The 144179-nt window shown below is 37.3% G+C and overlaps 1 pseudogene across 1 annotated transcript; it reads right to left on the bottom strand.

The window, feature by feature from the left end:
- Nucleotides 1-27997: 27997 nt before the first annotated feature.
- On the bottom strand, nucleotides 27998-121861 carry LOC311595066 (actin-related protein 2/3 complex subunit 1B-like; annotated as a pseudogene). The gene is made up of 2 exons (XR_014783610.1): nucleotides 121855-121861; nucleotides 27998-28836 (listed from the first exon to the last, which is right to left on the bottom strand). The product of XR_014783610.1 is annotated as an actin-related protein 2/3 complex subunit 1B-like (transcript).
- Nucleotides 121862-144179: the final 22318 nt, after the last annotated feature.

The following is a 144179-nucleotide window of genomic DNA, read 5'->3' as shown; positions in this document are numbered from 1 at the left end:
ATAATAAAAGAAGTTTTTTAAAAAGAAAAAAAAATACAACTAAAGGGAATGCTTTAATAAAGACTTTTAGTTGGCTTAAAACAACATAAACAGAATAATATCAGAACCAGATGCAAGAGAGGTTATTAATTGAAACTTTAGCTTTTAAAAATGCAAATTCAGAGTGTAAAAATGTTCTTAGACACCTATGTATGAACAGATTAGTACTACAGCTGATATTAACTCTAATGACTATGTAATTGGACAAGCAATGGCCAATAATCCTCGATATCAAAATGCCCATTGATTTGACTGTGGGATGTGGGTCATTAAACAAGTATTTGTAGAGATAGTATTCCTAATGACTTCTTTAGAACACCTCAGCCTTCTGATGGGATTTATAGAAGATGTGGTAAGGGCATTCATTGGACTTATGAACACAAATCAGCAAGAAATATGTGATGTAATCCCTTTTTGATAAATAAAACTCCCTTCCAGATATTCCTGTACATTCAGGGAACTCCCTAAGGGGCATTGCTCTTTCTACAAATACCAGTAGCCAGGTATTTCTGTTAGCAATCCACCGAGCAGCATGAGAAAACTAAACTGGTATTGAGGACCTAAGGCCGGCTACAGGATGCAACATTGTTCTGGACTTAGTCACAAGTAGCTCATCAATCAATGGTGGAGCAGCTGTATTAGACAGAAAAATTCTGAAGGTATTGCTAAACCAACAGTCATGCATTTCACATTCTTAGCTGATAAGCCCTGTGTGGGTAGAACAAAAGGACTTGATTAAAGAAAAATTACAGATACTTGAGCAGCTGGTACATGAGCAGCTGGAAACTCAACATATAGAAGAGTCTACCAGTCCCTGGAATCTCATGCATTTGCATTAAAAAGAAATCTGGAAGTTGGAGGATGTTGTCTGACCTAAAAGCTATAATTAAAGTGATCCAACTAGTGGCTCCATTACAAACTGGAATTTCTTTACCTTCATAATTACTAAAAGAATGACCTATAATAGTAATTTATTTTAAAGACTACCTCTTTACTTTCCTCATACAAGAATGATATAGAAAAAATTTGGCTTTTATAGTACCTACTTACAATGTTCAACTTGTAAAAAGATATCAATAGAAAAGTCTTCCTCAAGGAATGTTACATTATCCAACTCTTTCAACATTTTGTACAATAGCCACTAGAAAGAAATAATTTTTAAACAATTTCTTCAAATAATAATTTACAATTATGTATAGTATCTTGTTGGCCAATTCTGATCCAAATGCATTAGAGAGAATGCTTATTGAAGCACAAGGGATTTTACGAGTTTGGGTTTATAGACTGTCCCTAAAAAGAAATACAGAGACCTGATCCTACCAATTATTATCTAGGATTTAAATTAAGTGACCAAAAGATTCAACTAGAAAAGTTACAGTTTGGAAGAGATCAGTTACAAACTCTTAATGACTTTCAAAAACAATTTGGAGATATTAACTGGTTATGTCCTACTACTGGATTAACTACTAAAGAGTTGAACAATTTCTTTCAAACTCTCCAAGATGATTCAAACTTAAACAGTCTTGGACAATCAACAGCTGAAGAGGAGAAAGAGCTGACTCAAGTAGAGCAAAAATACAGGACGCACAAGTGGAGTGTCTAGATTACAAACCTGACTGTATTCTGGTTGTCTTGTCTTCTACTCATTCCCATACTGTACTCATTTTGCAGACAGAAGCCAGAATTAAAAATTAAAACCTTATGTTGTAAAGGTTTTAATCTAATGGTAAGAGAGAGAATAAGACTTTTTTAGTTAGAAGGAAAAGAATCAGAAGAGATTGTAGTGCCTTTTACTGATGCTGAAATTGCTTTATTATTGGTAATCAATAAGACTTGTCAAAGAATGTGTGGTAATTATTTGAGAAGAGTTAACAATTAATATCCCCCAGTAAGTGCCTCCAGTTCATAAAAACAACACACTGGATTCTCCCCATATAGTAAGTCAGACTCCAATTTCTGAATCTCCAACATTTCATATCAATGCAAATAAATCACTACTGGCAAGTTTTAAGTCAGGAAATGTAAGCAAAGTAATTCAAAGTGCACATACTCTGATGAAAAATCAGAGCTATACTCAATTCTTATGGTTTTATTAGTTTTTTTCTCAAACTATCAATATAATTGCTTAATTAAAATATACAGTGAGGGTTTTTTATATACAGATATTAGTGAACTTATTTCTGATAATTCAGAATTAACAGCATTAGTTTATACAACTGCAACAGACATTTTGAAACAGAAATTATCCATTATTTATCACACATATTATATTTCATGTGGGACTGTGTGGTACATTGTCATGAGGAAATTAATGTACTGACCAATTATTCATAGGAAATTTTCTAGAAGCCCAAGATTTTTTTTTAGCTTAAAAATCATGTTTTCAGCAAAAATTTGAAGAGAAATATTTCCATTACTTGATAACAAGCCAAAGAAGTTGTAGAAATAAAAATACCCTACTTCTTCTTTGTATATTCAAGTTTCACTGTGTGATGGATATAAACCTAAGAGTACCCAAAACAATGAAATTAGACAGATGGGTTTGTTTCACATCTCAGAATTTAGGAAATTAGAACTTGTGATCATACAATCAGGATTTCAATGTAATTCTTCATTGAGTTATGAAAAGGCTGATTTTGTAATTATAGATTTGTTGGAAGTGATGGATATTATGAGGATACATTTACAAATTAAGACTGCTAATGCCCCTGCATATATTTCTAGTAAAATGGAACTTTTTCTTTTCAAGAAAGGCTTTCTCTGTGTAGCCTTTGCTGTACTGGAGTCACTTCGTAGACTAGGCTGGCCTCAACCTCACAGAGATCCCTCTGCTTCTGCCTTCCTGAGTTCTTGGATTAAAGGTGTACACCACAACACCTGGCTATGAAACTTTTTTTCATATTATAACATAAAAGATATTACAAGTATACCACACAGTCTAACATGTCAACAGTTATAGTAATATTCAATTGTACCTTAAGGGAGATGCTTAATAAACAAAAAGGGGGAATACAAACTCCCAGAAATAGACTGGATAATGTTTTATTTACTTTAAATTTTTGGATTGTCAATGACACAGGAACAACAGCTGCAGAAAGACACTGGATCTTAGGGAAAAAAAAACTACTGAATTGAATCAACCTGTAATTTTAAAAGATGTTTTCACATCAGTAATGTATCACTTTTGTGAAGACATTTTGTCTACACTTTCACAGGTGATTAAAGACTGTGGGTTTCATGAAAACTGATAAAAATCAGATCTGATTAAGAGATGCGTCCACATGAAAGGCAGGACTCAAGGAAGTAGGAGATGCCGAAAGAAAGCAATGAAGATCATGAAGAAAACTGACCCACGCAACACCCCACCCCTGCATGGGACAGCTCAACAAACTGAGTGGGAAAATGACAGATTGTTTATCACACCGGCAGACTGGAAAATCGTGATGCTGAAATGGACATTTGCTGAAGGGCAGATGATCAAGCCTGTAGTTAAAAGGAATCATTGCATCCGTGGAACTTCATGAAGACATTTGCACTGTTAGGTTTATGGGAATGATAATTGTTACTTGTGGTAATATTAAAGTTTGTACAAATTTTAGCTCAAACAGAATTGCAGGGGGGGTGGAGGTGGATAGAGGGATTTTAATCCAGCTGGAATACACACCTATTCCCCCTGGCTGGAATACCAACATACCTTTAGCTTCATCCAATATTGTCTAATTGAGAGGCAGAAAAGTGATGAATCGGAGAAGGATTTGTTAGAATGAGTTGGGGATAAGTTATGCAGAACTCTCATGAGAAAATACCAAGAAATAGAGGCTACTTAAGAGCAGTCCAGCGAGCGAGAGAAAGAGTTGTTGAGTTTGGTACAGGTCAGTTGAGTGCAGCTGAGTTTGTGCAGTCAGTGCAGTTAAGTTTGTGGATTTAAGAGGCAATTTATTTATGTACAGCAATTCAGTGAGAAGCTAAAACAAACAAACAAACAAAAAACAAAAACAAAAACAAAAAACCAGTAAGCTTGGAGAAGAGTTTTGTTCCAGAACAGCTGAACTGAATCATCCATTGAAAGTCCAGAAAGAACTCAAGAGGGTGAGCTTATTTAGCATTAAGTCTCAGAATCTGAAACACTCCAGGCCTAGGTTACCAAAAGGAAGGTAGAAGCCGAAACCCTCACAGTCTGGGATTGCAGAAGACTAAGATTGTAGGAAGCTAGAAGCTTCCAGGCCTAGGCATAGGGAAATGGCTTGGCCCAAGCCATGTATTTGTACAACTTGCATATGTTTCTCATTCCATACATTCATCAGAGGAAATAAAAATGGCTTTTACAGTAGAGAATTAATCAATGGGATGTAGACTTGACTTGTTCTAGCTTTTATGATTAATTCAGAAACCTTTTCTATGTGTGGCCTTAACTTTTTACTTTGTATGTGTGTTAATAAAAGTATTCCATAGTACTAATTTCTCTTTACATAATGAGCTCAGTAGGAGAATGAGTTGAGGGCAAAATAACCTAAATACAGTCAAATGTAGGATCAATTTGATTCACATATGCATTTTGAAGTCTTTGTTCTACAAGAGTTAACTCTCTTTCTGCATCAGCTTTTAACAATGTTGCACGGTTTAAATCAATCTCCCTGTGATGTTTTAAACAAATTACTTAACTCATGAGTGGTTAATCCAATTGTAGACCTCAACCAATTAATATCTCCCATTAAAATTTGAAAATCATTAAGAGTTTTCAGTTGCTCTCTATGGATCTGTATCTTTTGTGCTTGAATATTTTGTTGACTTATTTTATAATCCAAATAGTTAGTACAGTCTCCTTTCTGTATTTTCCAGGAGCAATCTTTAATCCCCAGCATGGCAGAACTCTTTTTTTTTTTGTTTTTCTCAAACATTTTCCCTAAATATCTGCATCTGAATCATCCAGCACAATATCAGCCCTGTAATGATAAATAATAGGTTGAGTAAATTAACTGTGAATTGTGTGTAGAAGTTCTTGCACAAAATATTGAGATAAGGTTGGACTATTTAACATTGCCTGTGGAAGCACTTTCCAACGATATCTATTCATTGCACAACTATCGTTACAGGGTGGAGTGATGGTAGGGGTGTTAATACAGGCCTTTTATGTTCCTCTTTCTAAACTGTGTCTGCTACCATCAACACCTTGGTGAAAGAAGCTTCCTTGCCCTTTATGCTCAATGGGAGCACAGATATTTGTCAAACCTGAAAATCCTGAGGAGAAAAGATCAAATGCACGATTGTTTAATTAAAGCAAGTTGTATTTTAGAGTGCACCTGGGACTAGCCAGTTGCCTGTCTTACCTTAAGTGTGGATTTGAAAGAGCAGTTCCTGCTGGACTCTTGAAGTCCCATTTATAGAAGATATAAATTGTTTATAGTAGCAGGAGAGTTGGCTGTAATACATTGTTGGAACGATACATTGACACAAAGAGTATCCATCCTGTGAACAGGAATGCAAGCAGTTTATATCAGACCTAGGGAAGATGAATTTATTGCTAATTACAAAAATAAACCTTACTTTGCAAGGAATTAGCTTAGGACAAACAGAATTTTATTCTTTAACTAGGATTTAACACAGGACAAACAGGAACTTCTTAATTACATATAGAAACCTCAACTTTCACAGACTTAACATATAATAAACAAGAACTTACTCTTAACTGTCTTGACTGCAAACAGAACCTGTAACATGCAAGGTGCGTTATTCCTGTTCTGGTATCCTATTAGCTTGCAAAGTATATTGCTTCTATTTTGGACTCGCGATACTGTGTTTACATTTCATTAAGAAGTTGACTATGGATTTCTGTTTACTTTTGTAGTAGGACAATATTGATTTGAGGTTAGTCTAATTTTCCCCTAAAAAGGTATTCAATTTGACAAAATTATCTGTATTTCTCCTATAAAATGCATAACTGTATGGAAATATGTTTATGACTATAAAATAATCAATATTAGGAACTAATGGGCATTGCCTTGTAAGTAATGTAATAAGCATGTCTGCTCTATTACTTACACATATTTATACAGGCAAAAGATTTAAGTTTTGTATTTTTTACATTAGGTCTCACTATGAAACACACCTTGGCCTCAAATTGGCAGCAATGTTTCTACCACAGCCTCTCAAGTGTTGTGTATGTGAACCACCACACCTTGGTCCTCTTTGTCATTTTACTTAATAGTGTGTTACATTGTGCAACTATGAGGACCAAAGATTTACTTAGCCGTGTTTTCCTCAGTTATACCTGCTGCATACTTATTCATTTGCTTTTTTTTTTTAGCAAAGTTCACTCACACTTCACAATCTACATAATATACATAGTAGCCATTTTCCCAGTGAGCTGTTTCAGAGGCAGTTTCAGAGATGTTGATGTGCTCCTCTCTATCTTTAAAGATACCTGAGTTATCAAATATTACTACAGAAAGCAGACATCTTGCACTTACCCAAATTTCTCATCAGAGGATATATAGAAACTTTAAGTGAATTTTTTTTTGTTAGAGGATTAAAACTGTCTTATATCATTTCTTACAAATATTCTTCATTGTTTGGCTTTAGGCATAAGAGCCTTTTGAATAGCCTAGGAACACATGTCCTGTGGGTTGATGATGGCGCCATAAAGGTTAGTCAAAAACTCTAGCACTGAGTTCAGGTTTCAACACTTAATTTACCAGAGATGGCTACATATTAATTCTGTTTGTCTGGTTTTGTGTTTTAAATTTTGTAATTGTAAATTTGGTACAAGAGGTATCATTAACTGGAGGGCTGCCTCCATCAGTAGGCAAAGCAGGAGAATGTTTTCTTGATTGATAACACTGGTCCAGAGATCTAGGGTTGTAGAAGAAAGAAGGCTTGTCCAACCAGGTCAAGCATAATTTCTCTGTGTTTTATGCTTCATTTTCTGACCCTAGGTTTCTACCCTGACTTCCATCAGTGGTAGGCTGTTACTTGGGATTTGTAAAATAAAAATTTCTTCCACAAGTTGCTTTGGCCATAGTGCTTATTTCAGCAATAGAAAGTATACTAGGGCAGCCTTATCTTAGGGACTTTAACTGCTCAGAACTTCATTTTTCTTGTTTATAAAGACATATTTATTTATTTAAACTCATTTGGATAACTGTGAAAAGTAAATACCCAGTGTGTTATGATACATGAGTCCAAAGAATCACGCTTTTGTGTTTGTTTGTATTTCTTTCTGTCTTGTCCTTTTACTAGAGAGTATTATAAGAAGAGTCATGGTGGTCTTTTAAATATTCTGCCTATATGGGATTAGAACAAGAAATAGAACGTAAAGTTCTATGAGTATAGAGGTGTGGGTGCATCTTGGGGGAAAGTGAGGTGAATATGATTAAAATATAGCCACAAAATTCTCAAAGAACACACACACACACACACACACACACACACACACACACACACACACGAGGGGAGAGACATTGTACTACTATTCTTTGAGGCCCTGTGGTAAGACTGAAGCTTAAACAGAGGGCCAATAATTCTTATGTATAAGCAGTTTCTGTCAAGGTGTGGTCCTGACCACTACTGATCTGTCATTGTTTGGGTTTTAGTCTTAGTCTCAATCTTTAAAGTGACTCGTGGACTTGTTTAAACAGGAGATAAGTTCCCCTTTCTGGCTGTTTTTCCTTCTCCAAACATGAGATTCCTGGGCAAATTTCAGTTTCTTTGGGGTCCATTATTTCAATAGTCTTAGATTGGGAGACACAAGAATCTTTTCAGAATGTCTTAATGTATAGCAATTATAGAAAAAAGGAAAAAAAACTACACAGTCTTCCTTGAATGCAGAATTTAGACAATTTGACACTCTACATCACACACACACACACACACACACACACACACACACACACACACACACAAATAAACAAGTGGGTACCACACAGTACATAGAAAATAGAAAAGAGAGGCTAACTGTTAGGGGGTGAAAAGGATAATGGACGAAAGTTTGAAAGAAGATTTAATGCTAATTGTCACTGTAGTTTGAACTCTCTTGGGTATTTATTTTAGGCAGTAGATAAGTGCATAAAAAATATTCAGTGGTGAAAGCATGAAATTAAATGTGAAGCTGCATAGCTTCAGTTCTGAATGGCTACTCTAACTATATAGGAATTCATTCAGGTGTATAGTTTTGGATCTGATCAATCTCAGACTGTGCTTATTTTTATTTCTTGCAACATTTTAATAATGAAGCTTGAAAAAATTAATAATAGTTAAAAAAGAAAGTTTTATTTTCTGACAGACCTGTTACAACTGTTTAGAGTCTGTTTCAACACTTCATCTTGAGGCTGGAAATTTTTCTCTGAAACAAATAAAATAAACAGAATTTAATCAGGACCAAAGTTAGAGTACATTTTTTATGTATAAGAACTGTTTTATAACAGCAGTTTTTAATTATGACAAAATAGACAATTTTAGTTTCTTAGGTGAAATTCTTTTAAACCTGGCAATTTTCAATTCAAGTACTATTTTGCCAATGTGAAATTGATATATTTCTGTTAATGTGCTTTCAATATGTTTTCCTGCTATAAACACTTCCAATGTTATGTAAAGAGGTTCTGTAGATGGATCAGCTGGGTAAGAGTGCCTTCTGTTCTTCCAGTGCATCTGATTACTTATACTCAGTCTGGGCACCCTATCAGGCAATTCACTGCCATCTGTAACTCCAGTTCCATGGTATTTGATGTCTCTGGTGTCTGTGAGCACCTGTACATATGTGCATACAGACATGCACAGATATACATGAATAAAAATTTTTTAAAAGCATCAAATAGCAAAGTCTCTGCTTCTTTGTTGGATGTGTATTTCCCATTTTCTTTTAAAATTAAAAGAAACTGGTTAGATTGGAATATATATAATCCATATACCCTTTACTGACAGTTGTTATGTATAAGCTCATTATTTAAAAGGAATGAATTTTCAATGAAATACATCTACTTTAATATCTATTTAATAGATGTACTAATTTGCAATAACTATTATACTTCCAATTTTATGATATTCAGTTTCCTTATTTTCCACTCACCATTTCTATTTTGAATATATGACAATGAAAGCTCTGCTTTAGACAAGGAAGAAATGCAGAACAGCTTTGATTTATATGATTCTTATTCATATATTCTGTATACTTGTACCAAATAACTAGTTTCTAATAGAGATTCTCTAAAGAAATAAATCAGAAACTAGACTCTGCTTACAGAATGAAGGATACATCTTAAGATTTCCTCATTTGGGCAACACAGTAGAGTGGGACCTAGTAGCACGGGTGTGGAAGAGCTGCCCCTGCACCTTCCTGGCTACAGCACTTGGAGCACATAGCCTGGGAAGCCCTGGAGAGATGGACCTGTTGGTGTGGGAGCAGGAGAGTTGGCTCCGAGGGCATGAGCTAATGAGATCAGGTCATGTCCTTTGCTGACTGCCACAGGCAGGAAAGCAGGCCCTGTCTCTCACCTGAGAAAAACAGGAGATCTAGCATTGGTGGCAACAGATCATGAGAAATGGCATGCTGATCAACTCAGCTACTACTCAGACACAGATACAGGCCTTTGAGTTGTCCAACTGCAACATCTACCCCATCTATGAACAATTGGAGCACAGGAAGGAATGTCCTGCAGAACCAAAGCTACAGGATTTCCATGACACAGGACGACATTAGGGTATCTGACAGAAGTCACAGTAAGGATCCATTACTAATAGTATAACAGAACAAGGCAGGTCAACTCTGGCAACACCCAGCCTACCTCAAAGAAGATGATGAGCATCAATGAACCTCCTTATGAGGATGGCTTCAAATGTAGCAAACCAGACACTGAGCAAAATGTCCTCGTTTTGGCCACAGACAGAATTCTGCCTAAAAAGGGGCAAGCTTGAATGCAGGCAGAGTCAACACCCAAACTCTGTCAACACATGATAAACAAGTCCTCAAAATTCCTGTCTCACAAGTATCAGATATCCTGGATGAGAAGACTGAAGATGATGCTCCAATGTTATCGAGATACTTGGGTGACTGTTCCTGCATCAAACTGTCCCTGTCATTTTCTCATTGTAGAAGCTGCTTATCTGCACTTGTAGTGTACTCAGTTAACTAATTTTATTCCTTCTTAAGTCTCTGATGGGGTTGAAGACCAGATAGTTAGTTTTAAAATTAAGCTTAGTTGTTTAGGGGTTAAGATGCTTTTAAGTCTAGATAGATGTTTTAAGTTGATAGAGATGAGATATGATATATATTGATTTACATTCAGAATTTTAGACTCAACAAGATAGGAAAGATGTTTTCTTCAAGACTGCCATATATGAATAGCCAGAACATTCTGACTGTAACATTTATGTAACTCCTGATTGTTTCATGGTTCCTCTTGCTGTTGATAGCTTATTGTATATATGTTAAATAATATAAATATATATGTAAAAATAACAAAAAAGACTCCCACTGTAACAAGAGCAAGAGGTCTCAAACCAGAGCAATGACTCATTGCAATGAACATTTGCAAGTAAAACTGGTCAAAAAGTTATATATTGTATGACACACCATGACACACCACAGCTTCCACAGTGATGTTTACTTTTTTAATTTTAATTTTTGTTCTGTTTTGCTTGTTTGGAGTGAGGTTGCAAGGGCATAGGGTAGATAAGGAGGGATAGGAAGATGAGTAGAATTGGGGAGAATGGTGTGAAATACACAAATAATCTATAAAAAAAGAGATTTCCTGAGAAAACTTGCCCAACTACAGTGTTACTTCTGCTACTACTGTCAATTATTTATCTAGAAACTTCAAGCAAATTTTCTGCATTGCTTTCTTTGTTCTAACATTTGAAAGTTGAACAGTTGTTCATTAAGCAGTGATACCTATCTATTCGTGGTTGGTTTCTGAAGGGAACTTAGTCTTAATGTTTGAGTTTTGAGTCACTACTTCACCACAGGCTTCTCTCTGTTTCTCTTACTGCTATGCTCTTTTTATTTCTTCAGTGATTAAATTATTTGATTTTTACAAAGTTCTATTTTAGCCTTCCCGAATCTCCTCCTGACAATCTCTCTTTCCAATCTCTACTGTATCCATGACTTTAATTAGAGTATATAAGCTGATGGTTCAAAAGTATCTATACATTTGTACATCTATATCAGTCTGATTTTGAGAAACACAGAGACTTATGCACACATAGAGTTACATGTGCACATGTGCATGTACACACACACACTCACACACACACTGTTAACTACTTGTATTGCCTACTAGACATTATTGTTGACTAACTCACAAATCACTTTAATTAAAACACATGAACTGATCTCTTCATTTTCTTTTCCAGGAGCCTTTCCATTCAATTTATTAGTAATTTGGAAAACATGACTATTTAGATATGTTTTCAGACTATTACCTTTCTTTTCTGCAGTTTACTTTAATAAATTACTCACATTTATTATTTTCCTGGACATAGGTAAATGTTTTAAATTCTCAACTTACTAAAAAGTACATTTAAATGTGATCCCTTTCCTTAGGAGTTTCTATTCTTATTGCACGGACCGTTCTTACTAATATCCTCAGTGCACTCACCTGCTCTGACGCTTGAGTCATTGTTTTCATGTTGTATTGAAGATTCTTATTCTTTCTGGTTTGTAGTCAGCTGCCTGTGTTTTATTATGTTGATAAACTATGATTCAGATAAATGAAGGCCAAGGTCTGTCAATGACTAAAACCCTGTCTATTTGTCTCTCACTTGCTAATAGTTTTAATCTGTTGTTAGCTGCTGCTTTGAGCTCAAAAAATTCACAAATAAAGAAAAAAAATCCTGCAAAATCTATTGATAGAATAAAGAACATTTAGATTATAAAACCTCAGGATAAATGTGCCTTTGAAATTTTGTGCATACCTAGACTTGATATAGAAATGATTCATAACTATTCCTACACAACTAGTAATCCTATGTTTCTTTCCTCCACAGCTGATAGTTTGATACTAAAGATAGTAATCTCTTTACCTCACCGCTACTATTTTATGGAAATGGGAGAAAATAAAATGTTTTGATCCTCAGAAAAGGAAAATAATTTAGGGGGCTGAAAAGACTGCACAGGAGGAGGTACAAGCATAAGGCCCTGAGCTGGTTTTTAATAACTCACCTAAAATAAAGACTATGTTGTTGTTTTTAAACAAAATCTCAAATGTTCCGATTTTACAAACAAAGACTCAGGAGCTAGATGCTGGGGTGAAAGCTTACTAGCTCAGAGGGGCAAAGAAAGCACTCAACTGACCTTCCTACAGCAGACATCCCAGAAGGAAAAAGCTCTTTCTCCAGGCTGTCTTAAAAACCCTTTAAACTGAATGTCCCTCCTTTCTACTTCCCATGCATTTCTTTGTATGTCCCCAAGGGTTCCTCTCACTCACTATGTTTTTACCTATGTTCACTCCCTGTTAGCTGCTTGCTTTCTTGGCCTCTTGACCTATGGTTGACTTTATTTAATTCTGTTTACGGAACTCTCTTGGATTAGAGGTGTGTGATAGGGCTGAGCCATACCACAACTAGAAACAGGATTTCCTAGTTCACAATGTCAATTTCACAGTGTGATCAAATATCCTGCAACATTGTATCGTAGAACTAAGTTCTTAGCTAGCCAACCTTGTATTCTCTAGACCTGGGGACTTTATCTCAAAACAGGGTGGCGGGCCCCTGAGCAGTGACACCTGCATCTAGTTCTTGCTTCCTTATTCATAAATGCACTCATACACACACACACACACACACACACACACACACACACACACACACACACGAGGTGTCAATGAAGACAGAGAGATAGAGACAAAGGAATAGACAGAAAGACACAAAAAGTAATTGGAAAGAAAGAAAAAAGTAATAAAAGATAAATATAGTGCATCTTCTATTTATTTATTAATAAATTACTTTGAAATTACATCATTTATCATACTTTTAAATACTATTTACTTATAGTTTAGATTTTCTTTATTCTCTTTTCCTCCTTTGTTTCTGTTTGGAGAAATTCATATTTATTAACTGTATAAAAGTTTGACATTTTTCTACATTTAAGCATGTTAAATTAAAAGACTTACATATCAGGAATGCCTAAAATAAAAAGTCATTTTAAAACTAATGAGCAGTAGGAAATGGAGAATTCTATTTTTTCTATAAAACATTGCTTGATTAAAGCAACAGTGGCCTGAATCAACCTAAGTATCCTTGGGGATGAAAACAACACTGGTACAGGATTGATAGCTTCAAAGCCATAGGATGGTAAATGCCCTCTTAAGATATCAGTAGGGTTCTGAGAGCACCATGCCCTCCTTCTTTTCCCAGAAAAAATTCAAAATCTCTGGGGAAATGAAAAATCCAATTAACTATGTAAGGAACTGGCTTAGGTGGATATTACAGATAAATAAACCTGAATTTTGAGCCTTCAGCTTGACCTACAATCTAACCAGAAAATTACTAAAGAAAACAATATGGAGAAGTTCCCTTACAAATATATCCAGATCACCATTGAAAGGCTTAAACTTTAAGATTTTTCCATTCCATAAATATAAAATATTTTCTAAACAACTCTTTTTGCCTTTTTGCTGCTTAGTCAACCGTTACACAGTCTAATATTGGTACTCTTGTTTCTGTGTGTTGGCTAGACTTGGCAGGTAGGTTAAGATGAAATGCCTCAGAAAATCACAGACACAGGCTTGAGCTATAGACAATTAAATGTTTCGTTGATTGATTAACCATATGACCGGCCATTGATGCTTTTCTAACATCTGGATGTTGAGCTGGGGCTGCTGACAGAAGAACCTGCACTGGCCTGTCACATGTGTTGCAGCTTATATTGTGGCTGCTTATACTATGGATTTTATATGCTATATGATATCAGTAAGTGTTGTTAGGAGGCTTGGATCAAGGTGAAAAGCTTAGCATCCAGTTTGGAAGCCACATGGCTTCTTTCTTACCATAGGCTTTTGGTCAAAACAATTTACACATTCATCTTAAACCACGATAAAGTGATGCAGACTTCACCTCCTCATTATGATGTGGTAAATCAATTTTGCATATGTGTAATCAATTGTAGACTACTACATATTGTTTTTGCTTCTGACACATGTAACAGACATCCATGTATTTAAGGCTACTAGAAATCACATGCACTCTAGCCCTGATGGCCAGGAACACCTTACTTTAAATCCAGACACGATTTGTGTCTCAAGTGGAGTTAACTTGGTGCATAGCCATGACCCAGGGTTCACAACGAGTCATCCTCTACTATGTTTAAGAAATGACTCAATTTTGTAGTTAAAGGTGAGGTCCCAGAAACTCATCTTTATTGTGACCTTTCTTATATCTTCAGCCTGAGTTTCCCTGGGGAAAAACTAAAAAAAGATATTTGTTCTCTTACATAAAAGCCACTGCCATTAATTCCTGAGATGAGTTTTTATTTAGTATTGGAGGTGCCATGGTAGAATATCTTTAAAACTTTTTAATACATGTTTGTCTGGTTAACATGCCAAAAAGAAACACACTTAAAACCCAAAGGGAAATAATTAAGCTTCCTAGAAATTTTCTGTTCTAATTGTCATTGTTTAAAACCAAGAAGAGACTTGATACCCTATGAACATATACAGGGGGAGGTAATCCCCCTCAGGAACAGTCATAGGGGAGGGGAATAAGGAGAAAAATGGAAGGGAGGGAAGAATGGGAGGATACAAGGGATGGGATAACCATTGAGATGTAACAAGAATAAATTAATAAAGGAGAAAAAAATAAAATGAACTCAAACTGGTATGAGCTTGCTGTCTTTCGTAGCAACGGGAGATACTATATGCAATACTGGAAGATAAAAGTACTAATTAGTTTGCCAAGTAGCACAATTGTGGCACACATGCTATGATATTAACCAACCAGCTTCTGCCTTGACTTAAGTGTCGCTCTACAACATGGTCATACTAGGGCAGAGCCTACTGTTGTTTTTCTGATAAATGGACATAGTATAAAATTGACTCCTAATTTATACCCAGAGATTAGTGCCTCTCTCAGCCCTCATCAGGCAGGCTTCTTTTTGCAGTAGATGGCAATTAACAGAAGACTTCCAATCGGTCACTGTAGTGACAATAAAGATTGTGGGATTCTCAGTCCTAAATGGACCATCTGTATCACATTTCCCTGCTCCTAAGATTTTAAGAGATGAAAGCATTAGAAGACTATAAGAAAACTGTGTTTCAGACAAAACAGGGTAATTTTTAAAAAGGATTTTTCACTTGATAATTGGCCCATGCTCTGCTAGATGGGCCTACACTTATGCATACTGTTGGCAGCAAGTAAACTCAGTGGCTTTAACAATAACAAAAACATATCACAAGATTGCTGGGGGAGTAGGGGAGAGATTGAGAATGAGACTGACTTGACCAAAACACGTTATGTGTATATATGAAATTCTCAGAGAGCAACAAATAAAAATCCAAATTTCCAAACAAACTAACCAACCAACCTCTCTATAGCCTCAACAGAGGGTATTATAGCCATACCTTGGATCTGGCCTTTACTCTAAACCACAATATTTCAATAAGTCTCTCTATTTGAATTTTGCATCATAAAGCTTATCAGTTCTCTCTTCATAGGCTAGTCTCGTTCATGCCATGACAGCTGACTTCAAAGAGGTGACACAGTAGAAACAGTAAAGGAGGTTCACGAGGCCTCTGAAGGGTATTTTTGAACCATTTTTATGTTCTAAGCAGCAACTTTGCCAATGAAATTTTGGCCAGATGTAGGAAGATGATAAAAAGTCACAGTAACTATGAAGCTTCATATGTTTTTGTGCAGGCCTTCTCAATGGAAACCAGTAATTAAGTGATTTAAAATGTAATTTCAAGTAGTTTAGATAAATTCTAACTAAGAGAATCCATTAAAATTGTGGCAAGACAATTCTTGAATATTTTGACAGTTTCTGAACATTCCAAACATTTACTAGAGTAGTAACTTGAAGAATGTAAAGCACTTGTCCAGTGATCTAATGGCTAAATACCATGTCTTTGTAAATATAAGATGATATTATATTTGTTGTAAGGGAAAATATAACCTTTGACTGCCTATATAATCAGAATACGAAGTTTATTTAAGACCTCACAAATTCTACTTAGTCATCTACCTATTTATTGGTTGAAAACACAAAGCCTATTTAAAAGTGGCTTTACTTATTTATTAACATATACATTTATCTTATTACACATGAGTAAAACAAACTAAATACAATAGAGAGAACCATAAGACAATCATGAGTTATATAAATGTTACCTTCATAGGGATTTGGCTATTTATATTTGTCAAACTTGAAGTAAATATCTTTCCTGTCTTGTTAGGTCCAAATTTCTGAACGAAATTCAACATATATCATATGTCATCTCTATGAACTTAAATCCGTTATCTTGATCTAAAAGGATCTTATCCCCTAGCCAACTAAATTTGATTGTAAAACTAAGCTATCTGGTCTTTAACCCCCCTCAGAGACTTGAGAAGGAACAAAACTTAAATGCCTGAGTGAATTGGTAGCGCAGGTTGGCAACTTCCAAAATGAGAAAATGACTGAGACAGTTTACTGCCTCAACAGTGACCAACACGCTCTAATAACACTGAAGCCTCATCTTTGGCCTTCTAGCCTGATATCTCTGCCAGTTTTATTCACAAGGCAGGAACTATTGAGGACTTGCTTACCCTGTCTTGGCAGAGTTAAAAGTGACTTTATATATTATTTTCTAAAATCAAACATGTGGCTTCTCATTGGTTGTCCAACAGGTGAAAAAAACAGCCAGCATTATAGCTTAATTTTAAAAAGACTGGACTGTTTTACTAGGGGAAATTCAAATTAATTTTAATTGGCTGATGTATGATGCTGGTATTTGTGGCCAAATGATAAAAAAGAAATGATAACGTCAACTTTGTTAACATTAAAAGTTGTGCTTGTTTTGGGCTTCAGAAATACATGCCTGTAATAGCAGCACTCAAGGAGGCAGAGGCAGTCAAGGAGGCAGAGGCAGATGGATCATTATGAGTTTTGAGTTTGAGGCCAGCCTGGTCTACAAAGCAAGTCCAGGGCAGCCAAATATGCACAGGGAAACCCTGTCTTGAAAAACCAACTAACCAACCAAACAAATAAATAAATAAACAAATATTCAACCAACCAAACTAACACCCCTCTTCCAAGAAAAACCTGGAACAGCTACACAACAACAACAATAAAAACCCAGTTGTGCTTATTAGACACATTGTTAATTGACAGGACAGAATCATTTGTAAGGGACCTGAGTAATAAAGGACTTTTATTTAAAATGCAAACTCAATAATAAATGTGACACCAGGAACAACTGAAAATGGGCAAAAAACCATCTATAGATAATAATATAAAACACTGGGGGATAATACAAAAATTTCAACTTAAACAATGGGATGCTCATTATATGTTAGCACAGAAAAGAAATAATATGCTCAACATCAATTCATACACGAATGTGGGATAACAAATACTCATTCAACGATGATAAGAACATGAAATGGTCCAAAGACTTCCAGAACTATGTAGGAAACTTTCTGTAAGCTAAAAACAGTTCTACCAAATGATCAAGAAATGGGGCTAAGTTTTTTGCTCAGTGGATTTGTAAACTTAAATCAACACAAAGTCCCTCATGGAAATATTTTAGCAGTCTTAGTTATAATTCTCAAAAACTAGAATCCATAAAGTATACCTTCATGAGGTAACTGGATTTCATAGCAATCACCATGGAGTCAGCGTACAGGGGAAAACATTCCATGATGGAAAAAATTGTATGGAGTCTGGAAAGAGTGGAGTCACCCGCAGTGGTTTTTGCATTTTATTATTTTTTTGTTTTTTGTTTTTGTTTTTGTTTTTTTTTGCCTTAAAGACACATGGGTGAAGTGGTTACATACAGCATGCCATCATTTCTGCAAAATTCACAGAAGACAAAATTACCAAAAAACTATCAACCAAAATTTTGAGGATTTTGGGTTAGGGAAGGGCCAGGGAAGATCAAGCTTATTTTAGGAAAAGAGATGGTTCTGCAAAGTGCGTAAATGTTGTGCAGCCTTTGGCCACCTGCTAAAGGCTATAGCACATTCACAGCACCAGTGGTAATGCTAGTGTTAAGAACGTTTTAGAGATATGATTTACTAGGACAGAAGGTACCAGTAAGGACTTCAGATTGTTATAAGACACTATAACTATATTATAAATAAATGAAACAAGCACTGAGATGGTGGGAACAAGGCCACGAACTGAGCAACATTTGAAATGAACAGTCTGTAAAATAAAAGGGAAAAGAAATTGCACAAAAAGTCTCTGTTCAAGGCAATAAAGATTTCTTTTTTCCTTTGGCTTCGAGGTTAATAGTGTGGATATAGCTGTATTTGTGTACTCTAACTGACCAGCATTTTTCCTTCAGGGGAAGAGTTTTACACACAGTTCAATAATGGAACATCCTATAAAATATATGGCAAGTGTCACTTAAAAGTGTTGAGGTCATCAAAATAAGGAAGTATGACAAATTGCCATAGCCAAGAAGAGGCTGAAGAATCAGAAAGAACAAATGGAACTATGCCCTGGATGGAATCACAGGGCCAGAAAATGACAGATTGTAAAAACTATGGAAATCTGAGCAAATTATAGCTGTGCAACATGGCTTCATTAACTGCTGAAATGTAACACGCAGATGAAGAAAGCTAAGGCGAAATTGAGTGTGGCATGCTTTGAAACTGTCTTTACTATTTCTTCATCTTTCCCATTATCCTAAACTATTATAAAATAAAGTATATTTAAGCCTTTTAATATAACAACAAATCCCTTAAAAAGTATAGTGATTGTCGAAGGAATGCTTCATGGGAGGTATGCTAGTGGCAAAGACAGAAAATCAATGCAGTTCTGCTGTCACCTGCAATTTTTGCTTTCTTATGAAAACAAATTTGTTTCCTTTTGACAGCTTTGTCTAGTATAATAGTTTTAAATATATGTGTACGTATATACAACACTGAATGGCTTTATTTTGCTTATGAAGACAATGTATCTGCTGGAGCTCAGGGTCAGGGTAGGCCACTTGGCCTCTCAGGATTGAGGTCCTCTATAGGTGGCCAGTATCATTAGAAATTTTAAAAAGTGTTTGTTTTAAACAAAAATACATTATTGTTTTATGGCAGTCCTAAGCCACAGAGAGCCTATGTTTGAGAATTTTAAAGAACATAAATTTGGCATCTTATGACTTACATCTGACAATGCCTCAGCACTACACAATGAGTAAAAGGGCAACTAAGGAACACTGAGAGTGGGAGAAATGTTTCTACCAAAGGAAGAGCATACAAAGTGATAACCCAATACAAATTGGTCAGCCATTAAAACATACATATGACTAATATTATACACACTGAGCAGGGTTTATTTATGTCTTTATGAATGTATATATATACATATTTACATATATGTATGTAACAACAATTACTGAAAGAGAGTCTGTGAATTTGAAAGAAAGCAAGGAGGGATATATTGGATGGTTTGGAGGGAGAAAAGTGAAGAGGGAATTAAGTAATTATATTGTACTTTCAAAAATAAAATAAAATAAAAGGACAGGGAGGGAACTCAGTCAATATAGCATGACAAGAAATACTTACCCTTCTCCCTGCCTCTGTCTCTGTGTGTGTGTGTGAGTATGTGTGTGTGTGTGTGTGTGTGTGACGGTGGTACTGAGATGGGCTTTAGGATAAAATAGGTATGTGTAATGAATAGATATTCATCTTGTATCTTGGCTGAGGCATGGCTTTGGTTGAACGTATCTCAGTTTTAGTTCTCAGAGCAGAGGTGCTCTAATAAATCCTTAAGTCTAATTGTTGTGTGTCACAGCTTAGTTAGGGCAACACCTCACTTTCCATGAGATAATGACTCTGTTCAAGGAGCTCTGACAGCTCCTTATTCCATGATGGGATGAATTTTACAACTTGAGGGGAGAAGTCTCACTTTTGGATGATCTGCTTTTGAAATTCCTGTTTCTTGTGACTGTAGCTTCAGGACAATGACTGGAGACATTAAACTTCTGGAAATCTGTATCAGATCGTTGTGCTAGCAAAGTACTCTGGGTGGTTTTGTTCTTAATGGGAGACAGGTGAATTTTGGTATAAAAAGTTCATATTACTAGCACTTAGACAGATCTTTTCTAAATGGTTGACATGCCTATGGGCAGAAGACTATAGTAATGTGAATCATAGTTTTACACCAAAAGAGACAGAGCCAAAATGAGAGCACAGATGCTGATCTCTTTGATACTGCTTCTCTCTACCTATTGGGCATCTGAAGGTCCTAGTGGAGAGTTGGTGCTTTTTGCAAAATTCTCATTATATTTTTTAAAACAAAATGTTAATATATATGTATATAATGAAATATGAATGTCATATATGTGCATATATAATCAGAAATATTGGAAGTTTTGTAAGTAAGGAATCTAAAAAACTTAAATATAAACTGTTAAATGCCTACACAATTTGGTCAATTTGCATAGACTAATCCATAAATGTACATGGCTTATGAATGGGTTATATGAAGAAATAATATTTTGAATTGTTTTTCTACATGACAAATAGATCTGGTTACATATTCTGTTCTTTACATAACAATGTAAACAATAGGATCATGAGCAGGTTATGGCTCTTTCTGCAAGACTAAAAAGCTAAGCTTGAACCCTCTGAAGGCATGGTATAGGAAGGAACGGACCAGTGCAACTTGTCCTATGATCACAACATATGGATTGAGACACATGTGCTCACACTCATTTATAAAAAGAAATAGTTATGTTCATAGCAGCATTATTTGTATTTGATATAAGCTAGAAACAACCTAGATGTCCCTCAACTGAAGAATGGATACAGAAACTGTGGCACATCTACACAATGGAATACTATTCAGCTATCAAAAACAAGGATGTCATAAAATTTACAAGCAATAAGATGGAGCTGGAAAAGATCAGTCTGAGTGAAGTAGCCAGACCCAGAAGGACATGCATGGTATATACTCATGTATAAGCAAATATTAGCCATATAGTACAGGATAACCACAATGCAATCCACAGACCCAAAGAAGCTAAGTAACAAAGAGCACCCTATAGAGGTTGCCTAATTCTCACTCAGAAGAAAAACAGAATAGATGCTGAAAGCAGATGAAGGGAGGAACAGGATAGGAACCAACTATAGTTGTCCTCCGAAAGACTCCACCCAGCAGGGGGGTCAGATCAGAAGTTGAGCCATTCAGCCAAACTTTGGGCAGAAGACAGGGAGTCCTATGGATGACGGGAGAATAGATGGACCCAGAGGGAACAGGAGCTCTACAAGAAGACAAAGAGACCCAACAAAGCTGGGCCTTGGGGGTGTCTGAAGAGACTGATGTTCTAAACAAGGACCATGTGTGGAGAGGACCCAGGCCTCCCCACTCAGATGTGGCCAAGAGGTAGCTCAGTCTCCATATGGGTTCCCTATTCAGGGAAGCAGGAGCTGTCCCTATCCTGGGCTCATCTGCCTGCACTTTGATCACCTCCCCCCTGGCTGGGTGCCTTACCATGCCACAGGAGAGGATCCAGGGAGCCCTGATGAGACTTGGTAGGCTGAGGTCAGTTGGTAGGTGAGATGGACTCCCCCTCTTGGAGAACTAGGGTAGGGGCAAGGGGAAGGAAAGAGGGAGGGTGGAACTTGGAAGAAGTGATGGAGGGGGCTACAGTGGGATGTAAAGTGAATAAATTAAAAACATAAAATAAATGGAAAAGTTAAAAACAAGTTGATAATCAAGCTAATGAGGTCCCTTCCATTGCTCTGACTCACTTGGAAATTTATTGTTTTAGCTCTGCAAAATTTTTAACCAGTAGCAAACATTTCTCTTCTTTAAAAACTAGATCCGCGCCCCCCCCCCAACACACACACAACCACACTCTTCCACAAGACTCCCTGTGGTCCTTCTAATGTTTGACTCTGAGTTTCAGCATCTCTTTTACTCTAAGCCTCTCAGAGGACAGATATGCTAGACTCCTGTCTGTAAGCATAGCAAAGTATCATTAATAGTGTCTGAGGTTGGCTTTATCCCATCGGATGGGTCTCATGTTGGGCCAGGTTGGACATTCCTTCAATCTCTGCTCTATTTTCATCCCTGCATATCTTGCAAGCAGGCTAAATTCAGGGCTCCATAAGAGAACTAACAAAGCCAACTAACCAGGACCCAGTAGGGTTTAAGAAGACGGAAGCACCAACCAAGGATGGTACACAGACTAGTCCTAGACCCCCTATACAAATGCAGGCCATAGACTGCCCTGATTTTATATGACACCCCTAGTAATGGGAGCTAGTGCTGTCTGTGACGTGGACTCTCTTGCCTGCTTTTTGACTGCTCCCCCCTGGCGGGTGGGAGACTGCCTCACCAGGCCACAAAGGAAGAGGATACACTAGATCCCTTTGCAACTTGGTGTGCTGGGGTGGCTTCCCTTTTCTGGCAGGTATTGGTGTGGCGATAAGGGAAGTGTGAGAAAGGGTTGGACTGTTAGAAGTGGAGGGATGGGGCTACAGTCAGGATGTAAAGTGAATCTAAAAAAAAATACCTAGATTTTTCTATTAAGTTGAATCAATTCATATGTTCATATTTGACATTGTTATGCTAAATTAAAACTAGCAGCATTTTTTCTTTTTAGACAATTACCAAAACACATCTTCTAATTAGACTTTTGTTTGTTGTTTTTGCTTTTTTGTGTTTTTTTTTACAGTTTTCATTAAGTATTTTTGACATATACATTTACATTATCACACATATAAACAATAAACTACTTACAGCAAGAAAAACCATGAAGCAATCAGAAATTATATAAATGTTGGCATTTAAATACTCAATTCAGAATAATAAAACTCACATGTTCAGATAGTTGTGGGATTTTCAAAAGTGAGTGACTTAAAACATTGTATTTTCTTTTACTTTACATTAGAAGGATACAAAAGATTTATGTGTGCTTTCAACATCTTTAATTAGTTCAAAATGTATAGGGAACTCTACCAGTTGCACAGCAAATAACCATGCAAAATATTGATCAACACATTGACAACTGAAATGGAGAAGGTAAAACAAGTTTCCTGGGTTAAACGGGCTCTGGTGACATATTGAAAATACTTCAGCAGTGTGTCCCTCTCAGAGTGGATAAAAGCACAATCACACTCATGCGTAAGGAATGTCAATAACTGTCATCAGTTGGATTTATAAAAGCACTTCTTAATCCCTTGTCAATTTGGGACAAGTACAACAAACACTTTCTGAGATGAATTAGAATTGGCTGGAGATTGTTCCATATTCCATTGCTTATCATATTTTTCCCCATCAGGATTAGTAGTGATTTTATCCTTTAAAAATTATCATTATTTCAGTAGAACTCACTCTGTTCCTTTCTGAAAATTTATGTGAGTTGTAGTAAATTAATTAGAATCTTTCCAGCTCATAATTATAAACGATGTCTTTATCTTATTTTTTACACTTATTTACACATGTCTTTTTGGGAAAATATTCAATACTTTCAATACAGAATTTCAACAGCTATTTGACTTTTACTGTTTCAAGGAGGAAAGACCAGGCAGGTTCCCATTTTTAAGCAGGCGCAGTCATTATGAAGCTCTATTTTCATTCTGTGGAACCTATCAAGGTATTTAAAGGGCTTTCAATTGGTAATTGGAAAAGCAATGAATGCCAATTCTAAACTATATAAACATAATAAGAATAAGAATTAATTTCGATTACAAAATATGATTAATTTACTGTTATCAAAGTCTATTTCCTAAGAACATAGAGAAATATATTCTTTCCTCTTTTTTTAAACAAATCTGATATATTTTATGTGTAATATTTACATAAATTTTAGTAAAACATTGTCTATATAGTTTCTATTTCAAAATGATACAGTAATATTTTGTTTATGTTACATTTTATTGTGTTTTATTATATTTTATATATTTTACTTATTATTAGATTCATAGTACAAATATTCAATAAAAACCTAAAACAATGAAGAAGAAATATAGACAAATAAAAACATGAAGAAGAAATATAGATAAATTCATAGATTTATAGATTTGACTTATTAAGAGCTTCAGTGAAATAAAGGGAACCACTCTTATAAGGTCTTGTAACTATTTGTGACAATATATAGTTTATGAGGTTGGTAATGCTCTTTGCTCTAGATGAGAATTGAAACTTATTTAGACACTAGATGTTTAAATGTTCTCACAAAATACAGCTTCATATGTGTCTATAGACAATAGTAATCCATCCTTACATGTCAGAATACATGTTTCTGCCGCACAGTTCAAACGTATTAAATATATTGACTTAAGGAAGGTAAATAAAAGGATAACTTTAGATTACTCAAACTTGCAGGTACACCGAGTAGAGAAAAGCATTCATGCTTTTATCTAACTCAAAAGCATTTATATTAGCTGTAGCTGTGATTGAATTGTGAGTGAAGGTGCTGTAGACAATATGACAGATGTCATACAGAAGCCTGTATGGCAGCAGGCTTAGGGTTTTTTTTTTACCTTGTCGTATTTTAGATATTAATCTATATGTCTTTTAATACCCATAGAAAGAGAAAAAATTAGAAACAGCATAAAACTAATGATATAAACAAAAAATCATTAAATCCAATTTTGTGACCAAATGCCTTAGAAATGAAAGTAAACTTTAAGAGGGAAATAAAGCAGCTAATTGACACTACTGCTATCAAAGTTTGGGGGAACTCCCTCCAGACTCACATGAGTTTCTGAGGGGATCAGGGCCTTTTGGAGGTTCTTAGTCTTGATAACAAGTGAATTTAAGAATGGACTCAAAAAGAATTCCATGAAGAATTTTCTTAGAGTTTTTAAAAAATCTTCACTGCAACAAATTATAATTTCTACATCTTTCAGAATATAAGGAAAGACAAAAGGAAGAAAAAAATGGCACGTCGCTTGCATTAAGACAAAATGAAGGTGGAGGTCATACACAAGGCAGACAAGCAGCCACAAAGTGGGGAAGGGACTATACAAGAAAGAAAAAACTCAAATGCCAGCTAAATCACACTTAGGGTCTGGCCAGCAACTAAAAGAAAAAAGACAAGGACCATGTATTTTGAATCACGACTCAGAATGGCCAACAGAATTTGTACAATCTCATGGTGGATCTGGAGCAGTTCCTCTGAAGGTGAAAGTTCTCGGAAGACTCTTGCGATTCCTGTTTTACTATCCCAGGCTTCTCTAACACTGAGAGCATCTTTATTACCACCCCGTCATTTGTATAACATAATTAACAGGATAAGCAACTTGATATAAACTTTTTGACTTTTTAGTTTTCCTCATTAGATTATAAACGTTTTAAAGATTATTATACTTGACAGGTGACTCCTGAGAACATTAAAATTCAAAACCACAAGCTCCCAGCAAGAGTGTATTGAACCACATTAACTACTGATATGGATTATTTACTATTTATTTGATTTGATTTATGTCTCAAATTTCTTTCTACTACTATTTTTTTTTCATATCAGTCATAAGATATCTTGCAGTCACCTTGACCACTTACCTATTTACCATTATAGATGCATTTTTTTCTGAAATGATTTTAGCTAAACACCAGGAATGTTTTAAAATGAATATATGCATAAGCTATCCTGTGATAATAAACTATTGCTGTTTGCTCCCTTGAAAACCATAATTTCATGATGAAACCTAATTGTTTTCTGTACAGGATTGCAAATTTCAATGTAAACTTGTTCATGTTTCTCAAATAAGAATAACTCTGGGGGTTTATGGAACTTAATTTGACTGAGCTTGAATACTTTTAATTATGCGTTTGCTGTTTAATTGCTATCTGAAGGTTGGAGGATGTAATCATGCTACAAGATAGTATAAAACTAACTCTATAATCCCTAGAAAACACTTTATGCAGATTCCATTAAGCACTCCTAAACAACACATAAACACACAAAGTTTTATTTGACTTCAGTAATACTTCCTCTTTTACAAATTACATTACAGAAAAAATGATATGAAATTGTACCTGAATAGTTCTCGAGCAATCTACAGGAGTGTTTTTGTTTGTTTGTTTGTTTCCTAGAATAAAGGTTTCTAAGATTCAAATTAATATACGTGCCCAGGTTCCTATAGATGAAGAAACATTTGCTTTTATAATAAATCCTGTATTCGTTTTCCTATTAAGTGAAATATAAGTATTGAACAGCTAATGTGCTTGTTAAGAACAAGAGAAAATGTAAGTTAGATGCTCATTATTCAGAGGATGTGTTTCACTGGACATTGCTTGTGTTTTGCATTTGGTTTTCTATACCATTTCCTTTGTCTAAACTGCCAACTCACACCATCTTATTGCACATCACTGTTTTTGTTCCAAATCCCTACTTACTCCTCAAATGCAGGCTCATACATTTGTGTTTCATGTGCTAGGCTTACGATCTATATTGAGTTTATTATACATTTTTGGCATGTTTCATCTCAATATTCTTCCCCATGGGCATATTGCCTCTGCCTGGCAGACTCTGATTATCTTTCACAGCATATTCATTTGTTATGGAGAGAGACTGTCATACTATTGATCAGGAAAAAAAGGTATTTATATACATATGTAAATAATTTTACTATATCATAGGTTTTTATAAAATGTGTTTGTAAAAAATAAAAAATTTAGTGTGATTCTTCTTGAGATATGTTTTTCTAAATGATCTATTTTTATTTTGTATGTCTGTGTGAAGGCCTCAGATCCGCTGGAACTGGAGTTACAGAAAGCTGTGAGCTGTAGTTACTAAGAATTGAACCTGGGTCCTCTAGAAGAGCAGCCAGTGCTCTTAACTGCTGAGCCAGCTCTTTATCTGCAGTGTATTTTATTTAAAATTACAAACACACACATATATGTGTTTGTGGAGGAGTAGGGTGGTCTATGTGTGAGTTTGTGCACATGAATACAAGCTCCAACAGAGGCCAGTAGAGGGCATCAGGTCCCCTGTAACTGCAGTTAACTTTAGTTGTAAGATGTCTGATATGGGTTCTAGGAGCCAAAGCCAGGCACTCAATAAAAGCAGCAAGTGCTTTTAAATACCTGGCCATCTCCTCCCACCCATTATTATTTTTTTATAGTATTTTTAACATAAACAAAAAATTTACATTTAATTTCGGCTTTCTCAATTATAAATTATATTTGATAAGATATTCAACTATTAAATATCAAATATGCTTTTACATATATTTTTTTATTAGACTTTTGTGGGCCTTTGTGTGCAGATGGAGGAGACGCTCCCTCAAGGTAGGCTTAGTGCTTGGACATAGGTGAGCTGTACCACCTGCTGGCAAAACAACCCACCAGGCCCAAATGTGTTAAAAGGCTTGCAGGGACCAAAGCACAGACCCAAAAGCTGGCTCTTTGAAGAAAAACATTATCAAAGTGCCCAGGAGACAAACCCCAGGAAGTGTCCTGGGAGTGGCTCCTGCAATTCAGTTATCCTTGGTTTAAAAACCCAGATGTGGAGTGGGGGGGGGGGGGTGAGGAAGAGAGGAGATTTTTCCCTTTTTTCCTTATGTACCTCTCTGTCTTTGTCTTTCTTTTATCGTTAAGCTTAGTGAATTAAAATCTAGCTCTTTGACTCTTTTTTTAAAATTTGTTATTAATTTATTCTTGTTACATCTTAATGGTTATCCCATCCCTTGTATCCTCCCATTCTTCCCTCCTTCCCATTTTCCCCTTATTCCCCTCCCCTATGACTGTTCTTGAGGGGGAATTTCCTCCCCCCCCGTTGATTTTCATTATTTTAACCAAGTGGGTGGGTTGTCTGGCCTTTCACAAGTCAGATGCTCCCTTCTTCTGCTGAAAGGAACTCAGATTTTCATTGTCTTTTTTTTTTTTTACAGTTGGCATGTTTATTACCCAATATTTTGAAGCAATTCATGACCAGCATTGTGCTTTTGTTTCGTTTTGCAATAAAAGAAAGCATTGCTTTAAAAGGCATGTTTTCCTTAAATAGGTAGGAAAGTTCCCCACCTGGTTCCTCCCCCACTTGGGGAGCACCTCTGTGCAGACCTTACTGTACCCTAGAAGCACTTGGCAAAGCAACCCTTAGCCTCCCTAGTCCCCTGTGCCCTCTGTCTCAGCAGCTGGGGTGAGGGCAGCTCATTTGATCTTCAGGTCCTTCAAGGCTGACTCCAGGCTCTTCACATCCCAGATGCTCATGCCACCGTTCATGCCGGTAGTGCAGAACTGCAAGCACTTGGCCTTGCCGCCACTGAGCACCGATATTTGGCTGACGCTATTCTTGTGCAGTGAGTGAGTCCAGGCCAGCACCGGTGGCCGCACCGCCCTCAGAACTGGCCTTCTTGTCGAGGTTCTGGAAGCGCTCGCGGGCTGTCAGGCCACGCTGGGAGCTCTGCTTGGGCACATCCAGCCGACCACCAAAGCTCAGTGTCCCTGCAGCATTGTCATAGGTAAACAGCACCGGGAAGCAGTCGTGGCCCGCTGCCACTAGACTATTGTCTGTGATGAAGGTGATGGCCAGGAGTGGCAAGGTTTCAGAAGCCAGCGTTGCGACGGCCATCTTCTTGTCAGCGTCTACCAGGCATACAGTGCTGTCGTGGCTGACCCAAGCAACCCTGCTCCCACTGGCAGAGAAGCTGACACCATGCACCCAGCCACAGCTGCTGCTGGACTCAAACATCAGCTCCCCAAAGGGCATCTTGCCACGCCTGGAACAAGGACCGTACACAGATCGCCATCTGCCCCAACAACCATGAGGTGCACATCTATGAGAAGAGTGGTGCCAAGTGGAGCAAGGTGCACGAGCTTAAAGAGCACAACGGGCAGGTGACAGGTATCGACTGGGCCCCTGAGAGTAACCGCATTGTGACCCGCGGCACAGACCGCAATGCCTATGTGTGGACGCTGAAGGGCCGCACGTGGAAGCCCACACTGGTCATCCTTCGGATCAACCGGGCCACCCGCTGCGTGCGCTGGGCCCCCAATGAGAACAAGTTCGCCGTGGGCAGTGGCTCCCGTGTCATCTCCATCTGTTACTTTGAGCAGGAGAATGACTGGTGGGTGTGCAAGCACATCAAAAAGCCCATCCGCTCCACGGTCCTCAGCCTGGACTGGCATCCCAACAATGTTCTTCTGGCTGCAGGCTCCTGTGATTTCAAGTGTAGGATCTTCTCTGCCTACATCAAGGAGGTGGAGGAACGGCCAGCCCCTACACCATGGGGCTCCAAGATTTTCATTGTCTTAAACCCGGCTGGGGCTGAGAGGCTGAGTGTGTCTGCCCTGTGCGCCCTCCTTGCCTAGAAGGCCTTCTTGTAGGGTGCCAGCCCGGGGGAAAAAATTGAATCAGTGTTCACCTGAAAGGGGGAGTGGGGATTGAAAGTAGGATACAGAGACACGAGAAATAAAGAATCAAGTCAGGACATTTCTGATCAAGATTCACTTTATTGCCAACTAGCAGGAACATATATAGGGCAAGGTCAAAAGGATCTATTCTTATCTCACTCACCCTAGCCCCCGGGCAAGAATGCAATAGCCTAAATCTTTCCCTGTAGAACTTCCTAGTTCTCTGAGTAGTTCCCTGTAAGAACTTCCTAGATCCTCTGGGTGGTTCAAAGTTGAGACTTCCAGCCTTCTTTCAAAGGTAAATAGTCCAAGGACGGCCTAGAACACAAGACCTCGTGGTGAGGTAAAGGTCAGCAACTCAAAGGTCACAGCACAGCCTAAACACAGAATTTCTGACATGGCAGAATTTGTCATGTGTCCCCACACCTTCTTTGTGACCAGTTCTCAGGACAGAGCCTTCTTCAGCTAGCCTCGAGAAGGCTGAAGAAAACTCTGTGACCACATTCTCAGCCCAGCCTCCTGGAGAAAGGAACCCACAGACTATAATTTATATATTAGTGCTGGAAGGCTTATTGAGTCTCCAGGAATATCAATCTTAAAAAATAATAAATATCATCTGGGATAACCCAAGTATTCAATGAAACAATTCATTCTGCATACTTAAAAATTAAAAAAAAGTTTAGAGAAAAATGTTTAAGCAGTTATAATTTCAAACATAATTGATGAAATAGTTTTACTGGAACTAATAGCTCTTTGCATTTTTAATTGCTTCTATCAAAATAGACTCAATATTCTAAGAAAAGAAATTTACCATGTAACAAAATTACTGAGACAAATCACTTATTCCATTTCCCTGTATCACCAGTTCCATCTGCAGCTGTCACATTTTATTAGGATGTCAACTTGTTTCCAGGCTTTCACCTCCACAGATTTTCTAACATGAGTCATGTTTATATAAGGAAAAAGGTTCATAATTCCAAATAAGTATAGAAAACCTCATTTATGAAAACCACATTTAATTAAACCACATCTATTTTAAAATACCTTTAAACTTTTATCTTGATTGTTGCAAATTAATTGGACTTAAACACCTCCAGTGTGAGGAAATACCCAACCTATGATTATTTTTTTCAAAAAAATTAGACACAAACTTTAAGAAAAATTTAAAAGTTAACAAAGCTTATGATTGCTCTGTAGACCTGCTCCTTTTGTTCCTCCCTCCCAGCTCCATTTATATAAATAGTTGTTCACTGGCTTCCTGTTCTTCATTTTTCCCATAGGTTTTTATAGAAAGGATCATTCAGTATTGTTCAGATAATGGTCCTCAAATTAAAAGTTCCATGCCATTTGGTGAAAAAAACTTCAGTAAGTTATTGTGTGGAGATTTATAAACTCATTCTGCAATATAAATAAATGTGGCAAAAAAAAAGAAAACAGAAAAGATAGCATAATCTACTAGTAATCTAGTTTTGTTGATGACTTTACATCTGATTTCATCAAAGTGATTGATTTTTCAGATCTCTTGTAATAGCTTTTCTAGTTGCGGTATATGTATAATAATCACTTCACAGGCTGAGTTAAGAAGTACTCCTGGTAGCTCTGCCTTGTGGAAGGGAAAGTAGGAAAATCTTCCTTAAATTAGTGATGAAAAGTCAATACAAAAGTATAGGGTGGGAGGATATTTCATAAGGCCCCAAGATATACTATTATTTGTATTTAGCTAAATTAAATTATATATAATACCTTTAGCATAGGAAACCTTTGTTTCAATTGTTGGTCAGGATAGTCCATAGGTTAGTTTAAACAATACAGGCTATTGCTCATATCCTTGTTTGTCTCTCAGAGGTTGAGAAAAATTGTTATTACCAAAGACACCACACACAGAGTGCTTAGAAGATTTAAGTTCAATCTAACCTGAAAGCTTTCTTTCTCTGATCTCTCATAGTGCCAGAAAATGCCCTGTAAACCTCTACAGGAGGGAAGCTAGAATAATCCTACATAGCAAGGACAAACTCTGCAAGCTAACGCTAAAGGTACAATAGTGACACTCAGACCTTGGTGGTAACAAACAGATGTCCAATTGGACTTAAGGCCAATAAAAGAGGACTGATACCTGGTGCTGAAAACCTACCTTTCCATGGGCTGGTGAGGTCAGAGATCTTACAAGAGAACATATTACCATCATGTTCCTAGAACAGTATATTCCTATCTTCTAAAACTTATCCCTATACACAAAGGTAAGTGCAGCTATCACCCCATCTCCAAGGAAGCTTCTCTTTACAGCAAATGAGAGCTATTACTGAAAACTACAATTGAACATGACGCAGAGATCAAAGGGCTGTGAGGACCTTAGCCACAGTGATTACATCTACAATACAATTACGGCACCTAGGGCTCAAAGAATATCTCAGAACAAGGAGAGGGAATACTGTAAGAACCAGAGGACCAGGGAATCTGCTGTAAAATTTTGTGTGCTAGAAATGACATGGAAGCTACCCCTATAGTGCCTCAACTGTAAGACTACACAAGTAATTCCTGAATAATCATAATATCAGTAGACAGGCTAAATTACTGAATAATCATAATATCAGTAGACAGGCTAAATCAGAAGGGAGAAATCCCAACTGTAGACAATAAATAGTTTGGAAATGACTACTGAAAAGAGGTAAATTAGTCAATCCCAAGAGTAAGCACTTATCTGGTTATTCTACATATAGCAGTCAATCCTGAAGTAATCTATCTGTCATCTATCTATCTATCTATCTATCTATCTATCTATCTATCTATCTATCATCTATCTATCATCTATCTATCTATCATCTATTTTCTCTCTCTCTCTGTCTGTCTGTCTGTCTCTCTCTGTCTGCCTCCCCCCTCCTCTCTCTCTCTCTCTCTCTCTCTCTCTCTCTCTCTGTATGTATGTATGTCACAGGGAAAGAACTAAGCCAGTTGTATGTATTTACATACATATACACAACACCCCACAACCATATATATATATATGAAGAGTTGGATTGCTGAAAGGGAAGGAGAGAGTAATGGAGTTGCACTTTTTTAAACTAATAAAATCCCATTAACTAAAAATGATTATGATTACCTATGAGCCAGATGCTGCTTTGGAAATATCATTAATTCAATTTGAGTTATAGACATAAACCTAATTAGATTGCTTATTTCCCTGTTAAGTATTGGCACAATTTTTCGTAAATGGGACTAGTCTATTTTATCAAGATTGTAATATTTTGAAGCATCAATTTGTAGAATATACTATTTTTCAAAATTTCTTTATAATGTGCACAGCATCTCTACCAATACCTCCTCTTTTATCTGTGAGGATATTAATTTGTGTTTTCTCTCTGGTACTGGCCAGACTTGTGTCAACTTAATACAACTAGTAAGACAGTGAACAGTAACACCTTCCATTTCCTCTGTATCAGTTCCTGCCTCTAAGGAACTGTTTGAGTTCCTGTCTTGACTTCCTTCAACTATGGACAGAAATATATAAATGTATACCAAATAAGCCATTTTTTATACAACTTGACTTTTGGTCATGTTGTTTCACTGCACCCATAGAATATCTAACTTAGCTGACGAGAGGCTTATTTATTTAATGAAGTAAATAGTTAAAAATGTATTTTTTTACTAAAAACTGATTCACTTTACTGCTTGATCACTGTCCCTCCTTCCAATCCAACCCTCATACTTTCATTCCAAATCCTCCTTCCCCTTCTTTTCAGAGAAGGGAAGGCCCCAACCCACCCTGACATCTCAAGTAGAATGAGGATTAAGTACTTCCTGTCCCACTGAGAAGATACAAGGTAGCCCAGCAAGGAGAAATGGATCTAAAAGCAGGAAACTGGATCAGAGACAGCCCCCTCCATTTGGTCACTGACCTTGGCCAAACAGGCTTCATTCCAGGCATGAAGGGGTGGTTCAATATATGGAAATCCATCAATATAATCCATCATATAAACAATCTGAGAGAAAAAATAACCACATGGTCATCTCCTTATATGCTAAAAAAGCATTTAACAAAATCTACCAACCATTCATATTAAAAAGCCTGAAGAGATCAGTGACACAAAGCACACATCTAAACATAGTAAAGGTAATATTCCACAAGTCTATAGCCAATATCAAACAAAATGGAAACTTAAATCATTTCTACAGAAATCAGAAACATGACAAGGCTGTCCATCTTTCCATATCTCATCAATATAGTAATTGAAGTCCTAGATAGAGGAATTAGACAACTAAAGATCACAGTGCTACAAATTGGGGGGGGGGGGAGAAGAAGTCAAGGTATAACTATTTGCAGATGATATGATAGTATACATAAGTGACTTCAAAAATTCTACCAAGAAACACCTACATCTGATAAACACCTTCAGCAAAGAAACAGGATACCAAATCAATTTTAAAAAACCCAATAGTCCTCTTGTATAAAAAGACAATCAGGCTGAGAAAGAAATTAGGGAAAGAACACCATTCAGAATAGCCACAAAAACATAAAGTATCTTGGTGTAATTTTAACCAAGCGAGAGAAACACTAGTATGAAAAAATCTGCAAGTCTCTGAAAAAAGCAATTTAAGATGATATCAGAAAATGGATAGATCTCCCATGTTCACGAATAGGTATGATTACCATAGTAAAACTGTCTATCATATCAAAAGTAATCCATAAATTCAATGTAATTTCCATCAAAACACCAACATTCTTTACAGACCTTGAAAGACCAATTCTCAATTTCATATGGAAAAACAAAAACCACAGAATAGCTAAGACAATCCTATGCAATAGAAAAATCTTCTGGAGTTGTCTCCATCCCTGATCTTAAGCTGTACTATGGTGAAACAATAATAAAAACTGGATGGTACTGGCATAGGAATAGTCAGGTGGATCAATGGCATCTAAATGAAGACCCAGATATAGTCCCACTCACCTATGGACATTTGGCTTTTGATAAAGAAGCCAAACCATACAATGGAAAAAAAAGACACCATCTTTAAATGGTGCTGGACTAACTGAATGTCAACATGTAGAAAAATGCAAATAGATCCATATTTATCATTCTGCACAGAACCAAAGCCCAAGTGTGTAAAAGACATAAACATAAAACCAGACATACTAAATCTGTTCGTAGAAAAGGTCAGGAAAGGCTTACACTCATTGGCATAGGAGACAACTTCTTGAACAGAGTACCAACAGCTCAGGCTTTAAGATCAACAATTAATAAACGGGACCTCATTAAACTAAAAAGCTTCTGTAAGTCAGAGGACAATGTCAACATAAAATGACAGCCTACATACTGGGAAAAGATCTTCACCAAGCATAAATTTGACTGAGGGTTAAAATCCAAAATATGTAAAGAACAAGAAATTAAACACCTCCAAACCAATTAATCCAATTACAAATGGTATACAGAACTAAATACAGAATTCTCAACAGAGGAATATTGAATGGCTGAGAAACACTTTAAAAAAAATCACAATGTCCCTATTCATCAGGGAAATGCAAACCAAAAGGACTCTGAGATTCCATATTTCAGAATAGTTAAGACAAAAAATTCATGTGCCAGCACATGCTGGTGAGGATGTGGAGAAAGGAGAACACTGCTCTATTGCTGGAAGGAGTGCAAACGTCAACAACCATTTTGGAAGTCAATCTGCTACTTTCTCAGAAAATTGGGAATAGTTCTACTTTAAGACCCAGCAATGCCACTCCTGGCATATACCTGAAATATGCTCCACCATACAACAAAAATATTTGCTTAATTGGTTCTCAGCAGTTTTATTTGTAATAGCCAGAATCTAGAAACAAACTCAGTGTCCCCTGACCCAAGAATGGAGAAAGAAACTGATACATTTACACAAGGGAATGCTATTTAGCTATTAAAAATAAGGAAATCTTGTAATGTGTAGACAAATGGATGGAACTCATCCTGAGTGAGGTAACCCAGACTGAGAAAGACAAGCATGGCATATCCTCACATATAAGGGAATATTAGCCACATAATACAGAATAACCACACTGTAATACCCAGACTTAAAGAAACTAAAGAACAAGGAGGACTCTAGGAAGGATGCTTAATTCTCATTCAGAAGGACAAATAAAATAGATACCAGAAGCAGTTGAATAGAAAGATCAGGAAAGGAGCCTACTTTAGAGGTCCTCTGAAAGATTCCATCCAGCAGATGGTGACGCACACAGCCAAACTCCGGGGTAGAGCACAGGGAGGCTTATGTAAGAGCTGGGGAACAGAGAGACACGAAGGTGTCAAGAGCTCTACAAGGAGACCAATGGAGCCAACAGATCTGGGTGGAGGAGGGTGTGCTGCAGAGACTGATTCACCAACCAAGAAACATGATGAGGACCTAGTCCCTCTGCTCAGATGTAGTAGATAGGCAGTCTCCTTTTGGGTCCCATAATATAAACAGCATGGCCTACCTCTTAAATGGATGCTGGCACCCACTGTTTGACCACTTTCTCCTGGCAAGATGGCCTTGCCAGGCAACAGAGGAAGAGGATACAGACAGTCTAGAGGAGACTAGGTAGACTGTCAGATGTTAGAGGAGGATGGCTCCCTTTATGAGGACTTGGGAAGGGAGGGTGCTACTGGGTGGTTAGTAGGGAAGGGGGCTACCATTAGGATGTAAAGTGAACAAATTAAAAAACAAAACAAAACAAAATAAAATAACCTAAAGTCATGCAACTTTGAAATCAAAATATCACTCAGAAAGCACAAGACCTACAATTAAATGCAAGAAGTGAAAATGTAGATGACTTCTTACAGGAAAATATACATATCCAAGTAGTTTGCAAAATGAACAGAGGCATAAGCTTATGCTGACAAACCAAAGAGGGAAAACGGTGAAAAAATACACACTCTAAATAAATATGTAGATGAACGTTAACTCTCAAAATAGAAAAGCTGATAATAATCACAAAGAAGTACTGTTCTCTTAGTGCAAAATTTGAAATCTATAGGAATTGAGTAATTTTCTTAGAGAAGCATAATTTACATGTTTGGCTCCAGGAAAGAATTTTAAATAGATTCATTTTTATTCAAGAAATAGATAATTTTAAAAGACTTACTGAATTAGTATGTGGCCTAGATGATCATCCAAATACCATATATTTCCAGTAGCACTGATGTGCTTAGACACCCATGAGGTTGAGGGGACTTCAAAAATCCCCTTAAGAAAACATAGTGCTCCATCTATTTCCATTTTTCCCTCCTGTGATCCATTCTCCAATGCAGTGTGTGGGGTACACATTCATGATGAGAGGTCTCAAATGAGTCCCACAAATTTAGTACATTCATTGGAGATTTCACAGAGTGAAGAGGGAAGGATAGACCCCGATTTCCATAATTTCTCTTGTTTTTTTTTTAAGTAGATGCAGGAATTGCAGCAGCAACATTAGCTTATAGAGTAATTACAGTGACCACTAAGGCTGCGAAGAGAGAAGAGAGACTGATAACTCAGTCTGTACCTGCTTATGTAACCAGTGTGGTTCCCTTCACAGGAAACTCTGTTAGGTGCTGTGACAGACTCCATATTAGGTATTGTCACACCAATATGAACATCACACAAACTCAAACTTGCATGAATATTTCTGGCTACTTTGCAGCAATTTAATTTAGTTTTTTAATATAATATACTACCTTCTCATATTTTCTTTCAGTTGTTCTTGATGGTTTAACTATTATATATAGATGCACCCACACAAACACTCCTCTCTCATACATACATACACACAGACACACAGCCATGTCTTCTGTTTGTAATAAAACAGCATTTCCAGATGTATCACATATATCATAGTGATGTTCAGCACAGCATCAATATTTAAGCACAATAATTATTCCACATAAAAACTATCATAGATTAACTTCTATTATGCAAATGCTGTTGAAGTTATTTGAAAATAATATTTACTGAAAAGGTAACAGAACATTAAAATGCATAAATAATAAAGTAAAAATTGTTTCAATATTACAGGGATAGAATATAATTGCAAAATCTATTAATATAATCATAGTTATGAATAAATTTAATGAGAAAAATTGCCTTTCATTTCCTTGAAAAATTGACATGAAGTTATTAATGGTTTAATTTTCATAGAGATGCAACCAACTATCAGAAATTCAGTGAATTTTAATAATACAAAATTATATTGTGGATCTTGAGATTATTGTTGAAAATCACTAGATGGTATGTGGAAATACCAGTGCTGAGTCCCTTAAATATTTTGTTCAATTTACCCTCAGAGTTCCAGAGATGTGGAGTTTAATTATGTTTATAGAAAAGAGGAGCCTTCTCCTTCCTCCAGTGTTGTTGAGAATTACCAGCAGGACATTTCATTGCTTCCCCAGGATCTGTTCTTGGCCAGTCAAACCAGCATCCAGGATCAACACACCAGGACAGTGTATGTTGCTGTGAATGTGAAGAAAGGGATTTGATTCACTATTTCTAGGAGGGGAAAAAAGGTGAAACATCTATAAAAATCATTGTTGACGACCATAAAAGTAATTGTCGCATTTCTACCACATGATCAGTTATACTGTTTTTGTAATATTTCCAAAGAACTCCATATCTCTTAATACAAAGATATTTGCTCTTGCATGGTTATTGCTGTTCTGTTCACAAGATCCAAGAAATGGAAACAGCCTCAGTGTCCATACCCTGTTGAAAGTGAAAATGTCATACATCCACACAATGGAATTGTATCTTAGTGTTTGAGATAGACTGAATATCCGTATGTAGACCATGTTTGTCCCAAATGCATGATTTTCCTGCCTCAGTATCTTGAGTACCTTCATCAAAAGTGTGTGATACAACACTTTACTTGATGACAGTCTTAATAAGTATTTTAGAAAAAGCAGAAATAATAAACTTTACTCTCTGTTATAAAGAGTAATCAGTGTGGCTGATGGATATTTTAGTTACACTAAAAACGTGCTGTAAAAATTGAGTTAGAGTTATATGATGGGAAGACATAACCTACAATTTAAGAAGCAAAGACCCACTGGGTGTGGGGTCAGACACATTTGATCCCAGCACATTGGAAGCAGAGACAGGAGGATCTGGGTGAGTTAGAGGCCAGTGTGGTCTACAGAGTCCATGACAGGCAGGGATTCACAGAGAGACCCTGTCTCAAAAGTCCAATAAAATAATGAAGAAGAAGAAGAAGAAGAAGAAGAAGAAGAAGAAGAAGAAGAAGAAGAAGAAGAAGAAGAAGAAGAAGAAGAAATCAAGGATCTATCTACCTTTGTGATAACCAGTTTTTATGGCTTACACTAAGCAATAGCTCCCTAGTTCAAAGTACACGGTTGTGTCACATCACTGAGGCTCATAGTGTGTTCTAATATTGGTAACAAGTTATCAGGGAAGCTGCCAGTTCTATGAACACAATAATGTTACCTTGTTCAGTAAGAGTTATAGGTATATCCCACATGTGCATATATATATATGTATATACATATATATATAAATATATTTATATATGTGTGCATACATATGTATACATGTGTTTGTATATCTATATATCTACACAAATATATGCTATTAATTCTGAAATAACATTTTAAACAAATTTTTTATCATATGTAATTTAAGAAAAGGTATTCATTTATATTTTATTTTATGCATATTGATGTTTTGTCTGAGTGTGTAAGTGCTTGTTTGAAAAGTCCATAGGAAAGCTTTGAATCCCCTGGAGTTAAAACCATTATGAGGCACCATGTAGGTGCTGGAAACTGAATACAAAGACTCTGGAAGAGCAGCCTGTGCTGTCAACTGCTAAGGCATCTCCTCAACCCAAATATATATTTTGCCAACTCTTTATAACCATGAGTATAGAAGTCTTATATTCTACTATAAATTTATATTCATTGTTTATATATAATGTTACATTTTCCTAAAATAGCCAGCATTTCATGGCGATCAAATTTCAGGTCCACATGTTAGCAGATTTTGGTCTCTCTGGCAAGCGTTGCAATATCCATCACCACTTTATTTACCCTGAGTTTTGCCAAGCTTAAGGATTCCCAGGCAGAGTGTTTTGTTAACTAATCAACATTATCCATTGTAACGTTTAAAAAATTTATTTATTCACTTAACATCCTGATTATATCCCCATCTCTCAACACTTCTCAGCCCACCCTTCCTTCTTTGACCCCATTCCCTTTCCCTTATTCCTGAGAAAAGGGGAGCCCCCTTTCCCATCCATCCCAGTTCATTAAGTTGCAGGTCTGAGTGAGTCCTCTTCCCCTGTGGTCTGGCAACGCATTTCCACCAGGGGAAGTGATCAAACGGCTAGCAATAGAGTCCATGTCGGAGACATCTGCTTCCATTGTTAGAGAAACCACATGAAGGCTGAGCTGCCCACCAGCTACATCTGTGTTGAATGCCTAGGTCCACTCCATGCCTCGATCTTGATTAGTGCTTCAGGCTCAGCAAGCACCTCTAGGTCCTGGTTAGTTGGTTCCATTGGTTTTCTTGTGGAGCTCCTGTTACTTCCAGGTCCTTTTCTCCTCTTCTTCACTTTTCCAGAGGACGCCCTTTTCATTGATATTTTTTTTTTCCTGTGAGTATCAGCATCTGTTTTGAAGCGCTGTTGTGGGGAGCCTCTCAGAGAACAATTCTGCTAGGCTCGTCTCTATAACCACAGCATAGCTCTTGTCAATCTCTGCTCTATCTGTTCTATTTTTAATCCCTAAACATTTTGTAGGCAGGGTAAACTTTAAGAAAATTGGGTGAATAGTTCTACCCCAGGACCCAGGCTTACCACTACTGTGTATATATCCAAAAGATGACTGACCAAACAACAAAGACACTTGCTTAACTATGTTCCTAGCAGCTTTCCTTGAAATAGGCAGAGTCTGTAAACCTAGATGTTCCTCGACAGAAGAATAGGTAAAGGAACGGTGGTAAATTTACACAATGGTATACTACCCAGTTCTTAAACACAAAGGAATCATGACATTTGTAAAGGTCATCCTGAGTGAGGTAACCCAGTCCCAGAAAGACACACATGGTATGTACTCACTCATAAGTGGATTTTAGCCATATAGGACAGGATTAACATACTACAATGCACCAACCCAAAGAAGATAAGTGACAAGGAGGATCCAAGGGAGGGTGTCCAAATCTCACTCAGAAAGAGAAACAGAATAGACAGAGTTTAGTGGTTGAAGAGAGGGAAAAAGATAGGAGAGGGAGTGTGGAGAAATATGAGGGTAGAGATCAGTCCTTGGGAGAAAGGGGACGGGAAGACAGAAGGCAGGTAGAGAAAAAGAAACTATGGGCAGAGGCATCTTTGTGACAAGCTGGAGACCTAAGTCAGAATAGGCTCCTGGGAAGGGTATGAAGGGGCTCTAGCAGAGAATGCAGATAGCAGGGTCCATAGGGACTAAACAGGACACTCTTTAACTATACAAGTCTCCTAGTAGAGGGAGGGGGGCACCAACCTACCACAAAAACTTTGACTGAAAGTTTACCGTGGTAAATTTCTAATGAGGATGAAACCTCTTTGGACTCTCAGCTGTGTGATCATCATACTCCCAGCTGTCCATTTCTCACTGTCCCAAGGCTTATTCTCTTTTGCTTCTATATTAGTTAAACAGCAAAACCCTGGGGTCCTATTACTGGCCTGCATTTTCAAAGCAGCTTTGGCTTTGCTATTCACTGTCACTTCTTTTCAAATAACAATTTATTCTTAGATCTTCAGGGAATTCTCTTATTTTTTTCTGAGTTCAATAATGCACGAAAAATTTCTAATGTAAGTAGGTCTTTTCAGAAAGGATTTTAATATATTGAATTCAGTTTAGTATTTTTCCCCGATATTTTATAGTAGTAGCAATGCAATTTAAAAGCCTTTATTTATAAAAGTATTGATTTATGTTTAATTTAAATTAGAAGTTAATTAAAATTTAAGATGAACATCCAGTAACAAGAATTGTTTATGTGTATCACAAAGACATCCTGGAAGTGTTATATGAATGTATGTCACTTTATAATTTTTAGAAATAGGACATTGGAATGGTATTGAAAATTTCAAAATTATTGAAAAAAAATTTTAATTTCAGCTTTTCTAATAAGAAATGGGAATTGAAGGGTCTCAGAGGTGGCTCAGTGTTTTGTATATTGCTGCAAAACAGTAAGAATCTTTACTCAGATCCCAGAATCCAGGTAAAATCCAAGCACTTTAGCTGTAACAGCATTGCAGAGATGGGCAGCTCCCACGTGATCAATGACTAGTCAAACACAAGGAGCAACGTCTATGTCAAATGAAAGACTTCAAAACAAAAGATAATATAAATTAGGGGTTGGTGCTTTCACCTATGCATGCACAGGTGAGTGCACCCAATAGAATTTTAGAATAACAGTGGCATTGCTTTAGAGCTCTGGATTTAACCAATATTTAGAATGTGTGCATCCAGAGCTTTACGGATTGCAGAAAAGTACAGAAAAATATACTAAGAGAGCTTATGGTCAAATTTCCATCCCTTATATATCTCTCCCTAATTTTTTTTGCCTCCATTTGCAGAATTTTTGTTTAAACACCAAACATTTTGGAATAACAAATCTATCTGAAAATCAGAATGCATGACAGACTGGTTTCAAGCTTTCTTCCTTTTATCACCCACATTGCTTCCTACAGTGCTGGTACCCAGGCTGCACATTTCTCTCTGTCTTATTAAGTGAAACCCAACTAGGGAGACTGACTGTTTCCTTCCCCAAATATAAGCTTGCCAAAGATGAAAACATAACCATAATGAAATGACAGAATGATGTACTAAGTGTCAGAATTTTATCCCAAGAATGAGGTTTTATTTACAGTAGATTATATGTTATAAATTATGTCTTCTGAACATGACAGGACTAAGTGTGGTTATCTGACCAAGACCAGCACAAGGTGAATATATTAAAAATTCCAAAATGGATGAGGAGGAGCTTCATGAGATGCCATTCCTAGAAGAGGAGGTACCTTTGGGGTTTTGTCTATAAGTCAGGTGTGAGTAGTTCCAAGAGGTGCTCGCCCACCGGTTGCACATACAAACAGTACTAATGGGACCCAGTGCACTCTGCAAACAGAAAACAGAAATGCATGATATTGGGATGGGCCATCTGGAGGGTCTAGGGAAAAAGTAGGCATGCATAGTGTATGTGATCTTAATTTAGGGTATATAGATAAATAATTATAAATTCAAACACATGAAATGTTTCATTTTCTTAAATATACCTTGCATGTCACATTTTCCTCTTATAATTCAAATTTAGCCAATTGTGCATATTTTGGGGGATGTGTTTTCTTTATTTTCTTATCTTTCATTCGGTTGACATCATTGGGTTGGATGGCAAAGCCTCACTAAAAGGTGCTATTATTTTTGGGGTAAAGCTCAGTAGAAAAGAAGAATATGGTGTCTACCTCTGATAGCTGTGTTATGAAAACATAAAAATCACATTTCTGTCATTAGATAGTTTCACTATACTGCTATTACCTCCACATATAATCATAGGAGTCCGCACGATAACCCAAGGCCAGGGAATCAATGCACAAGTTACTTGGCTTGACTCTAAATTAGACCTAAAATGACACCAGTAAAACAGTGTACAAAGAATCACATGTAGCCAAGCCTGCTTGCAAAGATGGGAGGCCTCAGAGAACTATAGTCAGACTAATAACAGTTATGGGTAGGTACATTTGTGGGAAAGTATTACCTGATGAGGGTGATTTGTGTTACTGTCTCCCAAAGTTCAAAAACAAAGTAATGGTATATGTCTCAGATTAATGAAAAAAATATTATTCATTTCTACCTAATTCCAACAGGAAGATTGCTTCCGTTCAGTAATCACCGTATCAAGACATTTCTAGGCAAATATGTTTTAGAAATGTTTGCCACATGCAAAATTAAATTTATGCATTTTTATCTTATAACATGAGTGTGAGAAGTTCGGATTTCATATTTAATTTTAATTTTATTGGCACATAACGATTTATGAACCTGTCCATCTGAAGATCAAGAAGTGATTTTTAGCAGTATATAGTAATTAATAGGAAGGTGAAGCAAAGATAATATTTGTTATTTAACCCTAGCATACAATCTTTTTAGGCTAAAAAAAATCCTTAATATTTTCTCCTTCAAGAAGCTCACTTATTTTGTTTTTTATATATGATCAAATTTATTTTTCCAGGTTGCAAAATAAAGCCATTCACAGAGAGTGCTAAATATTTCTTTCACTTAGTATTGACGAGTTATTAATATCTTCCCATAAGGCAATCCCTGGGGAGTAGAAATCACATTTAAAAATCACTTTCTTGCTCACTGTAGGCTGGTAGAATATATTCAAAATATGATCTCACAATATCTCAAGAGGTGAACTAAAGGTGCTTTATTATTTTAGAATAGACAGTGATGTTTTAAATTTCATTTTCTGCATCCTGAATTTCTTTATCATTTGACAGATGTTATCAAAAAAGCTGTCAGCACCCTGCATTCTAACTGTGAATCTTCAAGATTTAGCAAAAGATATATGTTTGAGAAAAACCTTGATTCTATTGTCTAAGAATGTCTAATAATTTTTCTAAATAAATCAATAAAACAGGTCAATTTTATAAAATATTTATGAAAAATATTTTTGTCAGAGAGATGTGTCTACTGAGCACAGGGCTTGAGCAAGCAATCTGTTCTTCGCACATTGTATTAGGAAATTATTTATTGTTTCATGCTGAATAGATAAAAGGAAACAACTCCAACTCTGCCTATTGAAATGGAATGTAATAACATTTTTAATGCTTCTATCTGCCTTCCAACAATGGCTGAAAATAGAAACACAAATTTTCCTTCTTCTACCTCAAAGGAGGTGTGGCATTACACTGATTTATAGGTATGTGCTTTTAGCATTCTTTAGTATGCTCCTTCTCAAAAGTGAAACAGTCACTAATCATTCTGGGTTTCAGTGGTATGTAGAGTTCTCAATCGGGCCCGTCTTATTCTCTTTCTCCTTTTGTAATTATATGACATGATGCACACGTCCCTTTTGGATTATCATTTTTGATTATCTTCATCAGTGCCATCTTCTTCTCCATCATCCATTTTAGAATCAATATTTAACCCTTCAATCCATATAGTAGAAAATGAGCAGTGATTAGTAGTTAACTTTTATAAAGGATTAAATTGAATAGAAATTTAAATAGAGGTTTGTGACAGAAAATTAGAGAGACATATTTTAAATTTCCACAAATGGAAAGGATTTCAGGAATTAGTGCATTTATGAAAAGGATAATTTTTTAGGAGTTTTATTTTGGCTATTCTCCTATGTAGGGTTTTCCTCTGGGAATTCTCTAGTCTTCATACTAGTTTGTTTCTCCTTTCTGGAAGTTCTGAATTCAGTTTCCCTCACAAGTTTGTGGTTTTCCTTCCTCCAATTCCTCTTTATTTTGTGTGTGTATAAATGGCTTTCTCTTCAAGACAATATCTAATTTATATTCTATTTAACAGCGCAATTTATGCATATTGGATCAGTGCTTTTCCTGAATAGTTTATGACGCACATATTTTATTTTGTTTTGTGAACCAGAAAGCCACAGAAAGAGTAAAGGGGCTTTCTAAGAACACGGAGCTAAGAATGATTGAACAGCAGTTTAAAAGAAGAAATTTTATAACCAGTGTCTACAGTGCAAAAATATAGTGTGTTTTTGTTTGTTTGTTCACATTTGTTTATTTTCTTTCACTGAGAAATTATTTTTGTATGCTTATTCATTTACATATCTAAATTGCCAATGTACCTGAAAATATCATGAACTAATTTAATGCTTAATATTATGCAGGTAAGACAAGGAGGATGGAACCACACCAAGTTGTCTCACAATTAAGGACATAGATATAACAACTGTCAAAAACTATGCAGGAAAGTAGAGTGCTCTGACAGGATTTAGCATGGAGATGCAGTTTTGATGATCAGTCTAAAAAATATTGCTGAAGAGCTAAGTTGATATTTTAAAGACAGAAAATATAGATAAGTTGGAAGAATTCAGTTTGGCTAAACTAGATAAATAATTATGTTTAGTTCTAGGGATTATATTAGGTAAGAATTAAGGGACTGAATTTTTAATACAGTTGAAACGATTGGTAGAATATAGCTACTAGTTGTATTTAGAGTACCTTAGAGTTTGTGTTAGTGTGTTTAGATTTTCTCTCTTTTCTTTTCTGTTCCCTTCTTTTCTTCTTCTTTTTTTTTTTCTGCCTGTTTGTACAGGATTGATTCTGGATTGATTCTTCTTCTTCTTCTTCTTCTTCTTCTTCTTCTTCTTCTTCTTCTTCTTCTTCTTCTTCCTTCTTTTTTCTCCTCCTCCTCCTTGTCCTCCTCCTCTTGCCCCCCATGCTTGTATGTACACAGTTGATTCATTTTTTTATATCTGGACCAAAGTATTCCCCCATCCACCCTTTCTTTCTTTTCAGAAAAGGTAAGACCTGTCATGGATATAAACTATGCATGGCATGTCAAATTGCACTAAGCCTAGGCACTTCCTTTCCTATTAAGGGTAAACAATGCAATCTAGTGGGAGGAAAGGGTCCAAAGAGCTGGAAACAGAGTCAGAGACAGCCCCTGATAGGAGTCCTACAAGAAAACCATGCCATACAACTGTAATATATGTGCAGAGGCCCTAGGTCAGTCCTATGCAGGCTTCTTTGGTGGGTACAGTCTCTGTGAGCCTTATGATGCCATATTTGTTGAATTTATGGGTTTCCTTGTGGGGTCCTTCTCCCCTCTGGCTTCTAGAATCCTTCATCCCCCTCATCAGCAGTATAAACTCTGCTTAATTTTGACTGTGGGTCTCTGCATGTTTCCATTAGTAGCTGGGTAAGGCCTCTCTGATGACAATTGGGCTAATCACCAATCTATGAATGGACAGACTACCATTAGGAATCATATCACTAACTTTCTCCTGCCAGTTGTGTTTGGTTCTATCCTAGATTTCTGTGATATGCAGCCTGTGGACTCAATATCCTCCATTGCTAGGAGTCTTAGTGTCCCGCTTATAGATTCCTGGGGATTTTCATTGCACTTGCTTTCTAGCTCATCCCAGAGATGCTCCCTGAGTCTAGTTGTCTCTCCCAGTACTCTCTCCCTCCCAGATGTCCCCACCTCTAGTTCCCATACAAACCCCCTTCCAGACCGCCCTCTATGTCAACCTGTGATGTCAATTCTATATCCCCTTCACAGTGAGATTCATTCCTCCTTTTGATACCTTCTCTGGGTCTGTGGATTGTAGCATGGGTATCCTTTACTTTACATATAATATCCTCTTAAAAGTGAATGCATACCCTGTTTGCATTTTTGGGTCAGGGATACCTCACCCAGGATATTTTTTCAAGTCCCACCCAGTAGCCAGTAAATTACATGATGTTATTGTCTTTAGCAGCTGAGTAATATTCCATTGTGTAAATATATCACATTTTCTTTTTTTCATTCTTCAGTTGAGAGATATCTACGTTTTTCACTTTGTGGCTATTACAAACAATGTTGCTGTGAACATAGTTCAGCAAGAGTACTTGTAGCAAGATGGATCATCCTTTGGGTATATGCCCAGGGTATATGATTGTCTTTATTAATTGCTGACTATAGTGCTTGCATGGTTGGTATTATGTTCAGGAAGTAGTCTTCTGTGCAGTGCATTAAAGGTTATACCTTACTTTCTCTTCTATCAGGTTTAATGTATCTGGTTTTATGTTGAAGTCTTTGATTCACTTGGACTTGAGTTTTCTGCAGGTTGAAAGACAGGGGTTGATTAGCATTCTTCTCCATGCAGATGCCCAGTTAGACCAGCATAATTTGTTGAAGATGCTTTCTTTTTACATTGCATAATTTTAGATTTGCTGTCAAGAAACCTCTAAAAGTCCATAGGTGTGTGGGTTTACTTCTGAGTCTTCAAATGGATTCCATTGATCAATCTCTCTGCTTTTATGCCAATACAATTTGGTTTTTATTACTATCACTCTGTAGTACAGCTGGAAACTAGGGATGGAGATAAATCCAGAGCTTCTTTTAGTGTACAGGATTGTTTTAGATATCCTGGCTTTTGTTTTTCCATACAAAATTGAGTATTTCTATTTCAATGTCTGTAAAGAACTGTGTTAGAATTTTAATGAAAATTGTATTGAATTGCAGGTTGCTTTTAGTATAATGGCCATGTTTAGTATAATGGCCATCATATTAATCCTACTGATCCCTGATCTTGGGAGATCTTTCCATTGTCTCATATTTTCTTCAATTTCTTTCTTCAAAGACTTGAAATTCTTGTCGTAAAAACCATTCATTTGTTGTGGTGGCTAATTTGAAGGGAGTTCTTTCCTGGTTTCTTTTTCAGCAGTTTTATCATTTGTATATAGGAGGACTACTGATTTCTTTTCTTTTCTTTCTTTCTTTCTTTCTTTTTTTTTTTTTTTTTGAGTTATTTTAGGTTATCAGTAGTAGGAGTTTTCTGGTAAATTTTTTAAAGGTTGCTTATGCAGACTGTCATATCATCTACAAATAGTGATACTTTGATTTCTTCCTTTCCAATTTATCCCCTTGATCTCCTTTAGCTGTTATATTTCTCTTGTCAAAAATTTCAAATACTATATTGAATAGATATGGAAAGAGTAGAAAGCCTTGTCTTGTCCCTGATTTTAGTGGAGTTGCCTTAAGTATCTTTCTATTTTATTTTGTTGGCTATTGACTTCTGTATATTGACTTAGTCCTGTTAAATATGTCTCTAGTATCCCTGAATTTATATTAAAAATTTATTTTGAATTATGTATACATATGCAAATGAAGGGGTTATGTGTTTATCAGTGCAGATACCCACAGAAGTCAGAATTGTCTGATCTCCTGGAGCAGCAATTTTAAGCAAATGTGAGCTTTCTAACATGGAAGCTTAAAATTGAACTTTGTTCCCCTAGGAAACCAGTACATGCTCTTATCTCTTGAACTGTCTCTAGAGTACCAAGATTCCTTTATTATATATTAAGAAATAGGGAACAAATTAGAATCACAAATAGTGACATAATATAACTAGATGTAGTATAACATCATATTTCCTAATGCAGATCAAAGATCAGGTTAAAGTGAGCATAGAGATGATAAATGGGAAGATGGGAGTATACTCAAGTGCCTAGTGCTCTAGACAATCTAGAGTAGTCCCTTTTTAGTCACAAAACCTACAGTTGATGATGACTCTGTGGATAATTTTAATTAAATATACTATATTTTTGCTTATGTATTAATGCCTATAACATTTCTAAGTTATAAATTAGGAAAACATTGACAATCAGTAATGAAGAACAGAGCAACTATGAAATTATGTAATATAAGTGCTACTTAAGTACAAACACTGAAAATATGCAATATTTCATCTGAAAAACTAGATTGCTATTTAGAGAGTGACAGGTAAGTAGCATACAGAGAGTAGACATAATGGAAATAGGTGATTCATAGTCTTAATCTTTCGTAGAACTGTGCAAGCTTCCAATACTGTTGCTTAAAGAGTACGCTACTTATGAAATACTCATTTCTAGTATTTTCCACTTAAGCTTTTAGACTACAATAGGTCACTGGTTATTAAAGTCAGAGAAGATACAATGGTTGATGAAAAGTACTACTGTAGCATGCTATACTATGTACTTATAGTGAGAATATACAAATATATTCTTTCTAACACCAAGCATTCTTTTTCTTGAAGTTTTCATTATTAATTCCTTGAGAATTCCCGATGATGAATTTAACCATATTTTTTTTCCTCCTGAACCCTTCCCACATTTCCCCTTCCCAATGCAACCAACTTTCTGTCTTCCTTTTTATCACTCATCAAATTCAATTTATGCTGCCCATACTCGATGGAGGTGTTGACTTCCACTGGAACTTGGTCAACCAAGCAGATGCTATATGTATGTGTGTGTGTATATATATATATATCACCTCTAGAGATGAAACAGTATGGCTCCCTTCCATTGCCATGCTGGCACTGGGTCTGGCTTGAGCTTACACAGGGCTTGGGCATTCCATAGTATGTACTATGAGTTCATACATATAGTTTCCCTGTAGTCTTTGGAAGACAATGATTTTTAATATTTATCTATACTCTGAAGCTCTTACAGTCTCCTACTTCCTCTCCCACAGTGATTCCTAAGCCTGAAAGTAGAGATTATAGTGCGGATGTCCCTTTCAGGGCTTAGTACTTTGGAATCTCTTATTCATTAAATCCTGGCCCATTGTGGATATCTGTGTTAAAAACCATTGACTGCAGACAATATACATTCTTTTCAAAATATTTTTCCTGTGTTCAATGTTCAAGATTGAATGCAGGACCTTGTGCATAAATGGTAAGTGCTTTATATATGAGTTGCAGGCTAAGCACCAGCACATATATACAACACAATGAGAAACTAAGTAAATATGACTAAGTACTATAAGGCAGATGGAAATCATCAAGTTGGGAATGAACAATTACATTGGCCTCTGGTATTTAATGTTAATAGTATATTTTTGTTTTGAGAAAAATGCTGAGCTTCAATCTTTTTAATTAAGATTATAAGAAAAGTTCTAGATTACTGAATAGTACCAGTTGATATGTTATGATATCTTGATACCAAAGGATCAATGTGTATCTGTTTGATTTAGTAAAATAGTAGTTTTACTGTTTATGTGTAAGTCAAGAGTGCAAAAAACATTTATGAGTAACAAAATATTACTTTCCCAGAAAAGCTAATGTATTGAGTAATAATATAAAAAAAAAATCAGTGTTTTGTGATGAAGGACCTTTGAGTCTTACATCAAAACACTGTGCCAATTTGGCAAAAAGATTAGACTTAGAAAATATGTGGTAAAATTTCTCTTTATCTGTTGGAACACTTAGCATTTTTTAAAGAATTGATACACCAAGATCATCAAGATATTTTTTTTTCATTTCAAGACATATAACCAGTTCAGAGCTAAAAACGTTCCACTTAAGATGCCTCAAACATCGTCAAAAGAAAAAGCACAAAACAAAACAGTCAAGATCATACACCACATTAGTAAACATATTATTGCATTGTCTCTATGGGTCACTAAGCAGGGCCTAAAGGAAAGGTCCTGAATTCTACAACTGGCTTATTATTTAAAAATTCAAATTCAATAGTTAAGAGAACAGATACTTTAAAGAAAAGAAATCTGAATGGAAACCAAGCAAAATGTCTAGAATTAAAAAAATAATAATAATGAAAAGTTTCCTGGTAGGAAACTACACATTGAAACATACATGAATCAACCACTCACATTCAAGTTCATATGGGGTAGAAAGGTGGAAACACGTACAGGGGAGAAAGGAAGAAGAGAATGATTCACTTCTAATAGCAGATACAAAAAAAGATTAGTGCAGATGGGCCAGCAGGAAATTATAAAACTGCCTGAGAATTTTCAGAATTGAACTGATGAGTTTGTAGATTGAAGGAGGATGTGGAGGCCGGAGTAGAATAAGAAAGACGTCAAGAGCTTTGCGCAGCTATTTTCAGACCATAGGATAAAGAAGAAAAAATGAAAAGGAGGAACGAAATCAGCCAGAAACAAATGTACATTGGCAGCTGGAATCTCATTTACAAATAAAATTCTGGAAATCTATGAGAGGAAATCTACAAAAACACAAGAGAAAAAGAAATGGAAAGCCAAGTTGGATTAATGAATTTCTCATTTAAGATTGAGGTATCTTAACAGTGTTTTTAAAGAGTAAAATGATTTTAAAACCTTATTATTTATTACCGTTAGAGTGGAAGTTTAAATTTGGGGGATCATAACAGGGGTTCTAGGTTCTCTGCACACATTGCCCTTAGTTGGGGCATCTGAAGTGGATTCAGGCTATCCTGATGAGACCTGATAGGCTGTGGTCAGATAGTAGGGGAAGAGCCCTCACTCAGTCCCCATCAGAGCACTAGGGGAGGGGAATAGGGCAGAAGAGGGAGGTTAGCTATGGGAGGATACAAGCAAGAGGGAAACATTTGGGATGTAATATGAATAAGTTTTAAACACATATTTTTTTTAATTTGGGGAAACCATTACAATTAGTTGGAGTAAAACTTATTTTACAGCAGAAACAAGGGGTGAGAGATTTAATTGTCACAAGCAGACACTAATTACATTTAAACATGCATGGATAAATAAAGAAGCCACCATCAGAACTCTAAACGCTGTATATTTGATTTCAACTTGATGATGTCTAGAAAAGTTTAAACTATGGAGGCAAGGCTCACTCTTATCATGAATTCAGAGGTGAAAAGAAGGAGAGCTTCAATAGATGGTTCACAGGGGATTTTTAGTGGAACCTTTGTGCCTAGTACTATGTTGTTTATTGACATCAATGGTAGACACTTGACATTATAAATTTGTCTCAATCTATGAATGTGACTTGTCAAAAAAACTCCCACTAACATCAACTGTAAAATTTGGTTAATCATGTTCCGTATTTGCTCAGTAGTTATAACAGCTCTACCAAATTAAAATGATGTTAAAAACAAAGGGACTAACATGAGGGTACTGTCTTAGTTGGGGTTTCTATTGCTATGACAAAACACCATGATCAAAAGCAAGTTGTAGAGGAAAGGGTTTATTTGGCTCACTTAACTTCCACAGCACTATTCATCGCTGAAAGACATCAGGGCAGGATTGCTGGAGTCAGGAGTTGATGCAGAGGCCATGGAGGGGTGGTGCATACTGTATTGCTCATCTTGCTATCTTATGGAACCCAAGACTACACCAGTCCAGAAATGGTACTATCCACAATGGGCTGGGCCGTCCCTCATAAGTCTCTCTTTAAGAAAATATCTTGGCATATCATATTGCAATAAGATTAAGCACAGCTTTGATTGAGGCTAGACAAGACATTAATTACAGTTAGGGGAAGGGGATCCAAAGGCAGGCAATGTGGGACCATAATGGCTCAGGATTAAGGAGAGCTTCAATCTTCAATACCTCAAAGGAGGACCACAGGAGTTAGCTCCCTCAGCCCTCCCAACCTGGCACCATAAATTTGGGTGCCACACCATCAGCCCTAGTAAGAATTTATTACCTTGTCAGTTATCCGGCTTCACACCTTGTTTGACCATATAAGACTTTCCCCAGGACCCCACAGCCCCTGAGTGTGCAGAAGTATTTCCCAACACCTTTCTGGATAATTATACACAACCACACAAACTTTTCCCCAGAGCCTCTGGACCCCTCCCCCAACCCCCTCAATAAAAGAACCAGTTCTCTGAAGCTGCTCCCTGGCACTTTTTTGTTTGTCTGTTTGTTGTTGTTCTTTTTTTTTTTTTAATTTTGTTTTTGCCTGCACACTCACAGCACAGACCAAGAGCCTGCCTGCACCAACCAGCCCTGCCTTAGCTTTCTGCTATCTATTCTAGCTCAGTGTGAAAGGAGCCTAGATACCTCAAGGGTAAAAGCAGCAGTCAGAGATGACCCCCGACTCCTGCTTTAGGAATCCTGCATGAATACTCAGATGCATAAGGGTTATGCATCTGCAGAGTGCCTAGGTCTCTCCTATTATTCATGTTCAGTTCAGTCTCTGTGACCCCAAATTAGTTGATTCTGCAGGTTTTCTTGTGGTGTCCTTGACCCTTCTAGTTCCTTCAATCCCTCCTTCTCATCTTCCACAGAATTCCTAAAGCTCCATTTAAGGTTTAGATGTGGGTCTCTGCTTCAGCTTCCACTGGCTGCTGAGCGAAGCCTCTCTGATGATGCTAGTCTCTTATCTGCAAGTATAGCAGAATATCATTAATAGTGTCAGGGTGAGGCTACATCTCATAGCATGAGTCTCAATCTGGGTTAGTCATTGGTTGGCCTTTCCCTCAATTTTGGGTCCATTTTTATCTCTGTGTATATTAAAGGCAGGACAAGTAGCGATCTAAGTTTTTGTGAATGGGTTGATGTCCCAACCTTTCCATTGGAAAACTTTCTTGGTTATAGGAGATAATCTCTTCAGACTTTATATCTCCCATTCCTAGAAGTCCTACCTTGGGACACCCTAATAGATTCCCAGAAGTTTCTTTTGTCCTAGGTTTATAGCTTGTCCCAGAGATGCTCCCCCAATCCAGATGGTCTCTCCCAGTACTCTCTCCCTCTCTCCTTCCCCTACCTCATCGCTCCTGTTTCCATCTGCAGCCACTCCCCAGCCAGTCCCTTCCTTCCACCAACCCCTGTTGTCTAATCCCTTTCCCTTTCTCAGTGAGATTCAAGTTTCCCCCACTTGGGCCCTCCTTGTTTCTTAGCTGTGGCTCTGTGGTTTGCAACATGGTTATTTTAGAGTTTATGAGGAATACCTACTTATTAGTGAGTACCTACCAAGTTTGTCTTTCTGGGTCTGGGTTACCTCACTCTGGATGGTCTTTTCTAGGAAGGCTGGTTGATATATATGGGAGGCCTCGCCTTTTATGAGGAGAAGGAGAGAGGAGTGGGTGGGGTCATTGAAGTGAGAGGGAGGCACTGGGAGGAGGGGAGAAAGCCAAAGCTATGATCCGCATGTAAAAGAAATAAAAAAACTTAATCAATAAAAAATTCAATAAAATAAAAAAAAGAAAGAAAAAAAAAAAAAGAAAAAAGCCTTACAGCTGGATTTAATGGAAGCAACTTCTCAATTGAGGTTTTCTCTTTTCAAATAACTTTAGTTTGTGTGTCAAGCTGATACCCAAGATTCTTTTTTTATGGGTGAGGGTTCACTTCAATTATGCTTGCAATTTATTTATGAATATGATTACATTCAACACTGATTTTAAAAAATAATTTAAAATTCCATTACAGACACTTTAAAAGACCTTTGTCAAACTGCATTCCCTGGGTACCTAATAAATCATACCATTTGCCCTTAAGACATATCTGGGTTTTAAAATTGTGCATATGTATATGTATGATCTATTCATGAGGATGCATAGAGTGTGCTACATATATATGTGGGAACCAGGCCCGACTGGGCTGCCTGCCTGTCTTGCTGTTGCATGTCCTATTTTTAGCAGCTTCCTTGTCTGTGCTTATTTTGGTTAGCTAGTAGTGGTTAGCACTCTGAGAACGCACCCCTCCCTTCCTTGAGATTTTACCTGGTGTACGCAATTACCTCTTGAGGGATTTCACCTGCAAGTGGCATTCTTTTTTCTTTTTCCGTTTTCCTGCTTTGCTACCTATAAAAAAAGGCTCTTTGGACACTGAGTAAAGCTCGCTGCTGCTCTCTTAGTATGAAGGACCCGCTGTCTTATTGTTTGTTAAATCCGCAGTCCCTTGCCCTTGACTCGGTACCACAGCGGCACAGGTGCCACACATAATACACATTAGAGGATGTCATTGTGAAGCCAGCTCTCTCATTCCAACTTTATATGGGTTCTGAGGATCAAACCTGTAGGTCTCTAGGCCCGTGAAGCAAGCACTGTCATCCCCTGAACCCTCTTGTGCTAGAGTTGTCCCCATATCCTCTCTGGAGCCTACCCTGATGTAGGTCTCCAGCCTGCCTTAGAGATGACCCAGGCCGTGGTTTCTCTGTTCTCCTGCCCCCTCCTCATTTCCTTCAGTGCACACTCTCTCCTATCCTGTTCCTTCTTTCGAAGCACTTCCCCTGCCTATTCCATTTCCCATTCTCAGTGAGATTCATGCATCCACCTTTGAGCCATTCTGGTTACATAGTTTCTTTCGCTATTTGGATTGTAGTATGTTTATCCTGTACACTAAATGGGTAAAATCTGCCCATACCATGTGTGGCTCTTTCTGGATCTGAGTTACCTGGCCCAAGATGATTGTCTGTAAATGTCATGATCTTCTTGTTTTCAATATCTGAGAAGTCTTCCATTGTATAAACGCATTCATCAGTTGAGGGACATCTGGCTTGTTTCCACTTCCTGGCTATTACAAATAAAGCTGCTATGAACATAATGGACCAAATATCCTTGTTGCATGGTGGAGAGTCATTTGAGTATATACCTGGGGGTAGTATAGCTTGATCTTGAGGTAGCACTATTTCTAATTTTCAGAGAAATCACCAGATTTATTTCCAAAGTGATTGTACAAGTTTTCACCCCTACAAGCAAGGAAGGAATGTATACTTTTCTCCACATTCGCATCAGCATGCATTGTCACTTCAAATTTTTATCTTTGCTACTCTAATGGGTTTAAGATGGAACCTCAAGAGTCCTTTTGATTTGCCTTTCCCTGATGATTACTGACTTTGATCATTTCAAGTGCTTCTCAGCCACTTGTAATTCCTCTGTTGAGAATTCTGTTTAGCAATGTACCCCATTTTTTATTTTGATTATATGGTTTGTTGGTGTTTAATTTCTAGAGTTCTTTATATATTTTGGGTATTAGACCTTTGTCAGAAGTAGGGTTGGTGTATATCTTTTACCATTCTGTAGGCTCCCACTTTGTTCTGTTGACAATGTCATTTGACTTACAGAAGCTTTTCATTTACTAGTTGTTGATTTTAGAGTCTGAGGTATTGGGTTCCTGTTCAGGAAGGTGCCTCCTTTGCCAATGAGTTCAAGGCTCTTCCCCATTTTTCTCTTCTATTAGAAGTAGTGTTTCTGGTTTTATGTTAAGGTCCTTGATCCACTTGGATTTGAGCCTTGTATGGGTTGATAAATATGGATCCATTGGTGCATTTGCATTTTCTACATGTAGTTAGACCAGCACCGTTTGTTGAAGATGCTATCATTTTTCCGTTGTACCGTTTTGGCTCCTTTGTCAAAAATCAAGTGTCCATAGGAGTTCTGGGTCTTCAATTCAGTTGCACAGATCCACCACTGTGCTTCTAGGTCAATACCATACAGCTCTTATTACTGTTGCTCTCTAGCACATCTTGAAATCACGAATGGAGATACCTCCAGAGTTTTTTTTATTGTATGGGATTGTTTTAGATATTCTGGGTTTTTTGTTTTTCCCCATGAAGGTAAATATTGTTCTTTCAAGTTCTGTAATGAATTGTGAAGGAATTTTATTGAGAATTCCATTGAATCTGTAGATTGCTTTTGATAAGGTGGCTGTTTTTTACTATGTTAATCCTACCTATCCATGAGCATGAGGAATCTTTCCATCTTCTGATATCTCCTTTAATATCCTTCTCCAGAGACTTGATGTTCTTGTCATACATGTCTTTCACTTGCTTGTTTAGAGTTACGACAATATATTTTATTTTATCCTGGATATTGTGAAGGATATTGTTTCCCTAATTTCTCTCTCAGACCAATTGTCATTTACCCACAGAAGGGCTACTGATTTTTGTTGTTGTTGTTCCTCTTGTTAATGTTTGTATCTAAACACTTTGCTGAAGGTGTTTATCAGCTGCAGGTGCACTCTGATAGAATATTGGGACTATTTATGTATACAATAATTGTCTTCAAATAGCAATATTTGACTTTGTCCTGTCCAATTTGTATCCCCATTTATCTCCTTATTTGTCTTACTGCTCTATCCAGGACTTCAAATACTATTTTGATGGGATACATAGAGAGTGGACAGCCTTGGTTTGTCCAGAATTTCAGTGAGAGAATATAAGTCTCTCTCCATTTAACTAGATGTTGGCTATTGGCTTGCAGTATATTGCCTTTATTTTATTTAGGTATACACCTTGTAACCCTCATCTCTCCAAGACTTTTAACGTGAAATGCTGTTGGATTTTATCAAAAGCTTTTTCAGCAGCTAATGAGATGATGATGTATTTTTTCTTTCAGTTTGTTTATATGATGGATTACCTCAATGGATTTTTGTATGTTGATCTACACCTGCATCCTTGGGATGAAGCCTACTTGATCATGATGGATAATATTTTTGATGTGTTCCTGTATTCAGTTTGCAAGTATTTTATTGAGTATTTTTGTGTCAACGTTCATAAGGAAAATTGGCCTGACATCTCTGTCTTTGTTGGATCTTTGTGTGGCTTAGGTATCAGGGTTATTGGCCCCACAGAAGGAGTTTGGCCATGTTCCTTATGTTTCTAGTTCGTGGCATAATTTGAGACTTATTGTTTTTAGGTCTTGTTTTTAGCTCTTTTTTTTCAAAGTCTGGTAGAATTGTTCACTAAACTGTCTGGTCCTGCGCTTTTTTTTGGGGGGGGGGGTAGTAGATCTATTTCTATTGTCTCCCTGATCTTGATTTAATGCTGGTATGTGGCATCTATCAAGAGAATAATCCACTTCCTTTAGACTTTTCTATTTTGGGGCATATAGGCTTTTTAAGTATTACTTAATGATCCTTTGGATTTCCTCAGTATCTGTTATTATGTTCCCATTTTAACTTCTAATTTTAAAAATTTGATTACTCTTCCTTTGCCTTTAGTTAAATTGGTCAAGACTTTGTCTATTTTGTTAATTTTGTCAAAGAACAAGCTCCTAGTTGTATTGATTTTTTTGTATTGCCCTCTTTGTTTCTACTTTATTGATTTTAGGTCTGAGTATAATTATTTCCTTCTCTCTTGGGAGTGTTTGCATCTTTTAGTTCTAGAGATTTTGGGTGTGCTTTTAAATTGCTAGTATCAGATCTATCAAATTTTTTTTATGAAGGCACTTCTTACTATGAACTTACTTATCACTGCTTTCATTGTGTCCCATAACTTTGGATATGTTGTACCTTCATTTTAATTGAATTCTAGAAAGTCTTTCATTTCTTTCTATATTTCCTCCCTGACCCAGTGGTCAATGAGTGAAAAGTTGTTCAGTTTCCATGAGTTTGTAGGAATTTGGTGTTTTTATTGTTGTTAACGTCTAGATTTAATCAATGGTGCTTTGATAGAATACAAGGTGTTATTTCAATTTTCTTGTATCTCTTGAGACTTGCTTTGTGGCTGAGTATGTAATCAATTTTGGAGAGGGTTCTGTGAGGTGCTGAGAAGAAGTTGTATATTTTTGAGTTTAAATGGAATGGTCTGTGTAGATCTGTTAGGTCCAATTGACTCATAAGGTTGGTTAGTATTCTGATTTCTCTGCGTACTTTCTGTCTTGGTGATCTGTCCATTGGTGAGAGAGGCGCATTGAAGTTTCCTACTATTAATGTGTGGGATTCAATTAGTGTGTGATTTAAGCTTTAGTAATGGTTCTTTTATGAGTGTGGGTGCCCTTATATTTGATGCACGTATTTCAGAATTGAGACATCATCTTATTGTATTTTTCCTTTGATGAGTAAGAAGTGCACATCCCCATCTATTTTGATTAATTTTAGTTGAAAGTCTATTTTATTAGATATTAAAATAGCTATTCCATCTTGCATGCTTGCATTTATGTTTATATTTTATCCTTATTTAAATTAATATAAACTATATATTACCTATAAACAGTATATATAGTAAATCAATTATATAAATTACATATATTTAATACATATTTTATATATTACAAAGAATACATTATTTATGTATAATAGTTTGTTTTCTATCACTGTGGACAAAAGCAAATTGAAGAGAAAAAGATTTATTTTTCTTAGTACTTCCATATCACTTTTATTCACTGAGACTAATTTGAAATTAGGGCAGGAACTTGAAGTCAGGATAGTAAAGGCCATGGAGGAATATTGCTTACTACACTGCTTTTTGGCTTACATCCAACCAACTAGCTTATATATTGAAGGACTTTCTGTTCATATGTGGTACTGGCCACAGTTGCCTGGTCCTTTCAAGTGCAATCGTTAATCAAGAGACTGATTTCAGAGACTTTCATACAGGCCAGTTTAGTGGAGGCATATTTTTAATTCATTTTTTTATTCCTTGAATACTCTAGCTTCTGTAAACTTGACAAAAATAATTAAAGGATGATATATAATGTAATAATAAGCCATTTAACATGTGTAGTATGTATGTAACTAAATGAAATGCCACTTGGAATATTTCTACTCTAAATATACCAGAATTCATGAAGATTGCATTTGGAGCATAAGTAGGGTAATTTGGTCTCCATTTCATCTTTTCCTTTTAAATAAGCATGTTTTCCACTATAATAAATGATACTGGTACTTACTAAAACAGCCACTGGTTTAGAAGTTCATGTGGAAATGCAGTGTGTCCTTTAGAATTTTGTTAGAAAGCTCCCTGAGGATGCTTTTGTCATCCTGGGCTGTAAGAGAAGCTAAGGCATTCCACTCAGTAGGTGGCCCAGTCTGGTTATAAAATGCTATGTGGGGATTCTAGAGAGAAGAGACAAAACTTCCTTTTCTTGATGTACTTGCTCATATAGAAATGTTCCTTTCCTAAGTGAGATCAGGGATGTATTCTGTACTGATTTTCTCATTATTCCCTTCAACTTTCTGTTTATAGAAGTTGGGAAAAATATAAATTATATTTTATTATTTATCCATGTTCAGAAAAGATGCTGATTGTGAGCCAAATCTTCACATAGAATCTATAGAGGAAAATTTGGAAAGATTAAGTGAAAAAATCTTCATGTAATTGTAGGGTGTTTCTGTTGGTAAAAATTGTCAGGAAACTTACTTTCCAATTTCCCCTCTTTGATTTATATGAGAGTGATTGATGGATCTTCTTTCCCTTATGATGATTGGATGAAATTGCCTCAAGTGGAAAGCCTCTCCAGTTTTCAATTCTGTTGTGTTCTACAGGCCTTCTAGATGGTGTAACTTAATGTCAATTCTTTAGAAGCTTCAGTAACTTTTATTCATTAAATTTCTCTATCGTGAAATATTTACTTACCATAGTGTCTCTTATCTAAGATATACCCATATACTTTAATTTTTGTACAGATGATTTCAAGGATTCTATTAGAGACTTAAGGTAGTTTATAGACAGTGATGATTTTCGTATGCATTGCCTATAAATATTGAATACATTCAACAAAGAAAGTTGAGAAAATCCTCTTATATTTTCTTTCATATATTAATACAAATAATAAGGGTACATGCAGTAATGGATTATATTTATAACATGTTTTTTAAAGAAGCTGTTTCTTGTTTGTTTTGAAATACTGTGACATAAGAGAAATATTATTTCATACATGAATAACATTGATATACATATGTGCCTATTTGTGTAAAGTTTAGAAAATACATCCATTCACATTTGTTTTATGAATCATACAATTATAAATTTCAATACTATGACTTCAGTTGATTATAGAATTTATTAAAATCAATCCTTTGGTTTCTGTCAATTTGAAAAGCTTTTCACATTTGATAAAATATCTTGATATAGGTAGTGCAAGTAATTGTAAGTAAATATAAATAATCTTGATGTAAATTACTAACTAACCAGTTGGGTTTTTAAAATTATACTGAAAAGATATAGTAGAACAATGGAATTTACTTGGTTATATATATCGCACATGTGTGTGTGTGTGTGTGTGTGTGTGTGTGTGTGTGTGTGTGTATCTGGAGATTAGTTCAACATTCAGAGCAGAGACCCCTTAACTGTACCTAAGCAAATACTGCTTTGGGTATTTTTCATATATTTGTTTCAGTCAAGCTAATTAAAGTAAAAGAATACTCTAGAGCTCAAGGTATAATATTTTCCACAGTAATGGGTACCCATTCCCTCCTTAAGGATATATGAATGAAGATCAAGATGAACATGAGAAGAATAATAGCTTCTGAAGACAAAATTGGCAGAAGAATTTGCATTTGTAATAAATATGTCAAAAACAACATTCAACACTTTGAAAAACATTTTACAAAAGTCAATTTATGTAAAATGTGGGAATATTATTTTTAGCCTTTTAAAACCATAAATGGAAACATTATCTTTAATATAGCCAATGTTATAATTTTCTGGGCTCTTGTCTTTGTAAAAAAAAAAAAATGAAACCTTGAAATCCATGATGAATAGCTCTGATATCCTATTTTTAAAGGTTATTTTTCTTTACTTTAGGAGAGATGATAGAAAGTTTCACAGTGTGAATATGTATCTTGACAGTTGGTTGTGCTATAATTTATATACTATACAATTTATTTTTATGATGTACAACTTAGTAATTTTTTAACTTAAAAGGTTGTATATCAGCCACCAGGATTCCATTTCATGATATTTCATCATCTGCCTTCAAAATCTTACTGACTAGCATCACACCATGTCTCCCTAGTACAGCCCAGGACAATCATTAATCTACATTCTGTCCCTTCAGGTTTGAATGTACTAGTCATTTTATAGAAATGAGATCATATACTGTACTCAGTCCCATATGAATTATTTCAGCACAATGTTTTTAAAAGTCACTCATGCTGTAGTTTGAATCAATACCTCATTTCTTTTTATGGCTTCATAAGGCTTCCTTGGGATGGATACAAGAAATCCTGTTCATGCTTATTTCAAACCTTTTTCATTTTCAAGTCTTTATCCTTTGTATTTTATTTCAAGACCTTTCCCTGTATTTTTACATTGTGTTTGAATTAACCAGAAACATACTGAATGAAAGTCATCTCTGATTAATACTTAGTTATTTCAACTTTCTATACTGTCAAATATTAAAGTGTAAAATGTCTTTGAATTATAGGGAAAGTTCTTTTTACAGTATTATTTTCGATATGTGATTATTTTTATTTCCTGAAATGTTTCAACATATTTTATGTCTTCTTTCTCTTTCCCTAATTTATTTTCAATTGATTGTATTTAGCTGAATTAACATCAATTTACAAAGATGGCTGCTGTGTAGTTCAGCATTTTTTATCTATTCACATCACTTCAAAATGGCTTGTTACCATGAATGGGTATTTGTTGTTGTCAAATCCTTTTTCAACATCTAAGGAGATGATCCTTTGTGTTCTTATTTCCATTCAGTTTGTTTATATGATAGATTACGTTGGTGGATTTCAGTATACTCATCAATACCTGAATGCCTACTTGGTTGTTCAGGATGTATTTTGATATGTTTTTGGATTCAGTTTGTGAGTATTTTATTGAGTATTTTTCACTGCTGTTCATTGGTTTAAAATTCACTCTCTCTGTTGGGATTCTGTTCAGGTATCAAGATGACTGTGGCCTGTTGGAAGTTGGTCTGATGTATTTTGATATTAATTCAGCTTGCTGTCTCTGTGACCCACCTGCACCTTGCTTAAGAGCCTAAGCTGTTTGACGAATAAAAGGCCATCACACCTGGCCAGGGCAAATGGACTTGAATTAAAGACCCAAAAATGAATCCACACATATATGGGCACTTGATTTTTTTAAAAGAAGCCAAATCTACTCAGTGGAAAAAGGATAGCATCTTGAACAAATAGTGCTGGTCTAACTAGATGTCTACATGTAAAAAACTGAAATTAGACCCATATTTGTCACCAGGCACAAAACTCAAGTCCTAGTGGATCAAAGACTTTAACATAAAACCAGAGACACTAAACTGGTTAGAAGAAAAAGTAGGAAAGAGCCTGGAACACATGGCCACAGGAGACAGCTTCCTGAACAGAACACCAACAGCTCAGGCCTTAAGGTCAACAATTAATAAATGGGACCTCATGAGGCTGAGAAGCGTCTATAAAGCAGGAGACATTGTCAACAGAACAAAGTGACAGCCTACAGACTGAGAAATGATCTTCACCAACCCTATATCTGACAAAGGTCTAATATCCAAAATATGTAAAGAACTCAAGAAATTAAATACCATCAAACCAAATAACCCAATTGAGAAATGGGGCTTGGAACTAAACATAGAATTCTCAACAGAGGAATATCAAATGGCTGAGAAATACTTAAAGAAATGTTCAACCTCCTTAGTCATCAGGGAAATGCAAATCAAAACAACTCTGAGATTCCATCTTACAACCATAAGAAAGGCTAAGATCAAAAACTTAAGCGACATCACATGCTGGCGAGGATGTGGAGAGAAAGGAACACTCCTTCATTGCTGATGGGAATGCAAAGTAGTACAGTTACTTTGGAAATCTATCTGGCAATATCTCAGAAAAATGGGAATAGGGCTTCCTCAAGACCCAGCTATTCCACTCCTTGGAATATACCCAGAAGATGCTCCAGCACACAACAAGAATATTTGCTCAACCATGTTCATAGAAGCCTTATTCATAATAGCCAGATCATGGAAATAGCCTAAGTGTCCCTCAGTAGAAGAATGGATAAAGAAACCGTGGTACATATACACTATGGAATACTACTCAGCTATTAAAAACAAGGAATTCCTGAAATTTGTGGACAAATGGATTGAACTAGAAATGATCATAATGAGTGAGTTAATTCAGAAGCAGAAAGACTTGAATGGTATATACTCACTTATATCTGGACACTAGCCCAAGGGATATGTCCCATGAATGTCTTCACTTGCCAGGAAAGTGGGACAGAGGGAAGGACATCCTATTGGGACTCTTGGTGAGAGAAGCGTGGGAGAACGGTGAAATAGAAGGATCTAGAAGGTCCTGGAAACCTACAAGAAGAACATTATGATGGGTGGATCTGGGCTCAGGGGTCCTGCTCAAACTATGGCACCAGCCAAGGACAATACATGCAATGAACTTCAAACCCCTATCCAGATCTAGCCAATGGACAGGACATTCTCCACAGTTGAGTGGAGAGTGGGGACTGACTCTGCCACAAACTCTGGTGCCCCATATTTGACCACATCCCCTGGATAGGGAGGCCTGCTGTAACTCAGAGGAAGGATAGCAGGCTATCAAGAGGAGACTTGATATCCTATGAGCATATACATGGGGAGGAGGTCCCCCTCAGGCACAGTCATAGGGGAAGGGAGTAAGGGGAAAATGGGAGGGAGGGAAGAATGGGAATATACAAAGGATGGGATAACAATTTAGATGTAATATGAATAAATTAATAAAATATATTATTAAAAAATACTAGATCTGGATGGCTCTCACCATAAAGAAATGATAGATATGTGAGGTGACAAATGCACTAATGAGCTTGATTTAAATCATCACATGATTTATACATGTATCACAGTGCCATTATAAACCCCCTAAGTATGTATAATTAGTATGTGACAAATAAAGTGATATTTTAACAAAAAAAAAGAATCATCTATATCACTCCTAGGCATATAAATGATAGATGCTCCTCCATACAGTGAGGACATTTGCTCAACTATGTTCATAGAAGCTTTATTCATAATAGCCAGAAACTGGAAACAACCTAGATGTCACTTGACTAAAGAATGGATAAAGAATCTGTGGTACATTTACACAGTGGAATACTACTCAGCTATTAAAAGAAATTTTGAAATTGCAGGCAAAAGGATGGAACTAGAAATGATCATCCTGAGTGAGATAACCCAGACTCAGAAAGATACAGATGGTATATTCTCACTTATAAGCAACTATTATTCACATAGTACAGGATAGCCACACTACAGTACATAGACCTAAAGCATGTAAATAAGAAAGAAGACCCTAGGGTGAATGCTTAGTTCTCATTCAGAAGGGCAAATAGAATAAATGCTGGAAGCATTTGAAGAGAAGGAACAGGAAGGAGGCCATCTGAAAGACTCTACCCAGCAAGGGATTGAAGCAGATGCTGAGATTCACAACCAAACTTTGGTGAAAGACACTGGGGATAGAAGGACCTGGAGGGGACTGAAGTTCCACAAGGAGACTCATGGAGCCAAAGAATCTGGGAGGAGGAGAGGGGGTGCTGCAGAGACTGATGCACCTACCAATGACCATGCAGGGTGAGGACCTAGACCCTCTGCTGAGATGTAGTAGATAGGCAACACAGTGACCTTTTAGGTCCCATAATATGGGGAATACGGGCTACTTCTGACCTGGACTCTGTTGCCCATTCATGGATCACTTCCCCCTTGTGGGGTGGCCTTGTAATGACATAGAGGAAGAGGATGCAGGTAGTACAGATGAGACTTGATAGGCTAAAGTCAGATGTGAGGGGAGGAGGGCTCCTGCTTTCTAGGGAGGAGTGGAGGGAGGAGGGGACTGTGGGAGGGAGAACTGGACCATAAGGTGATGAGAGGGCTACAATGGAGATGTAAACTGAACTAATTAAAATAAAATAAAATAAAATAAAAAAAATAAATCATTAGAAATTCTTTTCCAAAAGTTGCATCATATTTCTAGAAAGTATTTTATAATTCTCCTAGGCTATTTGCTGTTTTGGCTCAGGATATTGTAATATAATTACCCAAAATAAGGCAGTTATCAAGCAAAATACTTTTTTCCTGACTCTTTCCTAGTGCTCAAAATGGAGCATTGAGGATGTGTTGAATCCTCCAGAGCAAAATTACAATTTAACTTTTGTCTTCCAGTAGCAGCTGTGGTTAACTGTGAAGGAAATACAGGAGCTACATTTTTACGTATCATCTCTGTAAAGGGACTCAAGAGTGGCCTGACCTGTCTTTTTGGTGCTTGTTCAAGCAACATGGTATTGGCCACCATTTAGAAAGGCAAACCAGAACTAAGAAAAAAACAGTCATAACTGGACAACAAAAGTTATATTAAAGAAAAGGATTATTTCTGTATTTTGAAGAAAATGCATGGATAATAGTAAACAGTAAATGTGAGACAAACATTTTGCTATTACAAATAAAGCTGCAAAGAAGTGTGTATTCGTAACATATATTTACTAAAATGTCTGTTTCCAAAAATGCAAATACATTATTCTTACATTTCATGAGGCTGGTAGTCCCATGTGAAGATGCCAAGATAGCTATTTTATTGGTGAGATCTATGTCTCTGCTTATTAATGTATTGCCTCATCTATCTGGCTCAGAGGATATGGGGAAAGGCAGAGTGATGATGTGTAGAAGAATGATGAAAAGGAAAAAAGTAGAAGAGGATGGAAAGGGGGAAGAGATGGAGGAAGAAGGGAGACAAAAATCAGAGAATTTTAAGAGTATTGGTTATATGAAAGATTCACTCTAATGAAATACATACATCACAGGGCCTATTCAGATACCAATATATAAGGCACTTGATTATAACACCTATGCTCTTTGGGGAAATAGAAATCTATATTCGGCATCTACTGAGGACTTGAAATTCTATATTGTTAAAAACTCCTCATTTCTTGACTGAGGAAATGGCTTAGCAGTTAAGGGCACTATCTACTTTTCCAGAGGACCCATGTTTGTTTTTCAGCACACTTGGGGCTATTTATAACCATTTGTAATTCTAGTTCCATGTGATCCATTGCCATCTTCTGACCTCCATGGACATTGCATTCAAGTAGTAGGCAAAACTTTCATGCATATGAATACGTATACATTACTTCTGATTTAAAATTTCTAATTATGTACACCTTCCATGGAATTCTACTCCCTCAACTATTATTTTGCTCCCTAGGCTACACACTTACGTGTTTTGATGGCTACAGTCTCTCCTGTGAAATCTATCCTTCATCTTCTGAGACACTAAGCCAAGATGTTTCACTCCTTGTTCTTCTTGACCTTGAAGTACATAGCCAATAGAGCTAGTGTGAAGATTCACAGCCAAGGCAGGATTATAATCTTCTGTGACTAAATATGTTTTTATTTGGCATCATTTATGTCATTATGTTATGGAATCTACTTGAGTTGAAATCCAAAGCCCATTCCATATCTTGTTTTTATTTTTAGTGCTTTGGTGGTAGATTACTAGTTTTGTATTTTTTCTAGATGCTTGATTTTATTTACAGGTTTTCCAGAGTATGCATAGAGATAATTCTAGTAATTTTGATGACAATTTTTTGTGGCTTTGATGGTACCACATCAAAGATGAGGGAGTATTTTGTGTTTTAAGATTATTCTACTCAATGGATAAAGAAATATAAGTGAATTCTAAGGTCAGGAAATAAAAATATGACCCATGTAAAATTTGAGATGTATTCATGTAACATCAAGTACACCTATCTTCACTGAAATTTAGTAGGTAACTTTTTAAAATTGGATAAAAGAAAAAGCCCTATTTATAGCCTATTGAAATAGGGCTACTTATTTTTATTAGTGAAGAGTGCAGATGAGAATGTATCTCATAATTGTAGGGGCAGGGATTGAAGGAAATGGGCTTTCCCTTCCCCCTGGAGAGTGAAACATAATTTTGGAACAATACTCAGAATTTGAATGAAACAACAAGGAGGAAATATTTCCAGACAACATGATGGACTCATCTAGAACTCGGAGAAAAGTCATGCTGCTCTCATTTGGGAACACTCCATAAAATGTCTTAACTTTTATTAAGGGTAGGAAGCACCATTTTCATTTTTTGTAAAAATTTCTTACTGCAATCATTTTCTTATGTGAATGCTACTTTATTCTCTTCAGTTAAGCAGTATCTAATTTGGTCACTTCATTTTCTTTCCTCTACTTTGAAAATCTTAATAATTTAAAAATTACTTTTTTAGTTTTTTTTCTTCTGTGGTAGAACTTTTATAAACAACATTAGTGTATTGGGAGAGGAAAGTTTAGAGATCCCTGTATTTTTCTGCATAGATGGTGTGTGACAAACTTTCAACTACCAGAAATTATATTTATGCAAAGGATACCACAGTGACATCAACTCATATAGAAAACCTGAGATGGGAAAATTGTGGATGATGGAGAAGCAAAAGAATAGGAAATACATGCATAATTTATTTATTTATTTTTATTAAACATTTTTCATTTTTTACATATAAATTTATATATATATATATATATATATATATATATATATATATATATATATATATATATATATATATATATATACAATAAACTACCTACAGCAAGAAGAGCCATGACACAATCAGGAATTATATAAATGTTACTTTCTTAGTGTTTTGGCTATTTGTATTTGACAACATTGAAGAAAACATCTTTTCTATCTTGGTGTGTCAAAAATTGTGAATGTAAATCAATTTCCATCACATCTTCTCATTTTCAACTTAAACATTTATCTAGACCTAAAAACATCTTAACCCTAAACAACTAAGCTTCATTGTAAAACTAAGATACCTGGTCTCCAACCCCATCACAAACTTGAGAAGGAATAAACTTGATTACCTGAGTATGCTGGGAAGATGACAGAGACAGTTTGCTACCTGAATATTCACTCAAAACCTTCTATAATATTAAAGCATCTTCTTTAGTCTTCTGGCTCAATATATTTGACAGACATATTTGTGAGGCAGGAATTATTGAAGACTTGCTTAGCCTGTTTTGGCAGAGTTTGGCCATTGACTCTGCAGGCATCCAAGCTTTCCCTTTTTTAGGCAGAATTCTGTCTGTGGTAGAAACAAGGACATTTTTCGCAGTGGCTAGTTGCCACATTTGAAACCATCTCCATGAGGAGGTTCTTTGATGCTCATCATCTTTTTGGGGGTAGGCTGGGTGTTTCAGGGGTTAATCTGTCTCATTGTCAGTGAATCTTTAAAATAATAAAAACACTTTAAAATGCCTTATTTTACATATCTCTGAGGTGTTTGAAGACCTTATGTAACTATTTTACCTTATCTTTCTATAGAGTCATATCAATCTGTTGTACCAAAGATGTATATTCCTGTGATAAAAGTAAACTAGTAATTGATATGACAATCAATTGATATTAACTTACAATTAACTTGTATAACTTATTTATCCTAAAGAACCTGCAATAGCACTTTTAAAGTATTAGAAGTAAACCTCGTACTATAATTGAGTTATGTGGGTATAATAATATCCTGTATTATGTGGCTAATATCTGCTTATGAGTAAGTATATACTATGAGTGACTTTCTGGGTCTGGGTTACCTCACTCAGACATACAATATTTAAAACATACAAATTTTAGGATATTCATGTACTGATGACAAAAGTATGATGGGAAAAAAGAGGAGACAAACTATAAAAAGAAAAACTTACATCCGAAATATAATCTGATTATAGACATTGATTTACTCTAAAGAATGTTGGGATGAAACATTTAATTTGGGAAAAATGGATGTTTTTAAGTATTGAGAAGATACTGTATATTCTGAAAGTGTATGTCACAAAGATTGAACAATCATCTTGACTTTGGAAAGACTGGAAAAAGAGAAGCACACTTTTCAGTGTTGTGAGAAAGTAAAGTAAACACCCAAATTTAGTATGATTGTCGGTGAACAGTATAATCTCACAGACTGTGTACCCTGTGTAGGCAAAAACACATGTTCTATTAGTACTGGAAGAACAACAGAAAGATGCCTTCAAAAGTCCTTGGTGATATACTAGTCCCAACTTCAGCCAGCTTCCTAAGCAATAACTTATCCATGTTCAATACAGGTATATCATCTTTCCTCCACTCTCTTTCATGCTTCCTAAGGACCTTTGAAGAACACTGACTTTAGTAGAAACCTAAAAGGGCCTTCAGGCTCCTCACCAAACTCAAGGACATTCCTGGATCAATGCTACGTGTTCTAATGATGTCAACTGTATGTCTGCATAGCTCACAATGGCAGCCACCCATCTTTGTGCCCAGGATTCTAATCTAGATATTTTTTTCATTTAGTCTAAAGTAGTCCTCAGTGACATGGTTGTTTTTCTCTTACCTCTTTAATCTCCAAGATGTCCTTTTATTTTATTTTATTTTCCTCCTTTATTAATTTATTCTTGTTACATCTCAATGGTTATCCCATCCCTTGTATCCTCCCATTCTTCCCTCCCTCCCAATTTCCCCTTATTCCCCTCCCCTATGACTATTCCTGAGGGGGATTACCTCCCCCTCTATATGCTCATAGGGTATCAAGTCTCTTCTTGGTAACTTGCTGTCCTTCCTCTGATTCCTGGAACATATTGGCACAGGAGACAACTTCCTGAACAGAACACCAACAGCCCAGGCATTAATGTCAACAATTAATAAATGGGACCTCATGAGGCTGAGAAGCTTCTGTAAGGCAGGTGACACGGTAAAGAGAACAAAGCGACAGCCTACAGACTGGGAAAAGATCTTCACCAACCCCACATCTGACAAAGGTCTAATATCCAAAATATATAAAGAACTCAAGATGTCCTTTTTATATATTCTATACTTTAAATTTTATTTTGTCCTTCTTTGACTATGCTGGGGTAGTATCCTCTCAAGGACAGTATTCATCAGCTCCTAATGGACTGACACAATAAAAACAGTGTGATTCCTGAGTGCACTGTCTTTCCTAGTTTACCATGGTTACCAGAAAGGAAAGCGGCTGGAGAGGGGTTAGCGCTTGTGGTGATTTACATTTAATTTCAGTCTCAGCTTCTTAAAGGCGGTGGTAATATCTGCACGTGAATAGCGATATTTAATCAGTCCAGGCTGTCAGGTTGATAGTAGTGCTTATCAAGAAATTAGAGAAAAATGTGCTTCTTCAGTCCTTCCTCCTGCCATCCAGGGAGCAACAAATCAGTTATGGAAAGTCAAACACTATGATTAAAAACCTCATCATCCCTAGGGAGTCTTTCATGCACATATATTTAATATTCAACTTGGGTGTACTACTGTGCAGACAGCTTTTGCTGTCTTAGTGCCTTTCATTGTAATATTCTTACAAAGAAAAGGCAGACTTTGTGGTTTTTTTTCCTTCTAATACTACACTGCAGATTATTAGTATTCAAAAATCTATGTGACACAGTCATGTTAGACAATGATATTGGTAATTTTTCAAGCAGCTATATTTCATTAGTTACACAGTAAAATAACACCCAAATTCATTTTTTAATGTTGATACTTCACTGTGATACTAAGAACTTACTTCTTTTGGAGATGCTTTTTTTGAGTTAAAGGTTTAGTTATAGACAATTAAGTTTATTATGTGTCATGGTAACTGGGTAGACTGCCCTGGTTAAGGTCGGTGTGTAACAAAATAGAAAGATATGAACATAGGAAAGTGACTTGTGATAAATGTGAGGCAGAGGCACATGGGAAAGGATGGAACATGAGAGTCACTGGAATGTACTATGAACAGGTATGAAATTGTCAAGAAATAATTAGTTAATAACTCAATTTATTTTATCTTAATGGCCTATGAATTTTATTATAGGCTCTACTGGTTCATACTGTTTAGATAATCTGAGTAGCAGAAAATAACATTTTCTGACTTTATCATTCAGATCTTCCATCTTAACTTGGCTAGATTTCCAGGGAATCTGGTGAAACTATGCAGTAGCCTCAGAATGTTCCTGGCAACTTCCCAACATGAACTGTCACTTGGATCTTGTCTCAATGAATCCATTTGTATTTGAGTAGTTAGGTGAAGAGTCCTTTGAAGGCTACTATCCTAGTTTGTTTCTATTACTGTGATAAAACATTGACTAAAAGCCAATTGGGGAGGGGGTTTATTTTAGTTAACAGTTTACAATCTGTATTTGAAGAAAGCCATGGCAGAAATGAGGTAGATTGCCAGGGACCAAAAGGCCTGAGGCCGACTCCCACCCATTCAGTATTTGCAGCAAACATCCTGCTGGGCCACTCATTAGGTATGCAAGGCATCCGGCTTAGTCCTGAGAAGACAGCGATCTGATCCTAAGATATTCACAGAGACATCCTGCTTTGTCTCACCTGAAAGACCCCTCCCCTTGCTAATGTTCCCGGGGCTCAACCCAGAAGATTTTGTACTTTTCCACTACTCTCCTTGCGTACCCCCGCCCTCACTAAAGCAGGTTTTAAAAAGCCTGCCCTTACCTTTAATAAACGAGCTCTTGACAAGCAATTGTTCGCTTGAGCTACTGTCTCTCTCCCGCCCATGTCTTTATGTACAGGTTGCGACCCCCCTCGGTCCCCCAATAACTGACCAGCTGGACTGGTTGGTGGACTAATTATCGTTACATGGATTAATTTCATCTGGCGACCACGAAGGGACTCGAGGTGCGGGTTTCTCCCCGAACGGATTAAGGGACCGGTCCACAGGAGTTTTCATGACCAGCCGAGCTCGCCCGGCCGGCTTCGTCATTAGGTGAGTCATCCGTTCGCATATCTCAAGAATGGGCCATTCGCTGTCCAAGGAAGCAAAGTTCATAAAAGGCTTAAAGGACGTACTCAGAGAGAGAGGTATTAGGGTAAAAAAGAAACATTTGATTGAGTTTTTTGTTTTTATTGACCAGACCTGTCCCTGGTTCATGATTGATGGACCTACTATTCATTCTGAAAAGTGGCAGAAGGTGGGGCGTGAGCTTAATGCACTTATTAAAAAAGATGGTAATACAGCGGTGTCGAACAGTATTTTTTCTTATTGGGGCCTTATACGGGACATAATTGAGTCCGGCGAAAACGAAAGCGGAGAGAGGCAGCTCCTCTCCGTGGCTGAACTCTGCCTGCGCGAATCTCTCCCTCCTTCTCGTGTTCCTTCCTGTTCCTCTTTGCAGGGTTCCTCTCTTCCTACATCCTCGGAGCCCTTAAAAAATCTTTCCCCTGCGCCTGTGTCCAAGCCTTCTCCTTCCTCCCGCCGTCTCTATCCGTCGCTTCCTCCCACCCATGAGGACCCCATTTCCGCTATGGAACGCGGGTGTTCACCACTTTGTGCCCCTGTTTTTCCTCCAAAAAGGGCACCCTCTGTCCGATCCGGTCCGCCAGCCTCTCCTGTTCCCCCTTCACGCGCCTCGCGCCATTCCGCCATTTTCCTTTCTCAGGCCCCAGATGAGCCCTTGGATCCGGATGCTGCTGCCACCCTTGAGGAGGAGGCTGCTCGACATCATTCCGATGATGGCCTCCTCCGCGCGGCGCCAACCTTTCCCTCCTCTACCTTGCTCACTCTTCCCCCTCCCCTTACTAAGCCCTACCCTGCCTCCCGGCTCCCGCCACCTTGTTCCCTCCCAAACTGCTTTTGCCAGACGGAGGCTCATCTCCAACACCAGATCTCCCATGCGACGAAGATTCTTCAGCTTCAACAACGGCTTTCGCTTTTAACAACGCGCATTTCCTCCACAGCTCCGTTTATTTTCCCTGTCACCCGTTCCCAGAGCCAGCCCGCCCTGAGCGGGGCGAAAACTGAGGCCATTGATTCAGGCGCTGCTTTGGGAGACCCACCTGCCCCTACACCCTCCCAGTCGTCCGCGGCCCTTGTAGATTCTGATAGTGAGCATGATTCCTCAGGTTCGGAGGGAGAACAGAAAGGTGGTGGAACGGCTCCTGACCCTACCCCCACTGCTTATCATAAACTCAAATTTAAAAAGCTAGAAAAACTTAACACGGCTGTCCGTAGTTACGGACCTAATGCGCCGTTCACACTCTCCCTCCTTGATGATTTGGCAGATGGAGGTCATCTAACGCCCAACGAGTGGATCACCACTGCACAGACTGTCCTCACTCGAGGACAGTTCCTTTCTTGGAGGGCGGACTGGGCTGATCGTTGCCGTGACCTTATCCGAAAAAACGTACAGCAGGGACATCGCGAGACCCGTGAATGGTCTCTTGACAAACTCCTTGGCCAGGGCAAATATGCCACTGACGAAAAACAGCGTGCACTCCCCTTTTCCTTACTTTCACATTCTAGTTCTGCCGCTCTCGCTGCTTGGAGAACTATTGCTTCCACGGGCTCCGCCCTGTCCCCTATTACCAAGATTCTTCAGGGACCTCAGGAGCCCTTCAGCGACTTCGCTGCGCGCCTCCTGGAGGCTTCAGAAAGATCCCTTGGTCCTGGCCAGACAGACAGTAAATTTCTTACACAATTGGCCTTTGAAAATGCCAACTCAGCCTGTAAGGCAGTTCTTAGACACAAATATAAGGGCAGGGATCTTGATGAGATGATTCAGCTTTGCCGAGAGGTTGATCCCCTAACTGATAAGTTTACCAAGGCCATTATGGCCGTCGGAGCCCTCCCTAGCGGGGCCTCCTGTTACCGGTGCGGCCAACCGGGACATTTTGCCCGCGCCTGCCCAAATGAGCGTAACCGCCCACCCTCACAGGCTGGACAGCCGCCGGTCGTTCCGCCACCCACTGGATCCCGGGGACCTGTGGCCCGGCCCCCCCCTACTACGCTCTGCCCTCGTTGCCGTAGAGGTCGTCATTGGGCGAACACCTGCCGTTCCACTGTTGATGCCATGGGTAACCCTCTCCCCCCGCGTTCGGGAAACTCCTCTGGGGGCCAGTCCCGGGCCCCTCACCCTATCCAATTCCAGCCTGCGTCGGGACCGGTGTCACAGGCTCCCCCCAATTTACAGACCCGCTTCCATCCACAGACCTCCTACCCCACCTCCCAAACCCAACCTCCTCCCATTCCAGCGGCGGCCCCTTGCCCTCCCCCACAGGATTGGACTTCCGTGCCACCACCTCTACAATACTGACGCCCGAGGATGGAACCTTGTCCTTGCCTGTCGCCCTCTTTGGAAACCCTCCCCCTCTTCCCCTCCTGGTCCTCGGCCGTGCCTCTTCTGCCCTTATCGGGCTACTCATCTATCCCCTCGTTTTAAAACACCCGCTCCCTTCTCCTACGCTCCTCCTTGCCGCCGCTACCCAGGGCCCTCTCTCCATCTCTCCTGGTCAGATTCTGGCCTGGGCCCTTCCGTTAACCCTGGCTGACTCTGTTGTCTCTCCTCCCGCCACCCTGACTCCCTCCCTGCCCCCCTCCGCTTTTTGGGTCCAACGCTTAACTTCTGATAGACCCCATCTTACACTAAGGCTTGATGGCCGCCCCTTTGAAGGCATCATTGATTCCGGGGCAGATTCGACGGTCCTGTCCCAATCTTCTTGGCCCTCGTCTTGGCCCTGTCAGCCCTCCCTTACTCACCTTCAGGGCATCGGAATATCTACCAATACCCTTCAAAGTTCTAAGGTCCTTCGCTGGACTGACCCTGATGGCCAGACAGGGACGGTGCAACCGTTCATTGTCCCAGGGTTACCCGTTAATCTGTGGGGCCGGGACATACTCTCTCAGATGGGGGTCTTTATCTATAGCCCCTCCTCTCCTGTCACGCATCAGCTTTTGGATCAAGGCTATTTGCCAGGCCAGGGCCTCGGCAAGCTGGGACAGGGGCGTCTCGAGCCCATTGTCCCTATGCCTAGGATTAGTCGCCAAGGGCTGGGATATGAACAAAATTTTTTATAAGGGCCACTTCTCCCCCTGCACTCCAGGCCGATAAAATTACTTGGAGAACTGATTCTCCTGTCTGGATCGATCAGTGGCCCCTTCCTTCCCGTAAACTGGCCGCAGCCTCAAGGCTGGTGCAGGAGCAACTTGATGCAGGCCATGTTGAGCCCTCTACTTCCCCCTGGAACACCCCCATTTTTGTCATCCAAAAAAAGAATGGTGCCTGGCGACTCCTCCAGGACCTCAGGGAAATTAACAAGACCATGATGCCCATGGGAGCTCTGCAGCCTGGTCTCCCCTCTCCTGTAGCTATCCCTAAAGGATTTCATAAACTTGTTCTCGACCTTAAAGATTGCTTCTTTTGCATTCCCCTACACCCTGATGATTCCAAACGTTTTGCCTTTAGCCTCCCTGTTGTTAATCATGTTGGGCCCTCACCCAGATTTCAATGGCGGGTACTTCCTCAGGGCATGGCCAACAGTCCCACTCTTTGTCAAAAATATGTAGCCCAGGCCATCGACCCGCTACGCCTTAGGTACCCACATTTATATATTATTCATTATATGGATGACATCTTACTTGCTGGCCCTAACACGGCTGAGCTCTCTCTCGTCACCCAGGAACTTGTTAAGAGTTTGGGTCATCTGGGACTTAAAATTGCCCCAGACAAAATACAACTACACCCCCCTTTTCTTTTTCTGGGCTATGAACTTGGGACCTCTTCAGTCAGGACCCAAAAGGTCCAGCTCCGCCGAGACACCCTTAAAACACTTCATGACTTCCAGCAGCTTTTGGGGGACATAAACTGGCTGCGCCCCTACCTTAAGCTCACTACTGGAGAGCTTAAACCCCTTTTTGATATTTTAAAAGGCAACTCTGACCCTTCTTCACCACGCAGTCTCACTGCTGAAGCTTCAGTGGCCCTACAAAAGGTCGAAGACGCCATCTTCCACCAGTCCATCTCCTATTATGACCCTACCCAGCCTTTCGCGCTCATAATTTTTCCTTCCCTCTTTGCCCCCACAGGACTGCTCTGGCAACGGACCCCTCTCTTTTGGCTCCATCTCCCCTCCTCCTCCACTAAGGTCCTTCCTACCTATCCTACTCTGGTTGCGTCTCTCATTCGACAGGGGCGGGAAGCGGCCACCAGGCTTTTCGGAAGGGACCCTCACTCTATTATCACGCCTTACTCGGCCACACAAATAAGGTGGCTTTTTCAAAATTCAGATGATTGGGCGGTCTCCTGTATTTCTTTTTGCGGCCTATTAGATAATCATTATCCCCCAGATAAACTAATTCAATTCCTGCAGCGACAACCTGTCATCTTCCCGAGAGTCACCCGCTCCAGACCCCTCCCCCAAGCTTCCCTGGTTTTTACTGATGGCTCCTCTACCGGGGTTGCTGCCCTTTCTGTGGACGGAGCTATCCTGCAAAAACAAACCCCCCATACCTCTGCTCAGCTTGTTGAGCTGGAAGCTGTTGCACACGCCTTTACATTGCTTCCCCATACTCCCTTTAATCTATATACTGATAGTGCCTATGTAGCATCCTCTGTTCCACTCCTCGAGACGGTTCCTCGTATTAAGCCTGCTACTAATGCCTCTCCTCTCTTCTCCCGTATCCAACAGCTTATTCTTTTGCGCTCTCAGCCTTTTTTCGTTGGTCATATTCGCGCTCACTCTACCCTGCCAGGGCCTCTGACTACACTTAATGCCCAGGTGGACTCAGCCACGCGCCCCCTGCTTTCAGGGCTGGCCGTTCCATCCGCCAGCGACTCCGTTGCTATGGCCAGGGAGGCTCACGCCCTCCACCACCTTAATTCCCAAAGCCTCCGCCACATGTTCTCCATCACTCGGGAACAAGCCCGGGCTATTGTTAAAGAATGCCAGGCATGTGTCACCTTTCTTCCCGAGCCACATACGGGAGTCAACCCTCGTGGCCTCATGCCTGGACAGGTCTGGCAAATGGATGTTACTCATTTCTCCTCTTTTAAGAAACTTAAGTATATTCATGTGTCTATAGATACTTTTAGTGGATTTATTTGCGCCTCTCCGCACGCTGGAGAGGCTACTAGAGATGTTATTGATCATGTTTTGTATTGCCTTACTGTTGCCCCCAAACCCTATACCTTAAAGACTGATAACGGCCCTGGTTATACAAGCTCTGCCTTCAAGTCCTTTTGTGCCCAACTGCAGATTAAACATGTTACGGGGATACCTTACAATCCCCAAGGACAAGGAATTGTCGAGAGGGCCCACCAGACACTTAAAACAATGCTTAATAAATTACAGTTTTCCAAAGGAATCCTATATCCCTCTACAGCAGGGCCTCGCCTGCTTCTCAATCATGCATTGTTCGTCCTAAATTTTCTACAAAAGGATGATCTTGGCCATTCGGCGGCCGATCGCCTTTGGCACTCTTCCACCTCCTCCACCTATGCCAAGGCTCTGTGGAAGGATCCACTGACCCACCGATGGCATGGACCCGACCCAGTCCTTATTTGGGGCAAAGGTCATGCCTGCATTTATGATCAGAAAGAACAAAATGCGCGCTGGTTACCTGAGCGCCTAGTCAAACCTTTTAACCCCCCTCTCCCAGGGAACTCCCCTGAGGAAAAGATGTAATTGTGCTCTTTTTTAGGATAAAAAAAGATACCGCCGATGCATCACGTTGCTACTCACCACGTCGCTCCTTTGCCTCTGCCTTCCTGAAGTGATTCTCGCCGCATTCCTGCGCCAACCTCAGCCTTATACAATCTATAATTTTATCTGGGTCATTATTAACCAAGCGGGAGATATTGTTAGTTCCTCCTCCTCTCAGGGCATTAATCCCCAGTGGCTCGATTTACAGGTTGACCTCTGTGCCCTGGCCCTGGGAGGCCCCTCTTCTTGGGGCGTGGAAGACATTTTTTTTTCTCTCGCTCGGTTGGTGGTCCCAGTCCCGGCTGCTGTAATGACCTGGAGCGCATCATGCTCCACAAAACCTTACACCAAGATGGGATTGCTTGGGCCGGAGGGCTCTATGTTTTCCCGGGACCCTCTCATCGCTGTGGTGGGGCCCAAGATTTTTACTGTGCCTCTTGGGGGTGTGAGACCACTGGCGACACGTACTGGAAGCCATCCTCTTCTTGGGACCCTTAAAGACCTTTGCAATGTAGCTCGTTCAGTCACCAATGGCTGGTGCAACCCCCTGACCATTCGCTTCACTGAGCCCGGTAAACGTGCCATTTGGACGGGTCGTGGATTTGAATGGGGCCTCCGTGTTTATAAATCAGAGTACGATTTTGAACTTACATTCAGGTTACACCTCCTGAAAGAAGGTACCCAGTAAGGGCGCTGCAGTGGTTGGGCCTAATCATATTTTCCATCATCCTGTTCCCGTTCCTGCTCCTGACCCGCCCCCCCCCCCCGCCTAAACCCGCCCCCCCCATGCCTCCCTCCCCTCCCACCCCCTCCCTTCCGACCTACCCTCCCCCTGGGCCCCCCCCCCCATTTCGGCTGATGTCATTCCCCAGTTGACAAATGCCTCCATATGGGCCTTAAAAAAAAAAAAAAAAAAAAAATGAATGACTCCTCCTTGTCATTTCCTGAATGTTGGATGTGTTTCTCCCCCTCCCCGCCCTTTTACGAGGGTATTGCTCTTCTTTCCACCTTGCTCTTTACTAATGTTACCCCACCCTCACCGGCTTAGCTCCCGACAATCGCATTACCCTCCAGCCTGTTTCCGGCATAGGTACTTGCCTCCTGGGTCCCCATATGCTCCCTCCCCCAACCTCTTCCCCTCAGCGACGTTCGCGCCCAGACTGTCATTCCCGACCTCTCCCTCCCCTACATTCTCGCGCCAAATAACACCCATTTTGCTTGTTCCTCTGGTTTAACCTCGATCGTCTATGCCCCTACCTTCCTTTCCTCCAAAGACTGGTGTGTCCTTGTTATTCTTCTTCCCCGTTTTACTATTCATGACCCCGACTCATTTTTAAATTTTCTGAAAGGGGGAATTTCCCCCACCCTAACCTTGCCTCCCCCTGGCTTACTACTCTTCTCCCCACCCTGCTCGGGCCCCTCGTTGGTGTTCTCCTTCTATTATCCTTTGGCCCATGGACTTTAAACCGTCTTACAGGGTTTGTTAAAAGTCAGGTTGAAGCTGCCACCAAGAATATCCAGGTTCACTACCGCAGCCTGGAGACTGAGGACTCAAATGAGACTTCTATTTCCATCCAGGAGATTTCACCTACGCCTCAGTCGGTTAACTACGGGCGGCCTTTGCAGTTCCTATGGGCGGCCTTTGCAGTTCCCGAGGATGCAGAATGCTGGATGGTGAGCCTGGTTGTGCCCTCGGTGCCTTTGGTAAACCTGTGCAAGCCCTCCCCTATATCTTTTGGCCTGAGCCCACCTTGACCTGACCCGCGATAGTGCCTGGTAAGTCAGAGACGGAGCGATCGAATAAGTCTCGGTTATCAGACGTCGGTCGGTCCTTGGTGGGAGGACAGACCATAGGCGTGGTAAGATTGAGCATCGATCCTCTAGCAGGCTCAGGCCATCGCGAGGCCCCCTCTCCTTGGGAATTTGGCCGGTCCAGAATAACTGTTGTCCTGAAACATTGGACATTAGTGATTCTTAAATATACCGCCATCCTGTAACAATGACTGGTGACCTCCTAAAGGTCATTCGCTGGGCTGTAAGGTCTCCCTCAGGCCAAAGTAAACAAAAGGGGTGAGGATGCCAGGGACCAAAAGGCCTGAGGCCGACTCCCACCCATTCAGTATTTGCAGCAAACATCCTGCTGGGCCACTCATTAGGTATGCAAGGCATCCGGCTTAGTCCTGAGAAGACAGCGATCTGATCCTAAGATATTCACAGAGACATCCTGCTTTGTCTCACCTGAAAGACCCCTCCCCTTGCTAATGTTCCCGGGGCTCAACCCAGAAGATTTTGTACTTTTCCACTACTCTCCTTGCGTACCCCCGCCCTCACTAAAGCAGGTTTTAAAAAGCCTGCCCTTACCTTTAATAAACGAGCTCTTGACAAGCAATTGTTCGCTTGAGCTACTGTCTCTCTCCCGCCCATGTCTTTATGTACAGGTTGCGACCCCCCTCGATCCCCCAATAACTGACCAGCTGGACTGGTTGGTGGACTAATTATCGTTACATGGATTAATTTCAGTAGATGTTGTGGAGGAACACCGACTTGCCTTCCCTGGCTTACGCAGATGCCTCTCTTACACATTCTGGTCCTACATACCCAAGGACAGTACTATCCACAATGACCTGGGGCCTCCTACATCAGACGAATTCAATGGAGGAAGTTCTTCAATTGTTATGCTCTCTTTTCAGATATGCAAAGGTTCATGCTTTACATCAAAGCTATTGTCAGATATCTATGAAGGTTTAACAAATAAATATGGATTACTTAAATCATGGTTTGTTTAAGTAACTTCCTATGGTGGACAGACTTTAAATCTCTTTAATCATGCTAGTTTTGTATGCTATTTCAATAATTTCTAATGTAATCATTAAAAAGATAAATATTTAAGCACATGTGTATAGATGCAATAGACTATAGTCAGGGAGAGGAAGAAGAAGGATAAAGAAGAGTAAGAGCAATTGAAAAAGCTATAGAGAAGCACATAACAGGTTTATTAAAAAATACAAGCATATATTAAATGAAATTAAAACTACTGGGGTGATAATACTCCTCACTGTGGCCCTAGACTAAAAAAATAAACCAAGTACTTGTCATGAATATATGTTTTTGAATTGTTCATTGGGGGTATTTCAAAGACTCCTTTCATTTATATATTCTATTTCCATTATCCCTGGATGCCTTCTCAAACCTGAAGGCAGGTCCCTAGTGTGAATAAAGACATAATCTGAGTAAATCTTGGAGGACATGAGTTGAAACTGACCTGGAAGTCATCTCCTAGGGGACTCACTCTCAAAGACACTATGCTAGCTGCACATCATACTGACTGTAAATTTAGATACTAGATAAATCAGTTAAAAGTAAACACACTTGAAAAGAATTTTTTTAAAAAAAGATAAACACATTGTCACTAATCAAATGAAAATATGTGCAATGTTTTCAATAGTTGTTAAAGTCATAAAAGAAAGCCAAATTTTACGATGGCTATAATCAGAAGATAGTAAAAAATGCCAAGGACATGGAAAATTGGAACGTTCGTGTGGGTGCTGATGCTGTAAAATGATTCAGTTGTTTTAGGAAATGCTGAAAAGTAATTTGAGGATAAATATCCCTCTCTCACTCAATCTAGCAACTCTATTCTTAGGCATTTAACAAAGAAAAGCAAAACTAAACAAAGGGAAATACTTCCTGTGAGGGTGCACATGTCTGGGGGTAAATGTACACTTGAATGTAGAGGTTTGGGTTTGATAATAGGTGTCTTTCTCAATAATCCTCCTTGTTGTAAATTGAGATAACGTTGCTAGTTGAATTCAGGGCTCACTGTTTAGGCTAGTCTGCTTAGTCAGTTTATTCTGGGGATCTCCTGTCTTCATTCCAGACTGCTAGGATTGCAGGCCAGCTGCCATTCCTGCTTGGCATTTACTGAGTAAATTCCTCACACTTATGTAGCAAGAGATTTGTCCACTAAGCCCTCTCCTTAGCCCCACAAGCTTTATTATTAACATCCATAATTTCTGATAATCTAAAATATTTTTCTATCTGACAATAAATATATGCACTCGTTTTTTTTTCATGTTTTAATGTAAACTTCCAGAAAAGAAAAAAAATAAAAAAGAAAAAAAAAGAAAAGAAAAAGAAAGCAAAGCAGTTTTAACCTAGGGACACAGGGCTGGTGACTCATTTGAAATGGATATAAAGAACTTTTTGAGCAATGGAAATATTTTACATTTGTATTTAAGTGGATTGTATAATCCACTAATTTATGCAGTCAATTTGTTTTGCATTGTGTTGGGAGACATGTTTGCATGTGTTGGTACTTAATGCCTTGAAACTTTTATCAAATCCTTTTAGTTGGCAAACCTGTATCATCGACACCTACCACAGCTGAACAGTTTCTTTTATAAACACTGGCATTGCTAATTATCAGTTCTTTCAAAAGAAACAAAATATTCTGGATTTCTATTTGGGGATGAAAACTGTGACTATTTCCCCTAACATCACCTTCAGGGAGTTTTCTTTAAATAAAAACCAGATGTGTCAGGCATATATAAATGTTGCTTTCATTTCCTCAGATGATGGGACAAGATGAAAGTCATTCCCAAAACAGTCCAGCTCTTTATGAAGTCTTTCTGGCTGGCTCAGCTCCGTGTTGGCGCCTACACTCCTCTCCAAGCCGACTGTTTCAAACTGGCTTCTCTTGACTTATGAATAAGTTGCTCTGCCTGGTCCCAAACAAATTATGGCGATATGTTTTATTCTTCTGGATTCTTGCCGTTCTCTGGTTCATTCTGCCTTCACCTGTGTCTATTTTTTCTCTCTCTGCAACCTGTCTCTATAAAAATGTCCAGGTAAGAAACTTTCAGTAAAAGCCCTTCTTTTATGTTTCCCTGTGCTGTTCTTAAGTAGCCTCACTGTCGCGTCTTAACTTTCATGACAGCTGGGCATATCTTCTGGCTCATTCTGTGAAATCTCTCCGATTTGCCATTTTGTCCGGCCCTCAATTCAACATCACTTTTTAACATGGCTGCTTACGTAGATAAACTACCCAAAGCTTCATTGCTTTGAATTAAAGGTGTGTGTACTAAGGGAGTGTCTGTTTCAGAGCCAGATCATACAGTAATACAGCTGGATCACATAGACCTCGAAAGTCTTTAGATGTGATCCCTTGCCATAGAAGATATGTTGCTGGATTAAAAATCCTCTGCAGAAATGTATGGGTAAGGATCCGAAAATTACTGAAGGAATACCCCTGACTTGGAATAGTATGTAAAAATAAAGAGAATTTATTCTGCAGAAAGAGCCTCCCTGCAGGGGTCAACCTCCCATACAAAATGGCAGCGACCCTGAGGAGGAGCTTGCAGATATATTTTTTTTTTAAGGCTTCTAGGGCAATCCTATCTGTAGCTATGTGACTCTGTCTGGGCTTGGCCTGTGCCTGTGAGGCTGTCTGGTGCCCATGAAGGCTACATGACTCTAGCCATAGGCTTTTTAGCAATGCCCAAACCTGTCATTCCTCCTCTAGTACTGCTCCGTTTCAAATCCTTCAGTGGGGCTTAAGGGCTGATATTGGGATTATAAATCCATGAGTTGAACAGTAGAGATATGATTAGTCTCGCTCTGGCCTTTCATATGGACTATATACACAATATTGCTACCCACAGTTACAGCAGCATTTCTTTTACCATTGAGTCAACGGCAAGAGACATGGTAACTATACGCTATAATGGAATTAAGAAAATAGTTTACCCTACTAGCTCAGAGAGCCTTTACTTTGAGAAATTTTCTTGTGTAGCAACTTCCACAAGATGCCATTCACAATGCCAAGTTTACATCCCTTCAAGTTGTATTTGATAGCTATTCTTATTTATGTGTATGTTATATGCACTCAGGACACTTAGTTGCAGTTCATAAGCTTAAATATTTTAAAGGCCTAAAATTTAATTTTTTTTCCATAGGAAGTCTTTTAGTATCAAGAAAGGTACAGTTAAAAGTTATCTTTTAGGAAAAGCAAAAATAAAACTTATTGGACAGCTTTGATCAGCTGCTAGTTTTAAGCACTAATAATATACTAAGCTTTAAACACAACCTGGTCAATATTCACCTAAATTTGTATAAACATATTCATACTCTTGTTTGTCAAGTACTGCCTTCAAAATACAATTGACACTTTACGGTTGCAATCACATGCTATGACTTCTTGATATTCTTGGTAAATTGCTTGTCAAAAATAGAAAGAAAATATATTTTGGCATACAGAAAACAGCATTTTCTTGCTTATAATTGGAATTACTTATCAACACTTTGCTGGTTCATGTGCTACTAATAAAAAAGAATTATGTTTTAAATTCAAATATACAAATATTTTACCACCCTTATAATGTGTAATGTATTTTAATTTTCAATAAAAGGATGAAGTTAATGAAATTTAAAATTACTTAGAATTAATCATAAAGGCAACAGGGAAGTGCAAATTGAGTATGTAAACATAATGAAAATAATTATTGGAGTGAGACAATTAATAAAATCCATGAGCTAGAAAAATATCCATGATTTTAAAAATATGAATGCAGACAGTTTCAGCTCTTATTACAAATTGTTTTTTTCTCTAAGAGAGCCTTGAATTTACACAGGTTTGGATGGAGCAAAGCTTTGATAATCTGACAGGAAACAGTTATTTTCATGTTCAGTACATCTTGATTCCCATGGAACACCGCAAACATAGATAATTTTCATCCTTTCAGTCTATAAAGAACTGAATAAGGCAAAACCACATGTAATATTTAATAATGTGAAAATACTGTCAACACAGTGTCTCCTGTGGATTTATTGTATGCATAATATTTTCTGATACAAACATAATATAAACTCTTATCAAGATTACACATGTATTTTTTCAGTTTATTTTTCTCTGTATTTTCAGTGTATTGTCTCAGGTCTATCACTGAGCTATCTTTAAATTAACAACATATTTTAAATGTTTTACATTTTCAAAAAACCAATTTGATTGTTTAATTGATAGACACCATATTTGATCCAGTGTAAGGCTATTGGATAAAATAAAGACTGACTGTAGCCAATTATGTGGCTCATCTGAAAGCACAGGCAGGCCCGATGATCTGAATTTGACCCCCAGAGCTCACATAGTAGGAGAGAACCAATTATTCTGAAAGCTATCCTCTGACTTTCATACATGAAACACTCTCACCACAATCAGTAAACAAACAAATACAAGATGATCACTTAATTTGAATTTCAGATAATATTTTTGTATGTCCCACAGATGTCAAAGTCATACTTGTTCTGACAACTTAATCATCATTTACTTTCAATTCAAATTTATCTGGATGTAAATTTACCTATTGTAAAGTCTGAAAATGGTTAGGCCATCTACCTTAGTTTGAGAGGAAATACCAGCAGACACTGGAGGTAAAAAGGACAATTGGGCTTGGGACTGGAGAGATGGCTAGTTAAGAGTGCTTGCTGCTTGCTCTTAAAGAAGACTATTCAGTTCTCAGAAACCAGTGTGATGGTTCACAACTGCCTGTTACTCCCACTAATGCCTCTGGCTTTATGTGCATATATCCATTCCTATACATATAATTAAAATGATTGGAAAAATTTATAACATATAATGAGACTTATGAGATATTATTGATGCTGTGATAGTAAAGGAAGAAAAGAGTAACCCTGACACCTCTTCACCCACTATTTTATTTTCCACAGATCGGATTCTCCACAATGACAAATTGAATAACAATTACTTGCCAAGCATAGTGCTACTGATACACCAGTGGTATTTATCTTCCACTGAACTGGCAGAAAAACTCCTCTGCATGTATCTTTTTAACAGCTTTGTAAACTTTTTATCCATCAGTTTATTTATTTACTCACTTTACAGCTCGATCACAGACTCCTTCTTTCTCTCCTCTCAGCCCCACTTTCACATCCCCCTACCACGACTGCCCATCCAGTTCTCTTCACAGAAAGATGTTCCACCCTGGAACATCAAGCTGCAGGAGAGCTAAGGGATTTCTTTCCCACTGAGGTCAGACAAGGCTCCCCAGAAAGGAGTAAGGGATTCAATGGAGGCACAGAGCCAGAGACAGACCTCACTCCAAATGTTAGGGGATCAAAATGAAGACCAAGCCCTACCTCTGCTACACATGTGGAGGGCACCTAGTTCCAGTCAATGCATGCTGTGGGTCTCTGCATCTCTGGTCATTAGCTGCTGGATGAAGCTTCTCACAAGACTGTTATTTAGAATATTATTAAGAGTGTTGGGATTGGCTGTCTTCAATTGGGTGGGACTCAAGTTGGGCCAGTCATTGGTTGGCCATTCCCCAAAACTCTGCTACGTATTTATACCTACACTTCCACCAAGATGTCATCTCAATTCTGATTGTCTATGCCCCCAAATGCAAGGACACCCACATTTGTAAAAGACACATTATTAAAGCTTAAATTACACATCAAATCCCATACACTAATAGTGGGAAACTTCAACACCCCACTTTCACCAATGGGCAGGTCATCTAGACAGACACTAAACAGAGAAATAATGAAACTAACCAACATTATGAATTAAATGGACCTAGCAGATAGCTACAGAACATTTTACTTAAACAAAAAAGAATATACTTTCTTCTCAGCACTTCACAGAACCTTCTCCAAAATTAATCATATACTCTGTCATAAAGCGAGCCACAGCAGTTACTAGAAAATTGAAGTAACTCCTTGTATATTATCAGACTATTATAGATTAAATCTGGACTTCAGCAACAACATAAACACTGAAAGCCTACCAACTCATGGAAACTGAATAATTCTCTACTCAATGACTACTCTGTCAGGGAAGAAATAAATTAAAGACTTCCTAAAACTTAATGAAAATGAATACAAAATATACCCAAATTTATGGGACATGATAAAAGCAGCACTAAGGGGAGAGTTCAACGCATTAAGCACCTTTATAAAGAACTTGGAGAGATCCCTTACTAGCAACTTAAAAGCAAACTTCAAAGTTCTAGAACAAAATGAAGCAAACAAACAAACTGAAGAAGAGTACATGGTTGGTTCAAGAGTTAGTTCATTGAGAAAATCAACAAGATAAACAAACCCTTATCAAATTAACTAAAGAGCAGAGACAATATCCAAATTAACAAAATAAGAAATGAAAAGAGGAACATAAAAGACACTGAGGAAATCTAATGAATCATTAGGTCTTATTTCAAAAGTCTATAAAAATAAAAAATCCAAATGAAATGGACAATTTTCTTGAAAACTTTTCAGTTTTAATGTTTATTTATTTTGTTAGCATATTTTTAGTAGTTAATTTATTTATTCAACTTACATCCTGGTTGTAACCCCTTCTGTCATTTCTCCCAGCCTGACCATCCCTCCCTCATCCCCCCTTCCCTATGCCCCAGAAATGGTGAGCCCCCTTACACATTCACCCCAGCTCATCAAGTCACATATGTACAGAATTTGTCATCTTCCCCTGTGGCTTGGCAAGGTAGTCCCACCAGAGGGCTGTGATAAAAAAGCAGGAAACAGTATCCATAGGAGAGAGAGAGGGGGGGGGAGAGATGGAGGAGAGAATCTCAGGAGTAAGTAGGTGATACAGTTGATGAAATAGATACATTTGTCAAAGAAAATATTAAATCAAAAAAATCTAGAGACAAAACATTCAAGAAATCAAGGACATTATGAAAAATGAAACCTATGAATAATAGTAATAGAAGAAAAAGAAAATTCAAAGATCCAAGGAACACAAATATTTTTGAGAAAATCCTAGAAGAGAATTTCCCAAACATAAAGAAAGAGATGCCTTTAAACATACAAGAGGCTTACAAAAAAAAAAAAAACAAACAGACTAGATCAGAAAAAAAGCTCTTTGCTACATAATTATCAAAACACTATATCTACAGAAGAAAGAAACAATATTAAAATTGGCAAGGGAAAAAGGCCAAGTACATTACCGAGGCAGACTTATCAGAATCACACCTGATTCCTCATCAGAGACTATGAAATCCAAAGGGCCTAGGAAGATGTCATTCAGATACTAAGAGACCACAGATGCCAGCCCACATTACTACATCCAGCAAAGCTTTCATTAATCATAGATGGAGAAAACACGATATTCCATGACAAAGCAAATTTGAACAATACTCATGCACCAGTCTAGTCCTTCAGAAAATACTAGAAGAAAAACTCCTACCCAACGAAATCAATCACACACAAGAAAACACAGGATATAGATAACTTCACAACAGCAAAAACAGAAGAACACACACACACACACACACACACACACACACACACACACACTATCACCACCACCACCACAACAAAAGTACCTGCCAATTTTTGGTCACTAACATCAATGAACATCAATGGACCCAACACTTCAATAAAAAGGCACAGGCTAACAGAATGGGTGTATAAACAGGGACCAACATTCTGCTGCACACAAGAAACGCACCTCCACAGCAAAGATAGACATTATCTCAGAGTTAAGGGCTGTAAAAAGGTTTCCCAAGCAAACGTTCCCAAGAAGCAAGCTGGATTAGCCGTTGTAATATCTAACAAAATATGCTTTGAACCAAATTTAATCAAAAGAGATGGGGGAGGATGTTTCATTTTCATCAAAGGAAAAATCCACCAAGAGGATAGCTCAATCATGACTGCTTATGCCACAAATACAATGTCATTGCAAGAGAAGCATTATTAAAGCACAAATCACATTGATCCCCACACATTAATAGTGGAAGACTTCAACACCCAACTCTCACTAATGAAAAAAATTATCAAAACAAAAACTAAATAGAGAAATAATGAAACTAACAGAGGTCATGAATCAAATGGACCTAATAGATGTCTATGAAAATTTCATCCAAACACAAAAGAATATACTTTTTTCTCAGTGTTCCATGGAACACTCTACAAATTTGACCATATAGTGGGTCACAAAGCAAACCATAACCAGTACAAGAAGATTGAAATAACCAATTGATTTTTATTCCATCGTCATAGATTAAAGATAGAATTCAACAACAATAGCAATAACAAAAAGCTTACACACTCATAGAAACTGAAAACTCCCTGCTCTTTGACCACTGGGCCATGGAAGAAATAAGAAATAAAAGGCTTCTAAAATTCCGTGGGAACCAGGCCCAACTTGGGCTGCCTGCCTGTCTTACTGTTGCATGTCCTGTTTTTAGCAGCTTCCGTGTCCGTGCTTATGTTGGTTAGCTCGTCATGTTTACCGCTCTGAGAATGCATCCCTCCCTTCCTTGGGACTTTCCCTCCTGTGCGCAATTACCTCTTGAGGGATTTCACCTGCGAGTGGCATTCCTGCTTTGCTGCCTATAAAAAGGCTCTTTCGGTGCTGAATAAGGGTTTCCGTTGCTCTCTTAGTGTGAAGGACCCGTTGTTTTATTGCGTGTTAAATCTGCAATTCCTCTTGGAGGTCTCACCAAGATCGGGGAAAGAAGGGAGAAAGCTGACTGATCGCCTGGGGAAGCTGGTCAGCACCTCACGGAGGTAGGAAACGGGCGTATTGAAAATGGGTGCCGCAAGTTCTTCATTAGTTCTGGTGGATCAACTAGTGAGACTGTTAGATTATTAAGGCACTGGGATTAAGCATAAGATTGTTAAAGATTTTATAAAAACAATAGAATTAAGTAGCCCTTGGTTTATGGTATCAGGAGAGCTAAATATTCAAGATTGGGATCAGGTGAAGTCTGACCTCCAGAGAATTTCACAAAAAGAAGGGTCCAACAATGTTCTTATTGCTACCTTTTCATTATGGCATTTCATTAAAGATGTGCTTAGAAACAAAGATGAGAAAATAAGAGAGTAGTTAGGAAGTATGGAACTTGCCCTGAATGAAGTGCAAGAGGAGCAATCTGTAAAATCTTTGGTCCCATCTGAGATTGCCTCTGATATGTCTTCTTCTAATTCTGAGGAGGAAGAGGCAATGTTAACCTCTGAAATACGGGCCCTCAAGAAGAAGTCGAGGGAGTGTAAGATCAAAGAAAAAGAAACTAGGGGAGAGCGGCCTCCGGCGTATAACCCAGATTATCAAAGTCAATTATCTTTGGCAGAGCCTTTTGCTCCCTCTCGGGGAGTAGTCTTTCCAGTAGTTGAAGTGCCTCACCCAACTAACCAAGGGCAAATGCAGAGATAGCATGAAGCCTTCCACTTTAAAGACATAAAACAGCTTAAGTAGGCAGTTATAGCTTATGGTCCACATGCCCCTTTTACTATTGCCATTTTTGAATCCATCACAGGACAATTTTTAACACCTAATGATTAGCAACAAATGTGTAGAGCAGTCTTCAGTGGGTGTGATAATTTGCTCTGGCACAGTGACTATCAAGAACAGTTTATTCAGACCGCTGCACATAAAGCAACGGCCTTGGTTCCACAGAGGAACGCATCCCTCCCTTCCTTGGGACTTTCCCTCAAGTGCACAATCAACTCTTGAGGTATTTCACTTGCTAGTGGCATTCTTTTTTCTTTTTCCATTTCCCTGCTTTGCTACCTATAAAAAGGCTCTTTGGCTGCTGAATAAAGTCTGCCGCTGCTCTCTTAGCATGAAGGACCTACTGTTTTACTGTGTGTTAAACTCACAGTGCCTGGCCCTTGACTCAGTACAGTGGTCGTGCAGGCACCACAAAATTCAATGAAAATGAAGCCATACCATAACTAAACTTATGTGATACCACAAAAGCAATGATAAGAACAAAGTTCATACCAGTGAGTGCCTTCATAAAGAAATTGGAGAAATCCCATAAGTGTACCTTAACATCTCTCCCAAAAGCTTTAGAAAAGAGATACAAACACACCCAAGAAGAGTAGCAGCAGGAAATAATCAAACTGAGGTCTGAAATCAATAAATTAAGAACAAAGAAAACAATACAAACAATCAACAAAACCAAGAACTTGTTTTTTGAGATCAACCAGATAGTCAAACGCCTCACCAAACTAACTAAAAGGCAGAGAGACAGTACCCAAATTAACAAAATCAGAAATGAAAGGAGTGGTATAAGAGCAGAAACTGGAAACTGAGGAAATCCAAAGAATTATTAGGTCTCACTTCAAAAGTTTGTATTCCACAAAATTCAAAAAATATAAAGAAATGGATGAGTTTCTTGATAGATTCCACCTACCAAAGATAAATTAAGATCTGGTAAATAGTTTAAACAGTGCTATAACCCCTAAGGAAACAGAAGCAGTAATCACAATTCTTCGAAATAAAAAAATGCCCAGAGACAGATGGTTTTAGTGAAGATTTCTACCAGACTATCAAAGAGTAGCTAATGCCAATACTTCTCAAACTATTCCACAAAATAGAAACAGAATGAACGTATCCAATCTCCTTCTATGAGGGCACAGTTACCCTGTTTCCTAAACCACAAAAAGACCCAAAAAAGAAATAAACAAAGGTTTATCAAGTCAATGATCAGAATATAGCTAAAGACATAAAACAATATCTACAAACGATATATTGACATATATACTGCTCTTTATTTTTCTTTCCTTTTTTCTTCCTTTATTTTGAGAATTATATACATGGTTACTGCATTTATTACATTTCTATCCCTCCTTCTATGCATTCTAATTCTTTCTCATCTTCCCAAACCCTCCCAATGTCATAACATATTATTCATTCATTTTTTATTATTGTTGTTATTATTGTTTCTATTATTGTTATTATACATGTACATATACACATTTTTGTATATGAATACACCCTACCGTGTCCATTTACTGTTCCTCATATGCATTTGTGTTTCATATTGGTCACTTGGGATTGGAAAACGTATGAGGAGTCTTCTCCATAGAAAAGATTGAATTTCTCTTCTGAACAAGTATTAGTTGCCTATAGCTCTTTATTTAAGGGTAAGGCTCCTGCTATTTCCTCCATCCATGCTTGTGTATCAACAGGTGTTATGAGTATACTGATATTATTGATGTTACCATCCGACTGAGATGTAGGGGGTTCATGAAATATATAATATTATCTTTCACAGGTGTTCTATGCTCCTTGCCTTCACCATCTTTCATGCCCCTCTTCCATGACACTCCCTGAGCCTTACATGTAATGCTGTGTTGAAGATTTTTCATTTTGTGATCAGCGTCTTGTAGTCAGTTGTTCTCTTTATTTTGACAGGCTATGTATTTCTAGAATGGTCTCCCCTTGCTTCAGAAAGAAGTCTACTTGATGAAGTGTGAGAGCTATATTTATCTGTGGATATAAGGATAGACATTTAGAAGACAGTTATGGATTACAGTGGTTTAAGACATAGGCAATAGCATGTTCTCTATTTTAGGTCTCCACACCAGCCAAGAATAGTTGGCAAAGTTTATAGTACAAGGCATGCATTCCTTCAGATTAAGTGTAGCTTACATCTAATTTGCCTTAGATCCCATTTAGATGACTCCAAGTTAAAAAAAAAAAAGCTATCAAAAATTTAAACAGACCTATAACAGATAAGAAGAATGAAATAGTTGTGAAAAGCTTTCAGACAAAAAACAAGAATAAAAAAACCCAAAAAACAAAAAACAAAATCAAATGGATTTACAGCAGAATTTTACAAGACATTCAAAGAAGTACAACAAATACTTAATAAATACTTCCTAAAATATGAAAACAAAACATAAGAACAGAGAGAATGATCTGGGTCTGTTGACATACTCTAGTGATCCCTACAATCTGAGAGACAAAGGCAGGTAGATTACTGTGAATTTAAGGTCAGCCTGGCATAAAACGTTAGTACAGGGCATCCAAGGCCACACAGAGAAACCCTGTCTTGAAATGCAAAAAACAAACAAACAAACAAACAAACAAAAAACAAAAAAACCAAAAAACCAAAACCAAAAACAAAAAAAAACAAAAAACAAACCAAAACCCCAAAACAACAACAATAACAATAACCCCATAAAAACTCAAACAAACAAACAAACACCCCAAAAAAACAGATAGAATACAAATACCCAAGAGGAACATGCAAAATATTCAATAAATACCTCCAAACTAAATACAGGCATGTCTCACCTCCGTATATGGTGCAATCTTGGTTCTGAAAATTTCCTGTCTAAATGTTGTATAATTTCCTGTCTAACCACCTGATATGTCAATAGAACAGCTTACGGCCAATCGATAAGCAGGAGAAGAGGAGTTAGAAGAAGAAGTTGGGGATTCAGCCAGGGGCCTCCAAACAGGCAGAGGTGCAGGAGAGATGAAGATTGGGTAGAAACAATAAAAGAACTAAAAAACAAATAATTTGGGGATTGTGGTAAAGATGAGGTTAGGATAACATGGAGACATAAGAACAGACTTATACTGCTCAAGATTTTGTTGAGAAGCTTATTTTTAAACAAATATATAAGACTCTCTATTATTTGTATGGCATCCAGGCTGAGAAAGAAAATAATAGAAACAAACACTGTTTTATGAAAATAACTTTATCACAGGGGTATATCAAAATTATCATCCCCAAAGATCAACTTTAGCCTAGAGTTGCAGAGATGTTTCAACTTATGTAATTCAATAAGTGTAATAAATATTATAAACTGAATTAAAGATATAAATTTCACTTCTCTCATGTTGATTTTCATATTTTGTAAGATGTACTATTTTACAGGATTTTAGTATGTTTTCCAGGATAGCTTTGTATTTCCAAGCCTTCTGTCTCATAATGTCACACACTGTGACTATAGACATGAACCACTACCCTAGTAATTTTTTCAATTTTTCATCAGAATTATGACTCATAAAAATAAGAGATACAGAGATAGTTTTATCCTCAAAAACTGTTCATCTTGCTAGAACACATGAACTATTTTCATATTTGTTATATACATATTATATATACATATGACTTCATATATGTATGAATTAAATGTAATTTTGTTTGATAGAAGAATTCACTAGCTAAAATTTAGATGTTTGTTATACCATGTGATTGTTCTACATCGACATTTCTTCCTTTCTTTAAACTAAGTGCCTTTTACAATGGAGGCTTAGCATCTAGCTCTCATATAGAATCAGTATGAGTCACACTACCCTTTATGATTTTTGGAGTTGTGGTGACTTCACCGGCCAAGAAGTCCTAAGAAAGTAACCAAGGCCTGGCCTGGGATTGTTCACTCATATAACTATGATTCTTTTTGATAATTTCCCCCAACCATTCATGGAGCCTTAATTCAAATTCTACAGTTTATATACTTCATTGTTTTTCTAGATTCTCTTCAAGATCTGTAAGACATATAAGATTCAATATTGTACAATGAAAATTTTGTCTATATGCTGAGCAAAATATTTGAAAGGCCATGGATTTCCCTTCTAAGCAAGTGATAAACTGATTTGAGTAGCTAAGAAGATACTTAAAAATACAAACATCAGCATGATCAGATGCACCGTGAAAAGAGCCCGTTCCTTGTGTCAGTTGTTTCATCAAAAGGGGGAAAGTTAGATATAGCAACATGAAAAAAAAAAACACTACTCTAGGATGCAATTACTTCCCATTAGCCATCTCACTTTCTCATCCTGCAGTGCTGCTGTTGGCTATTGTGTACTTCTCCTCCCCGAATGACTTATTTGGGCTGATCCCCACTGTCCTGCTCAGACAGAGACTCACAGATAGCCAGGTGTGCTTTTGTACATTATGACTGCTCTTTGACTTGGCTTTCTTGTTCTGACATGCTCTGGGCCAGCCCCATAGCTTTTTTATCACCCACAGTCAACATTTAGCTATAGAAAGGGCTAATTTTTGTATCAGTATACTTTCCTCTTTACTTTATTTTATTATTCATTTTTTATATACATTTCATCTGGACTGCAGTTCTTCTACCTGCCCTCCTCCCAGTCTTTTACCCAACGTCCCATCTCCCTTAGATCCATTCCTCCTCCCTTCAATAAAACAAAAGAGCAAGACTTCTAAGGATATTAACTGAATACGACACAACAAATTACAATATGACTAGGAACAAGCCCTCATACCAAGGCTGGAGAAGGTGATCAATTAAGAGGACAAGTTTCCTGAGTAAGCATAGGCAAGAGAATAGCGGTACCTCCCCACTCCTGTTAGAAGTCCATGATGAAAGTTTTGAGATATTAGGGATTAAAAGGATATACGTAAACTTAATAAAAGTAATTTACATCAAGCCAATAGCCAATATTATATTAAATGGAGAGAAACTCAAAGCAATTCCACTAAAACCAGGAACTAGACAAGGCTGCCCATTCTCTGGCTATCTACTCAATATAGTACTAATTGAAGTTCCAGCTGGAGGCACAAGACAACTGCAGGAGACCAAGAGTATACAAATTGGAAGAGAAGAGGTCAAAGCATTGTTATTTTCAGAGGATGTGATAGTAAACATAAGCAAGCCCCAAATATTTACCAGGGAACTCCTACAGCTGATAAACACTTTCATTGGAGTGGCTGGATACAAATTGACTCAAATATTGAGTTAGTCCTCCTGTACATAAATGACAAACAGTCTGAAAAAAAAAACCAGGGAAACAACATCCTTCACAATATCCAAAAATAATATAAGCTATCTTGAAGTTATTCTAAGCAAGCAAATGAAAGACTTGTATGGCAAATACTTCAAGTATTTGAAGAAAGAGTTGAAGATACTATGCTTATAAATCTTTATTTATAGGAGAGTGAGAAACAATTTATTTCATCAGTGTCTTCCAGAATGGAGTAAGGCATTTGTCTTTATTACTTTTTATTATTGTGACTGGTTTTGCAAGTATAATATAAGCTTCTAGTCCAACAAACATTGTTCTTATTTCTAAAATGCTTAAATTTCAAAAATTTCTATCTTTGCTGTTTATTTCTTTCTAACAAGAGCAGCAGATCAATAGGTTATGCCTATAATTTTTCAAGCTGTCAACCTGGAAGGTTTATGGGCCTTTTATTTGTAAAAATTGTGTGCATAGTAGATATCATACTCTGGATTACTATGATAATACTGATGGATACGGAACAATTAAATAACAAATTTCACCAATATAATTTGATATTCACAAAGCCACTAAAGTACTTTATTATCATAGAAATATCGACTATTTATTAACACTTTACTATTTTTTCAGTTACTCTAACAGGCCATTCAACACAGACTGTCTAATCTCTGAATTTTATCTCTGCTTCTGCGAGAAAACACTATGATAAAAAGCAACTTACAGGAGGATGTGCTTTGCTTGGCTTACAACTCCTTCTCACATCACAGCCTATCATTTAGGAAAGTCAGGGCAGGAACTAAAGCAGGAACATGAATCAGAAACCGTGAAGAAATGTCGCTTATTGGCTTGCTTGCTGGGTCATGGTAGGCAGCTTTTTTATGCATCCCAGAATCACCGATCCATGGAAAGATGCTGCCTAAAATGAGCTGTTTGGACTTTCCTTGAGCGTTGATTATCTATCGTGATAACTCCACGTAGAGTGGACTTGCTAAAAGAGCAATCTGATCTGCACAGTTCCTCAACTGAGGTTCTGCTGTCAGGCAACTGCAGGCTGTATCAAGTTAACAGTTAAACCTAACAAAGAATATGTGTAAGATATAATGCCTTTACAATATTGTAAAAATAATGCTAAAATTTACAGATTAACAAAATAATACCAATATATATTGAGCAGTGCATCAAAGTGCACATAAAACCACATTTCAAACTGCATCGATGCATCAGATTCCATAGGCACTGAGGTCTGCTTATATGCTGATACTATTTTGCTTTTCAACATTAAGACATGTGAGTAAGAAAGAAGTAGACGGGGTGTGAGGGTGTTAAAAATTGGAATATAAGAAAATGTAGAGGAAAAGACTGAAGAAAAATGGATAAAGAACAGAAAGGAATGGGTCAATCAAGTGAAGGGGAAGAAAACAGAGAAATAATACACATTTATTATATTTATACCACTTTAAAACTCCTTAAATTTATATAACTATGCTTCATTTTATTGTAATAAATCACCTCCAAATGGCTGAAGAAAGTCTGTTGTTTCATTGAGATGCTTTAGAAGCCAATTACAAGCCCAGGCAAGGAAAATTTTTCTCTCAAAAATCTTAACATTTAAATTTTTATTTTCAGACACAGAGGAAGATCGATACAGGCAAAGGGGAGGGAGAGAGGGAGGGAGGGAGAGAGAGAGAGAGAGAGAGAGAGAGAGAGAGAGAGAGAGAGAGAGAGAGAGAGAGAATGTTTAAATAATAAACTGGTATTTTTCACTGGTTAAAAAAAAATCTAGATACAATCCTCTCTTTCCCTCCCTCATTGTGCCCCCTTGTGGTATGTAGAGCTTTTTCCTTTGGGACATCTTTGCAAAAAGTCTTACAATTTTCTATATGTATCATTTTGGAATTTGAAAAAATTAATAATATCATTTAACATAGTTTAATTATAATTCAGTGTAAAAGGAACGTCTTTTAGAAATATTTTAAACACACATAGGAAACATTAAAAGATGCAGCAGCAAGTTGAAGGTTCAGGGCAGAATACACTTGTTACACAAGCGTGAAGAACTGAATTAGAATCTGAAAATCCGTATTAAAAGACACATGGATGGATCTGTATGTATCTGAGGCTACATTGTTCATGATGAGAATTCAGGTGGATAGTATGGTTTCTCCTAGGCAGCCAGTCTAGCTAACACAGTGCTCTCTAAATATAGTGAGAAATTCAGGCAACAAAACCACAGTCTGGAGAGACTTCTGACTTGGAACTCTGGCTTCTGCCTACATGTAGGCAAGTACACCTGCACACACAAGTAAACAACAACAACAACAACAACACACACAATTGTACATATTCCTCTTGTTGAAAGACACACATTTTATATAATTATGAAATGGATAATATCACTGTAAAAACAGTTATGAAATGTTTAGCTAAAATGTAATTATAAGTCACGGTTATAGTCTTTCATACATTATCAATGGAATCTTAATGCAAAAGAGCCTAGTAGTGAGCATAAACAATAATGGATTGTCCTAGAGATTTATTCCTCTTTGAAAACAAGATTATAGAAAAGGTGAGTATCGATGCTGCCTTTATTAGTGCTTACAGCTACACATTTCAGTTTCTTTAGTATTTTCTTTCTCTTTTTAGTTCACATGTGGCTCCACTTCCAACTAGCTTTGCTTACAAATATTTTTCAATTTATCACAGATAGGAAGATATTTTGAACTATTTTCTTAAAGCATTTCAAACATATATAAAAACTGTTTGATGATAAGAATTTTGATATTTGTATCTAAAGTCTGGTGTGCTTTATATATTCAGTTAATATGTTGTAATTAAATAGACTATGGTTTAGACAACTGAAGGCTAACAGACCCCCAATGAACTCAGAGAACAGGGAGACGAAGTGATGGGACTCACCTTATGAGAAGGTGGACAGATGCCACATAGGTTCGACCTTGAAATATAAAACATCAAAGGATATTGCATTAAAGTCAGATCAATCATTTTTGGGGGTGTTGTTTAAATTGTATGGCCACAGGCGCACACACAAAAAATGTATGTGTGCACTATGAGGCAGTAAAATTAACTTTCTCTAGTTCATTTTGAAAGAATATGAGTAACACTCAAACATACATTAACAATTCATTGCCCACACAGCAGATGAAAAAAATAAAATAAAAAAGGAATATAGTTCCTTAAATGTAAGCTGAAGTGTCAAGATGACAGTGACTAACAGACAAACCTTCAGCATCTGACAACTCTTAGCATCCCTTCAAGGTTATTGAAGGCCTGTGACTTCCCTTTGCATCTTAAATCCACTACCATTTCACAGTGCTTATCTTTCCTGTTGGTGGCACTGTGCACATAGGAGTTATGAAAAACGTATGGAATCAACGAATATAGATATAATATAAATTCACTACTTAATGATGCTTGTCTTCCTAAAGCTTCCAAAGCAGCCCTTTGCAGCTGTCAGAGCTGTGCTGCTCTAACCTTTGTTAAACTATGTTTCTATGCATTCCTTCACCCTGCACTTGCTGCAATTCAGAGACCCTTTGAGATTCAGCAGGTATCATTTTTTAAAATTTAAATATAAACCATGGTTGCCTACCCACTCCTCCAGGCTTATGTTAAAAATGAACAACTGTCTGAGAGTTTAGGGTTCTGCCCATGACCTGGTCAAATATAATGTCCAAACAAATAATAATAGACTATCTTTAAAAAGCAATGAAAAAATTCAGACTTTGTGGTTCCCCTTCAATGTCGCTTTTAGTATTTTTATCATTTTGAGATCAGATCTGTTTTTATAACTAGGCACATATGTAGTTAAAATGGGGTGAAAGCCAGGAACAGTATTGGGATATGCTCCTAGAAAGCCATTTAAGGTTTGTTAGTGGAGACACAGCTCTCTAGTTAGGTTTAACAGTATAAAATAAATGTTTCAGATAATATATCCATAGTGTTCAAGTACTCTAAGCAAACATTTGTGTGAAACAAGTGGTGAAATGAAACTAGTGCTAACCTACACTGAAGGGTTTATTGTTATCTTTATTTACCAAAGTAATAGCTCATGAATGTCTATTATTTGACCTTAAAGTTATATAAGGTTATGTATTAAATACTAATATCACATAAGATACGTGACCGCAGCATTGGATTTTTTCAATCTAAACTCAAATGCTACAAAATAGCTACTATACAGCAAAATATTTTACTCTTTCTTTTCCTGAATTATTTCAATTCATACAGAAAACACTTCTGAATTTTCTTTTCCTTCCAACTAAGTCATTTGGCTGACATAAACAGTATAGTTTTCAACAAGTGTAAAGTAAAAGAACACCTACTCTAAAACCTGCTCATTTCAGTTAGACAAATGAACAGCACTGAGAAAATCTAAGTCAAGTTCCCCCCACCCCCAGCCCTGCCAAATCAGTTATTAGCATGTTCTCTCAAAGCTGTTCTTTGTAATTCACTGCTGCAACTCTGACCTTATTCGTGTAAAAGATCAAGGTCTCTCAGCTATAAATCATGAAAACATAACAGCGCACCTCTATTTAATTATGGATTATTTCATTTTCTAGAAAGTATTAGCTGTGGGCTGAATATCAATGTCTCTTTTTGTTTTAATCAGACATTCCATTGTGTGGCAAATACACGTGGAATAAAAAACAATTGAAAGGAGAAATTCCTTCTGATGCATGGTTCCATTGGGCCTGTTCCTGCAGACGATGAGGCACAACATCACAGTAGGTGATGAGCCATGGTGGGAGGATGCAGTGAATCAAGGTGCCCCATCATACAGTAGACACGACAAACAGGGTGACAGAGGAAGGTGCCTGCGACAAGATACAGTCTCAGAGAACACACTCTCATGCTCTATTTCTTCTCCTTAGACAACCCCACTTCTCAAAACAGTTAATATTTTCCAGTGTCATCAAATTATGAATTGGTCACTCCCCAAAAGCTCACTCCAGATTATTTCTTACATTGAGGAATCAGCATTTAATAATGAACCTTTGGGAGGTGGCTTTATCCCCGAACTGTTACACTTCTTCCATCTCTATGTTTAAATCTAGTCTCCAATATGATAATCTTTGGAGGTTATCTATTGGAAGGCAATAGATTCTCTGTGAATAGGCTTCATATCCTTACAGGAAAAGTCGCAGAACAATTTCCTTGTCACACTGTCTGAAGATACAGGTCTGAAGCCTGGAATGCAAACATAGACAGTCACTATGGGTGACTATGTTGATAACTTTGTCTTGGATTTTCACAAGGCAGAACTGACAAATGACATGTCTATAGTTTGTATTTAGCCTGTGTACTTTGTTACAGTAGTCCAAAGTAAGTTGGCAATAGTGTGATATAATTTATCTCTGATTTTATTTATTTACTGCTATACCCTGAAAAAAGCCAGTGTTTACTTCTAAACACAAGGTCAATTATTCCTAATTCAACCTAGGAGTAAATGATCGAATGAGAGTATGTGTAAGGCAGCTCTGACATGATATTAAATAGATACCATTAAAACACCAAAGAAGTAGATATGTTATGCAATGTTAATGCACTTCCTACAAAAGTCTAGAAATAAATTTTCTACGAGTTATTATTGAACTGAATTGATTCCTGTCTTTTAATATTATGGTACTTTGCACTAATTCTTTTGAGTCAGTGTTCTGTGTGTGTTTGCTTCCTCTTCCATCTTGGGTGTGTTTAACTTTATCTTCAGATCAAAGTAGTTTTTTCCACTGTCCTCTGTATAATTGGCTTAGTGGTCATAAACTTCTGAAGTATGTCCTTATTGTGGAGAATTTTCCTTTTCCTTTCAGTTAAGTCTGAGTGTGGATGTTTGCTCTATCCTAACCCATGGAGTACTGGTACATGCCTATTCTGAAGCTCTTGGCTTCGCATGTGGCCTGATCTTTCTCTCATGCAGTACTTTGACATGAACTCTGGTGCTCCATATTTGACCACCTCCCCTTGGTGGGGAGGCCAGTTGGCATTCAAAGAAAGAATAAGCAGGCTATCAAGATGAGACTTGATAGTCTATGAATATACAGTGGGGGAGGAGGTCCCCCTTGGTCATAGACCTAGTGGAGCAGAATGGGGTGAAAGCAGGAGGGAGGATACAAGTGATTGGATGGCAGTTGAGTTGTAATCTGAATAAATTAATAAAATTAAAAAAAAGAAAGTATGAGAATAAACCACGAGGCTTTGTAAACCAAATGGAAAATTTTCATATGCTATGCAGAATTTGTAATCACATGATGGGATGGTTCAAGGCAGGTGAGTGAAGAAATATGTTGATTTCGATAATCCTTCATATGAGTGAAACAGGAATACTAATTCATAAATCAAATAGCCAAGGACAAGGATGGGATTACCAAAGTAGGAATAGTTTGTTTAGAGATAGAGCAGAAATAAAAATAAAAGGAAGGAAACAGAGCAGAGATTGAGGAATAATTTAGGAAGTAAAGACGATAGTATTTAATGACTGATTATGTGTTCAGTAAGAAAAAGAGGAGCAAATGGTGGTATTTAATAAGGATATCTGACACCATACATATTATATATATAGAGAGAAAATATATATGCACACAAAGATCCTGAAGATAGCTGGAACTCAGATATGTACACTTGTATTGGATATGACATATCCAATGTATAACAACACTGTGTTAAATTTCAAAACACAATTGATACTTTTTACTATATTTGAACTTTGGTCTGGAGTTGGTGGTGCTGTTTGAAAAGGTGGTCCAGCCATATTTGAAAAATATGTCATTGGCATGTTGATGACCTAGCCCCAGGTCTAGTTTGCTTCGTGTTTCACATTTGTGGATGAAGATGTGATGTCTCAGATTCCTATTTCTCCTGTCACATCTACTGTTTGCAGCAAGGCTGCATTGCCATTGTGGACTCTTTTCTCTCTAGAACCACAAAACAAATTAAAATCTTCCATAAATCACTTATGATCACAGTATCTTGAGCATAAAACAGAAATAATTAATATGGAAGGAAGTTAATTAGTTGTGATATAGTAGGTTTCCATTATTTTGAAGTCCTTATAGTTTACTATCAAATTCTCTAGAAATAATTAATTCACAAGGATTGAAGGTCATATTTTCCTTGATAGCATAATGATTTCCTGTCCTACCCTCATTGTCCATTCACCAGAAAGTTTTTCTTGTGATAGATAACAAACAATCACAGCAAAACCAAACTAAACCAAACTAAATCAAACCAAACCTAAACAAACCTAAAAGTCTCTGATGAACAGGATTTATCATTGATGAGCTTGTTTTCTCTGTCTCTGTCTCTGTCTCTGTCTCTGTCTCTGTCTCTGTCTCTGTCTCTGTCTCTCTTTCTCTCTCTCTCTCCCGCTCTCTCCTTCCTTTTCCCTTCTCTCATTCTCTCCTTCATCCAAATCAGAATGATATGTAGAAAACATTCAAACTCAACATTTAAGCCAAGGTGGAAAAAAAAAATAAAACTGCAATCTAGGTAACTATAAAATTTAATTTATTGTTTGCACCCTCTGGAAACCTCTCCAGGATCTTTTATGAGGCTACATTATGGAACTTTCCCAAGACATGGCAGTAAGAAAGGCTATCTCACCAATATTTTGACATTTTCAAGACAGTTTTATAGAGTGTAAAAGTATGTAAAAGTTTTCTACTGATAGCATCATTACAAGTCATGTATGCTACACTAAAAGCAAAGGAGAAGTAGTTATAATATGGAGTGATACATTCTGGTAAATAGGGCTTATAAATGAAGAAACAAAAGAAAGATAATTGTTTTAGGTTTAGTTGTAGGAAGACCATAGAATTTTTAAGAGAGATAATTAAATTGTTTTTTTTCCAGCAATAAAGGTAGGTAAAACCAAATGGACTCAAGAATCCAAATGGAATTCATATGTTTATTGTCAATATCAGATTATGGAGTACAGTGAATGCTGCAACATGTTGGTAGTCTAAGGAAAACACATCTCTGAGCTTAGAATATGAAAAAAAAACATGCCCATTTTTGATCTCCACATACTGAGAGCTTTGTTATTTAATTATTTTTTAAACAAGAATTACTTAAGCAAGTTTGTAAATATAGCATAAAAGAAGAAAAGTCTAGTAATGACAAATCTCATCATTAATGACTTACAATTGGCCTATAAAAGAAGAGATTAAATATATCAGTAAAAAAGAAGCTTCACTGTACACACACACACACACACACACACACACACAGACACACACAGACACACACACACACTCATCACACAAATCACATCTAAAAAGAGTATCATGAACTTCCATCCAAAGGCAATGAGCAGGCACTAGATATTATTGATATTGTTTGGGGGGAGAATGTATATGATATTTATTCAAAACTAAAGCAAGTACTTCCCCCCACTCCTTGGCAGCATGCAACTTAAAAAAATCACTTTACAACCTGGTCACACCCCCATTCCTCCTATTCTCCCAGTCCCACCCTCCCTTCCTCATTCCCCCTCTCTCTTCCTCTATTCTTCTTCAAAAAAAAATGGGGGGGGGAGGGGGCTTCCCATCCATGCCAGATCAACAAGTCACATCAGGACTGAGCACATAATTTTCCCCATTGGCCTGGAAAGGCAGTCCTGCCTGAAGGAACTGATCAAAAATCTGGCAACAGAGTCCAAGGCATAGACAGCCCCAGACCCCTTACTAGAGGTCCCACACACAGCCCGATCTGCCCATTGAATACATCTATGTAAGGGTCTAAGTCCAGTCCACACATGGTTCTTGATTGGTGCTTCAGTGTCAGAAAGCCTCTCTGGGCCCTGGAGAGTTGGTTCTGCTGGTCTCCTTATGGACCACCTTCCATCACCAGGTTATTTTCTCCTTCCCCTCACTTTTTCATAAGACTCCCTAAGCATTGCCTGGTATTTGGCTATCAGACTCAGCATATGTTTCAAATGCCACTGGGTGTAGCCTCTCAGAGGGCAAATCTGCTAGGTTTCTTTCTGCAATAATAGCAGAACATCATTAATAGTCTCATGAGTTGGCTCTCTCCCATGGCGTGCGTCTTGGTTTGAGCCAGGCATTGGTCGGACATTCCCTCAATCTCTGATCTATGTGCTCTATCTTTACCCCTGCATATCTTGTAGGCATGGTAAATTATTGGTCAGAGTTTTTGTGGGTGAGTTGTGGGTGAGGGGGTCAGAATCCCCCTCATATTCTCTTGGGAGCCTACCCTGACTTAGGTCTCCAGCTTGTCACAGAGATGGCTCCACCTACAGTTTTCCTTCTCCTGCAGGCCTTCTGTCCTCCTGCTCCACTCTCCTCAGGTCAGATCTCCATTCTCATATCTCTCTGTGCTCCATCTCCTACCTAATTCACTCTCTTCAACCACTACCTCTGTCTTTTCTATTTCCTCTTCTTTGCGAGATTTGAGCATCCTCCCTTGGATCCTCCTTGTCAGCTATCTTCTTTGGACCTGTGCAATGTTTTATGTTAATCCTGTACTATATGTCTAAAATCCATTTATAAGTGAGTACATACCATGCATGTCTTCCAGCTTCTGGATTACCTCACTCAGGATAATGTTTTCTAGTTCCATTCATTTGCCTGAAATTTTCATTATTTCTTTACTTTCAATAGCTGAGTAGAATTCCACGGTGTAGATCACCACAGTTCTTGATCTGGCAAACAGCTTACCTCTGCTTGCTCTGTCTTTCTTGGTTGTTTGCTTTTTTTTCTAGACAGAGTTTCTCTGTGTAGCTGTGGCTGTCCTGGATTCATTTTGTAGACCTGATTGTTCTCAAATTTACAGAGATCTGCCTGCCTCTGCCTCTGAATCCCTGAGTCCTAGGATTACATGCGTGCACCACTGCACCTGGCACTAAAACAAAGTAAATGTAAAGCCTTAAATTTTGGAGAAAAATTGACAACAAGACTATGTTGAAAAATTAAAAGATGCACTGGGATAATTTTGGGACTAATATGATGTAATATTTCCTGTCTTAGTACAGATTTTAATGTATTTAATGCCATATTCTGTCTGTCCTTATTTATTTTTATGAGTCCCACTCTGTTACTCTGTATTGATCTTGAGAAGCAGTTTAAAAATTTTTAATAGATATAGATGTTATCAATATACCAAATATTAAAACTATAAATACACATACATTGTGTTTTAATTTGAAGTTCCTTTTTGTGAGAAAAGTCATTTGATTTTTTAAAGGGAGCTCAGAAAACTTTTCTTGGAAAGGATTGTACTGCTGATTCTCCACTGTGATCTATGATGTTCAAGAGCAGCCTGAGGGATCAATGGCGACTCCACACTGTGGCTCTTGTGGAGCTACAGCTCTCATGTTCAATGAGCTGAAATGTTAGAGACAGTGTACAGACACAAAAAGAACAAATTTCGCCTTCTCTTCCAATGATTTCCTTATCTCTATTATTTTAATTATTTCCCAATAGAATGACTTGGGGGAGGGGTTTGGGCTGAATTGTCCTGATCCAGAATATGACCAGTCATGTGATTGATTAATAATTTTACCTTTATGTTCAAGAAAATAGATATTGCATAAATTTCTTATTAGTATGTCCAGTAACAATTGTCCAATTTTGTTTTGGCAGTCATCCACACATCAATATGACATCATTGTGACATATTTTATGCTACCAAAGAAAGGTTTGGCTGATCTTTACTCACCAGATGGCCAGACTGATCGAGAACTACACTATGTGTTCATCATATATTGTTGAGTTATTTCTTACTTGTTTTGGATGTGAGATTCTTATGGCCTTTATATTAATAAATATTACTAACATTTCCTTTCTCTGACATTGTATAATGTGCACATAGAGGTTTCCAAGAAATATCTATGCACTAACTAAAATCCAATAACATTTCTTTAAGCAGGTCATTCTTTTATCTTTTTAGTTCTTAGCAACAATTTTCAAGGGAAACTATAGGGCTAGTGTTTTTATATATAATAATTTTAATTTGGATCTTCACTTTTCTTCTTTACTCCTCCTTTCTCTCATGGGAGGTTGATTGAGGGCTTGTCAATCTCAATGATGTTTTCTTTTTTTAAAGCTGTTTAATATATTTTATTAATTTGTCCATTGTTATCCCATCCCTTGTATCCTCACATTCCTCCATCTCTCCCAGTTTCCCTTTATTCCCCTCCCCTATGACTGTGACTGAGGGGGACTTCCTCTCCCTGTATATGCTCATAGGGTATCAAGTCTTTTCTTGGTAGTCTGCTATCCCTTCTCTGAGTGCCACCAGGTCTCCTCATCCAGGGGACGTGGTCAAATATGGGGCACCAGAGTTCGATTGAAAGTCAGACCCCCTCTCCACTCAACTGTGGCTGGAGAGATGGCTCAGCCATTATAGGATAGGCTCACAACCAAAAATCAATGATGTTTTCAAAGATCCAAGTCTTGTTTATTAATTCTGTGATTTACTCTTTCCTCTGCTTCACTAATATATCTCCTAATCCTATTATTTCTTACCTTCTTCTATATTTTTTCTAGAACACTAAGGAAAATTTGGTCTAATTATTTGAAACTTCTCTGAAAATTTACTATAAATGATAATATATGTTAAACCTTCTCCTTTAACTGCCATGGCTTCATTTCAACGATTCCTGTATTCACAGCCACTATTTTTCAAAGTATATTTTATTTACATATATGAATATATTCTATAAAATAATAGAAATATTATATCACAAAAAATACATGTTCACTGTAAATTCTGGGAAAAAACAAGAGAAAATGAAATATAAGACTAGTAACCAGAAAGGAAACATTTTTTGTTTGTTTGTTTTTGAGACAGCGTTTCTCTGTGTCATCTTGGCTATCCTGGACTCAAATTGCAGGCCAGGCTGACATCAAACTCACAGTGATCTGCCTGCCTCTGTCTCTCTGAGTGCTGGGATAAAGGCATGTGGGATCACACCTGGCTAAGTAAGTAAACAACGTTGTCACCTAAAATTACTTTATTTTAAATAGCAATTAATTATAAAGGAGAGGGACTTAAGAGAGATAGCTCAGTGAGCAAGAGTGCTTAATGTTCATTCCTGAGGACTGGCTTTCAGATCTCAATATCCATATACAAGCTGAGTGTGACTGCATTATATGTCTATTAGCTCAGTCTATAGGTATGCTAAAAGTCTGCTGATACCAGTTAGCTGGTAGCCTAATTCCATGTTCGATGAGAGACTTTGTTCCAAAATTAAGAAGGGGAATGTGACAGAGCATGGTACCTGACATTTTTGCCACCAAGTCACACAGGTGTACGCACTGACATACATATGCACATGTAGCACAAACACATGCACTACACTAATACATATCCATACAAACAATAATAAAAATATCAAATCAAATGAAAGGAAAATGCAAAGCTTAACATCCAGGCAATTGTTATGCATTGAGTGTTAAATATACATACAATTTGAAACAAAAATATTGAAAGAAAAGTGCATTCAAACACTAAGGGGGAAAAAAGCTAATGTGACATTTTAGAATAAGAACTTGAATCAGGGATGAAGGGAGGCCTGCAAAATCATGCCAGAGTATTTAATATGAGGAGATAACGTTCCTAAACGGTGATGTGCTCATCAAAATGCATGAATCAAAAATGTAATACCACTGAAAGGACAGTTAGCTATATCCACTGTTGTAACTGGAGACTTTAACAACTTCTTTCAGCATTTTCCTGGTTTGTGGTATGGCTCTGTATCCTTCCTCTATGTTACTGTTTATGTTTCTATTGAGAAGTGCTAATCCTCATGTTACAGGAAACAAAGCACTAAAGTACCATGAATAGACAAACCAGGTACAAAACAGAACATCACTTGGTACACTAACATAAAAAAACAGCGGGTATTGCCATAAAAATTTCCATCATACCAAGGACCAAAAGATATTAATTTGTAGTTGCCAGGAAGAAGAGATTAAAAAAATACAAGTTCCAACACTTATTTTCCTCCAAGTACATTTGCTGACATAAAGAGGAATATGGAGCCTAGGAGAGGATAACGAAAGAAAAATCATGAATCTTATTTAGTTGCAAAACTAACATTCAGTAAAAATATATCACTGAAATAAAAACATTGATTAGATGGCTTTTGAGCCAGTACCATGTCAGTTGTGAACTGTGGGTAACATTGATTGAGATGCACAAAATATCAAATATGCCTTAATCAATACTGGGATTCAAATTCCAGTTGTGCTAAATATTACTCACTGTAAACTTGAGGAAAGTACCAACTATGCAATAATTTATACAACAGAAGATCAACACATACATTCTACCCTAAGCATTGGTTGTATTGTTTGACTGAATGTAGTAACCAATTATTAGATTTTTACGATAATCCCATATTGTTTGTGGGTACTCTATCATAAAGAATATCAAACTAAAATTAAATACAATTTGGTTGTGATTTTAAATGGCTTGACAACATGGGACTCCGTGTATCCAACATTTAACTATTGTCCTCCTAATAAAAATATGTATTATGTGAATCTTGTTTTTATTTAGTCAGAGGAAGGGATGAGATTAAAAACTGTACCAAATCTTTATGAATACCCAGCATTGTCTGAGCCCAGAGCATTTCTTTCTCCTTTCTCTGTTTTAGCTATCGCTAGGTACAACCATACAATATAATCTCCTGTAAGCTCAGACCTTGAAGGCTTCAGCTTCAAGCCTCTATCTGCTAAGATAGAATGTTTCCAACTGCTGAGACTTATAAGATTATCCTTATAGCTCTTTCTGAACTCTGGCAGGCTGGTTCAACTCAAGTGTTTTGGCTCAAAGTTGCCCTCTAAGGTGACTGATTCAATCCAAATTCTCTTGGCTTCCACAGAGGGCTAGAAAGTAGAGACAGAAGATTCCCTGGAAGCTCAGAAGACAGATAATCTGGTGGTGTAGAGTAAAAAGAGTAGAGGTGAGAACTGATTCACAAGATTTCTTCTTCTTTTTTCTTTTTACACATAAATAAAATACAATACATACAACAGAAGAATCATGAAACAATCATGAATTATATAGATGTTACTCTCATAGTGTTTTAGTTATTTGTACTTGGCAACCTTGAAGAAAACATCTCTCCTATCTTGATGAGTCTAAAATTCTGAATGTAAATCAATATCTATCATATTTCATTTCTACCAACTTAAAACATCTATCTAGGTCTAAAAATAACTTACCCCCTAAACAAATAAGCTTAATTATAAAACTAAACTATCTTGCCTTCAACCCCATCAGAGACTTGAGAAGGAATACAACATATTTACCTGAGTGAACCAGAAGGACAGGTTACCAGCTTCCAAAATGAAAAAAATGATGGAGACAGTTTACTGCCTGAACAGTCACCCAAAACTCTTTCCAATGCTGGAGCATCATTTTCAGCTTCTGGCCCAGGATATCTGACAGACATATTTATGACACAGGAACGATCAAAGACTTGCTTACCCTATTTGGCAGAGATTGGCTGTCAATTCTGCCTGCAGACAAGCTTGCCCATTTTTAGGTAGAATTCTGTCTGTGGAAGAAATGAGAACATATTGCCCAGTTGCTGGTTTGCCACATTTGAAGCCATCTAAATAAAGAGTTTCATTGATGCTCATCATCTTATTTGAGGTAGGCTGGGTGTTGCCAGGAATTAACTGTCTTATTGTCAAAGAATCTTTAAAATATTGGAAGCATCTTTAAATGTCAACCTCTGTTTGTCTCTGAGGTTTTTGAGGACTTTATTTAACTACTTTAATTTATCTATCTATGGAATCCTATCTATATATTAAACCTAGGATGTATATTCTTGTGATTAAAATAGACTAGTATTTGACATGACCATGATTTGATCAACTAACAATTAGCTTGTATTACTTAACTATCCTAAACAGCTTGCATTAACACTTTCAAAGTATTGGGTGTAAACCGTGTATTATAATTGATTTACTATATCATGACAATCATACACTTGGACAATCACATTTTCATGCACACACACACACACACACACACACACACACACACACACACACACACAAATACATACACTTTAAAAAGACACACATATTTTATGGTCCCTATATATGGATAGAGGGAAAGAAGGCTACCAGAGAAAAGAGATAATTTGCGTGGAACATCTCTGTGACAGGCTGAGGACCTAAGTCAGAATAAGTCTGTGGGAGGATATGAGGAGGACGCCAGGGAGACTCCTAGTAGCAGGGGCTATGGAGACTGAAGGAGACACCCTCTAACTAGACAAGACTTCCAATGGAGGGAGGAGAACTCCAAATAGCCAGGAAAAACTTTGACCCAAATATTACCCTGTCTATAAGATGTGCTGAAATAAAGATAGAGCAGATAGAACAGAAATTAAGAGAATGGGAAACCAACACCTGGCTCAACCAAAGACCCACTCCATGGAAGAGAGCCAACTTGCAAAAATATTAACAATACTCTGCTATGCTGACAGAAAAGAGCTTATCAGATCTTTTTCTCTAAGAGACTTCACCCAGCAGTGGTTTGAATCAGATGTAGTAGAAAAGTGGAGGGAAGGACGAAACACCTAGAGGTGACAAGAGCTCCACAAGAGGACAAACAGAGCCAACCAACCAAGGACCAGAGGGGCCTGTGGCGTCTGAAGCCCCAAACAAGAACCATGCATGGGCAGGACCTTAGTCCTTTACATAGATATAGCAGCTGGCAGCTAAGGCTTCATGTGGGTCCACTAGTAAAGGGACCATGAACTTCCTCTGACTTGGACACTGTTGTCTGATTTCTGACCACTTTACCCTGATGAGACTGCCTTTCCAGTTCACAGGGGAAGAAGAGAAACTCAGTCTTGATACAACTTGATGAGCTGGGGTGGGTGGGTGGGGAGGTTCCCCTTTTCTGGGGAATAAGGAAGTGAGTATGGGGAAGGAGGGTGGGGCTTAGAGGCAAGGAGAGAGAGGGACTACAACTGGGCTGTAAAGTAAAAAAAAAATTAATAAATTAATAAAAGACACATGTAATTGGAGCTCTAGTGATTGGACATATTCTGTGATTTGCTGAAAATAAGACTTTGATAGGTTCTGATCCTATTATTATCTGTTGAGGGCTGTGAAGCATTGTGTCATGGAGACAATATCATACAAGCTCATCTCTGCTATCGAGTCCTATCTGATACAGGGTGGTGACAAACTGGAGGCTTTTGACATAGACAACCAACAATGTCAAGGTTATTAGTCCCTATCAGATGACACATTGCTCTGGAACATCAGTGCCTCACTACATACCATGGCTCTGCAGAAGTGTATTAGATCAACTAAGGGAATAAGTTCTTGAGGTTCAGTCCACAGGACTGGAAGGTACATTGGCACCATCAAAAATGATGAAACCAAGTGAGATGATGCTCTTTATCCCCTAATATATATAGTTTTCTGAAGTAAAAAGATCCAAAGTTTAGAATATGGCCAAATTTTGATAGTTATTTTAGTGCTGGACTCATACACCCACTGCTATTGGTCATCTAAACTCACAGATAGCAGTACTTAGGCACTGCCTCAAAGTCTGAATTTTAGGTAAGGGTTTCTTAGAGTTCTGCTTCATTGATAGCCAAAGTAGAAACCAAATTCATATACACATGCCTACATGTGAAGAATATATACAAACAAATAATAGGACACTCTCTCCTTTTTGAGGAGTTGCAGATACAGATATAAGACTCTGATCTTGTTTCTCAGTGCACAACATGAATGGCTCCTAAAATGTACACAGCTTGTGAACATCTCTACTTTTGATCCTTGTAAGTTGGTTTAATCAAGCGATATGGATATTAGCCCAACATAGATGTCCTCTGAGAGACTCCACCCAGGGGGAACCCGGGACAGATGACAGGACTTGCTGGTAGACTTCAGATGATTATGGTATAGAATAATGGGGAGTGATGGAAGAAACCAGAGGCTTCATGAGCCCCACAAAGAGACCATCAAGGCAGGTGGATCTGGACCCAGGGGGTCTTGAACAAACTACTGTACTAACCAAGGACAAAGCATGCAGTAAACCTAGACCCTCTATTCAGATCTAGCCAATGGACAGTTCATTCTCCATAGTTGCTGGAGAGCAAAGACTTCTTCTGACATGAACTCCAGTGCCTCCAATTTAATCACTTCTCCTTGGTGGGAAGGCACAGTGGGCACACAGAGGAAGGGGAAGCAGGCTATCTGAATGAGACCTGATAGGCTGTGGTCATATGGCATGAGAAGGGGTACCCTTCTGTCAGAGGTCTAGGGGAAAATAGGGTGGAAGAGAAGGGAGGCTGGGAACTTGAAGATACAAGGGAGGGGATAAGAATCAGGATGTGAGAAAGTCATATCCCACTCTCCACTCAAATGTGGAGAATGTTCTGACCATTGGCTAGATCTGGTGCCTCACATTTGACCATGTCCCCTAGAGGGGGAGACCTGGTGGCACTTAGAGGAAGGACAGCAGGTTACCAAGAAGAGACTTGATACCCTATGAGCATATACAGGGGAAGGTAATCCCCCTTAGGAACAGTCATAGGGGAGGGGAATAAGGGGAAGTGGGAGCAATGGAGGAATGGGAGGATACAAGGGAGGGGATAACCATTGAGATGTAACAAAAGTAAATTAATAAAAAAAAATAAAGGTCGACTGATCAAGGTAATCAACTAAGTTAAAGCGCAAAAAATGGCTCTAAATAGCATACATTAAGTTAAATTCCACAGCCACTTATTAACCTAAAAATAACAATATTAAGTGTGCTGTGCAAAGATATAATAAGAAAATAAAATACAATGTGGTTAAAAAAAAGAATCAGGATGTAATCTCAATAAATTATAATAAAATAAAAAGAGGTGTGGCAGATTCATTAGAGAATCAATGTGAGGTGAAAAGTAGCATATTTGTCCCTTGATGTTATTGATGTGTGTCAATACTACCAAAGACTTTGATTCCTATACAATTCTGTCTTAGGAGCAATGCATTATCTTTATCAATGTGATACAAGTACTTTGTTGAAGGAATATGATTTTAAAGTCCATTCATTATGACTGCTTCTTCATGTTGCCTTCTGCTTCTAGGTCTCAGGCCTGTAGCCTAGTTCACTTTTTGAAGAACAATTTCTTCTGTTCACTAAAATTGTCAGTCATATCAGAGTGTTAAATTTATTCTAAAGCACCCACTTATCCATATGGTATATGTTGAAATGAAAGATTTAATATTTTATGATATCTCTATACTTGATAAATCTGGAAGGGCGTTTTTATTGGAATAACTGAAAGTCCTGGTACCTCTGTCTTCCTCTTAGCAGTCTCCAACCAAAGGATCCTTGCTTTCATGGGGACTAGGTATACTGCCTGCTGATTCCTGTGAAAAAGTCTTCAGCTGCTGTCAGCCTTGATAATCACTCTCGCAAGCTGAGACTGTTAGTGTTTATAGCCAGGTTGACTGTATTTAGAATCATCATGGAAACAAACTTCCTGGCAGGTCTACGTAGGTTTTCCCAAATTAGATTTCTAAAGGTAGAAGGTGTCAACACTGCCTAATGTAGGTGGCAATATTCTATTTATTAATGTGCAGACAGAATGAAAAAAGAAAATGAATTGAGAAGTTTATTACTAAAAGATTACTCCCCCTGCCCCTTTCCGTGTGTGTGTGTGTGTGTGTGTGTGTGTGTGTGTGTGTGAGTGTGTGTGTCTTGTGCAAGATTTTTGGTCAACACTATATAACTCATCTTGTTCCAAGAAATGCTGAAGTCATAACTATTTTTTCCCCGCATGTCGTGATTTATCTGTGCATAAAATCTTGAAGGTTTACTTGATTAAGATGAGGTCTTCTTACTAAGGAATGGAATTCCAGAAAAGAATGAACATATACATACTTAGAGTGACACAATGCTATGTGACAAAAGTGGTAAGAAGGAGAGGTGGACAGTTGGAAGCAAAAACAGGATGAAGATGATGGGCAACTACCAGATACTAGAACGAGGAAAGATAGATTCCTTTATATTTTTCAAAAGGAGGAAGACCTTGCCTATACCTTGATTTGAGACTTGTGTCATCCTGAGTTGGAGATAATACACGTCTCTGTTTTATATACGGATGTCTCAGAAGGGGAGCATCCTGGGTTTGCCATTTGTCTGGTGTGCTCTTGTGTCATCTGATAAATGTGAGCAGTTTTGGATTGGAAGCATTAATTTGATAACATTAACATAAATTAACATTAACATTACTAAATCTCTAAACCCTACACTGTCAAACTTTAAGGCTTCAGATGGCTTGAAAGTATTGTTTGATTCTACACATTCTAGATTTCTACATCCTACAATTTCATCCAACTTAATATTTTATTGTTAGTTTAGGCCATCCAAATTCATAACTTTTAAAAGAATTCTGATGCTTACCTTTCTGAGAAAAGTATTGTATTATTTCTTCATATATAAAACTATAAATTTTAAACTTGTTTTTCTGATACTTATTATTATAAATAAATCTAAGGGCAACAGATTTGTATGTGTTCATCAGTCTTCCCTGAATTGAGCCATATAAATCTGCACATTTAGAAATTTATTTAATTCAGTTAATGGTCATTTTTATTAAATATTATCATTACCTCTATGAATTTATTTTGCTCTTTAGAAATAACAAAAATCCATAATTTGAATTTATATTACTTATTCATATGAATACTTTCCCTTCCTTCTATCTTTCTTTTGATCTTCTCTTTGTAAATTGGAAACTTTCTTGTATTGGTTTTTTGAATAATAATAGGAATTTCAAAACTCATTACCTATTGCTGAATCTACAGACTTGAAATATCTCATTGTTTTCCTTTCTTAACATATCTTGAGTCACAAAACTGTCTTATTATTCATGCTTATCATCATGTTCTTTTTGTAATGGATTGAATGGCTTTATTTCTTTGTGTCTGTCTTTTACCTTTGGTTTCATATATTTCAAGACATCGTGGACGCTATTATGAAATTGGAGTACGTACTTCCTGAATATGTCTGGAATATTTTCTTCAAAGACACATTGTTCTTATTCATGGCCAAGGCAATGTTCTCATTAACTTTAGAACACCCACTGACCCTTGAATAGTAAACTGTGTATACTCAACTTTGATAGTACCTGAGTATACAATGGTGTAATTTTCCTCTCTTCTACATTCAGTATTTTTTAAAGTTTATTCTATCCTGGGGCTCTTATTGATGTGAAAATGAAAACTCAATGCATCTATATTTGTAACTTAAAATTTTATATATTGGGCATGAGTCTTTTAAAATGATATATAGCTAGTTTCTAATGTTGAATCTGGGAAAATAAGGACTGCAACTCTTTATAAATTAGTTTTTTCAAATATTTAAACATTGACCACAAATATAACTGTTAAAATTCTAATAAACTTAAATAAGATAATAGGTCTAATGTACAACCCTAAGATTTTAAGTGGGGTTGGAGCAATAGGTTAGTGTTTAACAGCACTAAATGTTCTTTTAGAGGACTTGGATTGAGTTCCCAGCATATGCATGGTGATTCACAGCCCCATGTAACTTCAGTTTCAGGGATCCAATGCCGTCTTCTGAACTGTGTGTGCGAGCAAGCAAGAATGTGCTACACATACATATATGCAATCGAAACATGCACACATATAAAATAAAAATAAACTAACCAAAATATAACCAAAGTACTTTAAGTACCATATATATTACTGTTAATGTCGGGCTGTGGCTCTCAAGAGGTCCAAGGTTATTACTACATAAAAAGCATTTATTACTCATTTATATTTAACATGCCACAAATATCATAGAAAGTATTGCATGATAGATAATAGCTGTTTATCTTAAATGGAACTTCTGGGCTTGCAATATCTATTCAGGGCACACCTGAAATGCTAGTCTAACTTCCTCACATTTCTCATTATTCTACAGACTTCATCACCTACTAACATCACTACAGACTGCTGACAAGGCTTTAACATTTGTTGTCTTTTGGGATGCCTTAAGAATAACAGAGTAAGTAGAAACAATTTATATAGGGTCAAATACACTTACTGTTTGAAAAAACGTCTGTCTAAGCATTTCTAGTAAAACTTTTACTGAATTTTAAGCCAGTTTGAAGGCAAGTGTGGAGGAGCTATGTTACTTATGTGATTGTTACACACAGATATACAAACACTTGAGTGTCAGCCCCACCCACCATTCAAGAAAAGTTACTAAAAGAGAATGTGAAATCCCTGAGGTTAAAATAATGAGCATACTTCAAGGTTCTAGAATCAACTATACAGTATTTTCAATGAGAAACTATCACTATTGTTACTATTGTGAAACCATTGGCAAAGAAATTCCAATAACAAAGTTATAAGAAATTAAGCAAAACTGAGGGTTGGGATTTCATAGGAAGTTAATAAATGGAAAAGTTATCAATCTGATGGTTGTCTTTTGATTTTAATTACATAAAGCACATAAATAACTTGGGTGTACTAAGAGTGTCTTTAATCATTACTAGCCTAAAATGTTGGTTCTATTCATTTAATAAAATTACTTTTGGTGTGTATGCATGTGGGATGGTACTGTGGAGTAAGTCAAAGGCTTCATATATGCTAGGGAAGCGGTCTACCATTCATATTTATCTTCAGGAAAATAGCATTATTGTTATCTAAGAAAAGCATTAAAATAGAGAAGGACAAATGAAAAATAAACTTGTGATGCTTAAAAAAAATCAAGGTTGGTTTGTCAAAGTTTTCTTTGCACCTATAGTGATAGTTTCTCAGTGGAAAACCTGTATAGTAGATTCTAGAATCATGAAATATGCTTATTTCTATGACCAACAGATTCTTTTACTTCCTTGGGTTTGAGCTATTTCTTAGAACTGATATCTTATATACCTGAGTTTGTGTATCTGTGCATAATTACATAAACAACATAACTCTGCCACACTTGTCTTCAAAGTGTCTTAAAATCCAGTGAAAGTTTTGCTACAAGTGCTTAGGCATACATTTTCAAACAATAAAAGTTTCTGCCTTGAACAAATTGTGTCTACTTATTTTGATTTCTTAAGTCTCCCAAAGGGCAAGTGTTGCAGCCTTGTCAACAAGCTGAGTATTGTCAGGAGATGATAGAATCTGTAGGAGTAATGAGGAGCGAGAGTGAGTTAGACTAGCATTTCAGGTGTGCCCTTGAAGGATAGTGTGACCTTAGCAGACCCACAGAATATAACCAATGTTTCTCTAGCATGCCCTACCTGTTAAGTCTTTTGCTCTATCACCAATCCAATGACAATTGAAACAACTGTTCATGGACTGAGCTTAGATCTGTGAGCTACAATAAGTCTCTTTTCCTTTATTTCATTCATTGAAAGAATATGTACCATTTACCTTACAAACACACACACACACACACACCCACCCACACACACACACACACACACACACACACACACACACATACACACCGAGGGAGAGAGAAAGAGATAGATAGATAGATAGATAGATAGATAGATAGATAGATAGATAGATACAGAGAGACAGAGAGAGACAGAGACAGAGACAGTGACAAAGAGACGAGGGGAGGGCGGGAGAGCGAAGGGTGGAATGCTAACAAATAAAATTAATACCATGGAGTGACATTGCTCTTGTAATTGTGCCCAATGATCTGGTTCAGAAGCTATAATGGTTTGAATGAAATATCTCATAGATATCAGTTATTTTAATACGTGATCTTCATTTTATAATGCTTTGAAAAGTAATAGGACATATAGCTTTCTTAGAAGTTTCAGAAGTCTTCCATCAGCCCCAGTGCCTCTCTGCTTCCTGGTTGCGTTCAAGATGTGAACCTAATTGTTCTCACTACTTTGGCTTCACACTACCATCATGGATTCTAACTCTTTGGAATCATAAGTCCAACTAAATGCTTTCTCGAATTAGTTCTTTTGGTCATTATGTCTTATCATATTAGGAATATGACTATGGTGAAAGTAAACAATAGAGAATTTGATGGACTTGACTTAAAACAGGAATTTTAAAATATTGGGAAATCTTGGCCTCTAAGGTAAGCCTAGAATTCTGTTAACAGGTATAACTGGCTACTTATGGAGAAAGTTACATTGTCATTAAAAATATTGAGAATAAAGAACCATATTTCTGGTTAATGGAATTGAGGAATCTACCAGGAATTAGACTGCTTGTCATCCACATAATATTCAGTCAATGCTCTAGTATCTTGCAGAAAGCTGAGTCTAAAGGAGATACAATGGTTTATTAGGTAGAGGAAATTTTAGGGCCACATAACACTCAGGCTACATCACCTTCACAATCAGTGGCAGGCTTTTGTCAGGTATACAGAGAACTGTAGCACAGAAGATTGGATGATTTGAAAAGCTTGTAGCTTTTCTAGAGAGAAGTGTGATAAAAGTTACATCCAACGGTGATGTGGCTGCCAAAGAATCTAATTTTCCATTGAGAAATCAGAGAAGATTCCTTGATGACCTCTCAAGAGTCAGTAAGATTGCATCCATCACAGGCTTGAAGACCTTCATTTGTGAGAAGATCCCTAGAATAACCAACTGAACTAGGGCGATCTTTGGTGTTGTTTATCTGGGATTCATGTCTCTTGGTAGAGCAGTCCAGGTACTCAGAGTCTTGTTAGCCATGGCCTAAGTGGGCACAACTTCTACTCACACTGGCATTAACTTAATGTAATCCACAAAATGCCACCTTGAAAATCACACAAAATAAGAGTTTAGTCACATAATTGGTTGACAATGAAGCATAATGATCCATTTATAGAAGCACCCACATAAAATTATTAGGCATTGTAATGCTGGTGCTATGGAAGAAGAAGACAGGTGGCTCGCTCTCTGAGGCTCAATGGACAAGCAGGCTAATGTACTATGGGAGTTCCAAAAGAAATAAGAGATCCTGTTTCCAAAACCAAGGTGGGTGGTGTCCGAGGAATGAGACATGAGCTTAGAGTATGGTCTCTATTTGTGAATACAAGTGCACGCATGCTTTCACACATGTGTTTCATACACACAGAAAGCATACAAACTGAGAATATTTTAAGGAGTTGTAGAGTCATAGTTACTCCCAGTAAAAATTCGAACTAAAGTTGAAAGAACAAGTAATAAATGGCACTGTTGAAGGGCCCAGTTGACATCTCCAACTGGACAGTACAAAGGCTGCGGGAGTGATGCTAATAAAACAGTGGAAAAGGCAGGAAATATGGGATTCCAAGAAAGTGAGGTATTTGCAGCAGAATACTATTGGCTGTGAACTAAGCTAGCTCAAGAGAGTAGCCATGAGGGCAGTAGCCAGAAAAGCTACAGGGATAGAACTACTTTGAAGTTTGGTGACTCACATCAAATTCCATGTGTTCTGGGTTTTAGTGACACTGCGTTTTTTAGTGTTTACCTTTTGGTGGTCTAATTCCCCTTTGATATTTGTCTATTTCTTTCTCTTAGATACGAATAGTTATCATTGTATGTTGTAAGTATATTTATTTTTTTAACTTTTATTTTTTACAGGCACAACAAAGTTTGTATATAAACTCAAAGGAGATTTTATATAGGAATTCTTGGCAATTCTGGAATACAGTTTCTGGAACTCCTGGAAATAGACTGCACACATTTTTCATTTTGAGATGGGTAGAAAATATTCTGGGTCAGGGTCTTAATGTTATGTTTCCTTTTTTTTTTTTTTTTTACTTTAAATGACTATGAATAGGGCATCTTAAACATATTCTTAGTGCTAGGATGCTATTGGGAGATTATGTATTCCTCAGGAGGGAGAAACTAATAAAAGGTATTGGGATCAGTGAGGGTAGGCTCCTGAAGAAGATACTGGGACTCCTGCCCTTTCCTCCTAGTTTGTGAAAAGCATTAAGTGAGCAACTTTCTTCTGGCAAATGTTCCTTATATTGCTGCTCTGTCAATCACATAACAGAGAGGAGATGGCAGTGATGAACCTGAACTGAGATATCTGAAACTATAAGCCCAAGCAAATTTCAATAGAATTCATTTGTGTATGTTTTTTTTACAGTGATATAAAGTCAAATGCTTATGGTATAAACGGAATAAAGAAGCAAGCCAGACAGCAACTAAGGAGGTGCAACACCCTGTAACTGTTTATTACTAGGTCAATCATGGTTGTTATTATGTTATCAGTACTAGGTTCATTATGTGTAACTGAGATGCTGAGATGCATTTATGGATCAACTCTCTGATTTTTTACAAACATGCTGCTGGGGATATATTTGCATTCACACACACTCCCTAAGGACACCTTGAATATTTACTTTGAATTTTGCCATCAGATTCACAACTATAAATAAATTGATATCAGCAAATTAAAAAATAGAACAATCACATGCTTAATTGAGTTCACTGGATATTTTGAGAGGATTTCTAAGCCTTGCTTTATTCTTTTGAAGCAAATGTTTGGTTGAATAAACTTTGCAAATTTAAGCGGCAAGTGTTTTTGTTAGTTATACTAGCATCTGTTAGATTGCAAATATTAAAGTAAATAAACTTAGCAGACATTCTTGGGTAAATATATATAATATATATACATATATATGGATATGGTTGATTTGTTTTAACATATTTTTACATATATAAAGGAAAACATTCTCACGCAAACAGCCTGGCACAAGGTGTCCCTTTAGAACTAACTCATGCCTTCATCAAGTAGCAGGAATTGAGCAAATGTCAGAGTTTTTAAAAAACATATCTAGGAGCTATGGAATACATGGTGCAAACTAAAATGAATTTTCAAACTGTACAAATGCAATCATTCTACCAAGATGGGTTTTCAGAACTGAATTGCCTGGGAATAGAGGCCGTGTTCATTTGCAGTCCATGATTCTATTCGTACAAACAACATCTCATAGAGAAGAGAGTGATTTAGTACCTGGTGATGGGTTTTCGAATTTTCCTAATGTGTGTGTGTGTGTGTGTGTGTGTGTGTGTGTTTTAAAGAGGAATTGGTACTTCTGATGAAAGTCAGATAATTAATATTGTACTTTAAGTTGCAAACTATTTTCTAAGCATAACAAAGTAAAAATTAGAGGTTTAAGCAAACACTAGTGATACCAGTGTGTGTTGTTCTAGCTATTGTGTGTAATGATGATAATTCTGTGTTCTGCTAGTGTGATAGTTTCTTACGTTCAGCATATATATCCCAAACTTCACACACCAATTTAAGGGATGGTCTCTGTTGTCCATCAAGAATGTGAAACTCTTGAACCACTCCTTGAAGTAGTCATTTCATCATTGTGAGGAACTATGGGGCAAAACCAGTGGTAGGAATGAAGAATTCATTTTCATGCACCTTTTCAGAGTTTTTCACCTATCAGGGCTGTACCCTCCCTTCTCAGCTTGTGTAAAACACAATGGTGTAGGGGAGAGGGCAAGAGGCATTGTGTTATTCACTTTATGACAGCAATTATAAAAAATTTCTCTCTTACTATTAGGTACCACTTGTAAAGTTTTCTTTTCTTTTCTCTTTTTGTCTAATTCTTTATTTTATTTTATTATTTTGGTTTTTCAAATTAGTGTTTCTCTGTGTAACAGAGCCTGGATTGTCATGGACTCACTCTGTAGACCAGGCTGGCTTCAAGCTCACAGAGATGTAACTGCCCCGGCATCTTGAGTACTGGCATTAAAGGCATGTGCCATGATGCACAACATTAAATTTCCTTTATCTCCCAAAATAATGCCACCAGTAGAGATCAAGTCTTCCACATATAAGCTAAGGGTATATTACATATATCCACTGTAATTCTCATGTTAAGTGAAGAAAAAGGTTAACTTGTTCAGGTATGAGTTTCATTCTTTTTCACTTATCAGAGTAGATGTCCAGACCAATAACTTATTCCCTTGAGTCAAGGACTTCTCACTGGAACTAGTTTCAGAAAGGCAGGTTCAGTGTTCCCAAATATTCTCTACCTCCACACTCAGTGATAAAGTTTTACACACATATGTAGCCTCATTCAGTTGCATTTTGACTGTTGTTTTTAAAAGTTATTTTATTGTCTATGTGTGTGTGTGTGTGTGTGTGTGTGTGTGTGTGTATTCATGTGAACATATATGCTTGTGGAGGCCAGAGGCTTTGGATTCTCCTGGAGCTGGATGACAGGTATTTAACATACTTACAGTTTTGAGAATTGAACCTGATTTCTCTGTAAGAGCTGTACACCTGGTCTCTTAGTCGCCAAGTTGGACTCTTTTTTTAGCCTATCAGTTTTTTATTTTTATGTTTTCAATTTAGAACATAGGGACTTCAATCAGGTTCCCTTGTTTACACAGAATCTGGTCTTATTTCATAATAATTCTAAACTATGAAAGCCCTGCATGTTTGGAAAATGATTTCAGACTGAAATCATAGTATGGTCAATATTAATAAGGAAATTCTATTTAGAAAAATCTGTTAATTTTAATTATAATTTTAAATTATAAAGTATAAAAATCTTGGATTCTCAAGTTAGAGAAAACACACATTCAAGAAATTCTTGTTTTCAAAATGACTTTGTGGCTTTCCTTAGCTATGCACTACATAACCATTGTGAGACAAAAAAAAAATGCAGAAATGGCATTTAATTCCATGTTTATTCTTATATAACCACAACTATTTTCCAGAAACCAATGATTGTCAGCAAAGAAAGTACCCTATAAGTACATATCTGTAGAGACTCTCTCTTAAACATTATATTCAATGAATTTAGAAAACAGTAAGCAGCAACAATGGAGGAAAATGCCCTGAAATTCTTAGGAAGGTATGTTTTCCCACTCTCTCTATGTATATCTGAATGCTATCAGTTTCTGGTATCACAGAGAGCCTGTCAATCAGCTCCTTTGCTAAAGTGAAGGAATGGATAGTGTGGTTTAATTTTATTATGGAAATTGATTTGCATCTTTTATATTTCTTGATTGAAATCTTTCCAGGTAATGGCATTGAAGAATGCTCATAAAACTGCCATGACTAGGGTAATAACTATTATTATGATCAAATTTAATAAAAAAGTCCTTGCCTGCAATATGGGCACTATGAATAATTCATGTAAATTGTTGCTTAAAATGTGATAGAGAGAGAAAGACTTGTAGAAAAAAATCTTAATGCATCCAGACAGGAATGATAATTGGTTTTTGCAAATAATGAGTTCTTGATGTAGAAGCCAAGACTAACAAGGAGAAAGGAGAAAGCTCCACACAGATGAGACAAGTCCACATGCCTGAGTTTTGCAGGGTAAGTAGGATAGATGAGTGTTATAAAAAGAACTGTCAGGAAATACACATCGCAGAATATTTAGAAATACAGTGCTTTACAAGTGAGACTTGAAGAATATTTAAAATCAGTCTCTATTCGTATATTCTAAAGAATCAATAAATACTGTAACACTCAAAGCTAATATTAAGAGGTCTAGAATATTAAGATAATGCTGAGGAATTTGCCCTAAATCAGTACCAGAGAAGTAGTTTTCCTAAGATGTTTTAAAGGATTTTTATTTTTGCAAATTGGTTATTTCTGTAGTTATGAAAAATCTTTTGGTTTCAGTTTACTTTTATTTATTTTAACTCTGCTAATCTCTTTTCTGACTGCTTTTATTGGTTACCATCTGGTGGAAAAGCATTGCAATAGCAGAGAAAAGTTGAAATAGATATAAGAAAACAATAATTTTAATTGTAAATATGATCATCACATAAATTACTACTGGCGTATACAAGTCTGGCATTTGTTTTATGATACTGAGATACATCATGACTATGATGATTTCTCTTAATTTGACAACATACTTTTGTTTATGTATAAAACAGGCTCCATACTATAATAATATTTTAGGAAATAGAGGCCAGAATATTTCAATAGTTTTTATATGTATAAGATACATGGTTTCCTAAAGAGATATCTTTTATAGCCCTTGTTTTAGGATAAATGTAATTTTACCTCATTTTACATTTAAACACTGTTTCACTGGAAAAAGAATCCAAAAGACCATAGAAAATGAAAAGTCCTCCCATGCTCATAGATCAGTAGAATTAAGATTGCAAAAATAGCCATCCTACCCAAAGAAAATTACAGGTTCAATACAACCTCAATTAAAATAACCAGAACATTCTTTACAGAAAAAAATACTCTAATATTTATGTGGAATAAAAAAAAGGCTCCAAATGCCAAAAATAATCCTAAGAAAAAAAGAAAAATGGCAAGAATGGTAATCATACTAGATATCAAGCTATATTATGTACCGTATTTTCTGGCATATACTGAAGACCTTTTAACTTAGGAAAAATCTGTACCAAAGTTGGAGGTCATTTTATATGCTGGATACTTCGCTACTGCTTTCTTCCCCTGGCTTCATATGTCCAGGGCATATAGTAGGGATGCCATGGCTGACTCTCCACTCTGTGTGGGGAGTGTAAAGCAGGGAGGAGCAAGTTGCACACATATTCCTGTATCTTGAGAAGAAGAACGTGAACATGGATTGACTATCCACCAGAACTTGCCCATTTGACTAAGAGTGCTGTCTTATTTTTGAGTTGAGTGTGGAAGATGCCTTAAAGGGGCAGTGTAGGCTGGCACTAGCTGTCTGCTGGCATTTAATAAAGCACCTGGCTGTCTGTGCCCTGCCTGCACATAGACACATGCCCGAGTCTGCCATACAGATTGTGAGTTGGATGAGCGGTCGTATATTCCCAATTCTATATTTTAAATTGAGAAGTTTGGGGTGGTCTTGTATGCAGGAAAATAAAATAATTATTTTAATAAAACCAGCATAGTAGTGGTAAAAAAGAAGTTCAATAGAACAAAATAGAAAATAGAAACATAAGAGCACATAACTACAGCATCTCAGATTTGACCAAAATGCCAAAAACAAACAAACAAACAAAAAATAGTGGAGAGAAAACACTGTATTTAACCAATGGTGCTGGGAAGACTGAATGTACAAATGTAGACACATGAAATTAGATTCCTATCTATTAGGCTGCAGAAAAGTAAACTCCAAACTGATCAAAGACTTCACTGTGAAACTGCTTGGACAAAACAACAAACAAAGCCAAAATGGGGGCTAGACTCTAGAAGATATAGATATAGGAATGAACTATCAGAATAGGATGGCATTTGCACAGGAATATTTGCCAACAATTGCCAACTAGGCATTTTAAAACTTTTTCATTACAAAAAAAGAATCAGTCTAGTGAGGAACAAGTCCACAGAGGAATCTTTGCTAGGTAAACATCCAAAATTTACAAAGAACTTATTATATATATATATATATGAAGTAATGCTGATGAATTTGGGGGCCTGAAGGGAGTTTTATGGGGAACGAGGAGATGCAGGAGTGCTATTGATGAAGTCCTCATGTATGAAGTTCTTGAAAAAAAAAAAAGAAAATGAAAAGAGAGGTCTGAAAAGAGAGATTACAAAAGATTAAAAATTGCTACTGATTATCTTAGAAGTGATTAACATACTTTGGCCCTAGGGAAATGAAAATTAAAACTACATTGAAATTTCATCTTACTTTAGTCTTAATACCTAAGATTAAAACAAAAACTGTCAATAATTCTGGTGAGACTATGGGAAAAGAGTAACCTTTATTTGCTGTTGGTAGGATTACAAACTGGTTCACCCACTACAGATGTCATTGTGAAAAATTCGCAGAAAGCTAAAATCAGACCTAGCTGCACTACTCCTTGCCAAATATCTAAAGAACTATTACGCATGTACTTGCTAAGCTGTGTTTCTCACCAACCTATTCATACCTGGGGGATGGAAATTACCTAAATGTCTTTCAAAAGATGAATGGATGATGAAAATGTGGTACATCTACACAATGGAATTTTATAAATGAAATGAAAGGAAATGAAATCATGAAAATTTCTGGAAAATTATTATATTTTATATTGAGTAATTTAATGTAGTCCCAGAAAGACAAATGTTGCAAGTTATCTCTTTATTTTTTTGGAAGTTAAATCTCAGTCTTTACATGTGAGTATATAACCTAGAGTAACCACAGAAACCAGGAAATTAAGACAGGATCATAGGAGATAGTAGCTCTAGAGAAGTGGAGAGTGAGATATATGTGCTATGAGTGGACAAATGAGAAAGACAGAAAGCAAAGACTTATATAGGTTATGGAGAGAAAAGGGAAGGTGGAATAACCACCACTAAATGATTTTTTTTATCTGTAGTAAATTAATTTGTATTTACCCAAGATTATATGTGTATGTACTTGTCCATATGTATAAAATGTGTATTCATATGTATATGCTTCAATGTATTATTCTATTTTAAGTGAAATTATATCATTTGGGATGATAATGTTTTCCCCACGTACCATAGGCTGTCTAACAAAATGCGCAGGGCCATGCATTGGAAACCTTTGTTCACATTGTTGATCAACAGAGTCCAAGGGACTCCCAATAATATATAGACTATTGCTGCAAGCTGTGGCTGTCTCCTAGCACTTGAGGGCAAAAATATATTGCTGAAGACAGCAGATACTTTGTAAGCTGGTCTTGGAAGATGCTGGCACTGTCCTTGACACTTCCTCAATGAGGGTGAACTCACATAGTTTGTATATAACCTTCCAAGAGAGAAAAATCAACGAATAACCATACCAATCTATAAGTTTCAGAAGTATGATGACAAGCGTGCCCAGATATTCTGTACCATTCAAGAGTGACACTGATCGTAGGGATAACCCATAACCACCTATTGAAATTGTACTTTAGCCTGCTCAATATGTAATTCATGACCATGCTTGAAATCCAGCCAGATACTCAAGGCTGATGAGGTAATGGACCCCAGAGCAGAATATACTACTTCTGTTTTCATAAACTAGAATAATTCTCAACTGAATTATATATATATGCTTTTGATTTAATATACAATTAATTATAAAAATATATTTAAGGAAAAAAGTCATATACATAATTGTTAAAGAAAAAGAGGTCATGAATTTACAAGATGTTGGGGTCATGGGAAGAGTTGAAGGGAGAGAAGAAGGAGTAAAAATGATATAACTTCAGTACCCAGTGTGGCATGGGAAACCTGTTAGTGGCCCAAGAAACTTTTACTCCTTCTACCCATCTTCCATCAGCTGCCAATAAATCTCCAGCTAAGTTTAAGACCTTGTGAGCCCCTTTATCTTCCATGTTGGAATTTTGACTGGGTTGACCTTGAACAGGCCTTACACATGTCCTGTGACTTAATAAATGAAATATCCCAAGCCATATTCAGAATACAGTTTTAATTAGCAGTTACATCTTTCTACTTCTCCCATCAAGACGACCCCTGAGCTTGCAGTGGCTGTTACTTAAAATACCTCCTTTCAGGCTGAAAATTCATCTTCTCATTCTCAGAATATTTTTTAGTCCTGGTTTGAGTTCCACACAAATCACTGATCCTAGGAAAAAAAACACCTCAAAAATCACTTTGGTATTCTTTTTACGAAGAATCAATGTTTATTCTCTCATGCCTATGTAAATTGTATTCTATAATGTTATAATAATTCATAAATATTGCTTTGTTTTATGGAATGTCACAGCCATTAGTATTGCTTTATTGTAAGCCCCAAGTAACAAATGATGATAGCTAACATTAAAAAACTCTTTCAGGTAAAACTAAGCTGGTCAGACACTTGACCTTTAACTAGTCCATGTAACTAGGATAACTAGTCCATGTAACTAGTCCACCAACCAGTCCAGCTGGTCAGTTATTGGGGGGCCGAGGGGGGTCGCAACCTGTAGTTAAAGACATGGGCGAGAGAGATGCAGAGCTCAAGCGAACAGTTGCTTGTCAAGAGCCGTTTATTGAAGGTAATGGCAGGCTTTTTAAAACCTGCTTTAGGGAGGGCGGGGGTACGCAAGGAGAGTAGTGGAAAAGTACAAAATCTTCTGGGGGTGAGCCCCGGGAACATTTGCAAGGGGAGGGGTCTTCCAGGTGAGACAAAGCAGGATGTCTCTGTGGTTATCTCAGGATCAGATCGCTGTCTTCTCAGGGTTAAGCCGGATGCCTTGCATACCTAATGAGTGGCCCAGCAGGATGTTTGCTGCAAATGCTGAATGGGTGGGGGTCGGCCTCAGGCCGTTTGGTCCCTGGCAGACCTTTTAATTCATGGACATACATAGCATCTATTACTAAGAAGTAGTAACAAAACTCAAAAGTGAACTTCTATCATTATACAAAATAACAAAGCTTCTTTAAGAAATTCAATAATGAAACAACTGAGACAAAGTAGTCTATTTTCAACTAACCTTAAGTGGAAGAGAAAATTTAAAAAAGGTAAACAGAAACAAATATAAAAGACAATGGCTTGGTGTTTCTATATTCAGATCTAAATCGATTCTTGGATTTTCTAATATAGGTGGAAGACTTAAAAACTCACTGAAGATTGATGGTACTAAAGAATTATGTAGGGATCTTTCATTTAGTTGACAACAAATGTGTGTTTACATTCAAAATGAGTAGAAAATATAGACTGGAGAAAAATAACAGCGATTAGGTTTAGTTCTGGAATAGGAGATAATATTGCATGATAAGAACATCTCTCTCTCTCTCTCTCTCTCTCTCTCTCTCTCTCTCTCTCTCTCTCTCCTCTCATCCCTCCATTTCCTCTACTCACAAAGAAACATATCTGTGTATACTTGAGAATCATAAATATATACAATCATATATTATATAAACATTGTATATGCCATGCTCACATATGTATATGTGTATATGTATAGTAGATATGCATGTGTCTACCATGGATTACTCTTTCCTAGATGGTCTGATTTAATGTAATGTTCATGTTTTAAAGATGACTTTAATGACATTCTGCATTCAGGTAGAGATGCTGATATTTTAGAATTGTCATTTTCTTATATAATAATGCTATTTTTCAATCACATGAAAAGAAGTAATTTATAAAAATGTACCTTATCAAAGATAATGACTCATATTCTCTCCTAATGCTTTATATATTAAACCTTTAAGTAACAAATACCTCACTCTCAGGATCTCTATTATTTTCACACAAAACATTGCTTAGTTGTTTCAAGGATCTAATTAAATTCGTTTTATTTCAGAAATTACCTTGAGAATCCTAAAGATGATGCAATTAAGTTAGTACCAGTGTTGGATTTTGAAAATCCTTTGATCACTCATATTGTCACGATGAGGTAACGGTGGGAACAATTTAACATCTAAGCGTGAGTGACTGAAGCTGGGCAAGTCCTACAGATGCACTGCTCAATCTGAAACAACAGAAGATAATGTCATCCTTCCCTAACGAAAGAAATACTGGGTCTCTTCTCATACAACATAATTTATCTTCTCATTTTAATTATGTGCATATATATATATATACATATAATTCTAACATATGGATATATGTTAGGGTTTCAAACAGGATGTTGTGTATCAGAAAATGTATCACAATTATGAAAGTTTTTAAACATGTTATGAATATGCTTCTTCCTAAACTTTGGTATTTTAATCAACTATGCCTAAAACGTGTGTTGTGTTGGCATACTGGCTATAATCCTTTTTTTGATAACCAAGAAGATGGCAGATTCTATTGATTCAAACAGGATGGTATCCTAGGTTGTGGATCAATTTATTAGACCAAATTATTGTATTAAAATGATTGGAGAAGTAGCTAGCTGTAAAATAATTGTTAGCATTTTACCATTTCAAATATTCCTACATTTCAAAGTGTATTAGCATATTTATATAAACTGCATGCTAATAATTGCAGAGGGTGACACTGCAGAGTGATTTCAAAGTATATATTAAGTTAATGAAACTAGAAGATATGTAATAGTTATGGTTTAGTTTAAAAGATCAAACTGATTTTTAACCTGAAATTAGGATATTTTAAATAAATGCCTATTTTCATATTATTTTGGAAAACCATCTAAAATTAATCATATGCACAAACTTGAAATTTACAATTCATGACATTATGATCTTTTCTATTGTCTTATAGCACATATTTTTTGTCTTAGATTCCTATTTTAAAATTTGTTTTACATTCCAAAGAAGTAATGTTGAATTAGACTTCATCATTCTTTCTAAAATATGAAATTACGTTCCTATCTTTGAGATTAGTGTTGGATTAAGCTACTGCACATATCTTATACAAATGAAAAACAGGGAGAGGGTTGGAGTAGTGGATGATCAGTCAAGAGCACGTGCTGATCTTTCTGAATTCATGTTCCATTCTCACATTCACATAGTGTCTCACAAACACCTGAGTCTCCAGCTTTAGGCCTTGGACCACCATGCTCTAGCCTTTGTGGTCACCAGCACATACCTGATGCGCATACACACACATACAAAAAGCTATACAAAGAAAATGAAAATAAACAAGGTATCAAAGAACTATCATAAAAGTACAAAATAAAGTAACTCAGTAGTATTTCCCTCTATTTCACAGCTGCATGGTAGTGTTTAATGAGAGCAAGTGCCTTAAACAAAGCAGAAAAAAATACAAGGATGCCATGACATTCTAGAGTGCAAATGGTATGTGCGTAGTTTGTTGTGCAGGTGATGAAACATGTGATCCAATGTGTCCATAAGCAAGTATAGAACACAGTCCAGAGTCTTCTGGTAGAAAAGTGAGAAACATTTCTGCTACTTCATGCAGTATTCAATATGGACCAGTAGATCTTGACTGGGTCGTGTACAGTATGCTTGAGATATGCCACTAAGCTTTAGTTTAGTGTAGCACCTGGATTTTAGGTTGAGGAAAATTATACTTTGTTTTTATGCCCTACCTGGTGAATGAACAATGTCTCTGTGAAGGCAAACTCATGAATCGGCTTCCGGATTCCAACTACACTGTTGTTTAACTTCTTGTTCTGCAATGATCCTTAAAAAACACACACACATACACACAATTGATGCTGCATGTTTTGGTTATCAAATTATTCATTTCTAATGTCTCAAGAACGTACCTGCATCTATTGTTCTAGCAGAGACATTCTGGATTTTTTCATCTCAGTACTTCAGCGGAGGTCTAAAAAATACCTTCACCTGAAGTAAGAGCTCTTCGGACCTCCTCGTCTCCTCAATGTTTATCCTAGAGATTGTTTTCTCTTCCATGATTTTTGAATTCTTTTTACGTTTTCATTTTTCAGCTGCTGTGTATTTTCCTTGGCAGTGATAGCTTCTCTAGGGTTGCTTCGTCATCACACTGCAGTGACACTATATGGCAAGCAGTGAGTACCAAGAACTCCATCACTTCCCAATCCTCAAATATTTGATCAAGAGCCATTCAGATGACTGGATGTGGCTTAAAACTATGGACGAACCAGAAAATATTTTAGGTTTTGTAGGTTTCAAGACATGGATTCTACTGTGTTGATTTTTTTTAATGCTAGGTTTAGTGTAGGAACAGTTAATTTTTTGATTTCCAATGTTAAAAATGGTAATTTTCTTATTTTTCCTCATTATGTAGAATGATTATTAGGAAAGCTGCAAATATCTGTGAGCTTTCTTATTGTTTAATGTTAACTGTTCCAAGCACAAATCAGATTTTCTTTGAGAAATACTTTTAAGTAGTTACACAATATTTTTGATCATTGTATCTGGTCATAGATTTACCTTAAAATTAATTAGCACAGTTGATTTTTAAATATTTTTAATTGAACTTTACCAACACTATATCATCTTCTAATTTAATTTGAGAGTATTTTATTATATCTTGGGGGGTAACACACTTAGGACTGGGTGCTCAGAATAATTATTAGATATTTGTTTTCTAATTGACATGTTTATATATAAATTATATAAACCAAATGGTTTCCATTTCTTTAAATATCCAAACATGTGTAAAGTTGTTAGAAATATAAAAGAGGGAAATAAAATTATTCAATACATTTTAAAATAAGCAAGCAAAGAAAAGAAAGAAATGAGAAAAGAATTAAGCCAAGCCATCCACCTGTTATTTCATAGCTGATGCACAGATTTACCATGGAACTAAAAGTATTAAATAGTTTCATTCACCTACACTCTAAAACTACTTGCTGTCTGGTGATTTGCTAGTAATTCTTAAAGGCAGACAAAAGATATATAAGTATGTCTTTGATGTGTGTTTCCCTGATGACAAGTAATGTTAAAGTTTTTTTTTAATACACCTGTTGCATAGTTGGTTGTATATCTTCTAATGAAAAATATGCATTCAGTCAGTTAATTGAAGTTTTATTCATGATATCATTTCTTATTAAAAGATATTCTTTTAATCTCTGAGGCTTAGCAGTAAAAATTTAAAATCTAGTAGATTGTTGCTTCTAGACTTATTTCTCCTTTTAAAGATGGCTTTTTGTTATCTTAAGTATTTGGAATTTATTATGAATACTATTATTTTTTTTGTATTTCTGAACACATTGTCATTGGTAAATTGTTAGGGATTTCCTTGAATTGTTACATCATTTGTGTGGTACAGACACCTTAGTAACATCCAGTTTATCAATGCAAAAGCATTCTTTTATTTCTTGCCGGTTTCTTTTTAAATTTCATCAATTTGTGTAGTTTGTAGTATCCAAATAGTTTAGATTGTGTTCAAGCTTATCATAGTTTTTGATTTTTGCACTAATAGAGATTATTGAATTTTTATACAGAAGCAGTGCATATTAAACATTTAAATTTTTTTTTCAACTAACAAATGCTCATTTGTGGAGTGATTAGACTTCCCCCTGGCTGAGTGGCCTTCCCAGGCCACTGAGGAAGAGGATACTGGCAGTTGAGATGAGACTTGATAGGGTGGAGTCAGATGATATGGGAGGAGGGTGCCGCAGTTCTGAGGAGTAGGGGAGGGAGGGAGAATGGGTAAGGGGGACAGGGACTAGGAGGAGATGAGGGAGGGGGAGGCTACATTCGGAATGTATAGTGGATAAAATTTAAGAAATCATAACTTAAGAAAGCAGTGCTATTTCCCTTGAAAGCACATGCCTCTTTCTTTCTCCCCTCTGCTCCCTGTCTCCTTCTTCAGGCCTTTTTTTTTTTTTTTTACCCCTTTTTCCTTTTGTTTATCTCTTTGTGCTATACTCTATGACTTTCAGTTCTGTGTTTAATAGAAGTGGCAAGAGTGAGCATTTTCATCTTCTATTGATTTAGGGGAATTTTTAGGTTTTATTTTTGAATGTGACGTCAACTATGGGCTCTTCACATATAGTCCCTATCACGTTGGTATGCATTTCTTCTATGCTTAACTGGTGCAGGTATTTAATAAAGTCATTTTTTTTCTTTTTCTTTTTAGATTATAATTTTTAGCTACTTTTCTGTTAGTGTGATAAAATACCATTAAAGGCAACTCATAGAAAGAAAGGGCTATTGGGTCTTACAGTTCTAGAGGCATAAAAATCCATCACCATCATGTTGGGAAACATTGCAACAAGCACAACACATGGTGGCAGGAACAGTTAAGAACTCAAAATGTGTCCAAAAACACAAAGCAGAGAGAGTGAACTAAGGATGGTACAAATCTTTAAAACCTAAAGGTCACTCCTAGTGATGTACTTTTCTAGAAAGGCTACAACTCATATCCTTTCTAAATAATAAGGCCACTGCCTGTGGCCCAAGTATTCCAATGAAAGAACATATGGGAAAAATTTTATTCAGACTAACCAAATGATATTTTCATTCTTCATTCTGAGGTTGTAGTGCATCATATTAATTATAATATGTAAAACTATTTTTGCATGGAAGGTATACTTTATACTTACTTATTGTCAGTGATTCATTTAATGTACTACTGGTCTCTTCCTGTAATTGTGAAGATATATACATCTTATTTCATTAGCGATATTGTCCTCAGTTTTTATTTCTTTTTCTGTAATCCCTTGCAGTGTTTTTGATGTTGATCTTATAAAATGGTGTCGGAAGAACTTCATCTTTTAAAATATATTATTGGAAAGTTTCTGTTAATTCTTTTAAAATATTATTAATTTCTTTTACATATGCATATGTATTATTAAACATATAAAGGAAACTTTGTACAGCAAGAAGAACCATGAAACAATCAGAAATTATATTAATGTTACATTCATATTATTTTGGCTATTTGCATTTGGCAACCTTGAGGAAAACTTCTTTTCTATCTTGGTGAGTTTAAAATTTTGAATGTAAATCAGTATCTATCATATCTCATTTCTACCCACTTAAAACATCTATCAAAGACCTAAAAAAAAATCTTAACCCCTAAAAAACTAAGTTAATTCTTGAGCTGTTTGTAAAGCTTATCAGTGCAGCTCTCTGGTCTGGAGCTTTTCAATCTTTTATTAATTAGTGGGTTGCTTAAGTATTGTATTTCTTCTAAATTCTTCCTTGAGAGCATTTATGTCACCAGTAATGTGTTCATGTCTTCCAGATTATGCAGGTTTTTAGTGTTGCACTGTCTATCATTGTCTCTTATAGTCCTTTGTATTTTATTGATTCAGATGCAATATCATTTTTCTCATTTAATTTTGTATTTTTTCTTCTTAATTATTTTAACTAGAGGTTTGTCTTAATTTTTTTGAAACGTGACTCTTATTTGGAATGTTTGTCTACTTCTATATTCACTTGTTTATTTATTTCTAAATAATCTTTACTTTTTTTTCCCTTTGGTTGGTGATGAGCTTAGGGTCTTCCCTTTCAGTTCAGTGATCTATGATATTTGGCATTTTTTTCTTTTCTTGTTTTTTTTCCTGTATTCTAAAAGTTCTGATATGCTGTTTCCATTTCCTTTCATCTTGAGATATTTTCTTCCTCCTCCCCTGCCTGTTTTATCTAGTGTTATTAAAACAATGTATCTTTAATTCCAACAAACCTTGAATGTTGCAGTTTTATTACTAATGTGTAAATTTACCTCATGTTTACAACTTTCTCCAGAGTGCATTGGAAGTGTTTGTGTCTCAATATGAGTTGTACTGTGGAGTACTCCAAGTACACTTGAGAATGTCCCATGTTCTGTTGCTGTATAGGGTGTGTCTGTCTGTTTTAGTATCACTTGGACAGGCTGCTCTTTGGTAGCTTATTGATATTCTGTTTAGATTATTTATTTTGGGGTATTAAAATCTATTATTAATATTGTGACATATTTACTTATGCCTTCATATACAACAATGTTAGTGCCACAAAAAGGTGTGCCTGGGACATTTGGTACATTTATATAATTTTCATTCTTTTATTTTCCATCAATATCTTGCTTAAAATTGAAATGAACCCCTTTTCAACAAAGATGTTGTGTGTTTTTTCTTTCTGTTGTTGTTTGCTTTTCCATAAGTCACTCTATTAAGGAACATAATCCATGTAAATGTTTAGTGGTTGTGACTTAAATATTAAGTAGGAGTTAAGATTTATTTATAATTTTAAATTGTTTTCTATTTGCTTGTATCTCTTCTGTCTTCTTCTGGCTATCATGCTTGTTTGTGAAGTGTGTGTGTGTTTATGTGTGTGTGTATGTGTGTATGTATGTGTGTGTATATACATATATGTGTGTATGCAGGTATGTATGTGCATCTATGTGTTTGTGTATCAGTGTGTATCAGTGTTCTGGAGACTTAACATAGTAAAAATGGCCATCTTACCAAAAGCAATCTACAGCTTCAATGCAATCCCTATCAAAATACCTACACAATTTTTTAAAGACATTGAAAGTTCAATTTTCAACTTCATATGGAAAAACAAAAAACCCAGAATAGGTAAAACAATCTTGTACAATAAAATATCCTCTGAAGGAATCTGCATACCGGATCTCAAGCTGTACTATAAAGTAACAGTAATTAAAACTGCATGGTACTGGCACAGCAATAGGCTGACTCATCAGTGGAATCGAATCAAAGACCTAGATATGAATCCACACACATATGTTCACTTGAGTTTTGACAAAGAAGCCAAATCTATTCCGTGAAAAAAGGATAGCATCTTCAACAAATGGTGCTGGTCTAACTGGATGTCTACATGTAAAAAAGTGCAATTGGACCCATATTTGTCACCATGCACAAAACTCATGTCCAAGTGGATCAAAGACCTCAACATAAAACCAGAAACACTAAATCAGTTAAAAGAAAAAGTGGGGAAAAGCCTGGAACAAGGTTTTCTCAGAAATAAAAGCCTCTATCCCAGACAAAATTTTGTCAAGATGGGGTGTCCTAAAACAACATGAAGCATTCCATCCTCAGGGATGTTTCTTAAGCTAGGGAAGTAAACAACATAGTAGTCTCTGAAACTGACCAGACTCCTTAGGCATTCCTTTCTGAGCACTTATAAGAGCTGAGGCTGCGGGGAATCACCTTCAAACAGACTCAGACCAGTTGAACAGAGATCAGCTATGTTCCCCAGAATAGTCAAATAGTAGCTCAGCTACCCAGAAGTAGCTCAGGTTAATTTAGCCATCTGGGAAAGCCATTCTGCCATCAGCTGAGCTGCTGTCAAGTTGCTGAGAATGCTCCATGTTTCCAGCTTTCAGGAGCTGTCAGTCATGTTTAGTAAACTTTTGGTGACACCACTGTCTTTCAGCCTTTTCTGCCCCTGTAAGAAACTCTCCTCTCTTCTTCCTGTACAATGGTGGCCTTTAATGGTATCCATTGTACTGGATGTAAGAATGTTTTTGTTTCATTTCAAAAGTGTGATGTGGAACAGACTTGTATGAGGTCATACAGTGTTCATCCACTGGAAACAGACGTGTGAGAAGACATGTGGTGTTTGTCCTCTTGAAGAGGACATGCCTCTTGCAGGGAAATGGTCTTTGCCAACTGATAAACATCCTAATCAGACTCCGAATAGAGATATATATGAACCCAAAACCAGAGTCTTGGCTTTTGGGCTTTGCATTGCTTCCTATTATTTGGCTGTTCATCACCCCAGTTGGAGATGCTCCTAGAAGGAAACATTCCAGAGAATATTTTGAGGTTTGGAAGCTTCAAGATTCTGAGTTCCTGCTGCTGCTCAGGGTCCTGGCTGCTGTGGTTGCAGTCATTTTTGCTGAATTGCTGGGTTGCTGTTTAATGAGTCTGCTGCAATCCAGACAATGAAGAGTGGAAATGCTCCAAGAAACTGAGTCTAAAATGGTCCACTTTGCCTGTCCCCACTAACCTCTTCTCTCTCCTACTAGAGTAGGTGGACTGTAAGGAAGGTATAGTACTAAAGAAACCCACATAACATAGGTTTATAAATGTTTAAAGCCTATAATCCGTATTTTGAACTGTTTTCTGTTTCTTTTCTTTTGTTCTTATTTATTTATTTATTTATTTATTTATTTATTTAAGTAGTTTATTCAGATTACATCTAATTTGTTATCCCCTCACTGATATCTTCCCATTCCCTCTACCCTTACTCTTTCATTCTATTTCTGTCTCTTAGGTCTGTGACAGAAGGGGACCTTGTACCCCACTATAACATCACAGCCTATCAGGTCTCTTCCTGGTAGCCTGTTTACTCTGTCTGTGAGTGTAACCAGGTTTCCTCACCAAGGGGAAGTGGTCAAATAGCAGCACCAGAGTTCATGTCAGAGTCAATTCCTGCTCTCCACATAATTGTGGAGAATGTGGTGTCCATTAGCTAGATCTGGATAGGGGTTGTAGTTTTACTACACGCATTATCTTTGGTTGGTACAGTAGTTTGAGGTGACCCGGATGGGTCCAGATCTGCCAGCCTTAGTAGCCTTCTTGTACCATTTCTAGGATCCTTTGGATCCTTTGATTTCCCCACCTTTGCTTACCTTTCTTACTTAGAGTCCCAATAGGAAGTCCCAGTATCTATCCTAATCTCCGGCTAAGTGAAGACTTTCAGGAGACACCACTGCTGGGCTAGTGTCCAATTATGAGTATATACCGTGTGTATCTTTCTGGGTCTGGGTTAACTCACTCAGGATGATAATTCCATCCCTTTGCCTGTAAATTTCAGGTTTTCCTTGTTTTTAATAGTTTATTAGTATTCCATAGTGTAAATGTACCACAATTTCTTTATCCATTCTTCAACTGAGGGACATTTAGGCTGTTTCCAGGTTCTGGCTATTACAAATAAGGCTGCTAGACACATGGTTGAGCATATGTCCTTGTTGTGTGGTTGAGCATCTTTTGGGTATATTCCAAAGAGTAGAATATTTGTTTATGGATTTTATTCATTTCCTCCATTATCATCTTCATTACTAAGGATTTGAGGTCATTTTCTTGTGTTTCAATTGTGTTTGAGTTCTCAGGGTTGATTTATTTGCAATAGTTGGTATCTGGAAATGCCATGTTGTTTTGGTTTTTGTTGTTTATGATTTTTACGCTGGCCTCTAGTCACCTTGCTATCTCTGAAGTTGGGAGTAGTTTCTGGTGTCCTTCTCTGGATCAGGCAGGTGACCTGGTTTCAGCCCCAGGGGACTTTAATCCACACTCTGGGCTCTGCACTCGGTCAGCAGAAGCTGGTGCTGATGCTCTATAGCCCAAGGATCAGTTTGAGGTAGTGTAGACAAAGCCAGTTATCCGGCCTTTAACTGGGTTTGAAAACCTTGCCTTAGGGCAGTGGGGCTTTGGAGGCCTAGGCTCAATTCTCCCTAGAACCCCTGCTGGCTTGTAGGAGTTGGCTAGACTGTAGGGCTTACATTCAGTCCTGCTTGAGAGAGCAGATACTGCCCTCAGCCTTGTGAGAGTTGGCTGGGCTTCTGCCCTGATCCCTGTAGGCTGGTTCAGTCCCATCTGTGCATGGGAGAGCACTCTCGCTGGCTTTTGACAACTGGTCAGACTCCACCAGAGCTTGCAGAAATGGCTCCCTGGGTTGGGGAGGGTGGCTAGTTTTCTGTCAGATCCCTCAGGTTCGTTCAGACTCTCCTGAGAGTGTGGGAGCCGCTGCTGAGCAGTGGTGGCTAGCTAGGCATCTTCCCATGTCTGTTTAGGCCAGACCAGTTCTGTCCAACTGTGAGGGAAAGTCCACTGTGAAGGACATTTCCACCCAATCCGTTCAGACGACAAGGCCTTAGAATAGTCAACCCAAGTGTGCTGCTTGGAGCTGTGGCTGCAGGGCATGTCCACAGCTGCCTGGGCCCCTGTGTGGGCCCTGGGTCCTTCTGTGGACTGGCAGGCCCAGATCCACACTCTTGGGTCCCCCCGGGCCAGCTGGTTCTAATGCTGTTACTGTGTGGCTGACAGATCAGTCAGAGAGGGAGACAGAGTGTCCAGGTGAGGCAGGCACACTCAGCTGTGCTGGGCTTTGGATTTTGTGCCCATGTCGTTGGCCGCCCCTGGGGCTTTCTCAGGACGCAAGGGTCAGTCTGAGATCAGAACCACCCGTTTTCTTGCGTTTTTCCCAGGTAGCAGCTCCAGGCTGGTGTTACATGACCCCCATTCAGTCTCAGATACCGAGTCACTGACATAGTGCACAGCAGCAGCTCACTGGTGGGTGTGGGTCCAGACTCTGGGGATTGGGCATCCATCCTTCATTGGCCAGTTGAGTGGCCTGAGGCCAGACCCAGGCTCTGTACTTTGTGTGCCCTCTCACCTAGTCCTCTTCAGGTCTTGTGGTCTGTAGCTCCCATCCTCGTCCCTAGTCTCTGTCCTGCAGACTAGATACCCTGTGTATTTGGTGCCATCTTGGATCTTCAGTTTCCTATCTTGTTGCACAGACTAGTTCACACCTCTCCTAGGAACACAACTTAGTAGGTGCATATGTGAGTTTGTATATTTGTGAATGTATATGCGTCTACGTATTATGTGTATATATGTCTAAGGATTTCTGTATGCATGTGTCTGGTTTGATATTTTGTAGTGATTCTCTTTACTAATTTTGTTGGTTTGAAGTTATTGCAGGTATTTTATTAAGCAATTACAATAAAAGTTGTATTTTCAGTCGCTAATAACTTTGTTTCTACTATGTAAAAAATCTATGGTTTCATTACTCATCCAATTTTATGCTGTTGGGTTCATAATTTACATCCTTTTATGTTGTGTAGCCAACGTATTCCTAAAATACAGTTATTGTTAATATTGTTATTTTAGTTGTAGTGCTGTAGTTAAAAATGATTTGTGAATTTGTATGCATGTTTACTCATGAGACTTTTTGTTTTCATATACTTTTGTTTTATTCTTCCGTTTAGTGTGTTTCTGCTTCACCTGCAGGGACTCACAGCACCTCTTTTGATGTAGGACTAAGAAAGTATGGGTCTCCTCCGTGCTTGTCTTTTTTTTTTTTTTTCCATAAAGAATCCTTAGGCTGCACTGATCTTGGGAGTTTCATACACTATTTCCTACTTATAGCTAATGAAACAGAATTTAATCAGAGATATTTCTGGTTACAGGAGAAGCTACAAAACATAGAGCTTTGTTTTGCTCTTCCCTGCCTCAAATAGAATTTATTTCTCTGAGAAGAATGAAAGGGAAGAATGGGCCAGAGGGGCATAAGGGAAAGGGGAGGGGTACAGTCAGGATGGAATTAAAATATAAATAAAAATAGGAACAAAAGTGACTATCAGGTAATAACCTAATCTTTCTACCTCCTTTTCCAAAGCTTGGTGATCAGTTTCTTCAGCAATGTCTTCATGGTAAATAATGGAGATTAAAGTGATGCAAATCTGCATTTAAAATGCTAAATTAAGGTCATGTGTGGTGGTGCATGCCTTTAATCCCAGCACTCTGGAGGCTGGGGCAGGTAGATCGCTGTGATTTCTAGGCTAGTCTGGTCTACAAAGCGAGTCCACAAGAGCCAAAGCTAACACAGAGAGACCCTGTCTCAAAAAACCATAAATAAATAAATAAATAAATAAATGCTAAATTATATATGTCGGGGCCTTGATCATTAGAAAACCCTAGGTGTTTGAAACTACTTTGCTTTTTATTCACAGATTAGGAAGATAAAAACATTTTGGTCTCAGCTGGGCAAGGTGGATTATGCATGTAATCCCAGAACTCTTAGGCAGAGGAAGGCGGATCTCTGTGCATTTGAGTCCAGTCTAGTCTACAAATTGAGTCCAGAAGAGCCAAGGTTGCACAGAGAAACCCTGTCTCAAAATGAAACAGAACAAAACAGAAACAAACAAAACGAAACAAAACAAAACGAAACAAAAACACTAGAGCAAACTTGAGATGACAGGTTTTCTGATGTTAAATGGTTACCTCCATGGAGCAGGAAGAGTTTAAAACTTATCACAATTAACCAGTGATTCAAGCATGCACTATGCTAATGATCTATCATTTAATTATTACTTTCATTAACTCTTTATGGTAATGTTACACCCCAAATTTTCCAAGCTGAAAGGTGAAGCTAAGAGAAATTATTTAATTTTAATGTCAAAACAGTTATTTTGTAGCAAATTTGGGATTCATAGCTACATTTGTCTGACTTCAAAGCCATTATGAGAAGAAGAACTCTAATTATATGTGAAACTAGGCAATTAAGACACATTTTTTTCTAAAAAATGAGACAATTTGAACTAAATCAGCTTTCTTGAGAGACACATGTCATGGTCTTCAGTCTGCTCATGACATATTTTTGAAAGGCAATCAAGTAAAATGGAAATGTATATCCTGGAAAAGATCTTCTGGGAAAATAAACTGTCTTTAATCATTTAATAATTATCAGTATTGACAAGATAAAACCCTCCATTCTTTAGGGTTCAAGAAGAGAATCAATGGCAAAATATACATGTATTCATGTTGCAGAGACAGTTATTTGTATTTGTTTCCTGTATTTTTAAGGAATCACTTATCACTTGATGCTTACTAATGTGTGAGTTATAACATCAACATAAGTATTTAAGCCAAGATAGTTGGAATGCCTCCATGTTGTATTCATAATTGATTGGTTTATTTACAATGAGTGATTATACACTGGATTGACTATTTTCACCTAAAAAGATGTGCAGATATCCCAACATCCACTTTGTGATTGTGTCTTTTACTTGGAGAGGAAGAATGACAGCGAGAAGATCTGTGATCTCAAGATATGAAAACACAGCCTTACTATAAACAATCAAGCTAAGGTGAGATCACACTGGGTCAGGATGAGCCTTATAGTCAACAGCTGGTGCTCTAACTAGAAGAGAAATAGAGGGAGACAGATGCAGAGGGAAGATGGCCACGGAAACAGAGGGAAAATTAGGCTAATAAGGCAGTAAGAGAAGGAATGCTGAACACACTCAGAAATTATCAGAGCTTGGCAGGAGTTAGTAGGGACGACTTCCTTAGAGCCATCAGAGGGAAGGGTTACTGACTGACACTGATATTGCTTTTCTTACTTCCAGAAATGAGGAAAAAGGTGTTCTTTGTTGTGATCCTCTTGGATTAGAGTTTATTGTTAGGTCAACAGAAGGAAACTAACATGAATCATTTCAAACCTAATATAGAATTTACTTTAATAAGGCTATCACCTTAGAGAATTTATTCTTTAAGTACTGAAAGCCCAAAGAACACAGCAGCTCTAGTTTAGTTCATAAGAGATAAACAGAGAGAAAGAAAGAAAGAAAGAAAGAAAACAGAACTGGAAAACAACAGGACATAAATCGTGTGATCTAGTTATGAAGTCTAGAGTAGAATATGATAGGAGGAGAACTGGGAGCCTCTTTTAAGCCTTGGAGAGCCAGATGAAACAATTTTATAATTTTTGAAAATAAGACTATTGCTGAAATAAACTTCCATCTATTTTACTGTATTGCTTCATTATTTAGGCAACTAATAAAAGAGTGGTTTACGGCATACTTAGGCAGTAATATAGACAGTGGGAGAACATTTCTGTTTGTACTCAGCCTTGGGTAATTAAGTATGGAAAGCTATAAATAGAATTCAGTTCACAGATAGAATGTAAACTCCAGAGAGTTGGAAGAGGTTTAAGGAATAAGGACAGGGAGTTTGCAAATGGTAACTAGATTAGTTCAGAATCATCCAGAAACTCATTTAAGGAACAATAATTTATGTTATGTCTAAAAACTTGAAGATTTGGAAGTGGTATGGAAGGAGATTCTAGAAAAAATGAGGAAAATAATAATGAAATGATAATTGATAAAAATGAGAACAGGAGAGAGAGAGAGAGAGAGAGAGAGAGAGAGAGAGAGAGAGAGAGAGAGAGAGGGAACAGAGAAGAGGATGATTATTGTATGTTTGGATATATAAAACAGGAAAACACTGTATTTCTGAAATGTTTGTTGTCAAATGTTCTAAGCTTGGCAGGATCTAGAGTTTTTATTGTAACCACATAATTCTGCTCTTCTGTATAACAGCAAGAAATTTGATTTCTTAGTTTCAGTTTATTTTATCTGGGCATCCTAGTAATTTTCCATGGAAAAGGATGTTACACATTCTCATTTAGTATCTGAAAATATAGAGATGAATAATGTTGATTATGAGAAAGTGTGACGGAAATTTGCTGTTTTAAATAATTACTTCAAATGCTCGTAACGCTGATATATCATTTTATTAAAACTTACTATATTGCTATATTATTTAAGCAAGTGATAAAAAGTCATAAGAGATATCATATTCTGATTTGAGATAGATAGAAGAATGTTATTTCTCTCTTGAGCTTACTTTTCAAAGGAAATTTAACCATTTCCATGGTGGAGGGTACTGAGCCACCAAAGCCAGAAAGAATAAATTGGCTTTTTCCACTCAGAAATAAGCTTGCATTTTAAACACCTCTTTCATGATTCAGTGTCATCTCATCTGAGATGATTACTTATTCACAAGCACTGCTGATTTAATCTGGACCATTTCTGAGGCAGGACACTGTGAATGACTCAATTAACAACTGTGGTGTTCTGTTTTCACAGAAGT

The sequence above is a fragment of the Acomys minous genome (assembly GCF_964271855.1).
Source record: "Acomys minous genome assembly, chromosome: 3".
NCBI classification, from domain to species: domain Eukaryota; kingdom Metazoa; phylum Chordata; class Mammalia; order Rodentia; family Muridae; genus Acomys; species Acomys minous.
Note: the sequence above shows the minus strand (reverse complement) of the source record. Positions and strands in the feature narration are given on the sequence as shown.